Consider the following 101,576-nt stretch of genomic DNA (forward strand, 5'->3'; position numbering starts at 1 on the left):
CCTGCTTTGGCTGTGAAGATGTCTAGGGCCCTCCTGTTTTGGGGAACTATGTCTGCTAGGCTGTTTGGGTATTCTTGCTGTTTTTTTAGAGCTTGGAGGGTGCGATCCTAAGTTTCTTGAAGGGATAAAGAGAGATTTCGTACTGATTTTTTTTTAATTGGGGAATTTCTATGAACTATAAGAAGCTTTTATATATGGAGTGCCCTATTCCTGGTTAAGTATAGGGTTGCTGTACACAAGTCTGCCAAACTCAGACCACTGCTGGTCTCATTTGTGTCAGGGGCGGAACAAGAGGGAGGTCTCGAGGAAGAAGCCAAGATTGGGGATTGTCTCAGAAGTGGCTATTTGCTGGGGGCTTAATATAGAGGTATCTAGTATTAGAGCGACTATTATGCAGGTGCTAGTCCAGTAAGGAGGAATTATTAGGTATGCTTGCATACCACATAGGAAGTGATATCCTGTCCCTTGAAGGGAAAGAACAGTGCTATATTTTGCTTTGATGATAGCAATGTAACTGGGGTGAGTTTTATTTTTTATTGACTGGCACTAAACATTATGGAGGATTTTGTGAAGAAATGTTTGGCTATATTGGTTAAATCGAAAATCTATGATCCATGTAGGGGTAGCAGGAAAATTTGAAGTGTTGATATGATTGTGAATTTGGGCTAATATGTGAGGACAAGTAGGAGCTCTTGGTCAGCCTTCATAGTGTATGAAGGTTAGGTCTAGGTTGTGGTTGCAGAGAAGGGAAAGGTTGAATGCGCCCAAGGAGCGAGGATGAATGTGGGTGCCATTGACTTGTCTGAAGCGAATGCAGAGAGCAGCAGGATCTATAATATGAGTGACTGTGACTACTGGCTGGGCCACTCCAGGAAGATCTACCAAACCCGTGCAGTAGGGGGTTAGAAGAAAGTGGGCAGTAAGGTTATATAAGGTGGTGAGATTGGGTGGGAAGGCAGTTACCTCAATGTCTGGGTGGTGGGAGGAGTGGGGGCAGATCCAGCAGTTGGTTTTGTTGGTTAAGCGCGCTACTCGCTGTATTGTGGAGGCTAGAGGATGTTGATATGAGGTGGCAAAGGTTAGAAGGGCAATAACCGTAATTGTGAGGGGAGGTAGCATGGTTACGGTGATTCAAGTAAGTCAACAAGGGATAGAACTAGGATGAAAGTGTAAAAGTAAATTTCATCAGGGGTGTAGTCACTGAGAGTGCCCTGTAGTCAGGCATCCGAGACACATTCTAAAAGCTAAGAAATAGTCGGGGGGGGGGGGGTTCATATAATAAAAGTTTTTGCAAGATGAGAGGAGTAAAGAGTAGGGTCCGTGGAAGGCTTATTTAGAGAAGGGTTGAGTTTGGGTGATTTTTATTGTCAGGTTTTCAGTGGGGGTGCAGGAATACGTGGGGCGGTGTTGCTTGTGTCCGTTCCCAGATCGGGATGAGCTGGGTGATGGGTTTAAGATAATAAAGCATGTAGTGGTCTTGCATTTATGTGAAATTGGTTATGGAGTTCGGTGAAGATATGTTGAGCGTGATTATTGGGGAGAATTATTTTGTTAAGTAGATGAAACTATCTATTTTGTTGGGTTGCTCCAAGCTTAACTAGGGTGTGTCTTTCTACCCCTGCATAAAAGGGTGCCTCAGTAGGCATGGTAAGGAGGATGGAAGAGGCATGAGCTTGTTTTTTTGCCTCAGTGTCTGCTTTGTGATTTCTCTGAGCTATGAGATCTGTTCTGGCTTGATGTTTTTTGCAGTGGATAATCGCTGCTTTTGTCAGGAGCTGAGCCACTTGAAAACGTTTGAGGATGAGATGTTTGTTGGTGATGGGAGAGTGTTTAGAGGTGAGATATCCCCTTTCTTTGTAAATTGATATTTGTGAATGTATGATGTGAGAGGCAAATTTAGAGTCAGTGTATATATTGATATGACCATTTTTTGCAAGGGTCAAGGCCTGCATTAGGGCAATAAGTTCTGCCTGTTGGAAAGAGGTATGGGAGGGCAAGTGTCCCAACTCAATGACGGAGGCGAAGATAGTGATGGCATATCCTGCTCCCTTTGGGCCAGTCTTGTAGGAGCTTCTACCTATAAACCAGGATTTCACCTGGGGTAGAGAGGTGTCTTGTATGTTGGGGAAGGGGTGTAAAAGGAGGAGAGATGTTGAGTGCAGTCATGGGTATAGGTGGGGGAGGGGAAGTAATGAGGCAAGGTTGAGAGAGAGAGCTGATTTTTGTAGGGAGATTTGAGAATTTTGAAGCAGTTGGGTGTGTAAGAACTGATTTAGGGATGGGGAGGTTGTAGCAATGACCCGGTGGGTTAGTAAGCCAGAAATAGTATGAGAGGAGTGGACTGTTACCTGGGCAAAGGGAAATAACTTAAGGTTTCCTTGACTGAAAATTATTGCCACTGCTAAGGCGTGGAGGCAGGTTGGCTACCCTAGGAAGAGGGAATTTAGTGGTTTGGAAAATAAGGCTATAACCCGTTGGTCTGGTCCATATTGCTGTGCTAAGAGCCCAAGAGCAAAGCCATCTTTTGTGTTGGTGTATAGGAGAAAAGGTTTATTTGTGTTTGGAAGGGATTTAAAATTCGATATTTAAGTTCTGAAAAAATTGGTGAGGCCTAAAAATGATAGGAGTTCTTGTTTAGTATGGGGAAAGGGGAAGGTAGTTATTAGGTCGTGTCTTTCTGGAGTTAGGTGTTTATGAGTGGGGGTAATGCAGAGTCCGCGATATGTGACCTGAGTTTGAGAGAACTGGCCTTTGTTTTGCGACACGCAGTATCTCCAACTGGCAAGAAAGTTTAGGAGCTGGGCAGTATGGAGATAAGAAAGGTTTTCAGATGGACTTCAGAGGAGATCATCTACATACTGTAGAGGGACACTTGGGGAGAGGTCAAGCTGGTGTAAGTCGGCTGCTAGGGCTTGACTGAAGAGGTGGGGACTGTCTTGAAACCCTCGAGGCAGGACCGTCCCCATCAGTTGCTGGCTTATTTTCATGGTTGGGTAGGTCCAGGTGAAGGCAAAGAGATCTTGGGAGGCCAGGGAGAGTGGGATAGTGAAGAAGGCATCTTTGAGGTTCAGGATGGTAAAGTGGGAGGTTTGAGGTGGGATGTGCAACAAGAGAGAATAAGGGTTAGGGGCAATGGGGTTGATAGAGACAGAGGCCTCATTGATTGTATGGAGATTTTGGACAAGACAGTGAGACCTGTTGCGTTTGGGTTTTTGTTTTGTTTTACTGCTAGGATGGCGAAATCGGCAGGAGAGGCAGCAGGTCGAAGCAGACCTGCTCCCAGCAGGCGGTCTATAATAGGCTTCAGACCATTTAAGGCCAAGGGGGTTAATGGATATTGAGATTTGCTGGGGATATGGGAGGCATCTTTTAGGGTTACAGAGACCGGAGCATAGTGGGAGGTGACGGAAGGATTGTTTGTGTCCCAGACATCGGGATTGATGGCTGTTAGCCAGGATGGCAAGGAAGTGACTGGGATTGTGTGAAGGGACTGCCCTAAAATTAGAAGAAGAATGAGAGGGGTGGGATTATCTGGCGAGGGCATGGAATCAAAACAACCAAGAGATATAGATGTGTGCAGTTTGGTTAGAATATTGCATCCAAGAAGTGGGGTTGGGCAGTTGGGCAGTGCTAGAAAGGAGTGGGTGAATGTCTGATGCCCAATGAGACAGGTTAGGGGAAGGGCACTTAGGGGTTGGGTCACCTTGCCATCTATTCCTACAACCGATATGGCAGAGGGAGTTAGGAGCCCCGAAAATTTGGGCAGGACAGAATATGTAGCTCCCGTATCAAGGATAAAGGAGACAAGCTTACCTGCTACCAATATGTTTACCCTGGGTTCTGCACCCGTAATGGTGAGAAGAGGGGTTTCTGAACCCGGGCCCCATCAGGCGGTGGAAAGTCCGAGGAGGTCTGGGACTGAGAGGCCCACGTCTGGATCTGCTGCCGGGTTAGGCAGTCTAGTCACCCAGTTAGAGGTCATCGGACAGTCAACCTTCCAGCGACCTGTCTTTTGACAGAGAGGGCAGGGACCCAGAGGAGGTAAGTGGGGATTTGGACAGAACTTTGCCCAATGTTCCTCCTGACTACACCAGAAACAGGGGCCCAGAGGCTGCCTGACGGTGGAGGCTTTGCCCTTAGACTTATTTTGCCCCTTGGAGGAGTTCCCCAGGGCATTAGCCAGCAAAAGATAGTGTTTGTCTTTCCGTTCCTGTCGCTACTTTTTCCTCTCCCTCTCTCTTATTTTTTCTTCTGTTTCTCTTGCCGGTTGTTGTATATTTGGAAGGCAACCTGAATAAGTTTATTTTGGGGGGATCTCAGGGCTTGCCTCTAACTTTTGAATGTCTGGGGCTGATTGACTAATGAAGTGGCTGTGTAAAAAGAGGTGTCCCTCAGGCGAAGTGGGGTCTAGATTGGTGTATTTTTGGATGGACTTTGTGAGCCTTGTTAAGAAAACAGCTGGATTTTTACTAGAACCCTGGGTAATTTTGAGAGTTTTGTTATAGTTGACAGCTTTAAAGCCTGATTTGCGCATCCCAGCAAGGAGTCACGTAAGGAAGTGGGACATGTATTCGCATGATACCATCTCTACCAGCAACCTCGCAGAGGGGATAGAGACTAGAAGGGCAAGGCTAATTGGAGGGGGTGGGTGGGGGAAGGTGAGGTAGGGATGGGCCTGCAGGATTGGGTATGGGGAAGAGAAGGTCCCGAGTCTTGGAGGGCTGGGGACTATGAGGAGTCAGGTGACTGGGGTTCTGAAGGGGACGAGGAGGCATCTGATGCAGGGTTGTAGGGGGGTGGGTGGTCAGCGAGGTCGCAGGTGTCCGAGTGTAAGAGGCAAGGAAACTGGTGACTCCCAAACCAGTAGAAAATAATTAGCAGTAAAGGGCAAATGTAATTAGAGGGTTTTTTTGAGCCAGAGTTAACAATATTAGCATCAGAACAGGGGCATTCTGCAGCTCAGCACAAATGCTTCTGAGAACAAAGGATATCCAAAATCTGATGGAGGGATGTTCATTACCAAACCCTGGGAAATGGGAAAATGCAGCCAGACAGCCCAGAAAACAAGATAAGGAAATTTTAAAGAAGAGCTGGAGAAAGACCTATAACCAGATCACCCTTAGTTAATTGAGTTAATTGCGTTATAACTCCGGAGTATTCAGCATGGAAAAACGGAGAAGGAGAAGGAGGGAGAGGGAGGGGTGGTGGTTTTACTCGCATTAGGATAAAAACAGCCAGCTTCATCTTTTGGCATGCATCTTTGAATTGGTTTTCGGCTGTGCTCGAAGGTGTAGATCTGTGAATAAACAACTGCTTCGGTTACTGCTAAAATCCTGTGTCCTGGTGTTTTATTGTGAGTATTTTTTATACAAGGAAGAAGGAGAAGGTCAAGAGGAGGGTGGTTTTTTCTGGACAAGGAGAATTTGGTGGGTAGTGAGCTGTTTGCAGAGAGAGTGTTTGATCTGAAGAGTCCAGAAAGCCTGAGTACAGGGAAGTTCTGACCACTTGCCTGACTGCCGGAGAAAGTTATTGAGGTCTGTGAGAACTCCGAAGTCAAGTGTGCCATTTTCTGGACACCGACTCTGGTTATTTAGAGGATATTGGAGCCATGCAACAATGAACAGAAAGACAAGTCGACGGGCCTTGACTTCTCCATTTAATTGGAGAGATTTGAGATTACAGACTAAACACCCAAGAGGGGTATCTTTGGGTGGGAGGGACTGGCCAGTTCCCATGGATATGGTTAGGGTTAATGTGAGTCTGAGAAGGAGGAGGAGGGCGAATCCAAGCCAAAGTTCCCAGCTCCACAATCTGTTGAGACAAGCATCCGTGTTTCGACCAGAGATTTGAGGGCCTAAGGCCAAGAGGAGAGGCGCTGATTTGTCCTAGGCGTCCCTAGGAGTTGTCAGACCCTGAGAGTGGGTCCGGATTGACCCGAGGAGTCAGATGACTCCGAGAGTGGTTCCGACTAAGCGCTCAGATTTAGGGTCAGACAGCCTGAATGGTCTTGGATAGACCAGGAAACAGAACAACCTGGGGAGATGAAGGCAAGGAATATCTTATGAATCCGAGGGCCAATGTTGATTGGGAGTAAATGGCACTTGGGGAAGGGGTTGGAGGAAAAAGGTGGATGGGGTCAGCCAGCCAGAGGGGAAGCTCGAGCCACCAACTCATGGAGATCTGAGCGACTTCGGGTCCAAAGATTGGGGCTGGCTCGGAACCCGAGTCCAACCCTGGAATCCCGGTCGAGCTGATGTCCCAATCCCGGGTTTTGGCACCAAAATGTAAGAAAGGTGTCCCTCAGAAGGCCATTAAGATGCAGCGAGCAGGAAAAAAGAAGTTTATTGGGAGAAGCAGCAAGCAGGGAGGGAGCCGTGCCACAGGTGGCTCCAACTCCAGACTCCTAGGGAAGGAGGGGGTTGCTTTATAGGGGGAAGAAAAAAAGAACTATTGAATTCAGTTTGGTTATCTCGCTGCTGCAAGTTTGATGGGTTGATCAAGGCCAAACATGGTTTGGTTTGATGCACCCTGCTATAGTGGGGAACTCCCGGCCCAAAATATTGCTATCTCCCAGGCAGCTGTGGGCAGGAGGTGGGTGGGGTAGGGTGCAGTACGGGAACCGAGGCTGTCAACCACCAGAATGACTGTCTGGCTAACTCAGCAGCCAAGCCACCTGCATCTGTTTCATTCAGCACTTTGGAAATGAAGCAGGCAGGTCGGCCCTTGTGGTTGCTTTTTTTTTTTTAATTTCTTAATTTCTTTTATTTTTTGGTTTTTCAATTACAGTTGTCCCATTTTCCCCCCATTTCTCCCCCCACACAGCCCATCCCTTCTCCCACAATTGACATACAAGTGTTTCATTTAAAATTGTTAAAATAAAAAACAAATAGACATTTAGAAGATATTTATCTCATTTTAGAAAACATAGACTTTAAGGATTAAAAACAACTTTTCAATCTCATGACCAGGATAAAATTTTCACATCATGGAAATGTTTAATAACAAAAATTGTGAGAAACTCTCACAATCAAAACACCAGGACACAAGACTTCAGCAGTAACCAAGGCAGTTGTTGTTGGGGGTTTTTTTTTTATATGTTTTATTGATTATACTGTTACAGTTGTCCCAATTTCTTTTCCCTCTGCTCCCCTCCACCCAGTGACTCCCCTCCCTCCAGTTTCCCCCCCTTTTAGTACATGTCCATTGGTTGTGCATATAGTTCTTCTCAACCTCTTCCTGTCTACTCCATTCCCTCCTACTATGCTTCTTAATTCCTGTACCATCTCCCTCCCTTTCTGCCCTTCCCCCTCCCTGCTAACCTCCCTCCAATATGTTCCCCATACCTATAATTCTTTTTCCACTCTCATTGCCTACTTAGTTTGCCCTTGTTTCGATTCCCTAGCTTCTGTTGTTGGTTGTTGTAATGCAGTTTTCATTTTAATGTTATAATTTTGATCCTCCTTCTTCTAAACCAGTCCCTTTAACATCTCATATAACAGTGGTTTGGATCTAAAGAACTCCTTCAGTTTTACTTTGTCCTGGAAGCACTTTCTCTGCCTTTCTATTTTGAATGACAGCTTCGCTGGATAGAGTCTTAGTGGCTGTAGGTTTTTGATTTTCATTACTTTGAATATTTCTTTTCAGTCCCTTCTTGCCTGCAGGGTCTCCTTTGAGAAATCACCTGATAGTCTAATTGGGATCCATTTATACATAATTCTTTTCTTCTCTCTTGCTGCTTTTAAGATTCTCTCTCTTTCTTTAATTTTTGACATTTTGATTATAATGTCTTGGAGTGGTTCTCCCTGGGTCCAATTTTTCTGGAACTCTCTGTGCTTCCTGGACCTGTAAGTCTATTTCTTTCCCCAAGTTTGGGAAGTTCTGCTTCATTATTTTTTCACATAATTTTTCTATTTCTAGTTCTTCTTTTTCACCCTCTGGCAATTCTATAATCTGAATGTTCGTTCGCTTATAGCTGTCCCAAAGGTTTCTGAGCCTCTCCTCGTGTTCCTCCCTTTTTGTTTCCTCATTCTGCACTGGTTGACTGTTTGTTCCTTCCCTATGTTCCGATTTGTTGATTTGATCTCTGGTTTTCATTTCCTCACCACTTGTCTTGTATGTGTTTTCGTTCATTTCAGTGTGACTAGCTTTCATTCCTTCCCTGTCTTGTTCCAAATCTTTTATTAATTCTGTAAGCCACCTTATGAGCTATCTGAACTGAGCCTCGGAAAGATTTCTTATTTGCTCATCAGTTAGGTCCCTCATCTGCTGCCTGGTGAGCTGCGTCACCGGGATTTCAATCATGGTCTGTTTCATCCTGTCAGTTTTCTGTTTAACTTTGTTTCCTAGGTGGGCTGTAGGGGGCAGTGCCCTGTGCACTCGTCTTACCCTGCGACCAGCAACCTTTTTCACCGCTCTGTGGCGCTTTGTGTGGCGGCAGGGGTCCAAGATGGATTCCTGCCATTACTCTCCGCTGAGAGACCGGAAGGCTCCTTCCCCACGGCCTCATCATTCAGGGCAATGGTGGGTCTACCTTACCCAGCACTGGAATCTCAAGCTTTCAGGTCTCAACTGCAGCCAGGATTGCTCCCCTGGCATTTCTCGCAGTCCTGCTGCTATCCCCGCTGCTACCGCGGACAGCACAGCCTGACCTTTCCGTCCCGATTCCAATTTCGCCCCTCCTACCTATCCAGATGAGCACCGCTGGTTTATAACTTCATACATTGAGCTTCCATGTAGTTTTATTTTCTGGAATTTCTGGTTATTTTTAGTTTTGAGGTAGTTGTATTCCTAGTTAGTTGTGGAGGGAGACTGAGCGTGTCAGTCTAAGCCTCCATCTTGGCCAGAAGTCTGAAGGCAGTTGTTTTTTCACAGATCTGCAGTTCTCAGTGCAGCCAAATCAAAGGTGAATGCTTACAAACAGAACAGGTTGTTCTTATCCTAACTCAAGTAAAAACCACCCCCTACCCCTCCTCCTCCATTTTTCCATGCTTGATACTCCGGAGTTACAATCTAACATGATTAGCTAAATTAACTGAGGGTGCTAATTAATTAAGGGTGATCTGGTTATAGGTCTGTCTTCAGCTCTCCTCTGAAATTTCCCTAATTTGCTGGGCTGTCTAGCTACATTTTCCCATTTTCCTGTGTTTGGTAATGAATATCTTTCCCCTTTGATCTCAGAGACAGGCATTTGTGCTGAGCTGCAGAATGTCCCTTCCTGACTTGTAAGTGTAGTAATACTGTTAACTCTGGCTCGGAGACCCCTAATTCAAGATTACATTTGTCCTTTGCTGCTAATTATTTTCTACTAGTTTGAGAATCACCAGTTTCCTTGCCCCTTACAATTTTGACCAACAGATTACAACACTAAAGTTTTACAATAATAAAAAGCTTTCTAATTCTTTTTACTAAAAAGTTATGAACTGATAAAATAACAATAGAAAGTTAGCATTAATTTTAGAAAAAAAAGGCAGATCCAGTCAAAATAGTCAAGATGATTTGTAAAATGCAGTGTTATCAGTTAAATGCAAAAAATTACTCTGGAATATTCTAAAATATGGCAGTAATAGTTTGTAAAACTGGGAAAATAAGACATCCCCACCTTAATAGTGCATTTTGTTCCCCTAAGTGCAGTTACAGAACTGTGCAAAACGTATGCTTTTCTGCACACACGTTTTGCATTACAAAGTTGTTTTGAATCACCTCGGTGCTCTTAGAAACTTGACTGTCTACCTGGTCATGGCACACACTTTGTAACTGCAGCTCTCTACAGCACTGGGGTCAGTAAAACACTAAGCATACTCACAGTCAAGATTAGGAGGTACACCTCCTGAGAAATAATCTCGGTTTTGCATGCTTTGTTTCCAGGACAAAAGAACTTATTGATTTGAGTTAGCCCTCTGGCCATGATTCACTTAATGTACTGACTGGTTTTTGTCAAGAGGAGAAACAAACCTAGTGCAGCCTGAACAAATTCATGATCACTACAGACAAAGTGAGGACCATCAGGATGGTGAGCTCATACACCACAAAAGTGGGAAACACATGAAGGCCTGTGGATACAAAGAAAAGGATAGCCAGAAAGTCATGAATAGGGTCAGTGCAAGACATTATCTCCTCAGCGACCATGTGGCCTGGGGAATAGATGAGTGCTGTGTCCAGGAAGCAGCCCAGTTCCATGGAGACATCCAACATCTCTGTGACCATTAGCATTTAAAATGTGAAAGCAAAGATTTCTAAGATAAAGACTTCTCTGTTCCCTCTGCTTTCCATATTCAGCTTTTCAGAATACAGTCCTATGAGGTAAGTCTTTATAACAAGATATAACAGGAAAAACAGCAGCTAGTGAAAAAAGAATCTGACTGATCAAAGCCAATAGTTGTAGTATTTCCATGACAATGCTAGAGTATGTATGGCCCCTGCTTGAATAAGAGTTGGCATGAAAAAAATAAAATTTAAAAAGAGTTAGCATGACAGCTATGAATAACCCCAGCTGTACATCTTGCAGCACTAGCCTTCCAAGTAACACAGTACTATAGTCAACATCACCTTCTTTTTCACCCTAGGCACTGCCCATGAGGAATCTGGACACTAAGGGTGTGCTTGATAAGGACAAGCAAGTAGAAATGAAAATTCTCTGAGTAGATCTGATCTGTTGTCCCCATAATAAACCAAATGCAATCGTATAACACAGCCCTTGTAAGGGTACCTTCCACAGCTTTCTCAGCTTTTCTGGGGAAAATCCTGAGCCAATAAGAAAAAGAGTAAAGAATACATAAAATTTTCCTAATGTCTCCACTTCTACAATAGAATTAATACTGTTTAGTTCTAAAGGTCCCAGAAGTACACCACAGAAATTGTAGGCAATTCTGTTTTGTTGTTGTTCATAGCCAGCCACAAGGTAAGGACAACATTCCTATGGTAACAATGTGCTTTATGTAGTAGTGATCTGCATGTGGGATTGTTGCATCTTTGAGGTTGGTCAAAATATACTGGATGTTCTGGGAGTCAATCAACAAGCTAAGAACTAAGTCATCCCCCCCTTTCCATTTTGAGAAATTTTTCTTGGAACTGGCCTCTTCTTCTTCCCTCAGAACTGCCTCAAAACTGACCACTTTGACTGATTTATTTCTCATCAAGTGTATCCTTTTTCTTCCTTTAAACAATTGGCTATCTTCCTTACATCTTCAAGAATTAGGACATGGTGTCACAAAAAGGCTGGGACTGTGCAGAATTCATTTGGCAAAGTATAAGTAGGAACAGTGACATCCAGTTTCCAAGCACATCAATGATAGCAGTCCTAGCTACAGGTTGCAGAGTTCAGTACCAGGAGTGTCAGTGGTGTCAACAGTGTTATGTGTGCCCAGCTATAGGGACAGTGGTTCATGTGTGGAAACCAATTTAGAATGGGGTCATGAATTCTGTTCCTGGCTGTTCTAGTTTCAATCCTGTTCTGTGGCTTTCTCTGAAATAAAATGAGCCCCCAATAACATATATTTATTTGTATTAGAAAAAGTTGGATTCCATTGTTTGCTCATAAAAAGTGAGTTGAGAAATCAATGTAGGTAATAGAGAACAAGCATTTAGAGGTTTTTCTTTATGCTGAACCACTACCTAAATATTCCACCTGGCTGTATCCCATGAGAAAGAAAACAACATGTATCTCCCAGGATATTTCTTGCCTTTTCCTTCCCAGAAAAAAAAAAAATGTGAGTTTAGGAATCTCTCCCCCATCTTGGTGCTCTGATCATTGACATCAATGATTACTAATTTGGCTAAGCCTCAGAACTGCTTGTGGGCTTCTAACAAAATACTCAAGCCTCTTCCCAGGCACAATCTCAATGGCCCAGAGTCCAGGAATTGTTTATTTAACAAGCTCCACATGTGAGCCTGATGGACAGCCCTGTGGGAATCTTGTTCTATGTTCTTGCTACTAAATGTGACATAAAGACTATCAGTATCAGTACCAACCTTGTTAAAAGTTCAAAATAATGCCTCATTCCAGACTGCCTGGATCTTAATTAGATGTCCAGGTGATTTCTGTGCACACTAAAGTTGGTCTACATGTCTCCTACATGTGGAACCAGAACTGTGCAGTCAACTATTATTTGCGGTATGATCATATCACTCAGTACTGGAGGAGGGTCCAGGGTTCAGTCCTTATTCTTTCTCTTCTGTAATAATCACTCCCTAGGTGACCTCCTCTGAGGTCAATGTTTTAAATATCACTTAAATGTGTCACCTCCCAAGTCTTTTTCTGCAGGCAAGACATTTCTACTAAATACTCATATTTTATTAAACTTCATTGTGTATCATCTCTTCTTATGCTGTAAGCCCTTGAAATAGCTCAAGGATTTATTCTTTTCTTCTTAAAAGAAAAAGAAAATTTTAGATTAATCAGGCTTAATACATTTAAAATACTTGAAAAGCTTTGTCAAATAAGGAAATTCTACAAGAATCTCCAAAAGTCTATAAAGTTCTAATTATTTATAATTCTAATGATTATTTTAGAATGTTATGTTGCAGAGCATCTGAGCATGTAAGTCGTAGATGGTCTGTGTAAGTTGAAGAAAGTGAAGGAATAAAGAAAAGAGACATATGCCACATCTATTTATGGCATAGGAAGGAAGGACACTGGAAGTGGAAGAGAAATAAGAAGGAAAAGTAAGCATATAAGCCTTTGAAACACTAACTTCTGGACCTGGGAGCTACTAGGTCCTGAGAACAGGGTAATTAACCCTCTATTCAAACCCAGACAGGGTTTCAAAACAGCAGGGTGCCCGACTCTCCAACACAGCGGGGGGGCGGGGGGTCACTTTTTAAAAACTGGCAGTTTTCAGCCTGAGCCTGGCATCTCTGCTGCAGCCCTTATTTAACCCTTCAACTCCCAGCTAAGACCTTTAGCTCCCAGAGGGACACAGAAACCCAGTCCAGTGCTGTATACTAGGAGGGGAGCCTCATATCTCCTTGCCCCTTCTGCCCTTCTACCCCTGAGAGAACTAATGGGTGCAGAAGACTCTACTTGGGTACACACGCCTTTCTCAATAGCTGATCTACAGCAGTGCAAGGAGAGGCTAGGAAGCTTCTCTGAGGACCCCACATGCTTCATTAATAATTTCCATTTCTTAACCCTGGACTTTGATATGGCCTGAAGGGATCTTTTTATAGTTCTGACTACATGTTGCTCTCCAGAAGAAAAGCAATTAATTTGGGAAGGGGCCCACAAACATTCAGGTCAATTACATACTGAAGACCCTGGTAATACAAGGCCAGTGGCTGAGGCTGTCCCAGATCATGAACCCAATTGGGACTAAAATACACAAGGAGGGAACAGAAGTAAATCTACCATGATACAGTGCTTATTGGCTAGAATGAGGGCCTGTACCAAAAAAAAAAAAAAAAAAAAAAAAACCAGTGAATTATGATAAAGTGAAGAAAATAACACAAGGAAAGGAAGAGAACCCTGCCAGAACCCTGCCCTCTTCCACAACAGGCTGGTAGAGGCCTTTCAGAAATACACTAATATAGACCCATCCTCTTCACAGGGGCAAATATTAATAGGGCAACACTTTATCACCCAGTCAATCCCAGATATCCATAAAAAGCTTCAGAAATTATAACTGGGACCCCAAACCCCCTTTGGCATAACTGATGAATGTTGCCTTCTCAGTCTTATCAATCAAGAGTCAGAGGAGAGATAGGCCAAGCCACTTGCATTAGCTATTAGTGGCAACATTGTCTATAGCCAGCCACCTCAAGGTAAGCTGGGAAAGTCACAAAGGCATGGAGGGCACAAGGATCAAGTGTACTTTAGTGCAAGCTCCCTGGACCCTGGGTAAAGGAAGGCACTAAGCCACTCCCAGGACCATGTCACAAGTGCAGAGGTACAAACCCTGATCCCTGGCACTGGAAGGCAGACTGCCTTCATTCCCATAGTGTAAGAGGACATCTCCTATGGCCTTGGCAGCACATGAAGGCTGAAGAAGGTGCCCAGGGAGCAGGTTCTCTCTCTCTACCAAATAACCCCAGGTGACTCTTGACGTGGTAGGTAAGAAAATTGATTTTCTTGTTAACACTGGGCCACTTAACTCTGTTCACAACTCTTACTCTGGTCCTCTCTCCTCTAACTTGAGTAATATTATGGGGGATTGAAACCTGACTACACATCTGAGAAGAAATCTGTTAAATGTCATTCCAGAAAAGGGCCTTGCAACTGGATGTCTTCCCAAAAGACAGTCTTATAGACTCAAGTGACTAGTTTGTAGGTGGTTGTGTAAATTAACCATTTTGCACAAGTTTGCTCATTGCAGGTTTGTCTATCCTCCTGATGAGCCACTATACCCATTCTAGCCAGCGGACCAAGTCTTACTAAAGACCTGGAAGACTCAAGGCCCTGACCAGCAGCTGGCCAAACAACAGACTGGTCCCTATGACGTCCTGTGGACAATGCATTCTTCCCTGAAGCTGATGGGAATCAAGCCTGGAATCCACCACACAGCACCACTATTAATTATACTATTTTATTCCTAGGACTCTCAATGCGGCTATGGCACAGGCAACCCAATCAATCATAATGCTGAGGGATTACCACTACCAGCCCATCCACCAGGCTGAGACATATGCCACATGAATGGGAGTAAAAGCCCCACAACCCCTTGCACTATGACCTCCTACCAGCAGGAAGTAGCTAGAAAGACCATGGCACCCCCTTTCCTTCAACTCCCACACAATCCACAATGCTGAGCCTAAGCACCATTCTTTTTATAACAAATAAAAGGCTGGAAATGTCAGAATATAGAGGTAGCCAGGATGCAAACCTGGTCAGACAACAGGGTATGTTAATCAACCTGGTCAAAACAAGACGCAAATGATCTACTGAATATGCTAATACAGCAAACTCACCCTCACTGAAATGTGCAGTTGGCAAGTTTAAAAAGTGTTCCTGCACAAGTCTGGGTGGGGTCCTATGGGCCCATGAGGACCAGGAGTCTCCATTCCATAATCCCTTACTCCCCACGCTCCGGGAGTAGCCCTTCCCCTCCAACCCTTAATAAACCATTGTTTGTTCCCACATTGGTCTCCGAGTGATCTCTTAGAGCAAGGCTGCTCTGCCATGAGGTGCTTAGACATTTCAGATGAAACCTCAAGAGATATTAGAATGAATCACTAGAAAAATAAAGAAGCTGGGAATATAGTTGTATTTTCGGTTTTTAGGGAAAGTTCTCATTAGTTACAGTTAGAACAGATTCTGTTCTCTATACTCGAGGTTCTTTCGTTATAAGAGATTTTCAAAGGGAATTTTAAATCATAAGAAACCACATTTCTTTAATATGGTCTAAACTATGGTACACTGTCACAATCAGCTCCAAGACTTATTGATGCCTGTGGATTTTTTGAGGGGGAGATTACATATACAGGATATGGCAAAAGTAGGTTAACAGTTGTTTGTACAAAAAATAATGCAATAATTAATAAATAATAATACAAGAATAAACTGTGTTTTGTGTATCCCCAACTCCTTCTCTTTATTGTGATATTTCATGTGTCTATTAGCTCCTGCTATTGTCTAGGAAAAAACTACTGGAATTATTTGAATGTAATACTCATGAGGGCAGAGAAGGCTCAAAAGGCAGCAGAGCCCTGAAGCACTAATCAAGAAGCCACAGCTAGGGACAGACCATGCTGACAGTTAATACCTGACTTGCTTTCTCAAATGCTATCAGGCAGATTTTGGATGGTGGGTTCTGCTCTCCTTATCTATTCCTCCCTTCCCATATGACTGGACTTTCCTCCAGGAAGGATGCTCTTCTCAGCACGCATGTGAAAATGTCATCACAGCACCAGAGAAGTGAAACTGTGTCCAATCAAGTGGGCACCCAGCAGAGGTGGTCCTCATCTCAGTAAACCCCCAATCCTACTCAGAAATGGTACCCTCAGACATTTCCTCACAGTCCTTGCCCCAGAGGGAGGTGTGAAATTTCTTAGGATATTATGTTTCAGTTTAGTTTTTTCTTTAAAAAGGTTTTTATTATGGCTATTTCAAATACATACACAAGTCAAGAAAGCATAATGAACCATTATCATCAACTCATCCAACTGTGCATGATTTACATCACTGTCTAGGTTCCCCACTCCCAATACATAACTGGCTATTTCAAGGAAAATTAATTACAAATACATCATTTCATCTGTTAATATTTTTAATGTACCCCTAAAGATTTTATAAATTTCATAATTACAATAAGATTATTTCTAAAAATAATATTTTAATATCAAATTTTCAGTGTGTGTTCACATTTCCCCAACCATTTTGTATATTTTTCATAACAATTGAGGTATTCCTTAAACATCTTTTAAGTTATTGGTTCTCTTGCTTTTCTTTTTTCTTCTTGTAATTTGTTTACATAGAAACCAACCTTCACTTATGCCAGTTTACCCACATCTTCCTGTTTCCTTCCCTTTGTGGTCACAAAAATGCTTCTTAATTAAGGTGATACTGATATTTTCTTTGATTCTCTAAGCTCATTTAGTCCTTTAACAACTCTATTCATAGTGATGTTTCAAGTGTCTAGTAATACCCATAAGGGTGTCTGTAACCTGTCAGAATATGGAGGAAGCTAGAATGCACACATGGACTTTTGGTATATGCTAATCAACCTGGCCCTGGACTTAGCCGTTCCCAAAGATATGCTGATGGACTTAGCAGTTCCCAAAAGATGTGCTGATGGACCGAAACCATTCCCAAGGGAAATAGTAATGAACCTAGCCCGATATGTTAACTAACCTGGTGGGCGGCGGGGGGGGGGCGGGGGGGGGCAATCAGATGTAAATGATCTACTGAATATGTTGATAAGCAAACTCACCTCACCAAAATGTGTGGTTGACAAGTATAAAAAAGGTGCCTGCAGAAGTGCAGGTGGGACTCCTACGGGCCCACGAGGAGGACCGGGAGTCCCCATTCCCCATTCCCCTTCCCCCTTGCTCCTATGGGCCCTTGAGTTGGTCTGGGAGCTGCCTCTCCCCTTCCCCACCTTTTCCCTCAATAAACCCATTGCCTGATCCCACAGTGGTCTCCGGGTGATTTCTCAGAGCAAGGTTGCTCTGACATAACCCATTGTCCTAACTCTACTACCTCATTCAAGTGTTATTCTATTACCTTTGTGATGCAAGAACAGAATGTGAAAATAAACTGGGAGCTCACTCTGAGTAGCCTGAATAATGAGCTATTTAATTAGAACCTGGAGTTCCTTCTTTTCCTTCCCAGTGAGTGAGGCTGCAAAAACTTCACCTTCTAATAAATGGGAACAGTGGTGTTTTTAACACCTGGCAAAGAAGCCTGCAATTTGTCTTGGACCCTGAAGTCTCACTTATAGGGCAGCTGACATTCTCAAACATCTCTGATATATTATCTATTATTACATAACAAATTACCCAAAGCAAGAGACTTAGAACAACACACATTTATCATCTCACACTGCTGTGGGTCAGCAGCGCAAGCACAGCACAACACTGCCTCAGGGTCACAAGTGTGTAATCAGGAGTCAGACCTGAAGACTCCAAGTTTACTTAGGTGTTTGCTGGCAGGATTCAGTTCCTTAAGGGCTATTGAACTGAGGGCCTCCAATCTTCATGGGCTTTTGGAGAGGAGACGCCACTTTCTATTCTTTACCAGTGGGCACTGCTTCACTAAAGACACTGAAGGAGAGTGTCCTTGCAGGATGAAAGTCAGAGACGTTTACCTATGCCAGTCACTAGATCCAGCCCACACTCAAGGGGAGGGGATTTCACAAGACTGTGAATACCAGAGTAGAAGGGTCACTGGGAGCTACTGTGGAAGTCTGCTTACCACATCCTATAAACAGCTGACACCCTAACCCAGAATGCTGGGTGCCTAAGCAGTTTGTGATTCCTCATCAAAAAGACTACTCTCCTGCTTGCCTTCCAAAGGAGAGCAATAAGGAGGCAGGATCTCTCCATTCCACATACCCTACCCTGCATGTCCAGTTTGCTCTGCTACAGAATAATAGGAATAAGATTCATGTCTTCTCTTTAATTTTTGATAATATATTGAAAATTTCTCAAAAGTGTTTTTCTTAACTTATAGTATTTGATAAGGTTTTGCTAAGTCCTGCTGAACAACAGGTGACACCAGAGACCTGCTTTACATGATAACTTTGCACCTGATTTTCCTCTCTCAGCCCAGTCACTCCTCTTTGCCTCCTAGGTCCAGTTTCACCCCTGAACACTGCTTTTTAGCTATTTTATGGCTCCTGTCCACACCCTGAATGACAGATTCTCCCCACCCTTTGCTCACCAGCTACTCCTGGACATTCAGTCTAAGATGTCTAGGAGCATGATTCTAACGTTCTTTTTTTTCCTTTTTATTAAATTTATTGGGGTGATACTGGTTAACAAAATTACACAGGTTTCAGGTGCACAACTCTACAACACATTATCTGTACATTGTGTTGTATGTTTACCAGGCCAAGTCAAGTAAGTCTCTGTTCAACACCGTTTTATCCCCCACATTCTCCTCCACTTCCTCCATTAGCCTCCCCCCTGGCAATCACCACACTGTTGTTGTTCTTCATGAGTTTTTCTATTTTTTTGCTCAATCCCTCCACGCCCCCTACCCAGACACACCCCAACATTCTTAATCAGCTTTCCTCCACACCAGCACATACATATACACGCATATACTTCCCAGTGGGGACTGGTAGCTACAGTCTTATATACATTTCCTTATACTTGTTAATTACACACATATGTACTTAACAATATACATATCAAACAGTCTTCACTGGTTCCCCACACCACTATCGATACTTTATGCACAAATTAAATCATGCATTCTTCCCTAATTAAACTCCAAATTTCTTTTCCTTTTTGAGAAGTGTGGAAAATCTCCAGTTTTGAAATCAGGCTATCTGGGTCCAAATTTCAGTTTAGTTTTACTAGTTCCATACTCTTGAAAAAATTAGTTAACCTTCTCTAGTCATTGGTTTGCTTCACCCACAGAGTGAGGTGATGACTGTTCTAAGCTCAAGTACAAGGTTAGGATTAAATGCACACAAAGTCCTTAGTATAATACATGGCACACAAGGAGTATAGAATTTTATGTTCACATATATTAACTTCAACAATTAAACAATATTAAATTCTCACAACAACCTTATGAATAGTTACTATTATTCTGTTTTAAGGTAAGGAAAGTGGGACACATGTGACCAGAGCAACTGAACTGAATATCAAATATATACCAGGCTTCAGACTTCGCATGAAAAAAATAAGTACAAATATCTCAATAATTTTGCATACTGAGGACATGCTGCAGTGAGAACATATTAGATTTATTGGATTAAATAAAATATATGAAAATTATTTTCCCATTACTTTTTATTTTATTAATATAGCTACTGGAAAATTTAACATTACAGAGGTGGTGTGCATTCTATTTCTACTGAACAATGCTGATTTAGATAATGAACACAAATCTTCTTGACATTGCCTTACATCCCGTTTTCTTTTTTAATATGCTTTGACTATGCTCTTACAGTTGTCCCAATTCCTTTTCTTTTTGTTCGCCTCCACCCAGTGACCCCCCTCCATCCAGCTGTGCCCCCACAGTCAATGCCCATTGGTTGTGCATATAGTTCTTTTCAATGTCTTCCTGTCTACTCCGCTCCCTCCTACTCTGCTTCTTAATTCCTGTACCATCTCCCTCCCTTCGCCCCCTCTTCCCACTGACCTCCCCCACAAAATGTTTGCTGTACCTATACTTCTTTTCCCACTCTTGTTGCCTACTTAGCTGGCCTTTGTTTCAATTCCCTAGCTTCTGCTGTTGGTTGTTGTGATATAGTTTTCATTTTAATGTTCATAGTTTCGATCCTCTTTCTCCTAAATAAGTCCCTTTAACATTTTATATAACAGTGGTTTGGATCTAATGAACTCTTTCAGTTTTACTTTGTCCTGGAAGCACTTTCTCTGCCCATCTATTCTGAATGACAGCTTTGCTGGATAGCGTAATCGTGGTTGTAGGTTTTTGCTTTTCATCACTTCGAATATTTCTTGCCAGTCCCTTCTTGCCTGCAGAGTTTCTTTTGAGAAATCAGCTAATAGTCTTATTGGGACCCTTTGTATGTAATTCTCTTCTCTCTTGCTGCTTTTAAGATTCTCTTTATCCTTAATTTTTGACTTTTTTAAAAGTATATTTTATTATGTTGTTACAGTAGTTCCAATTTTTTCCCCCTTTGCTCCCCTCTGCCCAGTATCCCACTTCCCTCCAACAATCCCACCCCACTTAGTTCATGTCCATGGGTTGTGCATATAAGTTATTTGGCTTCACCCTTTCCTATATTATTCTTAACATCCCCCTGTCTATTTTGTACCAACTGTTTATACTTCTTAATCCCTGCACCACATCCCCATTTCTCCCCCTCCCCTCTCCCAGCTGATAACCCTCCAAATGATCCCCATACCTATGAGTCTGTTCCTATTCTGGTTTGCTTAGTTGGGTTTTGTTTTCACTTTTTAGATTCAGTTGTTGATAGTTGTGAGTTTGTTGTCATTTTATTTATTTATTTATTTTTCACTGTGTGGTTGCCTCTCACTCACACCCCCAACTGGGGACCTGATATGCAACCGAGTAATGTGCCCTGACTGGGAATCGAACCAGCGACACTTGGCTCACAGGCCGATGCTCAATCCACTGAGCCACAGCAGCCAGGGCTTGTTGTCATTTTAGTGTTCATAATTTTGATCTTTTTTTTCTTAATTAAGTCCTTTTGACATTTCATATAATAATGGCTTGGTAATTATGAACTCCTTTAGTTTTATCTTATCTGGGAAGCACTTCATCTGTCCTTCCATTCTAAATGATGGCATTGCTGGATATAGTGATCCTGGTTGCAGGTTGCCTTTTATCACATTGAATACTGCTTGACAATTCCTTCCCATCTGCAAAGTGTCCTCTAAGAAATCAGCTGATAGTCCTATAGGCACCCTCCTGTAGGCAACTCTCTGCCTCTCTCTTGCTGCCCCCAGGACTCTCTCTTTATCTTTCACCTTTGGCATCTCAATCATGATGTGTTCTGGTGCGGCTCCCTCTAGGTCCAGCTTGCCCGGGACCTTCCATGCTTCTCAGACCTGTATGTCCATCTCCTTTGCTAAATTTTGGTAGTTTTCCTCATTTTTTTCAATTCTTGCTTCCTCATTCTGCACTGGTTGACTTTTTTTCTTCCTTATATTCCAAATCGTTGATTTGAACCCCTGTTTCCTTCTCTTCATCATTGGTTTCATGTGGATTTTCCTTCATTTCACTTAGCATAGCCTTCATTTCTCTTATGCGTCTGCCATACTCAAGCATATCTGTCAAGCCTGTGAGCATCTTTATCACCAGTGTTTTGAATTCTGCATCTGTTATGTTGTCTGTCTCCTCATCTGTGAGGTTGGCTATCTCCTCGTCGCTTAGTTCTCCCACTGAAACCTTGATCCATTTCCCCTTTTGGGTTATACTTCTCTGTCTTCTTATCCTGAAAGACTCCTGTGTTTGTTTGCCTCTGCGTCCAAGGTAGAGCTGCTGCTCCTGTTACATTGTAAGGAGCAGAGCCTTAGGGATTCATCAGTGCAGGGCAACCTGTTTCACCATGTTCTGGCACTGTACATGGGGGAGGGGTCTGAGAGGGAACAATGTCGCCTGCCCAGCACTTGCCCCTACTACAGGCACCTCTCACACCTCCGCACCAGACCGGTGCTCCTGCAGCCGCTGCATTGGCCATCACCCCCAGAGTGGGTGGGACCACGGGGGCCCTTTAAACAAGTGGACTCTGCTGAGAGACCCGCCGTTTCTGCCTGCACCCCAACCCCCACTGGTTCGCACAGTGAGAAGCAACAAGGCCCGACCCTCCCAGGTGCTGGGAACCATGAGCCAAGAGGGCCAGAGAGGAGCTGGGATCGCTCCCCAGGTGTGCCTCCCGACCTTTCAAAATGTGTGACTGCGCTCTTTACTGGCCTGTAGTTGCCGCCGCTGCTTCCACCACCACACTGTATCACCCCTGTCCCGGCTCTGCTCCACTCCCCCCCTCGCCTGGATGAGTACCTCCTCGCCACATTTTTATCTGCTGGACTTCAATGCAGCTCAACCATCTGGAACCTCTGGTTGTTTCTAGCTTTGAGGTAGTTGTATTCCTTCTCAACTGTGGAGGGAGACGCAGCCAAATTTTTGACATTTTGATTATAGTGCGTCTTGGTGTGGTTCTCCCTGGGTCCAATGTTTTTGGAACTCTCTGTGCTTCCTGGACCTGTAGTTAGGGAAGTTCTGCTTCATTATTTTTCACATAATTTTTCAATTTCTAGTTCTTCTTCACCTTCTGGCAACCCTATGATTCAGATGTTCGCCCGCTTATAGCTGTCCCATAGGTTTCTGAGCTTCTCTTCATTGTCCTCACTTTTTGTTTCCTCTTTCTGCACTTGTTGACTGTTCCTTCCCCATGTTTAGATTTGATTTGATTCCTGGTTTTCTTTCCCTCACTACTAGTTTCATATGTTTTCATTCATTTCAGCAGGACTAGCCTTCATTCCTTCCCCATCTTGTTTAAGATCTGCTGTTAGGTCTGTAAGCATTCATATAACCAAAGCTCTGAATTGTGCCTCAGAAACATTTCCTACCTGCTGAGCCATTAGATTAGATATTTGCTGGCTGGTCAGCTGTGTCACTGGGATCTCTATCATGATCTGTGCCATCCTGACAGTTTTGTTTACCTTTGCTTCCTGGGCATGGTTGTCACACTTCCTATGCTATAGAGGGCAGAGCCCCCTGCACTCGTCACTACCAGGCGACCCTTCTCACCACGCTGTGGCATTTTCTGTGGGGGCGGGGGTCCAAGATGGATTCGTGCCGCTCACTCTCTGCTGAGAGACCAGGGGTCCCCACCCTCCATCCCCACACCCTCCTGCCCTCACAGTCTGAGGCAATGGGGGTCTGCCTTCCCTGGCATTGGAACGCGAGCTGACAGGTTTGGTCTGCAACCAGGGGTGCTCCCCAGACGCTTCTCGCCTCCCCTTAAATATGGGTGTCTGTGCTTACCGCCATTCTGCCATCATCACTACAGTTGCCACCACCAGCATAGCTTAACCTCTCTTCCCCAGCTTCGTCCCTCCAACCCACCCGGATGAGCACCACTTCTTTATAACTTCATACATTGGACTTCCATGTAGCTTTATTTTCTGGGACTTCTGGTTATTTCTGGTTTTGTGGTAGTTGTATTCCTTCTTAGTTGTGGAGGGAGACGGAGCGTGTCAGTCTAGGCCTCCATTGTGGCTGGAAGTCCCTACATCCCCTTTTCTAAATGTGAAATAATTGGAAGAGAATGATGGCAAATACTATTCTTGCACTAAACAATTAATAACAGATACCTAGAGGATAAAATGCAACTACCAATAGACAACCTCATCTGACTTTAGAAGTAAAATGAAGGGAATTTCTCTTTCTTATTCAATTTCAATCTATCTACTTTTGTTCATTCAGTTCAATAGAATGAAAATATACACCACCCTTACCCTTCACTCCACAAGAGTCATGCATTAGAAGCAAGAATTCTACTTCCTAAGACCCCTCATTACTGTAATTTCTAATGTACCTCACCTCACTCCCAAGCCTAACCAGCTCAACATTTAAATGTTAAAAATCGCAGTATATTAAGTAATATTCAGTGAGTCCTCTGGTTCTGGAGTGGTTTGCACAGTCAGAAGCTATGAGGCTTCATTGTCCCCAGCGCTGGAACCATGAGCTGTGCTGTCTGGTCTGGTGCTCGGAGTGCTACCCAGGTGTCCCTCTTGACTTTTTTAAAGGTCTGACTATGCTTTCTGCTGACCTGCTGCTGCCGCCACCGCAGCCACCACACCACCACTGCCACCGCCACCATACCACATCCTTTCTGCCCTGGCTCCACCCTCCTGTCTGGAAAAGATGGTGGAAGGTAAATGCTGTGCTCACCTCCTCCCACGAAAGCATCAAAATTACTACTAAACTACAATGCTGTCTGAAATCTAGCTGAACAGAAGTTCTATAACTAAGGATATAAAGAAAACACCACATCAAGACTGGTAGGAGGGGCGGAGACACAGAATGTCTAGTCCCACACCCATGTGTAATGGTTAAAAATAGGGAGACTTCCAGCCAAGATGGAGGCATAGACAGACATGCTGTGTTTCCCTCCACAACTAAGAAGGAATACAGCTACCTCAAAACTAGAGATAACCAGAAGTTCCAGAAAATCGAGTTGCATGGAAGTCCAACAAACAAAGATATAAAAAAGAAATACCCATCCAGACAGGTAGGAGGGGCGGAGCCAGGGCAGAAAGGATGTGGTATGGTGGCAGTGGCAGTGCTGGTGTGGTGGCAGCGGCGGCGGCAGCAGCAGGTCAGCAGAAAGCATAGTCAAACCTTTAAAAAAGTCGAGAGAGACACCTGGGTAGCACTCTGAGCACCAGACCAGACAGCACAGCTCATGGTTCCAGCACTGGGGACAATGAAGCCTCATAGCTTCTGACTGTGCAAACCAGTGGGGATTGGGGTGGAGACAGAAACTGCTGGTCTCTCAGCAGAGTCCGCTTGTTTAAAGGGCCCCCCCATGGTCCTAAAACATCCACAGACACACCCACCCTGGGAACGACGGCCATGACAACATCTACAGAGGTGCCAGTCCCATAGGAAAGTGGAAGAAGTACCTGGAAAAGGGGCGAGTGCTGAGCAACTGGCATTGTTCTCTCTCAGACCCCTCTCCCCTACATAGCTCCACAGCATGGTGAAACAGGTCACCCTATACTGACGAATACCTAAGACTCCACCCCTTACAACATAACAGGTGTGACAGCTCAACCTAAGACACAGAGGCAAACAAACACAGGAGCCTGTCAAGATGAGGAGACAGAGATGTATGGCCCAAAAGAGGGAACAGATCGAGTTTCCAGTGGGAGAACTAAGTGATGAGGACATAGCCAACCTAACAAATGAGGAGAGAGCCAATCTAACAGATGCAGAGTTCAAAACTCTGGTGATAAAGATGCTCACAGACTTGACAGATATCCATAAGTATGGTAAACGCATAAGAGAAGAAGTGAAGGTTATGCTAAATGAAACAAAGGAAACTCCACATAAAACCAATGGTAAGGAGAAGTAAACCGTGGTTCAAATCAATGATTTGGAATACAAGGAAGTAAAAAACAGTCAACCAGTACAAAATGGGGAAACAAGAATTGAAAAAAAATGAGAAGAGGCTCAGGAACCTCTGGGACAATTTTAAATGTGCCAACATCCATATCATAGGAGTGCCAGAAGAAGAGAAAGAGCAAGAAATCGAAAGCTTATGTGAGAAAGTAATGAAGGAAAACTTCCCTAATTTGGTGAAGGAAATAGACAAGTCCAGGAAGCACAGAGAGTTCCAAACAAGCTGGACCCAAAGAGGACCATACACATCATAATTAAAATGCCAAAGGTTCAAGATAAAGAGAGAATCTTTAAAGCAGCAAGAGAAAAGCAGAGAGCTACCTTCAAAGAGGTGCCTATAAGACTATCAGCTAGTATCTCAAAAGAAAGTTTGCACGCCAGAAGGGAATGGCAAGAAGTATTCAATGTGATGAAAAACAAGGACTTACAACCAAGACTATTTTATTCAGAAAAGCTATCATTTAGAATGGAAGGGCAGATAAAGTGCTTCCCAGACAAGGTGAAGCTAAAGGAGTTCATCGTCACCAAGCCATTATTATATGAAATGTTAAAAGGACTTATTTAAGAAAAAGAAGATCAAAACTATGAACATTAAAATAACAACAAACTCACGACTATCAACAACTGAATCTAAAAAATAAAAACAAAAACAAACTAAGCAAACAATCTGAACAGGAACAGAATCATAGGTGTGGGGCTCATTTGGAGGGTTATCAGCTGGGAGGGGGAGGGGAGATAAATGGGGAAATGGTGCAGGTATTAAGCATAATTGGTTGGTACAAAATAGACAGGGGGAAATTAAGGACAATATAGAAAAGGGTGAAGCCAAATAACTTATATGCATGACCGATGGACATGAACTAAGTGGGGTAGGATTGCTGGAGGGAAGGGGGTACTGGGAAGAGGGGAGCAAAGGGAAAAGAAATTAGGACAACTGTAACAACATAATCAACAAAACATACTAAAAAAAATTGGGAAGGGCATCTCAGCTGTGGAGGTCCCTCCTGAGGACCAAGGGGTCCCAGCTCCACACCAACCTCCTAAACCCATAGTTCCAGTGCCAGGCAGAGAAGTCCCCATAACTTCTGGCTGTGAAAACCAGCAAAGATTGTGGCTGAGTGAGACAGAAGGCTGCTGGAGTCCCAAGGTGTTCCTCTTAAAGGGCCCACCCACTGACTTACTCAGACTCACGCTCTGAGCTCCAGCACTGGGGCTGCAGCTCACAAGGCACCAGGGTTGTATGAGGAGAAACTGAATTGTTAGGCTTTAGGACAAGGGTTGATGAGGCAGTTTTATCCCAGAGAGGATGGGTGGCAGAGGTCACTGTTCTTTGCTGGCAGACCTATTAGATTCTCCATCAACCTGATGAACACTGTTCACCTACCCTAGTAACTCCCTCCAGCCCCACCCCACATAATTTGTGGGCCTACCCAAGTTGCTTCCAGTGGATTCTCCATACAAATGGCCTGCCTTGACTAGTGTTGTAGACTTTCTTAAAATTTCTCAAAGAGTCATAATTCCAAACAAAAAGCAACTGGCCTTGATTCACACTTAGGCTTCTCCCAATCACCTCCTAGTCCAGCACAAGTGGCAACCATCTGAAGATCACTTTGTAGCTCATACCCAGTTGGCCATGGACAGGATGCAAGCAGCAGCTGACCTTGGCCTGCATCAGAGCCCCTCCTAAGAGGACTCAGAGCCAGAGCACCCAGTGACCAGCTTCAGACCAAACCAGAGCACCACCCAAACAACTCCACAACTGGCACACCTAAAGGGAAGAGTTGGCAGGCACCATAGCCCCACTAAAGCAAACTCTGAACAACAGTTCCTCTACTGTAGACATGGCCAATCCTCACAACCAATCAGCCTGAGGGTTAATCCCTCTCAAGGACCCCACCAACAGCAATGAAGACTCAACTACAACAGGAGGGCATACACAACCCTCACAAGGGACACACCTAGTGCACCTAGTTTTGGTGACTAGGAAGTGCACCATTGGGCCCCACAGGAGCCTGCTACATAGGGCCACTCTACTAAGCCTGGGAGACATGGCAGATTCACCTAATACACAGAAACAAACAGGGAGACAACCAAAATGAGAAGACAAAAAAATATGTCCCAAATGAAAGAACAGAACAAAATTCCATAAAAAGAATGAAACATAATGGAAATAAGCAATCTACCAGAGGCAGAGTAAAAAAACATTGATTATAAAAGAATGCTCAATGGTCTCGTTGAGAACTTTAACAAAGAGACAGGAAAGATAAAAGTGGAGGTAGAAAACAAAAAAGAACCAGTCAGAAATGAAAAATATAATAATTGAAATGAAGAACACATTAGAAGGCATTAACAGCAGATTAAATGAAGAAGAGGATCAAATCAGCTATTTGGAACACAAGGAATAAAAAAAACTCAAAACAAAAAAAATAATAACAAAAATAAAATTAAATAAATAAAAAATAAAAATTAAATAAAAAAATTTTAAAGAAGAATTTAAGGAACCTCTTAGAAAACATTAAGTGTACCAACATTTGCATCATAGGGATAACCAGAAAGAGAGGAGAGACACCAAGAAAATCAATTTGAAAAAATGACTGAAAACTCCCTACCCTGGTGAAGGAAAAAGACTCAAGTCCAAAATGCACAGAGTCCCAAACAAGATGAACCCATAGAGGCCTATACCAAGACACATCATAATTGCCAAAGGTTAAAGATAGAGAATCATAAAAGTAGCCAGAGAAAGCTGCTAGATACCTACAACAAAGATTCCATAAGAGTGTCAGCTAATGTCTCAACAGGAACTTTGCAGGCTAGAAGGGATTAGCATGAAATGGTCAAAATGATGAAAAGCAAGAACCTACAACCAAAACTACTCTACCCAACAGGGCTGTCATTTAGAATCAAAGGACAGATAAAGAGCTTTGCAGACAAACAGAAAGCTAAAGGAGTCTATCACCACCAATCCCATACTACAGAAATGTTAATGGGACTTAAAAAAAAAAAGAAAGAAAATGAAACATAGGCCCTAGCTGGTGTGGCTCAGTGGACTGAGTGTCAGCCTATGAACTCAAAGATTGCTGGTTTGATTCCCAGTCAGGGCACATGCCAGGGCTGCGGGCCAGGCCCCCAGGTGGTAGTGTGTAAGAGGCAACCAGTCAATGTGATGTTTCTCTCACACTTCAATGTTTCTCTCCCTCTCTTTCTCTCTCCATCCCCTCTCACTACAAAATTAAATATTTTTTTAAAGAAACATAAATATGAATAATAAAATGACAAAAACGACATGCCTTTCTCTCAAAAAAGCAATGACAAATGTCTTTGGGTAAGGTAAATAAATAAATAAATAAATAAATAAAACAATATAGTCATTATAGTCAAATCTATAGTTCTCAAACATCTCCCATGTTGAACAATTTGGTTCTTGACCACGTTGTTCACAGAAAAAATTATCTGTTGTTAAACAAAACGTCAGTTGTCAACCCAACAACCCTTTCATGCTGACCTGTATGATCAGTCACACATCTCTCAGGCATGATTTGCTTTTCAAATACATCACTTCTGAAACAGCCTTCTGGAACAAATTATGTTTAAAAACCTAGTTTCCAGGGTATAGGGGACTTCAACACCCCATTGACATCAATGGATAAATCATCTAGACAAAGTTCTACAAGAAAACAGGAGCCTTAATGACACCTTAAACCAGATGGATTATTGATACTTCTACAGCATTTCACCCCAAAACAGCAGAATATAGATTCTTTTGAAATGCACATTGACCATTTTCCAGGAGAGACCACATGTTAGATCACAAAACAAGTTTCAATAAATTTAATACTGAAATACATCATGCATCTTCTCCAATCACAATGGCATGAAACTAGAAATCAATTACAAGAAAAATAAAAAGAACAAACATAGAGGCTAAATAACATGTTACTAAACAATGAATAGGTTAACAATGAGATCAATGAAGACACCTTGAAACAAATGAAAATGAGAACAGATGACCCAAATATACGGGACACAGCAAAAGCAGTCCTATCTCAAGAAATATCTCAAATATTACAAAACCAATACTCAGAAATCAATGCCATTTTTATACACCAATAATGAACTATCAGAATGAGAAACTAAGAAAACACTTCGATTTACTATTGCAAAAAAAAAAAAAAAGTATCTAGGAATAAATTTAACCTGAGTGCAGGAGATAAAAGGCCTGTACTCAGAAAACTAACTATATGACTTAGTTGTGGTCCACAATTTAGCAATTCAATGCTACTGGCATCATAATGCTGTGGAGAGCAAGTGTATCTCCATGTTTTATTCAGATTTGTCTTCCTTCTTTCCTGTTAAGGGTACTTTGTTGACAACAGCATATCCAACAGCTGTAACACCTTTCATGCCCCCTTTCACCAGCCCTATTCCCATGGAAGGGACAGTTTTAACAGCTGTTTTGGTCATTTCCAGACTCTTTCCACTAATCCAAGTGACACCACCAATGGTGGCACCAACAGCTCCCTTTGTAACACTGAAGATACCCCTGGTCACATGGGACAACATGCCTGGTTGCTGCTTCGGGTGATCTTCCATCGAACCTAATGAGAGAAAATAAGACACTTTTACAAGAACAGTAAAAATCATTAAGTAACCTAAGACTTCCTAATAATCATGAGGTTGTTTTGAGAATGTCAATCACATAAATACAAATTTCCATGTTCAGTAATAGCTAAGTTTATAAAAAACAAATTTTTATTGAAACTAATAAGCACAGTTAATATAAATTTTAAAATAGCTGAAATAAAAGGCTTAAGATATAGATAAACACTTGAATATATATTAGTCACCCCTTACCTATGGTTTCACTTATGCGGTTTCACTTACCCAGAGTAATCCATGGTCTGAAATAGTAAATGTTAAATTTCAGAAATAAACAATTCATAAGCTTTAAATTGTGTGCCACTCTAGGTAACATAATTTCCAGGTAGCCTTGCTGTGAGAAATCACCCAGAGAACAGCCTAGGATTTTACACCAGGTTTATTGAAGGGAGGGAAGGAAAGGGGTTAGAGGTAAGAGGAAACTCCTGGTCCAACTCAAGGGCCCATAGGAGCAAGGCAAGGGGGAATGGAGACTCCCGGTCCACCTCGAGAGTTCATCAGAGCAAAGGGAAAGAGGATTAGGAAGCGGGAGTGGAGACTCCCGGTCACCCACGCAGGCCTATAGGAATCACCTGCCTGTGTGTCTGCAGGTGCCATCTCCACACCTTGCAAAACATACATTTCATTTAGGGTGAGTTTACCCATCAACACATTCAGCAGGTTGATTTGCATATGGTTAATTTGCATATGTCAAAAGTCCAGGCGGGCAGTCTAGCTGCCGCCATGGTCTGACAATAATGAAATCATAAACTGTCCCCTCCATCCTGCTTAGGAGGTGAACAATCACAATGTCCAGAGTATTCACACTGTACATACACTACAACAAGATATTTTGAGAGAACACATTCACATGACTTCTTTTACAATATATCGTTTTAACTGTACTATTTTATTAGTTATTCTTGTTGATCTCTTAGCATCTCTAAATTATAAAATAAGCTTTATCATAGGCATATATGTATAGAAAAAACAGTATTTATAGGGTTCGGTACTATGCAACATTTCAGGAATCCACTGGGGGTCTTTGAATGTATCCCCTGTGGATAAGGGAGAACTACTGCATTAAGTATAAAATTATGACGGAAAGGATTACATAATTATTTTGTAATCAAGGTCAAGGTCAGTAACACTAGAAAAGGGGGGAAATTCTGATTTGAGGATAAAATAGATAACTGCTGCATGCTAAATACCTCATGTAGGATTATGCTGCTCTTCTAAATTTGTTGCACATGCATTTAATAAAGGCAATTTTTCTTAAAAAAGTTTTTTTTATCCCTAGCTGGTGTGGGTCAGTGGATTGAGTGCCAGCCTTCGAACCACAGGCTCACCAGTTCAATTCCCGGTCAGGGCACATGCTTTGGTTGTGGCCCAGATCCCCAGTTGGGGGCACATAAGAGGCAACCATACACTGATGGTTTTCTCCCTCTCTTTCTCCCTTCCTTTCCCTCTCTATAAAAATAAATAAAATCTAAAAAAGAAAATGAGAAAGATACAAGTGGAAGCAAAGACCATGTTCACAGACTGGAAGAATTAACATGATTAAAACATCCATACTACCCAAAGCAATCTATAGATTCAATGCAAGTCCTGTTAAAATATCAATGGCATATTTCACAGATCTTGAACAAATATTCCAAAAATTTATATGGAACCAAAGTAAAGACCCCTAAATAGCCTCAGCAATCCTGAGAAAGAAGAACAAAGTTGGAGGTATCATAATATCTGATATCAAACTAGATAATAAGGTCTCTATAATCAAATAGCCTGGTACTATCATAAGAACAGGCATATAGATCAATAAAACAGAAAAGAGAGCTCAGAAATAAACCCATGCCTTTATGGTCAATTAATATTTGACAAAGGAGGCAAGAGCATACAATGGAGTAAAGATAGTCTCTTCAAAAAATGGTGTTGGTGCTGGAACAGAAGACGGCGGATGAGTGAGGAGAGGCTCCTCTTGCTTGCTTCCAAGACTGGTCTAGAGTTTCAGCTAAATGTAGACAAAGCATCTCAGTTAACATCTGGAAACTGGTGGGAGTTGAACAGTGACACTGCTGGCAACAGAGGAGGCCATCTCTGAGCGACCTGTCTGGTGAGATTCATAGAAGAGACACGGGAGAGACATGAGTTCTGGTTGGGTTGGCTCCCTAGGCAGTGGCTGGCGGAGCACAAAGGTTTTTCAATGCCCCGAGGTCTCCCCTGAGAGCAGTCAGAGGTGGAGATTCAGGCTGTGCCCACTGGCAGAGCCAGGAGTTGGCCAGTTGGCATCTGGCTCTGGGAGGCTGGGAGCAGCATTCTTTTCTGTGTTTGTTTGTTTTAACTTATTGTTTTTTGCTTAACGGAGAGGAAAGGCTAGGGGCAGGGTGAGATTCTTGAGGAATGCACGCACAAGAGCCCACTCTCAGGGGCGTACGCGCCCCCCTAAACCACCCTGGCAGGAGTGCCCACCCTGTGCAGGGGAATGCCCCCCAGCTCTTGCGCCCACCTGCCACCAAGGCCCACATTCCAGCTGGCGGGAAAAAGCTCACTTGCCATGCTCAACTTGGGCTGCAGCCAAAAGAGGGTGAAGTGAACTAGAGGAGATTTGGAAAACTTTGGGTGCTGGTTTTGGAGAAAGAGCAGGGGAAACAGCAGACCAGATCCCAGGGCAGACTCAACCCCAGTACAATGAGAGAAATCCCATAAACAGACTACTCCCTTCCAAGAGGCATCAGCTGGAGGCAGCTCAACAACTGTCAGAAGTGGGCAGAGTGACTCTCAGTCAGCTAATTTAAGGGAAGGATCCACCAAAGAGCAACACAACAAACAAAACCAAAAGACTACTAGACAGTCCAAATAAAAGGCATAAAGGGCATCCCAAGAACATCAGGTTAAGGAGATCAAAGAGTCTGCACCATTGAGTTACACAGATTCCTACCACAGAAGATCACACCACGAAGGTAGTAATGAGTGCCAGCCCCGCCCAGGCAGCAAAGGTAAACACAAAACTGTCAGGATGGCATTGATCATGATAGAGATCCCAGTGACACAGCTGACCAGCCAGCAAATATCTAATCTAACGAAGCAGCAGATAGGAAATCTTTGTGAGGCACAGTTCAGAGCTTTGGTTATACGAATGCTTAAAGACCTAACAGCAGATCTTAAACAAGACAAGGAAGGAATGAAGGCTAGTCCTGCTGAAATGAATGAAAACACATACAAAACTAGTAGTGAGGGAAAGAAAACCAGGGATCAATTCAACAAATCGAAATGTAGGGAAGGAACAGTCAACCAGTGTACAGAGAGGAAACAAAAAGTGAGGAAAATGAGGAGAGGCTCAGAAACCTATGGGACAGCTATAAGCAGGCCAATATCCAAATCATAGGGTTGCCAGAAGGTGAAGAAGAAGGACTAGAAATTGAAAAATTATTTGAAAAATAATGAAGCAGAACTGCCCTAACTTGAGGAAGGAAAGCACAGAGAGTTCAAAAAAAAAAAAAAAAAAAAAACTGAACTCAAGAAGGAGAACCACACCAAAACATATTATAATCAAAATGTTAAAAATTAAGGATAAAGAGAGAATCTTAAAAGCAGCAAGAGAGAAGAACAGAATTATATATGAAGGGTCCCAATAAGACTATCAGCTGATTTCTCAAAAGAAACTCTGCAGGCAAGAAGGGACTGGCAAGAAATATTCGAAAAAATGAAAAGCAAAAATCTACAACCATGATTACTCTATCCAGCAAAGCTGTCATTCAGAATAGAAGGGCAGAGAAAGTGCTTACAGGACAAAGGAAAAGTGAAGGAGTTTATCAGATCCAAACCACTGTTATATGAAATGTTAAAGGGACTTCTTTAGGATAAAGAGGATCAAAACTATGAACATTAAAAAGAAAACTGTGTCAAAACAACCAACAAAAGAAGCTAGGGAATCGAAACAAAGGCAAACTAAGTAGGCAATGAGAATGGGAAAATAATTATAGGTATGGGGAACATTTTGGGGGGAGGTCATCGGGGAGGGGGAAGGAGGGAAAGGGAAGGATATGATACAGGAACTAGGAAGCATAGTAGGAGGGAGTGGAGTAGATAGAAAGATGTTGAGAAGAACTATTTGCACAACCAATGGGCATGGACTAAGGAGAGGACAACTGGAGGGAAGGAGGGCACTGGGTGGAGGGGATAAAGGGAAAAGAAATAGGGACAACTGTAACAGCATAATTAATAAAGCATATTAAAAGAAAAGAAAAAGATATACACAACTGAAAGTGAAGGGATGGAAAAAAGTATTCCAAGCAAATGGACATGAATAAAAAGCTGGGGTAGCAATATGTCTATCAGACAAAATAGATTCCACAGCACAGGCCATAAAAAGAGACATAGAAGGGCATTTCATAATACTTAAGGGAACAATCCGTCAAGAAGATATAACCCTGATAAACATATATGCACCAAACATAGGAGCACCCAAATATATAAAGAAAATCTTGGAAGACTACAAGAAGGATATCAACAGCAACACACTCATAGTTGGGGGCTTTAACACCCCATTGTCAACAATGGACAGATCTTTAAAGCAAAGAAACACCAAGGATATTAAGGCATTGAAGAACACTCTAAATCAAATGGACTTAGTTGATATATATATAGAACTTTTCACCCCAAAGAAGCAAAATACACATTCTTTTCAAGTGCACATGAAACATTTTCAAAGCCAGATCACATGGTAGGACACAAAACAAGCCTCAACAAATTCAAGAAAATTGAAATTATATCAAGCATCTTGTCAGATCACAATGCCTTGAAACTAGAAGTCAACCTCAAGGAAAAAACTCAAAGACATTCAAACTCATGGAGAATGAATACATGCTATTAAATAATGAATGGGTTAACAATAACATCAAGGAAAAAAATAAAGAAGTTTCTGGAAAGAAATAATAATGAACACAGAACAGCCCAAAACCTATGGGACACAGAGAAAGCATTCCTGAGAGAAAAGTTCATAGCAATACAGGCCTACCTAAAAAGAATAGAAGAATCTCAAATAAAAAATTTAACCCTACAGCTACAAGATCTAGAGGAACAACAACAAAGTCCAGAGCGAGTAGAAGGAAGGAAATCATCAAGATCAGAGCAGAATTAAATGACATAGAGAGTAAACAAACAATTTTTTAAAAATCAATAAAACTAGGAGCTGGTCCTTCAAAAAAATAAACAAAATCGACAAGCCTTTAGCCAGGCTCATCAAGAAAAAAAGAGAAAGGACCCAAATGAACAAAATCCAAAACAAAAGAGGAAAAATCACAACCGATATCACAGAAATACAAAGGATTGTAAGAAATTACTATGAACAACTGTATCACAAGAAACTTGACAACCTAGGTGAAATGGACAAATTTCTAGAAACATAATCTTCCAAAACTGAACCAAGAAGCAGAAAGCCTGAATAGACCGATAAGAAAGAGTGAAATTAAAGCAGTTTTCAAAAAACTCCTGACACACATAAGCCCTGGACCAGATGGCTTCACAGGCGAATTTTACAAAACATTTAGGGAAGAATTAATGCCTACCCTTCTCAAATTATTCCAAAAAATCCAGGAAGACGGAAGACTCCCAAACTCTTTCTATGAAGCCATTATTACCCTAATTCCAAAACCAGGTCAAGACACAGCAAAGAAAGAAACTTACAGGCCAATATCACTGATAAACATAGATGCTAAAATCCTCAACAAAATACTGGTAAACCGGATCCAGCAACACATTAAAAAGATCATACACCACGATCAAGTGGGATTCATCCCAGGGATGCAAGAATGGTTTAATATTCTCAAATCAATAAACATAAAACACCACATAAAATGAAAGATAAAAATCACATGATCATATCAATAGATACTGAAAAGTCATTTAATAAAGTACACCCATTTATGATGAAAACACTCAAAAAATGGGAATAGAGGGAGCATACCTCAACATAATAAAGGCCATATATGAGAAACCTGAAGCCAACATCATACTCAATGGACAAAAACTGAAAGTGTTCCCCCTGAGATCAGGAACAAGACAAGGATGTCCACTCTCTCCACTCCTATTCAACATAGTCTTGGAAGTCCCAGCCACAGCAATCAGACAAGAAAAAGAAATAAAAAGCATCAAAATTGGAAAAGAGGAAACAAAATTGTTACTATTTGCAGGTGACATGATAGTGTACATAGAAAACCCTATACACTCCACTAAAAAACTACTTGACATAATAAGTGAATTTGGCAAAATAGCAGGGTACAAAGTCAATATTCAGAAATTGAAGGCATTTCTGTACACCAACAATAAAATATCAGAGATAGAAACTAGAAAAGAAAATTCCATTTACTATCGCAACAAGTAAAATAAAGTACCTAGGAATAAACTAACCAAAGAGATAAAAGACCTATACTCAAAAAACTACATAACACTGAAGAAAGAAATTAAGAAAGATAGAAATAAATGGAAGCATATACCATGTTCACAGATGGGAAGACTCAACATCATTAAAGTGTCGATACTACCCAAAGAAATTTATAGATTCAATGCAATACCTATTAACCCTTTGAGTGCCATGTGTAATTGCTAAAATTCGTGAGAGAAATGTCAGGCTATTTTGCTGAGAAATGTAGAGTTTATGAAAAATGTCTATAAGAACATTATTATTCCTAATAACTTACTGAAATTTTCACAACACATAATAAATACACTCTTCTTTTGTAAGCAGTGTTCAATTTAGCAAAAAGTTTATTGCATTAAAATTATTTGATTGTAACAATTATTTTAGAAAAAATAAATTCTTTCAATATGGCTTTTGAAGAATAATATATGGAATAATATAAAACCTATTATTATTATTTGAAAAAACACATAGCTACATGAATAACAAGCAAGAAGTATGCCAAATATTGCATAAATTTTTGAAAACACAAGAAAACTTCAGTACATAAAAATTATAACAAAATTAAAGTCAGTATTTGAACAAACATAAAAATTCAAAATCTGGATCAATGCGAAAAAAAGTTATATCAATACATAACCTGAGGTACAAAAAAAGAGAACAAAACATAAAATATGAACTATTCCATTATTATTTACATTTATAGCCATTGAAAAAAAGTCGCTGGAAGTGACGCTGGCACTTTTAGAAAAATTTGTCAGCATTGCTCACAGCGACAATGGCACTCAAGGGGTTAAAATACCAGTGACATATTTCAACAGACATAGAACAAGTACTTGAAAAATTTATATGGAACCAAAAAAGACCCCTAATAGCCACAGCAATCTTGAGACTAAAGAACACAGTAAGAAGAATCACAATACCTGATATCAAACTATACTACAAAGCCACTGTAATCAAAACAGTCTTGTACTGGCATAAGAATAGAAATACAGATCAATGGAACACAATAGAGTGCCCAGAAATAAACCGAGGTCTATATGGTCAACTAATATTTGACCAAGGAGGAAGGAACATAAAATGGAGTGAGAAGAGCCTCTTCAACAACTGGTGCTGGGAGAACTGGACAGGGACATGCAAAAAAAGTGAAACTAGACCACCAACTTACACCACACACCAGAATAAACTCAAGGTGGATCAAACACTTAAATGTAAGATGTGACACCATAAAAGTCCTAGAGAAAACCATAGGCAGGAAAATTTCAGATATCCCACGTAGCAATATTTTCATCAATAGATCTCCTAAGGCAAGGGAAATAAAAGAAAGAATAAACAAATGGGACTACATCAAACTAAAGAGTTTCTGCTCAGCAAAAGAAAACATCAGCAAGATGAAAAGGGAACCCACGATATGGGAAAACATATCTACCAATGATACCTCAGACAAGAGATTGACGTCCAAAATATATAAAGAACTTACATGACTCAACACCAAGAAGACAGACAATGCAATTAAAAAATGGGCAAAGGACCTGAACAAACACATCTCCAAGGAGGATATACAGAGGGCCCATAGGCATATGAAAGAATGCTCCACATCATTAGCCATCAGAGAGATGTGAATAAAAACCACAATGAGATATCATTTTACACCAGTCAGAATGGCCATCATCAACAAATCAACAAACAACAAGTGTTGGCAAGGATGTGGAGAAACTGGAACCCTAGTGCACTGTTGGTGGGAATGCAGACTGGTGCAACCACTAGGAAAATAGTATGGAATTTCCTCAAAAAAATAAAAATGGAACTGCCTTGAACTAGCAATTCCATTGCTAGGATTATACCCAAAGAATCCTGAAACCCCAATTCAAAAGAACTTATGCACCCGTATGTTCATAGCAATGCTGTTTACAATAGCCAAGTGCTGGAAACAGCCTAAGTGCCCATCTGTAGATGAATGGCTCAAAAATTGTAATATATTTACATAATGGAATACTATGCATCAGAAAGAAAGAAGGAACTCCTACCATTTGTGATAACATGGATGGAACTAGAGAAAATTATGCTTAGCGAAATAAGCCAGGCAACGAAAGACAAATACCATATGATATCATCTAATACAGGAAACTAATGAACAACACAAACAAATGAGAAAAGTTGAACCTGAGGCATGTAAACTAACAGGAGCAGACTAACAGTTACCAAGAGGATGGGGAGAGGGAGAAAGAAGGGGTAAGTAGGGGAAGAGTTTAGTAAAGGAACTAGTATAAATAACCCATGGACATGTAACAATGAAGTGTGGACTGACTGTGGGAAAAAGGGTGGGCTGGGTGTGGGGGGGGCAATGGGGGAATAAGTGGGACAAGTGTAATAGAAAAAGAATAAGTAAATCAAAAATTAAAAAAAAATAAGTTAAAACAGTAAAAAAAAAAAAAACACAAAAAAACGGTGTTGGGAAAACTGGACTAGTACAGGCAAAAAATGAAAATAGACCACCAACTTATACCACACTCCAGAATAAACTTAAAATGGATAAATCACTTTAATATAAGTTGCAATACCATAAAAATCCTAGAGAAAAACTTAGGAAATACAATTTAAGTTATATGAGTATCTTCTAGGGCAAGGGAAATAAAGGGGGGAAAAAATGGACCACATCAAACTAAAAAGCTTCTTCATGGTTAAAGAAACCATCATCAAATGAAAAGGGAACTCACTATATGGGAGAATATATTAGACAAAGATACATCTGATAAGGGTTTAACTTCCAAAATATATAAAGAACTTAACACCAGGAAGACAAACAATCCAATTAAAAAACAGACCAAGGACCTGAATAGACATTTCTCCAAGGAGGACATACAAAGGCCCATGAATATATGAAAAAATGCTCAACATCACTAGCCATCAGAGAGGTGCAAATCAAAAATACAATGACATATTACCTCATATCTGCTAAAATGGCTATCATCAATAAACAAACAAGTGCTGACAAAGATGCAGAGAAAAGGGAACCCCTAGTACACTGTCGCTAGGAATGCAGTCTAGTGCAGCCAAGGTGGAAAACAGTATGGCATTTCCTCCAAAAATTAAAAATGGAACTGCCTTTTGACCCAGTGATTCCACTTCAGCGAATATTTCCTAAGAATCCCAAAACACCAGTTCAAAAGAATATATGCACCCCTAAGTCCATAGCAGCATTATTTACAATAGCCAGGAACTGGAAACAGTCTAAGTGCCCATCAGTAGGTGAGTGGATAAAAAAGCTGTCATACATTTATACAATGAAATACTATGCAACAGTAAGAAAAATAAAGAAAGAAAGAAAAAAATTCTTACCCTTTGTGACAGCATAGATGGACCTGGATAAGTGGAATATGTCAGTCAGTTAAAAGCAAATACCACATGATCTCACTTATATGTGGAATCTAATGAACAAAATAATGAGCATACTAGAGGTATAGAAACATGGAACAGACTGACAGCTGTAAGAGGAGAGGGGGGAGGAAAAAACTGGCCAAAAGAAGCTGAAGGGATTAGCCAAAGAACATATATGCATTACCCATTGACATGGACAATGGTGTGGGGACTGCCTGAGGGAGTTGGGGAGCTGTGGGGGGGGGGGGGGGCACAAGCTGGGGAAAATTCAGACAACTGTAATAGCATAGACAATGAAATATAATTTAAATTTAGAAAAGAAAAATCTCAATAAACAATCTAAATTTATACTGAAAGACTAGAAAAAGAACAAACAAAGCCCAAAGTGAGTAAAAGGAAGGAAATAATGATCAACATAAAATTGAAATAATACAAAAGATCAGTGAAACCAATTGTTTTGAAAAAAATAAACAAAATTGACAAACCTTTAACCAAACTCATCAAAATAAAGAGAGGACCCAAATAAGTAAAATCAGAAATGAAAGGACTTCCAGTCAAGATGAAGGCGTAGACAGACACACTCTGTCTCCCTCCACAACTAAGAAGGAATACAACTACCTCAAAACTAGTAAAAAAAACAGAAGTCCTAGAAAATCAAACTACATGGAAGTTCAACAAACAAAGATATAAAGAAGAAATACTCATCCAGACAGGTAGGAGGAGCAGAGCCAGGGCAGAGAGAACACAGTGTGGTGGCAGCAGTGGCAGGCTGACAGAAAGCACAGTCACAAGTTTTATAGTCAGGAGGGACACTTGGGGAGCATTCCCAGCTCCACACCAGACTAAGCAGCTCATGGTCCCAGCACCAGGGATAATCAAGCCTCATTGCTTCTGACTGTGCAGACCAATGGGGGTTGGGGTGGAGGCAGAAACTGCTGATCTCTCAGCAGAATCTGCTTGTTTAAAGGGCCCCCACAGTCCTAGAACGTCCGCAGACCCATCTACTCTGGGAACAACGGCCAGGGCAGCAGCTAGAGGGGTGCCAGTCCGGTGCGGAATTGGGATAGGTGCCTCGAAAAGAGGTGAGTGCTGAGCTGGCGGCATTGTTCCCTCTCAGACTCCTCCGCCACATACAGCGCCACAACGTGGTGAAACAGGTCCTGTTACTGACCAATCCCTAAGGCTCCACCCCTTACGATGTAACAGCAACAACAGCTCTACCTGGGATGCAGAGGCAAACAAACACAGGAGCCTGTCAGAATGAGGAGACAGAGAAGTATGACCCAAAAGGGGGAATGGATCAAGGTTCCAGTGGGAGAACTAAGCAACAAGGAGATTGCTACCCTAACAGATGAGGAGACAGAAAATCTAACAGATGCAGATTTCAAAACACTGGTGATAAAGATGCTCACAGGCTTGACAGATATGCTTGAGTATGGCAAACGCATAAGAGAAGTGAAGGCTATGCTAAGTAAAATGAAGAAAAATCCACACAACAATGGTGAAGGGAAGGAAATGGGTTCATATCAATGATTTGGAAGATAAGGAAGAAAAGTCAACCAGTGCAGAATGAGGAAGCAAGAATTGAAAAAAGTGAGGAAAACTTCCCAAATTTTGTGAAGGAGATGGACATACAGGTCTGGGAAGTATGGAGGGTCCCAGGTGAGCTGGACCCAGAGGGCACCACACCAGGATGCATCATGATTGAGATGCCAAAGGTGAAAGATAAAGAAAGAGTCCTGGGGGCAGCAAGAGAGAGGCAGAGAGTTGCCTACAGGGGGGTGCCTATAGGACTATCAGCTGATTTTTCAGAGGACACTTTACAGGAAGGAAGGGACTGGCAAGCAGTATTCAATGTGATGAAAGGCAACCTGCAACCAGGATTACTCTATCCAGGAAGGCTATCATTTGGAATGGAAGGGCAGATGAAGTGCTTCCCAGACAAGGTGAAGCTAAAGGAGTTCATCATTACCAAGCCATTATTATATGAAATGTTAAAGGGACTTAAGAAAAAGATCAAAAGTATGAACACTAAAATGAGAACAAACTCACAACTATCAACAACTGAATGTAAAAAACAAACCTAGCAAACAACCAGAACAGGAACAGAATCATAGGTATGGGGATCATTTGGAGGGTTATCAGCTGGGAGTGGGGAGGGGGATAAATTGGGATATGGTGCAGGGATAAGAAGCATAATCGGTTAGTACAAAATAGACAGGGGAAGTTAATAATAATATAGGAAACTGTGAAGCCAAAGAACTTATACGCATGACCCATGGACATGAACTAAGGGGGGGTGGGATTGCTGGAGGGAAGGGGGGTACTGGGCAGAGGGGAGCAAAGGGGAAAAAAATGGAACTACTGTTAACGACATAATAAAATATACTTTAAAAAAATGAGAGAAGTGACAACTGACACCAAAGAAATGTGAAGCATTATATTCAAGCAAAGCATTTCTGTGTTTGGAATTGGGCAGGGTGAGTTTGCTGGTTTTAGAAGCAGCCAATGATTAAACTAGTGAGTAAATGCATAAAAGTATTAACAACTTGTTTTTATGGTAGACTTTCTGTAAAGGTCATAAGTGTTCCTTTTCAGGGTAGCCAGATGTACCAATGTACAGATGAAATTCTATTTTTTCTCACTGACTATAGTGTATTAAAATGGGTTAAAGAAATTTAAACTCCGCCTTTTGCTCTCTGACAAGTTAGTTACTAGTTCTTAAGATTTTAAGCTGTGTGTTCTACTGTGAAAATGCACAGCTGTGCTCTGGATACCCTCTCTGGGAAGTAGAAAGTTCCTAATCATGTATGGCACATTACAAGGCATTCTCATATATTTTTGGCAGATTTGCCCACATCTTCAGATGGACTGGGTTATCCCCACCCCCAAATATGGGACCTGAAATAAATACTACACTGATAGTGGTGATAGATATATTAATTTTTTTAACTGTAAAGTAAATGTGGTCTTTAGTCCTAGGTTTGTGGTGTGTTCACTTATGTTAATGTGTAGGGAAGCGACATTAACTTGATGGTTATGGTGAGTGTATCTTGATATGTTTGCAGAGGTGAGTGTTGCTAAATCATTAATAGCTTTTCATTTAGGGGTGAATCACATGATGAACGGCCTCATCAGAAAAATGAAGGAGCGAAGATGCATGCTTTGCTAAGTAATGAAGTAAACAAGGTTTTGTATGTTTTTTTAATCAAGTGTTGTAAACTTAGTGCATGATTTTTTCATTGTTGTGCTTAATGATTGGTAGAGGAGAAAACAAGAGAGGATAAAAAAAATCTAAGTGTTGCTAACCAATCTTTTCAAAAGTACATAGTTGGGGAGAAAAATCTGACTGCCCTATCGTGTTGAAAGTTCCCATCCTTTTTAATATTCATCCCATCCTACAATCTTCCATGTAGAGGAACTAAATGGTTGTATTCTAGTAATTCACTGTGACTTAAACCAGTGATATTATTCTACTGTACACTTTTGTCAAACCACTTACGTGACTCTAATAAACTTACTAAAACTTGATGACTTCACCAGAGATCTATTAGTGAATTTATATACTACATGACATTATCCGTTTGAGTCTGACATGTAGAATCATTTTTAATTTCATGGAAATTGACAGTCCTAATAGCTCAGCTAATTTGAAACTAACAAAATTGCTGCGTAAAAGAAAAAAAATGGTGTTTGTGTTCAGTAAATGTTTTAAAAAAGAAAAAAAGAAATACAGTATTCCCTCACTTACTGTGGGTATTACGTTCTAGACCCCCCTGCGAAGTAGGAACCTTACATTTATTTTACACTCTTAAACCTACCTAACTTTAACAACATATGTATACAGTACTGCAAAATCCCGCGATATAGCAAAAAATCCGCAATAAATAATTAAGTATATATTTTTTTAAATCCCGCGATACAGTGAGGCCACGATAAGTGAACCGCGATATAGAGAAGGACTATGTACAAAGGAATACAAGATAATACTACGAACAAGTATTTTTGGACAATCTGGAAGAAATGGATAAATTCCTAGAAACATACAAACTTCCATGACTGAGTCAAGATAAAAACAGAATAACATGAAATGGGGTTGAGCCTTGTTAGGGGCACAAGGCTGCCACTGAGAAGAGCAGAGTATAGCACCTGGAAGCCAGTGAGGCAGAGCCACGATGAATAGGCCAAGAAAGATGTAAGAGACTGTTTGACTGAATGGACATAAAATTTCTACTTGTTAAGAATAAGATAATGATAGCTTTTCTGGATAAGAGTAATCTTGGTTGTAGGTCCTTGCTTTTCATCACTTTGAATACTTCATACCAGTTCTTTCTTGCCTGCAAGGTTTCTTTGGAGAAATCAGCTTATAGTCTTATAGGAACCTCTTTGTAAGTAACTCTCCTTTTCTATTGCTGCTTTTAAGATTCTCTCTTTATCTTGAACCTTTGGCATTTTAATTATGATGTGTCTTGGTGTAGTCTTCTTTGGGTCTAGCTTGTTCGGAACTCTCTGTCCTTCCTGGACTTGTCTATTTCCTTCACCAAATTAGGGAAGTTTTCCTTCATCATTTTTTTCATGTAAGTTTTCAATTTCTTGCTCTTCCTCTTCTCCTTATGGTACCCCTATGATTCAGATGTCAGCATATTTAAAGTTGTCCCAGAGGTTCCTAAGCCTCTGATTTTTTTCAATTCTTGTTTCTTCAATCTGTACCAGTTGACCATTTGTTTCTTCCTTGTGTTCCAAATCATTGATTTGAACCCCCATTTCCTTCCCTTCACCATTGGTTACATATGGATTTTCCTTCACATCACTTAGCACAGCCTTCACTTTTTCCTTTCTGTGTTTGCCATTCTCAAGCATTATCTGTCAAGTTTGTGAGCATCTTAATCACTAGTGTTTTGAACTCTGCATCTGTTATGTTGGCTATCTCCTCATCGCTTAGTTCTTCCAATGGAACCTTGATCTGTTCCCTCTTTTGGGCTATACTTCTCTGTCTCCTCAACTCGACAGACTTCTGTGTTTGCCTCCATGTCTTAAGAGCTGTTGCACCTGTTATGTTTTAAGGGTTGGAGCCTTAGCTATTCGTCAGTACCAGGCAACCCTTTTCACCACGTTGTGGTACTGTATGTGTGGGAGAAGTCTGAAAGGGAACAGTGCCGTTTGCTCAGCAGTTGCCCCTTTCCCAACCACTTTTCCCACTTCCCGTGGTTCCACAGTGAGTGGGTCTGCAGACGTTTTAGGACCATGAGGCCCCTCTAAACAAATGAACTCTGTTGAGAGACCGGCAATTTCTTCCTCTGCCCCAACCCCCACTGGTTTTCACAGTCAGAAGTAATGAAGCTTTATTTTCCCAGGCACTGGAATTGTGATTTAACTGAGCAGTCTTGGGTGGTACTGGGAGTGCTCCACAGGTGTCCCTCCCTACTTTTTTTTTTTTTAATGTGTGACTGTGCTTTCTACTGGCCAGCCTCTCACCACTGCCACCTCCATACCCTGTCCTGCCCACTGCTGCTCCACCTCTCTTACTTGTCTGGAAGAGTACTTCTTCTTTGTATCTCTGTTGAACTTCCATGCAGCTGAATTTTCTGGAACTTCTGGTTGTCTCCAGTTTTGAGGTAGCTGAATTCATTCTTAGTTGTGGAGGAAGATGAAGTGTGTCTGTCTACGTTTCCTGGGGGGGAGGAGGAGGGAATCTTCTAAGGAACTTATTCTTATAACCCTACTTATTTAAGTGAAGCATACAGAGAAAATGTAGAAATCCTAATAAATGTTCACAAAGCAAAACTGAACACATCTGTGGGTCCACCACCAAGATTCATAGCAGCAGATCAAGAAACAGTGCCTAAGGAACTTGTGACTGAAAGTGGACCATCACAGTGCACTTTCCTTTTCTTCTGCTCTCTATTGTATGCCACAGAGGACACTTAGGCTAGAGACTTGGAGGAACTCAAGGCAATTTTCTTTGGAGACATTAAAAGCAAGCAGTTAGAAGTCTTATTTACAGAAGGGTCAAGGCTGAAATAAAAGCAGACATCTGACTTCAAAGTGTTGCAAACGTACAAAATGCCACAGCAAACACAAGAGCAGAACATATTTCCCATAACATTTAATCCAAGGTGAGTCTTCTGCTTAACCAGGACTAGCTTAAGCAGGGAACTGATAACAGCTGAAGTTTAGTGAGAATGGACAAATTGTATCTTGGAGTTTACAGAAGTGTTGGGTGGAACTTCTAAAAAATTTCCTTAAAAGCAAGCAGAGAGAGATGCACGCTGGCTGTCCTCTTCTTCCATGGTTCATAGATGTGACAGATAGAGCCCTGGCGCCATCCTGAGGCAGAATAATGAGGGCCACACCCCAATGATGTAAGAATAAAAGAAAACTGGCTCCCAGGACTTTGATGAACCATCAAATAAACCCCGGAGAACCACCTCCAAACTTTTTTTACATAAGAAATAAATTTCTAATTTTTTTAAGCCATTCATCTTTCATCTATTACAGTCAAACCTAAACTGAGAGTAATAATATGCCATGTACCTCCTTATTCAACCCATTTCTGCTAGTACACCTTCCTTTACCCTGTATCCTGCACACGAGCAGGCTCTGTCTCTCCTTGTGATAATCCAATCAAGTCTAATAATGCCTTTTCTCTACAAAGTTAACACTTGTTTCTTCTTAATATGCACTGCTCCTTTATAATATGTTCCAAGAGCACATAGTATTCCCTACAGAGCAAGGAGAAGGTGGAAGGGCTTTTCACTATCAGCTATTAAGAATTACAATAAAGTTACAGTAATTAAGATAGTGTCATACTGGCACAAAAACAGATGTGGGTAAATGTGGATAAGTGATTGTTGATAATTATGACACAGCCGAGCAATTGCAAGAAAGAACACATATTGGTTTCAAGCTATATTATAAAACTGTAGTAATCAAAACAGTGTGGTGCTAGCATAAACACAGACCAATGGAATAGATTGGAAAGCCCAGAAATAAACCCACGCATCTACTGTCAACTAATATTTCACAAGGGAACCAAGAATACTCAATAGAGAAAAGACAGCCTCTTCAATAAATGGTGCTGGGAAAATCTGATATTCACATGTAAAAGAATGAAATTAGACCCCTGTCTTACACCACTAACATAAATTAACTTGTAATTAATTAAAGATTTAGATGTAAAACGAGAAACCATAAAACTCCCAGAAGAAAACAGGAAAAAAGCTCCTTGACATTGGGTTTCGGCAATAATTGTTTGGATATGACACCTAGGGCACAAGAAACAAAATAAAAAATAAGTAGGACTATCAAACTAAAAAAGTTCAGCACAGAAAAAATATTACAATCTATAAAATGGCAAAAAAAATTGCAAACCATGTTTCTGATACAGGGATAATATGCAAAATATATAAAGCTCATACAACTCAGTAGCAAAAAAAAAAAAAAAAAAAAATCCATTTAAAAATGGGCAAAGAACCTGAATAGACATTTTTTTTAAAGAAGGCACCAGGTACATGTAGTCACTCAAAACCACTAATCATCAGAGAAATGCAAATAAAAACCACAATATCACCTCACAGTAGAACGCCTATTACCAAAAAGACAAGAAATAACAAGCATTGGCAAGAATGTGGAGAAAAGGGAACCTTCATGCACTGTTGGTGAGATTCAAAGTTGGTACAGCCACTATGGAAATAGTAAGATGGTTCATCAAAAAACTAAAAATAGAACTGCCTCACGATCCAGCAATTCCTTTCTTGGGAATATATCCGAAAGAAACAAAAAAACTATGTCAAAGAGATATCTGCATCCCAATGTTCACAGCAGCATTACTTACAAAAGTCAAGACATGGAAGCAGCTTAAGTGTCTATCAGTGAATAATTAAATAAAGAAGCTGTGGTACAGCTCTGCTGGGGTGGCTTAGTTGGTTAGAGCATTGTCCCGTACACCAAAAGATTGTGGGTTTGATTACCAGTCATGGCCCATACATAGGTTGTTTCTCTCTCACAGTGATGTTTCTCTTTCTTTCTCTTTCTCTCTCTCTCTCTCGCTCACTCTCTCCTACCTCCTTCCTCTCTCTAAAATCAATGAAAACATACTCCGGTGAGGATTTAAAAAAAAAAAAAAAAAAAAAAAAAAGCTGTGGTATATAATACACAATGGAATATTGTTCAGCAATAAAGGAAATCCTGCCATTTGCAACAACATGGATGAAACTTGAGGGCATTATAAGTGAAGTCAGAAAGAGAAATACTGTATCATCTCACTTACATGTAAAAAGTTAGGGACAAAAACACCAACTCATAGAAAAGAGATCAGATTTGTGGTTACCAGAAGCAGGGGTGGGGGGTGGGGGAATCAGATAAAGGTGGTCACAGGAAAAATCTTTAAATTATTAGATACCGAACTACTGGGCATATAATATACAATATGAGGATTACAGCTAACATTATGGTATAAAGTTGTTGAGAGCAAATCCTAAGCGTTCTTATCACACAAAAGAAATCTTTTTGTTTTGGGGGGACCTATGAGATAATGGATGTTAACTAAACACTGTAATAATAATTTCACAATATATGTAAGTCAACTCATTATGCTATACACCTTAAACTTATACAGTGATGTATGTCAATGTATCTTAATAAAACCAGAGAAAAGAAGGAATTCCATAAGAAAAAGCCCCCCTCCACCCCCCAAAAAGAAAAAGGCCAATAACTCAACAGAGGAAAAAAAATGGGCAGAGCAGACATTTCAAAACCTGAGAATATCAAATGGTCTATAAGCATAGGAAAAGGTATTACACCTCATGTGTAATTATGGAAAATAAAAATTGAAAAATGACACCATGACAACACTCAATAAAAATAAATAACATTCAAGTCTGAAAATGTCAAGTGTTGATGAGAATGTGAAGCAATGATGGTTTTTCTCCTGTGAACTGAAGTCTCTCTGGGAAATGGTGTAGAATTATCTACTAAAGATGAACATATGCTTTACCAGTGATCTAGCAATTCTATTCCTAGAATTACTCAAACCGTAAGAAAGCATTGTAAAATACATAGATGACTATTTGTAGCAACCAAAATTCAGCAACAGTGGGAATAAACTTGGCACATTCACAAGTGGATACTGCACAGCAATGAAAACAAATGAACTATAGCTATAAGCAACAACAGGTGAACGAGAAACATGTTTGCAAAAGAAATGTATATACACAAGAATTCAATGTGACTGTTTACATAACGATAAACCAGGCAAAACTAAACTAGTATAGTGTTTAGGGACACATACTTAGGTGGTGGTAAATCTATAAAGAAAAGCATGGATATAAATAACCAGAGGTCAGGGCAGCCCTATTATCAGAGGGAGAGTAGTGACTAAGAGGAAGCTCAGGGGAGAAGGATTATGAAGGGTTGGCAATGTCATATGTCTTAAGCTGGGTGGTAGTTACATGGTGATATTTTTTAATAGAAATATCTGTGTACCACACTTTTTAGTTTTATGCCTTTTTTGAATGTGTTAATTTCATAATTTAAAAATGTTTATAGCCCTGACCAGTGTGGCTTAGTTGGTTGGGCATCATCCTACAAAGTGCAAGTTCACCAGTTCGATTCCCAGTCAGGGCACATGCCTGGGTTGTGGGTTCAGTCCCAGTTGGGGCACATATGAGAGGCAACTGATCAATGTTTCTCTCTCACATTGATGTTTCTCTCCCTCTCTCTTTCCCTCCCTTCCCCTCTAAAACTAAATCTTTTTATTTTTAAAGTTCACCTATATCTATACCTACCTACCCACCTACTTGTATCTAGTTTGAAAGTGATTAAGGGAAACAATTACTTTTCATTCTCATGGTTTCCTTGAGAAGAGATTTCCCCCAAACTGCCTTCCATCCCTATCCCTGGCCTTGTAAAGCCTAACCTAACCAGTGGAGTTTAGAGAAGCTGAGCGTGCCTGGCCCAGCCTCTTGCCCTTTTCCTCCTCAATCCTGGGTACAGAGGGAGTGATGTCCCATCTGCTCCCGGCCACATAGAAGCTTAGCTGCCAAGTTCTGCTGGAGGCAAGGGTTGGGTTCACTGGTGGGGAAGAGCAGACCTCAAGTGTTGGGTGACATGTTCAATTCAAGGGAGGGTAAGCAATTCAACTAGCTATTTCTGAACTATTCCAACTGGAGTTTCATAAAATAATAAAAGTGTATTTTAGTGTCTGACTTCTGTATCTCTTGTTTGAAACTGGCAGGGAGAAAAGAACATGTTATTTACTTTGGCCCTAAAATAAAAAGAACAAATGACTTTTTATTTTCCTTTTCTTGCCACTGACATTCAACAATTATGAGGCAACAAAATCTGCAACGAGAACCTATACTATCTATATTTAGAATTATAAATGATACTATTAACATTTCTTTTAGTCAGTGATTTACAGTCTTAATGAATTAAACAATTATAGTATGGGGTGGGGGCAAATGAGAGACTCTGGGTCCCTCAGAATGGATGAAGAAACTAGTCAGATACTCACCATCTGAGGAAGGAAGGGAGGGGGAGTTTTCTAAGGAAAATTGCCCCCGTTTCTTTATTAGCCAGGGTTTTTATCTACTTTCTACATGTGGAAATGCATAAGGAAAACATGCAGCCCTTCACCAAATGGTTGGGAGTACAACAAAGGGAAATGCAGATCAATACAGGGTTGAAAAGCCCAGGTATTTTACACAAGTTCAAAAACATTTCCTCTTACTTAATCGTTCTGTTTTTCACATTCTATTGACAAGAATTTGAGGCTATTCAGAGAAAAACAGAGCAGGTTCCCTTTTCCTTAAAGGCCACTTTGCATTTCTATTCTACCTTTAAAAACCCCTGGAAGGTGGGATTCATAGCCAGCATGAAAGACAAAAACCAGCTGGTTAAGACTTAGGTTTCCATTTCTGGCCAGGCTCCACACAGCTGTTGTCAAAGACTTTTGAACCATGTCTGCCTGTCTCCCACATCTCCCCCTTCTTTATTAAGTATCTGAGATATTGAAGTAAGGCCAATGAAACCTGCTACTGTTTTTCACATATTTTGTCACGAGCAAACAGAGTATAATAATATAACTAGAATGCACCCAATAGCTCCCATCACCCGAAGTCTTAAATTTATAAACCAGTTTTTAGGGTTGAATCATTGTAAGTTTTCTTGCAAAGTCTGAAAAAACCTTTTCTTCAGTTAAGTGCTTTAATGTCCTGAAGTTGCTGCTGGAGCTCAAACTGTAATTGGTTCACCTGGCCTTTAAGGTTAGTGGAATAGGCCCCTTTTAGATGACGCTGAACCTCCTCCCATGAATGCTGACTGGAGTTCCATTTCAAAGGAGTAACACAGAGTTTGGAGAATCCTGGATCACAGGTGAGCCGTTGGCAGGTGACTAGGGCATCCTACTGGTCCCCAAGCCATATCATTGCAGACTCCACAGCTGAAAGCCAGGTGAGGGTTTCCTGGTCAATCCATGTTTGTTGAAGCATTTCCTGTGTGGAGTTAGTAAGGACAATGTCTACAGCATGAGCTGTCTCAATAGATTCCATCAGGGCAATGGCAGCGGTGGTAGCTGTCACTGCAATGGCAATAGCAGAGACAATGCATGCAATAAGAACACCTAGAAGCCCTGGCTGCTGTAGCTCAGTGGATTGAGCACCAGCCTGCGAGCCAAGTGTTGCTGGTTCAATTCCCAGTCAGGGCACATGACTAGGTTGCATGTCAGGTCCCCAATTGGGGGCGCGAGTGAGAGGCAACCATACAGTGATGTTTCTCTCCCTCTCTTTCTCCTTTCCCCTCTCTCTAAAAATAAATAAATAAATAAATTATTTAAAAAAAAAAAAAGAACACCTAGAAATCGTCGCACTTGCACCAGGGAAAGTGCGTGGTTAATGGCTGTGAGTCCTCCTGGGTCCTCTCACTCTCTGGTGATATTAACAGGCAGCCACAACTCGGCCTGTTTATGGATTATAAAAACAGTGGTTAAATTGAGCTGGGTAACATTGCTGCGAATAAGGCAGCTGGCATAAATGGAACCTGTTGAGAGTAAGGTTATATAAGTTGGAAACATTGTCATAAGTCAGTTGAGGCGGTCCTGGAGTGGCTAAAAAGAGATATGGGTGAGAAGTACAAACAGTGACCCAGGAATTATCAGTAATATCAAGAGTACAGGACATACGGCCCTTTTACTTCATAATGGGCATGGCCTCTAAGACGTTCAATAAATAGAAGGCCAATACACCACAAATTACTGTGCCAAGGGCTGGTATGTTCTGGAGCAACAATTCTATTGATTGGAGCTCCCAACCCTCCTTTACTCCAGCCAAGGGTGGGGTATTTTTCATTAGGTTTTGCTGGACCATTACTGGTATATACGGCCCATCCTGCACCCCAGTCTTGTGCTATTAATGGGGTATGGGTGATTTGTTTAAATGAAGACTTATTGCCTCAACACAAAGTCCAAGCCACCGTGGTGGGAATTTGAGACTTGGCCTGCCAAAGGGGAATATCAGGAAGGTTACTGCTGTCTCCATTTTGAGTCAGGTTAATTCCAACTGAACCTATTAGAAGTCGGGAGGAGGCTGCATCGACAACTGTGTAAGCACATCATTGAAATTTAAGGAGTAAACGTAAAGTATTAGTTAGGATAGAAAAACAGGTGGGTAATTGTTCTGCTAGAAAAGTGGTGCCTGTCAGGGCACATAGCGACTGTCATTTTTCCTCCAGAGGTCCATCAGGTGGGAGCCATGTCCTCCCTGTCCATTTAGTCATTAGAGGACAGTGGGGGCTCTGAGTGTCAACAGGTTTGAAGTTTAAAGGTAGGTGGATCCAGAACATGGCCCCAATATATATGATGGGGCTCTGAGGCTAGGCCTAAGCCTCCAAAGCAAGTCAGTAATGCAATTATAATACTTAGCCGAATTAGAGGACACGACAGCCATATAGACCAGGAATCTGTTCTCTGGGGTGTCCTCTGACACTGTGTTTTGGAGAACCTTTTCAGACTCTTTGTTAAGGGCTGTTAACTTTTTCCATGTTATTTCAGGGAAAAGACTTTCTGCTTTCTTTTTTGCATCACGCCTCCAATGGCTTCGGCATCAGTGGTGTTGCTCATTCATTGACATCTTGTTTAGTTGTTTTGTCACATTCTCCAGGTGCTGATCTGCTCATCCTGGGATGGTTCCCACCAGAACAGTGGATGTTCATAGCCCATGGAACGGCTTTACTCACTTGCAGGAAGCCACAAAGGACCTATTGGGGTAGAAACACATGCATGGCCTTCCCAAGTTCCTTCTCCTTGAGGGTCCCGGTATAATACTAGGGAGCGAGTTTCCCTATCCTCTGGTCCATGGCGGCAAAAATGCCATTCAACAGCTGAAGTAAGAGAGTCATCACAGTTTAAAAAATTATAAGTATACACTGCTAACATAAATTTGGGGGGGAGGACTGCATACTCCCCCTTTTTTGTTTCTTGAGATTTTTAAAAGTATGAAGGGCTCTTTCAACAATGGCCTAGCCTGTAGGATTATAAGGAATAACTATTTAATGTTTAATATCCCATCTTTGTAGAAATTCCTGGGTGGAGCAAGCTACATAGCCTGATCCATTATCAGTTTTTATTTGTTGCGGACGTCCTAAGTAGCTGAATGCCTTGAGCCAGTATGCTTTGCTGACTCTCCTGCAAGAGCAGTGGTGTGTAATGCTCCAGAATAGGTGTCAACCGAAACATGAATATACTTAAGTTTTCCAAAAGGAGGGTAATGAGTGACATCTGTCTGCCAAATTATTCGTGGGGCTAGTTCCTGAGGGTTTACACCCGTGCTGGGGGGGCGGGGGGTGCCTTGCCCACAGCCTGACAGTCTGCACATTCTCTAATAGGTTTTGCAAAGACAAAAACAGACTGAGTCATTGAGGATCAAGAGATCCCTTAATTAGGGCCTGGTCTAGATAAGTAACAGTATATACAGTATACCCTGAGTCACAAACTAAATTTAAGGGCTCATGGGGCTACTGCTGCAGAGCTATAACGGCTCCTGCTAGCTCTGCCCATTGTGTAGTTGAGTGTCCATGGGTGACACAATGTTTCCATTCTAGGTCCTCTTGCCAGGTAATGGCAGCCTTGCCTGACTTCCCTGACCCATCTACAAATACCGTCTTTGCTCCCAATATTGGGTATCTGGCTTAATTTATCCTTTAGTCGAATGTTTAATTTTGGGATATTTTGCAAAAGTTTGTCAGAAGGAAGACTGAGTTCAATTTTTCCTATATAATCCGCCATAGCACACTAAATTCTAAAGATTGACTAAACATTTGCTGTAAATAAAGCTGGGTGAGAGAAACATGAATGACCACTGGGTCTTGGCCAAGAAGTTGCTGAGTCCTCTCACAGCCCTTTACAACTAAGTAGCAACGAGCTGTTATATAAGTGGTGATAGTGCGTTGAGGTTGATGAGGTAGAAATAGCCATTGGATCATGCTTAGGTATGGCTGCAATTGGCCTATTAACACATTGCATACTGGGGTATTTAAATGCCTTTTAATCCTCTGTTCCAGCAGGTTTTTAAACCTCACTCTTTGAACATGCGTAAGTTTAGTTAAAATGCTATAACTTACTCAAAAATGAAAAATTTTTAATGAAACTTTAAAAGTAATACTCACAAATAACATTAGTATCTCTTCTCCGTGTGATAGTCCATGAAACATTTTCCTTTGTGGAGTGGAACACCGCAAGTAGAGCACACATACCTTGTCTCTTTCCTAATTTTTCTGGAAGTGCACACTTTGCATCTTCTGGTGTGGTATTTTTTCTTTCCCACCCCCATGACAGGAACGAGATGGTGCTTACTAAGGTCTCTTGAGAGACGATGTGAGTGATCTTTTGAAGGAGCATGCTCCATCAGCTTATCTTCGCAGTCCTCGTCCGAGGATAACACATCTGGCTCCTTCCTACTCGCCACCCACTCCTTGGCAATCTGGAGCAGAAAGCCTTTGAATCGAATGCTACTTGATTCATTTAGTGTTTTATAAACTCTAAAAGCATTAAATAGAACACAGTTGATCCACAGCACTACTTTCTTTGACCATTTTATTGTCTTTCTCATGATGGTGTAATACTATAAATACATATCTGCCCTGTCTACACCTTTCATGCACTCACTGTATTTCAAGATGCAGATAGGTTTTTTGATTACCAGTCCTGCGACCCTATCTCTTAGCTTTGCGTTTTCCATTCTAGCACTGTGAATAGTACTAATCATCCTCATCTCTCTTTTGTCTTTCCACACCACTAGTAACACTTCACCTTTACGAGAGAATGTGCACTGTCCCCTTTTCAAAGTTTTCGCTTCACCCTTCAATGTGGCAAGGAGCCCTCTATTTGGCTGTATGGTCCCACAAACTCTTACTTTATTATCCAAGAGTAATTCTGCTATTTTCATGCTGTTGTAATAGTTATCCTGATATACATGATGCCAAACATTGAGATGAGGCTTCAGAAGAGAAAGGATGGTTTGTTCTAATACTTTACCTTCAGCCGAATATATTTCTAAATTACTTATGTAGCCGGAATCACTCTCACTAGTAACCCGTATTTTACAATTTCTGCTGGATTATAGGTCTTGATTTTCAATCTTCCTCTCCATGGGATCATTGCTTAATCAAGTGATGACTCCTGCTTGGGTTTATATACATTTTGAAATTTTTCTACCAAGTATTCTAGAACGGGTCTTATTTTATATAGCCTGTCCGTCGTCTCCAAAATTTCCTCATTATCACTGAAGTGCCATGCTCAAATCGGTTTCTCATCAGCAATTCCCTAAATATGTTGGTTGCAATAAAAGGATCAGTGCTCCAATACTCCTTCAGTGTATCTTTCCTCACTTGACCCAAAATGGCAAAGAATTTTTTCGTTTCAGCAATAGTTATGTCTGACCTCTTCCCTGTTTCTGGGGATTCTTTGTATTTATGTTTGTTTTGATTGTAGTAAAGATTGGATTGAATGCATATCATTTAGAAAAAATCCTCTCCAACAAAGAGTGAGACTACGTCAAGGATACTGGTAGAATTTTCTGGTACTCGTTTCACTCCAGGCTGGCCTAAATATTGCTCTAAATCTCTCTCCAAATCTTTTTTTTCCCATGTAGCAGATGAAGTGTTGTCCTCATTTGCACTATTATTCGAATCACTGTCACTTATCACGAGAGGAGTGGATTTTCTTTTTTTACCGTCACTACAAAATCGGAATCACATTCACTCTCGTCGCTCTCCTCATTATATTCAAATGGCACATCCGACAGATCAGCACACAGATCTAATAAAATTTCTTCTTCACGCAGTGCACTGTCTTTCCTAAGCGATGCCATTATATGGGGTATTCAGTTGAATATTTCCTAAAATAAGGATTTGAGCAATTCCTCTCGCAAGACGCCAAGTTCACAATTCACTAAAACTCAAGGAAACAAACTTCTCAAGGCACATCAAGAGAAAAACTAACCACAGCCCGTAACAGAATTGTGAGTGCATAGTATAGACTCAGGCAGAGAGTGAGTCCCCCTCGTCCTTTTCATTATCTTTGCTTACGTTGACGGAAAGTAGCTGAGAGTTGACTTTGAAGATGAGGCGATACAGATGTGGTTCCTTGCAGATGGCTGATCTAGGACCACGTGGATAAACACTCTGATATAATTAGGCAAGGATGTGGGGTAACCTGAGGAAGTCAGGGATAAAATATCACATCCACAATGAATGGGACTACGCATACATATTGAGCTGCTGAAATTGAAGCTATAGCCATCACAGACAAAAGGTTTAAGATTTAAATATGATTATATGACTAATATTAATGAAATGACTTCACGAAATTAACAATTAAGCTACTACTATCCTTAATTTTAAAAAAAGCAAATGAAAAATTACTACTGAATGTCTAGATAACCTTATTTGTTTAAAATTACGCGATCAAATGACAAGAATTCTCGTCATCCATCCGGAATGGTTGGGATAGAAATGATGAAAATTCTCGCCATCCATATGCAATGTGTTAATCTGGTAGGAGTACTTAAGGTTGGAAAGCAAAAGAGCCTGACAGGATACTAAGGGCTAATTCTTTCTAGCTGCAGATTACTAATATGCTGTTTGACAAGGTTTAACTCTTCTATTGCCTGTGGAGAAGGGGCTCAGGGAGAATTAAGATCAGAGTATCCTTTTAAGGTGTTAAAAAAATGAATTAATTAATGGGTAGTAATGCCAAGTCTAGGCGTTATCCAATTGATAGTGCCTAACAACTGTTGGAGATTATTAAGAGTTAGGGCCTTGGTGGAATAATTTGAATTACTTGAGGCCGAATACTTCTATGAGAGAGTACATAACCTAAATACTTCCAAGGCATTGAGTGCTGTACCTTTTCAGGTGCAATTTGTAAGCCTGCTTGGGCTACAGATTGCTGTAAATGAGCACAAGTATTAGCTAATTGCCCTTGAGATTGGGCAGCAACCAGAATATCGTCCATATAATGGTATATAATGGACATGGGATGCTGCTTTCTAGTGGGCTGTAAAGCCTGATGTGCAAAATGCTGACAAATAATAGGACTATTTAGCATGCCTTGTGGCAAGACTTTCCACTGGAACCATTGCAGTGGCTGAGAATTATTAAGTACCAGGATGGAGAATGCAAATCACTCTGTATCCTTTTCTGCTAGAGGTATTGTAAAAAAAAAAAAAGTCTTTTAAATCTATGACTAAGAGTGGCCAGTCTTTAGGTATGCAGGCTGGGTTAGGGATGCCTGGTTGTAAAGTTCCCACTGGTTGAAGAATTTCATTAATTTTTCTAAGGTCATGTATAAGTCTTCATTTTCCAGATTTTTTAGGAACTACAAAAACTGGAGTATTCCAAGGACTATTAGAAGGTTCACTATGCCCTGCCTCAAGTTGTTGAACTATTTCATGAAGTTTTTCTAATTTCTCCCCCTTTTGTGGCCACTGGTCAACCCACACCGGCGTGTCTTTAAGCCAGGTGAGAGGTAGAGGAGATACTGGGACAGAGGCCATTAGGGAAGATGCGGTAGGGTAATTTTCATTTCCCATGAGTAAGAAGGTCTCTTCCCCATATATTTAATGGGGCCAGGATGACGTAGGGTTGAATACACCCCTCTTGGCCATCTGGGCCATAACACCAGAGCGACTAGGTACTTCTCTTAGGCTGGGCGAGACCTCCTATGCCTGTTAGGGGAGTATCAGCCTCTATTAGGGGCCATTCCGAGGACCAGAATTGGTTAGAAATCACTGAAACATCAGCTCCAGTATCTAATAGTCCGGGGAAGCCTTTACCCTTAATTTTAACCTCAATTATAGGTTTATTTAATTGAACAGAGGTTGTCCAAGAGACAGATTGATTATTTGCTCTTCCAACATTCCCCTCTTCCTGTACAGCATTCTGGGGAGGAGAAGGAGCTGCGCTATAGAGGTGCTGGAGGGATAACATGATATCCTGAAGCCTGCAGCATTATTTCAATATTTCCTTCATAGTCTGAATCAATAATACTTGGTTTAACTAAAATTCCTTTAGTAGTAACACTGGATTTTCCTATTAGTCCTACTGTGCCTTTAGGCAACAGCCCCCATACCATGGTAGGAGCCAGGGAAATTTGATCCTGTTCCTTTAAGATTAATTCCCAGGTGAAGACCAGGTCCATTCCTGCATTTTCCCCACTGCAGCACTGAGTTCTGCAACTCGGCACCTCCCTGAGTTCAAAACAACTGGCTGCCTGTCTCTGCAGAGCTTCTGTAGTGGGCTGGGGGCACTGGAGCTCACGCCCCCATTTGTTTCCCTGTTGTTGTAAGGGGTTGCCGTCTCTATCGAATTTTGATCAGCATAGATTGGCCCAATGCTTGCCTTTTCAGCCCTTTTTGGCAGCAGGGGCACAGCTGATTAGGAGCTTTTGGTTTTTCTGAATTCTTAGGCACAGAACGGCATTCTTACTATATAAGGCCAGGCTTGCCACACCGAAAGCATTTTTGATTTGTAGAAATGGCAGCGGCTCGCAAGGAAGCCTTGTGCTCCTTAGTCCCTATATTTTGGCATGCTTTTAAATATTGCCCTGTCAGTAAAAAGTAGATTTTACTGGGGATAGCACCTTTTTACAATCATTGTTGGCATCTTCATAAGCTAGCTGAAGCAATAAGGTCTGGTCCGCCTCCTGGCTTTCTACCTGCCTTTGGATTGCTTGTTGCAATCTATCTATAAAATCCATATACGCTTCCATGGCCCCCTGGCGAATGGTAACAAATGATCTGGGACCGCAGACGTTGGATTCCGGGACTTGCCTCCATGCCTTCAAGGCGATTGCCGAGCACTGGGAAAGAACCTAGGGATCTAAAGCAGCTTGCACGTTGGCTGTATTATACGTGCCAATGCCGGTGAGCATTTCAAATTCAATAGGAATTTGATGGTCTGCGTTTACTGCTGCTTGGTGACGGCAGCAGTCAGTATACTCAGTGACCCAAATTGTGTATTGAACTGGGGCGAGAACGGGTCTAAGCTTTTCCAGTCACAGGGAGTCATATTGTACCCCTCTGTTATTGCCTCTATTATTCCAGATGTAAAAGGGGACTGAAGCCTGTTCTCCTGAACACTCTTAGTTCTTTGAATCTTCCAAAAGGTAAGGACTCATAAGCTACTTGTCCTCTCTGGCCTTGTTTTACAACTACGGGAGAGGCTAAAATAACCTTCCAATCACCGGCTTCTACCGCCTCCCGCAGGCAGCTGTGCATAGCCATGGGAGTTTCGTTAACAAGCCGCAGCGGCAGCGCAGGGCCAGCTTTCAGGTTCTTTGTCCCAGGGCAGGAGAGGCGTCATGGACAGGGTGGTCTTAGCTTCCACTACCCCTGTGGATGGCGGTTTTAATGCTTTCTTGGCAAAGTTCTCATCATAAGTTTTTAATCTCTCCTTTTCCTTCTCTTGAATATGAGGCAGCGGTATCACCCTCCAAACTGGAACTCTCCTCCCTGCTTACTTTGCTTTTAGTTTTTACTGAAGGAATATGCAGGGGAGTTAAAGCTGTATGAACTATACCCTAATTAACTAAATTCTGATGACCTATGGGGATCCCGTTCTCCTGGAGACATTTAAGTTTCTTCCCTACTGTTTCTCAAACCTCTAAATCATATGACCCTTTATCTGGGAACCAGGGGCAGTGCAAATTTATTGCCCGTAATAGATTAATTAAATTATTTTTTTCCACCTGACATCCTGCAGCTTTTAGGAACCAAAAGAGCTAGCGGAAATAAACATCCTATTCTTTAGAAAGACCCGTCCCCATGATAGAAAGAAAGTAGAAACAGAATTTTTATGAAAGTTATTTAGCGTTCTCTCTCTTTAATATATATACATATTCACAGTATATCTTAAGTTGGGAAACGCCACGGGGATGGGGCTGTGATTGTTTTTACAGTGTGCCTAGCGTTGCATGGACTTTGTCTTCTGGCTGGCGGGAAACCTAGTGTTTCTGTTCTGGTCCACATTCCAGCTTATCCTGTCACGGGAATCTTGTTCATCAGCAAGCACCACTAGCGGGCATGTTAACTACTCGTCCCGTGCCCACAGTGTTGTGGCGATTTTTTGAGAGGAGAGTGAGTGAAAAATAATGTGAGTATATAGACAGGAACAGAACAGCTGAGAAATTTTCAGAAAGAAAAGGAGAAATTTTAGAAAAGAAAAGAAAGCTCCCTTCCTTAAACTAAGCACACCAGTGGGCTTACCAATGAAGACGGTGCCGCTGTCCCTTCGTTCAGGAAAATTTGGTCAATTTTTCCCTCTGTCTAGGCATGCTGTCCACAGTCCTCGGCTCCTAGCCGGTGGGACTTCAGCAAGTCCTCTGCCCCACATTGGTGCGTCACCTGAGAGAGACCCTGGGTCCCTCGAAATGGATGAAGAAACTACTCAGACACTCACCATCTGAGGAAAGAAGGAAGAGGGATTTTTCTGGGGAAAATCGCCCCCATTTCTTTATTAGCCAGGGTTTTTATCTACTTTCTACAAGTGGAAATGCAGAAGAAAAACATGCAGCTCTTCACGAAATGGTTGGGGGTAATAACAAAGGGAAATGCAGATCAATATAGGGTTGAAATGCCCAAGTATTTTACACAAGTTCAAAAACATTTCCTCTTACTTAATCGTTCTGTTTTTCACATTCTACCGACAAGAATTTGAGCCTCTTCAGAGGAAATCAGAGCAGGTTCCCTTTTCCTTAAAAGCCACTTTGCATTTCTATTCTACCTTTAAAACCCCCCAGAGGGTGAGATTCATAGCAAGCATGAAAGACAAAAACCAACCCATTGAGACCCAGGTTCCTCGGGTCTGGCTCCACACAGTGGTCATCAAAGTCTTTCGAAACAGGCCTGCCTGTGTTCCACAGGCAAAAGAACAATCCAGAATATAACAAGGTGCTAAAGTCCCATGCTCAAAGGTATAATATAATGGCAGAAGTTCTGGAATGAGAGGCCAGAAAATCCACACAAAGAAGAAGAGTAATGTAATGCTGGGCAGAAAAGCCACAGGACTTGTTGGCTGAGATAGTCTGCTTTCCTTAATGAAGCTATAACACCCACTCTACTCCTCACAGTTTCCTAGCCAAGAAACTAAGGTAAAAAGAAAATTCCTTCTCCAATCTCTTACTTCTCCTGAAATAAACAGCACTGTGCTCCTTATTTTAAACACTTTATTGCTAATTACTATGGGAAAGAGTGATTTTAAACTTGGGGAATTCATTCTACATTTATTGAACACAGGTATCATAAAATTCTTTTTTTTAAATGTGTTTTATTGATTATAATATTACATTTGTGCCAATTTCCCTTCCCTCTGCTCCCCTCCACCTGGTGGCCCCCCTCCCTCCAGTTGTCCCCCCCTTTTAGATCATGTCCATTAGTTGTGCATACAGTTCTTCTCAACCTCTCTGTCTATTCCATTCCCTCCTACCATGATCCTTAATTCCTATATCATCTACCTCCCTCTCCCCATTCCCCCTCCCTGTTGACCTCCCCCCAATATGTTCCCCGTACCTATAGTTCTTTTTCCACTCTCGTTGCCTGTTTAGTTTGCCTTTTTTTCAATTCCCTAGCTTCTGTTGTTTCTTGTGATGCAGTTTTCATTTTAGATTTCATAGTCTTGATCCTCCTTTTTCTAAACCAGTCTCTTTAACATCTCATATAACAGTGGTTTGGATCTAATGAACTCTTTCAGTTTTATTTTGTCCTGGAAACACTTTCTCTGTCCTTCTTTTCTGAATGACAATTTCGCTGGATAGAGTATTCGTGGTTGTAGGTTTTGGATTTTCATTACTTTGAATATTTCTTGCCAGTCCCTTCTTGCCTGCAGGGTCTCCCTTGAGAAGTCAGCTGATAGTCTAATTGGGACCCCTTTGTACATGATTCTTTTCTTCTCTCTTGCTGCTTTTAAGATTCTCTCTTTATCTTTAATTTTTGACATTTTGATTATAATGTGTCTTGGAGTGGTTCTCCCTGGGTCCAGTTCTTTTGGAATTCTCTGTGCTTCCTGGACCTGTAAGTCTATTTCCTTCCCCAAGTCTGGGAAGTTCTCCTTTATTATATTTTCACTCAATTTTTCAAGTTCTAGTTCATTTTCCTCGCTCTCTGGCAAACCAATGATTCTTATGTTGGGCCTTTTATAGCTGTCCCAGAGGTTTCTGATCCTCTCATCGTTGCTTCCCATTTCCTCTCTCTGCACTGGTTGACTGCTTGTTCCTTCTCCATACTCCAGTTTGTTGAAATGAACTCTGGATTTTTTTTCCTCACCATCTGTCTCGTATGTGGTTTTGTTCCTTTCGTTATGAGTGTTTTTTGCTTCTTTCTCATCTTTTTCCAGATCTTTCGTTAATTCTGTAAGCCACCTGATAACAATGGCCCTGAACTGAGCCTCTGACAGGTTTCTTATTTGTTCATCTGTCAGATTCCTCATCTGTTGCCTGGTGAGCTGTGCCACCGGGACTTCTATAGTTGTTTGCCTCATTTTGACAGATGCATTTTGTTTTCTTGGGCCGGCTGTAGGGGGCATTGCCTGTGTACTCGTAATGACCCAGCGTCCAGCGCCGTTCCGCAACCTTTCTTGCTGCGCCGTGGTGCTTTGTCGTCACAATCCAGCAACCGGCGCTTGTCCGCGACCTATTTCGCAGCCCTGTGGCGCTTTCTTTGGGGGCGGGGGTCCAAGATGGATTCACACAGCTATTCCGCTAGGTGACCGGGATCCGTCCTCTCGCCCCCCTGGGCCTCACTGTTCAAGGCGATGTGGTGGCTGCTTTCCCCAGCGTTGGGGTCGCGAGCTGCCGGGGGTTCGACTGCAGCCGGGATTGTTCTCCCTGCTGCTGGGATTGTTCTCCCCGCCGCTGTCCCAGGTGCGACCGCAAACAGCGCCGCCCCCTTTCGCTCTTACCTGCCCAAAGGGCGCCGCTGGTTTATAACTTCATACGTTGGACTTCCGTGTAGTTTTATTTTCTGGAATTTCTAGTTATCCTTTGTTTTGAAGTAGTTGTATTCCTCTCTAGTTGTAGAGGGAGACCTAGTGCGTCCGTCTAAGCCTCCATCTTGGCCGGAAGTCCTCATAAAATTCTTTAGGTTACTCAGAGACAAACACAGGAGATTGTCAAGTTGAGGAGACAGAGAAGTATGGCCCAAAAGACGGAACAGATCAAGGTTCCAGTGAAAGAACTAAGTGACGAGGAGGTGGCCAACCTAACAGATGAGGGGATAGCCAAACTAACAGACGACGAGACAGCCAACCTAACAGACACAGAGTTCAAAACACTGGTAATAAAGATGCTCATAGAGTTGAAAGATAAGCTTGAGTATGGCAAATGCAGAAAAGAAAAAGTGAAGGCTATGCTAAGTGAAATAAAGGAAAATCCATACAAAACTAATGGTGAAGGGGAGGAAACTGGGGTTCAAGTCAATGATTTGGAATATAAGGAAGAAATAAACCAGTACAGAATGAAGAAACAAGAATTGAAAAAAAATGGAAGAAGCTTAGGAACCTCTGGAACAACTTTAAATCTGCCAACATCCAATCACTGGGGTGCCAGAAGGAGAGGGGGAAGAGCAAGAAATTGAAACTTATGTGAAAAAATAATGAAGGAAAACTTCCCTAATTTGATGAAAGAAATACACATACAAGACCAGGAAGCACAGGGAGTTCCAAACAAGCTAGACCTAAAGAGGACCAAACCAAGACACATCATAAGTAAAATGCCAAAGGTTCAAGATAAAAAGAGAATCTTAAAAGCAGCAAGAGAAAAGGAGAGTTATCTACAAAGGGGTTCCTATAAGAATATCAGCTGATTTCTCAAAAGACACTTTGCAGGCAAGAAGTATTCAAAGTGATGAATAGCAAGGACCTACAACCAAGATTACTCTATCCAGCAAAGCTCTCATTTATAATGGAAGGGCAGATGAAGTGCTTCCCAGACAAGGTGAAGCTAAAGGAATTCATCATCACCAAGCCATTATTATATGAAATGTTAAAGAGGCTTACTTAAGGAAAAAGAGGATCAGAACTATGAACATTAAAGTGACAACAAACTCACAACTATCAACAACAGAACCTAAAAAACAAACAAAACAAAACAAAACAAAAACTAAGCAGACAACCATAATAGGCACAAAATCATAGGTATGGGGATCATTTGTAGGGTTATCAGCCAGAAGGGGGAAGAAATGGGGGAGAAATGGGGAAATGGTGCAGGAATTAAGAAGCATAATTGGTAGGTACAAAATAGACAGGAGGAAGTTAAGAATAATATGGGAAGGGGTAAAGCCAAAGAACTTATACGCATGACCCATTTACATGAACTAAGGGGGGTGGGATTGCTGGAGGGAAAGGCATACTGGGAAGAGGGGAGCAAAGGGAAAAGAAATTGGGACAACTGTAACAGCATAATCAATAAAATATACTTTATAAAAATGTATTAGGTTACCAAAGATAAAGATAAAAATCCAGCCCTGGCCACTGTGGCTCAGTTGCTTGGAGCATGGTCCCATAAACCGAAGGACTGCAGATTTCATTCCGAGTCAGGGTGCATGTCTGAGTTGCAGGTTCAGTCCCCAGTATGGGCACGTACAAGAGGCAACCAATCGATCTTTATCTCACATCAATGTCTCTTTCTCTATCCCCCTGCCCCAAACCCCTCTCACTACCCCTCTCACTATCTCCCTTCCTCTCTCTCTGGAACTGGGGGGGAAAAAAAAGATAAAAGCTCATTTTTCTTCTTATGGACACATAAACAAAAACACAGTTTGGAGTGGAGGTGCATGTATGGGTGCTATGAGAGCCATAGAGGTCCAAATAGCTAGTTAGGCATTAGAGAAATGAAGCCTGTGTAAAGTGTTGAATGATAAGAACTGAACCAGTGCTTGGGAACTATGGAAAACTCAAAATGACAGGTGCATGTGGTACAAAGAGAGTGGAGGAGCCATACTGCATATATTTTTCTCTATGCACTATGCTAAAGAGTGTGGATATGATCCTAAAGGCACTAAAAAGCTACTGAACAGTGGAGGGAGAAAATCAATCTGTGCTTGAACTAGAAAGGGAAGAAAGGAGCAGGAAGATAAAGGGGAGCAGTTGAAAGAATTCTTAGAACTCAGTAACAAATTAGTTGTGAAGGGTGAAAGGGAAAAATCCCAGGTTTTGTTCTATAAAACTGAGTGGACCAGAACTCTTAGCCAGAATATGAAAACAAAAGTAATCTCTTTTGTTCTTGTAAGAGGATACTATGTTCAATATTGCACATGCTGAGTTCTAAGTGTCTGAGTTTCAGGAGAGAGATATAAGCTGGAAATAAATTTTGAGAATCTTTAGCATACAGATTAGCAGAACTCAAATGTGCTTCTCTGACCAAATTCATAAGAATTACCTGGGGAAACTTGAAATCATGGGAGTGTTAATAACACTTCAATACTCTCTACAGTTTGAAAAAGTTTACTATTATCAGACATTATGAGAAAGCATTAAAAACCAATTATTTCTTCTTTACTCAAGCAATGAAGCATCTGTTGCTTATTAGAAATTGGGGATAAATCTCCACTTATAATAGCAATAAGATAAAAGAATCTGTATGAAGAAAATTTAAAGATTTTATTGAAGAAATAAAACAAGACCTGAACAAATGGAAAGCAAGCCACGTTCTTAGCTGGGAAGACAATATTAAAAAATGCCAGCCCTACCCAAATTAAGTTATATATTTAATGCTTTTGGGGGGGAGGTTGGGGAGCACAACAAGTTTTTTGTCTTTTAAGGAAAGAAAACTATTTCAGAACTTATATGGAATACATCCCCAAGAACATGTTAAGAAAAAGTATAAAAATAACAGAGAAGACTTGCCTTTCTAGATTTCAGAAACTACTATATATTACAATGTAATAATAATAGAAATAAAGTGCATAATAAATGTAATGTGCTTGAATCATCCTGAAACCATCCCTCCCAACCCCCCAACCCCATCTGTGGAAAAAATTGTCTTCCACGAAACTGGTGTCTGGTCCCAAAAAGGTTGGGGCCCATGACTCTAAATTACTAAGAAAGAGAAAATGCAACTTAAATAACTAAGACATCTCTACTGGCTGGGAAAAAATAAAAACATAGATAATACCTCTGCTAAGGATGTGGGAAAGGGAAAGTTCATGCATTGCTACCAATGGAAAGAACAGGCTTCTGAAAAGGCAATAACCATTAAAATTAGAACTACCGTATTTTTCGCTCCATAAAACACACTGTTTTTTCCCCAAGAACTGGGAGGAAACGTCTGTGCATCTTATGGAGCAAATATTGTGTCACAGACCATGATGTGTATTACCTGGCCTATCAGTAAAGGATAAAACCATTGTAAGGTTATTCAAAGAATGTGGCATTACCAATGCCTTAGATAGAACTGAAGATAGTATCATATATGAAGATAGCGACGGAAGTGATATCAGTGATTGTGAGCAACTGAGCTTCATAAATTCTGACACTAGTGATGATGAGTTCTTGGGGTTCCCAGAAAACTATAAGAGTACATGAACCTTAAAGTCTCTCCTCATTTGTTAATGACAGTGATGATGGTTCTTAATACCGCTGTTGACTGCTGTTCACTTTACACGGTTGAAATATTATTCTGTTATATTTTATTAAATATTTTAGTACACCATTTGGTTCAGATTTTTTTTTTTTCTTGTTTTCCTCCTCTAAACCTAGCCATATCTTACGGTCAGGTGCATCTTATAGTGCAAAAAATACAGTAAAAAATACCCTTCAATACAGGAACCTTTCTCACAGTAATAAATCTACTACACTTATTAACATATGTTCAGAAAATAATATTGTAACACTGTTCATGCAGCAGCCAAAAAAAAAAAAAGGAAACTAAGGAACATTCAACAGGAAACTTAGCGTAAATGCCCACCTGCTGACAAAAGGTTGGAAAATGTATAGTACCTACACAACAAAACTAATTATGCAATCATTAAAAATGTTAAATGAAAAATATCACCAAAATCTTTTACATTTGAAAATATCAGTACTGGCTCCATGGCAGGGAAACAGATTATCTCATACTCTGCTGGTGTGGATATAAATAACTACAATCTTATAGGAAGGAAACTGGAAGACTCTATTATACGCTTAAATGTCCGTGCCTTTTGACCCAGCAACCCAGCTTCCAGAAATCTGTCCTACTAATATATGGTATAACATTCTAAACATATATATGCAAATATATTAAATCATTATGTTGCATATCTCTTATTAATACAATGTTGAATGTCTATTATATCTCAATAAAACTGGGAGGGAAAGATATATGTACAAGGATGTTCACTATAGCCTTTATTTAGAACCTAAATGTGTACTTTAAATAAAATGACTAAATTATGTCTACACAATGAATAACAGACTTGAAAAAGAATGAGGTAGCTCTGATACTGAACTAAAAGGACAGAAGACACAGTATAAAGGATAAAAAGTCCAAAGTGAAGACTGTCTTTCTTTGAAATTTCTCGTAATTTAAAAAAAAAATGAAAAAGGAGGTGGACAGAATTAGATGCTTTGTCTTTTTCTGAGTAAGAATCTCAGAAATCTGGACAGTTGAACCCTCTCCATCCCAATCCACCATATATAACCTCCACTACCTGCACTAATATACCCATTTTCTATGAGTCATTAACTTTAGGCCACGTTCTATTCTCCTTTCCTGATATAAAAATATTTTGAATGTATGTTTATAAATTTTCATCTCATTAAAAAAAAAATCACCTCATTATTATAATTCATTTTTGCATATTACTGTGTTGGAAATCCCTTAGTTTAAATGAACATTACAATACTAGTCAGTCTCCCTCCAAAGCCAGGACAATGAAGCCCACTGCCCAGTCATCCTATCTTAGCACTGAGGCGTTTTGTGATCTAGAACAAGTACTGCTGCTACAATCCCTAATGGCCCAATAGCAACGAAGGGGGGGGTTGGGGGGGAAAATATAATTTAATTGAGTTTAATCCTCTCCAATCATTGGCTACTGAAAGAAATGGACAAAAAGCAAAAGAACAGTAAAGAAAAAATAGAGCAACTGTATTTAGCATGTGGGACATACAACTCGTACATTTGAATATTTCCTGCAAGTAAATAGTTTCTGGTTCCCAGGATGAGAGGCTAAATACCGCATTGTTTGCAAATAGCATCACAACTTACACAGGAACACGTTGGGCCACTGGCCATTGTCCTCGGAGGATATACCAAAATTTGCTCATCTCTTTCAATCAGCATTCTGTATGGCAAGTGCTGGGGGAAAGGCTGGGCAAACTGCCTTCTGAACCAGTAGGATCCTACACTCCTAGCCCAAGCTCTTCCCGACGCCCATCACACTCTCTTTCTCCAAAATCTCAGGCCTGCGACGCTTCCAACAGCAAGGGCGTTGTAATGCAGTGGTGTCCACAAAAGCAACATCTTCTCCCGTGGAGAAGCTCAAGTCACATCCCTAGCAGTGAAAAGAAAGAGCCTTGGCTCACACGCAGCAAAGGGCGTTCAGGGAGCTTGCTGTCAGGTGGAGCGACGAGCTGAGTATACAAAGGTGAGCAACGGAGTCGCAGTACCAGCTCTCTCGGGGCTGCCATTCCAGCAAACGAAGATCATTTCCTCAACGCCTGCCTTGCAGGGACAGGGCGAGGAACAATTGAAGCTCGCAGCTAGAAGAACTTATTCCCATAATGGTAAAACACTAACGCTAAAGTAGTCGGAAGTGACGTACCCGGCGAGATCCGCAGGTCCGCCACGTAAGTGGCCGCCGCCTCAACTAGACACCTTCTCCCTGGAGGGGCCTGCAGAGTCTAAGTGTAGCTCAAAGTCCGCCACCCGCCCTGCCCCTGGCAGCTCCCAACGCCATCCGAAACCAGCCTGGCCAAGCCCAGCCCAGACCGAGCCCAACCCGCAGCTAGACCGGACAGCCACGCCGCCCGCGCTCCTCGGCGCCTTGCGGGCAATGGGCTTCAGAGCTCAGCCACGCGCATGCGCGGCTTTCTCTCCAAAGGAGTCCTCGGATCACCTGGACAGCCACGCTTCAGCCACCTGCCCCTCCGGGCCCCTTCTCGCCCTTGAACCCCTGCTGCTGGTTCTCACCTCCGGCCTCCAGCCTTCTTCTTCAGGCACCGCTAAGTTCTCCCGCGGCCACCCGCAGACACCCGGCTTCCACTAACACTAGCATCTCCGCGCGGCTTCCGCTTCCGGCGAGTATTGTGTGTCGCGCTGCGGGGCGGGGGCGTGGGGAGGAGGAAGGAGGGAGGCAGCGCTCCGGCGGCTCCGCGCCCCGCACTGCCAGACCCGAGGCCGGGAAGGTAGGTGCCGTCCCGCCGCCGAGCCCGAGCCCCGGACTCCGGGGCCTGTCCCCGCTGGCTGGCTCCACACGCCACGTCCCTGCGCTTCGCGACTGCGTCACCGGCCCGCACGTAACCACAGCTGCCTCCGCCCGCCTCGGGCCCGGGCGGACGTTTTGCCGCCCGGCGACGTCAGCGCGTCCGGCGTTGCTTGGCTACCCCGCCGTTCCCCTGTCCCGCTGCCGCTTGCCTCCCGCGGTGGAACTGTGACGCCGTCACCGCGGGTCTCGGCTGCTTCCTAGTAGCGGGCACCCCACCTTCACGTCACACTCCTCAACTGGACACGCATCCCTCCTTCCCTGCCAACCTCTCCCCTTCTCCAGCCCCCTGCGCCTGATCTGACGGGAGAAGATGGAGATGGGGGTGGGACCGAGTTGTGGACCACGCTCAGGAGAGGGTCGCAAGGTGGGGCCCTGGACGGTGGTTAGAAACAAAACTAGAACATGCCTGAAGTTTGCCCTTATACAGAGACACTAGGAATAGAGGGAAACAAATGACCAACCCAGAGGCGCCCAAGGCCTCGTTGTGGCTGTAGCCCCAACTCCTTTCCAACTTTCTAAGCTTTTCCCCATTGTTTTCACACCACTCTTTGCCAGTCTAGATCCCTAACTCTGCATCGAATCCAACTTGCCCCAGGTGAGGTGGGCATCTGATTTCTAGAAGACTAGGAAAAGGGCAGGGTCACTACTAAAAGTTGGAGTCTCATAGGTAGGGCAACATCATCTGACTGAACGGTCCTGGTTGAGGAAAGAAATTGAGGTCCACATAAGTTACTACTCCAAATTAAATGCTTCACGTGTGCCATTAATATGTATACAGGAATAATAATCATTGGGTTAACACTGAGCACATAGACCTACTAAATTTCTTTTCTTCTGCTGGGTCCCTTGGAGGGGAGAGAGGATAGGCAGGAGAGGTCATGGGGATAGAGAAATCAATTCTTGATTGCCCCTTTTCTTTCCCGGTCATTCCCAAAACCTATTAGCTGGAGGCACAGTATGTCCAAGGAATTAGTTATCAATAGCTATTTAATGAGACTTCAGTTACTGCTGAATATTTAAAATAGACTTTTCAGCCCAGTTTTCAAGAACTTAATGACCTGGGCTCAGTAATACAGTCTTTAGTATAGTTGCCATGAATTGATCACTTCAGCAGTTCCAAATGTCCAAATGCACAAATAGAAATGGAGTGTTGTGTGAGTCATTTCAGTCCAAGAAGAGGGCACACTTTCTCTAGGCTAGTCTGCTAAAAGGAAGAATAATATCAGACTTTTCTGAAAAGATGGGTTGTTACCCTTGCATAATTCTGTTTATTACCATTTGAAAAAATGAGAGAACAGTGGCAGAGAATTAGGCTTAGACTCCAGTGAACTATTGTGATAAAATTCTGTAACATTAAACTTTATATACCTAATTTAAGAAATCTTAATACTTTGACTTTTATGGCACTTTTCCCTGTCCCAAATTCCTTATGTACTAGAAAGATATGCAAAACTAGGGATACATTGATCTAAAACTATTGGTTTTAGGATAAAAGTGGGATTAGCTGGGATCAGGAGAGTTGAAGGAAGCCTCTATTTCTGACAAGGGAAAGCAGAGATAAAAGACAGAAGAGATTGGAAGTTGTGTGTCGGTTTCCTGAAGAGGAAAAATATTAGGTTGATGGCCAAAAGTCACAAGTTTTGGAAACAGAGAAGCAAAAGGGAGGTTGAATCTAGTGTAAGAGAAGATGTAAAATACCAACATGGGGCTAAATCTAGAGTTAGGATTTTATATGTGGGTAAATGTTGGGGCAGAGATGCAAAAAAATTAAACATCGAACTAACATTTTTCTTTTCCCTCTTCCTATCCCTAAGTTAAATAATGGCAGAGACAAGTCTGTTAGAGGCCGGAGCCTCTGCATCCTCCACAGCTGCAGCTCTGGAGAACTTACAGGTGGAGGCGAGTTGTTCTGTATGCCTGGAGTATTTGAAGGAGCCTGTCATCATTGAGTGTGGGCACAACTTCTGCAAAGCTTGCATCACCCGCTGGTGGGAGGACCTAGAAAGGGACTTTCCTTGTCCTGTCTGTCGAAAGACCTCCCGCTACCGCAGTCTTCGCCCTAATCGTCAACTAGGCAGTATGGTGGAAATTGCCAAGCAGCTCCAGGCTGTCAAACGGAAGATCCGGGATGAGAGCCTCTGCCCTCAGCACCATGAGGCCCTCAGCCTCTTCTGCTATGAGGACCAAGAGGCTGTATGTTTGATATGTGCAATTTCCCACACCCACCGGGCCCACAACGTCGCACCACTGGATGACGCCACACAGGAGTACAAGGTTGGGAACCAGACACATGGTGTCAATGTGGGGCATAAGGGAGGAGCACAGAGGAGGGGGGCTCCCTGGGTAGAGGATTATACGAGCGGGGACCCAAAAAATACTGGAATTATCTTCTGCAGGGTGGGACCCTTGTAGTACAGGCTTTTCCCACTAGGTGAGTGTTCTAGGAACCCATCTGTATCACTGTAGTAGCTGGCGTTGTTGTGAGAGACTGTGTTTGGCCTCAGTGATTTTTTTTAAGATTGTAAACATGTTTGTTCATCTCATGATGGTGATCTATGAGCGTACCTGCCTACAGCACACTGAGTGTTCAGCAGTTTTTGACCAAAAAGAGCATGACCCCAATGCCCCACCCTCCTTATTCACCCAGTTTTGGCTCAAGCAACTTTTCTTGTTTCTCTGGATGAAAAAAGTACTCAAATGGAAATGTTTTGCCAGTGTGGAAGAGGTGAAACAAGAAATGGCAGACCTTAAAATCAACGAGTTCAAAAACTTTTGAGCAATGGAAAAAATGTCTTGATAGGTGTATTGTATCAAATGGAGAGTACTTTGAAGGTGACTGAAGTTTAAACATGTAAGAATAAATACACAACATTTTATAAGCAAATCCCGGGTTTTTTTGAGTCACCCCTCGTAAGCTCCTGAAGGCAAGACTCTATCTGGTCCTCACTCTGTAGTCCCCTTGGAGCTGCCTACACAGGGAACACATAGTACATCTGAATAATTATACTCAAGCATGAAGAACAATGGTGAGGAATACCCCAAAATTTCTCTTGACTTTTCTAACACATTTGAGTGTGAGTAGTCTTGGACTGTATCGTATATTTCATAAATGAATGAGACATGGAGAAGATCTAAGTTAGGAAGAACTGAAAAGTGGTCTGGTTTCCTCATTTCATCCCTCTGCTCATAGTACCTCTTCTCTTCCCATTAGTATTGGAAATAATGTCATTTCACTTTAGACTAATCACCACTAGACAAAGCTCAAGCAGTCTGTTTGCATCTTCCCCAGATAATGGATTACATGGCATCTGGTTTAAATTATTGGGACACAGGGTAAATGTTTAAGTAACAGAAATTAGCGATTTTAATATCTTAGCACTTTATTAAGTACTTTGGTTAAGTATGTTAATAAAATCTTGGAAATAAAATTTAAGGTAGTTTGCAGGATAGGTAATTAAGATTTTATTATATTTGTAGGTGGTTGGCTTTGGGTGGGAATACAAATTTAAAGAAGGATATCGGCACAGAAGGTCATTTTGACAGTAATAAGCAGGTACTTGAGTTAGAAGATGGATAGGGTTGGTGACAGCTGGACCACTGAGATTCAGAGAGGAAAGTTTTCATGAGCAAGGAAAGTGATAGGGACAGGCTGGTGGCAAGAGGAGGAACCTGTAAGAAGTCGGTGGTGAGATGGATAGGATGCAAATGGTTTAAAACAAATGGGTTAACCTACAAATGTAGGCTGTGTCAGCCAACCCCAGATACAGTCTCTCCCACTTCCAACCCCTCAGGAAAAACTGCAGAAGTGCCTGGAGCCCCTGGAGCAGAAGCTGCAGGAGATCACCCGCTGTAAGTCGTCTGAAGAGAAGAAGCCCGCAGAACTCAAGGTAAAGGCAGGAGGTCCCATATGGGCTTTACTTAGGCAATTAACCAAACATTAACCACGTATTATTTAATCCACCAGTTCTGATTCATTAGAAAAATGCTGTTCTCTCAAAAATGATGATATTTTCTTAGGTTTGATTGTCATTAAACATTGAACTTAAATTGCTTGTCATGAATTAAGTATTGATAAGAAAGGTGGAAGAGGTGAAAGACAAACATAATATCTTACACCTGGCAAGTTGAGGGACTTCATGCCTCTTGGTCTCCTCTTTGTACAGCAGGGAAGGAGGCTCTACTGAGAGTTCTGGGATAGGAGTTTCTTAGAGGGATTGAGGAGAGGAGAATATGGAAGGTTCGCAGGGGAGGAAGGGAGAAGGAACTGAGCAAGAGTTCCCAGAAGAACTGCCCCATGACATTAGGACCACACTATCTTAAGTAAGCTCAAGAATGCCAGGTGATGTTCCTAGAATGTTCTTCCCCTCCCCATCCTCTACCTGTAGGATCCTATTCGTCCTTCAGGCAGCATGAAAGCCACTTCCTATGCTGCTTTTCCTGATCCATCAGAAATCAGCTCTCAATTTTCATACAGTTTCGCATCTCTTTCATAGCATTACCATATTTGTAGCATGATGTTTTGGTATCCTATCCTATTGGGCAGGGAACAAGTATTAATAGTAACAGTAATAACTAATATTTATCGAATTCTGTGCATTCATTTGGTGCTCATGACATTCAAAACTTACAGCATTGTATTAGGTATTAGGTTGGACTTATGAGTTCAGGCTAGACTTGGCACAGTGGGATCCGGAGAAGTCAGATGACAAAGGGAAGGAGGTCCTAAGGTCATCTTTGAAAAGTGTGAACTTAGATACCTTGTACGGTAGATGTTATCACCCCTAATTTACACAAGTGGAAACTGAACTTGGATAGTCCAAATCTAGTCCAAGATCATACAGCCAGTTTGTGGCAAAACTGAGGATACCAGTTCAGCCCCTGCACTCCTTGAGCTTATAGCCAAGTAGACAAAATAAATAATGACATGGCATAAAAAGCATAGTTGCACGTTCATTAGGAGACAACATAGAAATTTGACTTCATTAAAGGATTCCAGAAGAAATATGAGCTTTTGTTGTTGAGATTTAGGAATCACCAGAAATTAAACACAAATTGGAAATAGCAGAAACACTATTTTTTTAACAATGACATTTCATCAGAAAGCAAGTGTTGTTATCTTAGTCCTTTATGCATTTTAACAAAGCAAACATTTACATTTTTTTAATTGAAATAATTTTGATCGCAAAGGTGAATTATAAAAACAAGTTTTTTGCTCTTTTGGTGGACCCCTGAGAAACTTAAAATATATGAAAACAAAGCTTCTTCCCAGTCATTAACTTTCCTTTTCCTACTGATCACCTTCTTAAAGGTAAGGTATAGAAAGGGGAATAAAAATATTTAAAACCCTCTAAATATTTAAAACAGATGTGGTGTTTTTAAGAATGTAAGTTACCATTTTAGTGGTCTCAGAAACTACTACCAACCTTCCTTTTGTTACCATTTGAATTCTCCCTCCTTTTCACTCATCTCCACCTCCAGAATCAGGCCTAATACCCCTTCTAAAAATAATTTGTAATTATTTTTATGTAGATAAAGTTATTTTTATGTAAATAAAAATAATTACATAATTTCAAAAAGAGACTTTCATGTCCAATGATTTGTAATAAAATCTGTGCAATATTTAGACATGATTACCCTGAAAGACACTACAATATATAGTTTTATCCTTTCACCTACATGTAACATCATCAACAATGCAGCAAATACAAATTCCAACTGAAGTAATTGTATAGTACTATTGACTCAAATACCACAAGCATCTTAGCTCTTGGTAACACAATTTTTCAAAATGATAAATAACTGGTAAAGTTCTACAAAAAACAAAATACAGTCTTATTCACCCATTCCTGAAAAATTCAGGTATATTGAAAGTGTATAAGAAACACTCAAGTTCAGGCCTATGTTTTTGAATATGCAGCAGAACATTAGAAAATGGTGCAGGACAGTTCATCATGCAGGGTTGTCTCACACATTGCAGGAGTGCTAACATTTTTCCCAGGAGCACCCCCCAACCACAGCAAACAAAAATATGCACCCCACCCCATTTCCAACATAGAGGGAGGTAATACCCTCCTTAAGAACCACTGCCCTACAAGTACAAAGTGAAAAAAGCGAAGGGATTATGGGGTTATATGAAGAAGAGCCGTTTTACTTCCTTTTTACAGCATTTATGATTCCTAAATTCCACCCATTCATCAACCCTGAACATGAACAGGCTGTGATTTATGTATGGGTAAATGTTGTGGGAATGTATTTTGTTCCAATGTGGGCCTAAGAAGGCAGCAGTGAAATGGGAGCAGTGGCTGCCCTAACACTGGAGCTAATCAGCCTCTCCTGGAAACTAGCTTGAAATCCAGAAAACAACAAGCTTGTAAGGCCCACCCTGACTTTGGGGTGCCACTCCTTCTTCATCCTCCGCCCTGCCTTTCAGTGCCTCTCCACTTCCTCCTTGCACAGTCCTAGTCTCTGCTTCTCACTTTGCTCCCCTCTTGGATTGATGCCTCCCCCTCAGCCACATTACACTTGGAGAATACTTCTTTGGGGAGATCATTTCTTGTTGCAATAAAAGTACAGAGGGAGGATGTGTTTGCTGATAACCCTCAGAGTTATGACTGGTGCTTTGAGTCCTATATTATCAAATTTCAGGAATGTTAGAGGTTCAAGTATATGTTCTGGCTGAGAAAAAACATGTTTCAAATTTCAAGCAACTCATTTACTAAAATCTTTGGAACCTGTTCTTAGAATGGCAACTATCAATTCTCTGAAGTGATTTGAAACTATTTAATAGGTTCAGTCCTAAAATCTACATTTATCTTTGTAACAGCTCATTACTAAAATCTCACTGATTCTGATAGTTTTGCATTTGGTTCTATGTATTTGCAACATACAAATGATGACAGTCTCATCTCTTTAACTTTCCGATATTTGTACTTTCCTTTTCTTCATAAATTATATTAAGTAGAACTTTTATCACCAGATATATCAGATATTTCTGATATCTGAAATGAATTGTCATTATATTTTATTGAGTTCTTATGTCTTGCATTATTTTTACTAAAATATAAAAGTACAGTTTTTTAGAAGTTAATATTAAAAAAATTAAGAGACTTCCGGCCAAGATGGAGGCATAGACAGACAGGCTGCATCTCCCTCCACAACTAAGAAGGAATACAACTACGTACCTCAAACTAGAAACAACCAGAAGTTCCAGAATATCAAGCTGCATGGAAGTCCAACAAACAAAGAAGAAATACCCATCCAGACAGGAGCGACAGCTCTACCTAAGACACAGAGGTAGACAAACACAGGAGCCTGTCAAGATGAGGAGACAGAGAAGTATGGCCCAAAATGGGGAACGGATCAAGGTTCCATGGGAGAACTAAGCGACGAGGAGATAGCCAACCTAACAGATGCAGAGTTCAAAACACTAGTGATAAAGATGCTCACAGACTTGACAGATATCCTTAAGTATGGTAAACGTATAAGGGAAGAAGTGAAGGCTATGCTAAATGAAACAAAGGAAAATCCACATAGAACCAGTGGTGAAGGGAAGAAAACCAGGGTTCAAATCAATGATTTAGAACATAAGGAAGAAAAAAACAGTCAACCAGTACAGAATGAGGAAATAAGAATTGAAAAAAATGAGGAGAGGCTTGAGAACCTCTGGGACAACTTTAAACATGCCAACATCTGAATCATAGGGGTGTCAGAAGGAAAAGAGGAAGAGCAAGAAATTGAAAACTTATGTGAAAAAATAATGGAGGAAAACTTCCCAAATTTTGCGAAGGAAATAGATATACAAGCCCAGGAAGCACAGAGGGTCCTGGGCGAGCTGGATCCAGAGGGGATCACACCAAAACACATCATAATTTAAAAGCCAAAGGTGAAAGATAAAGAGAGAATCTTAAAAGCAGCAAGAGAGAAGCGGAGGGGTGCCTTTAAGACTGTCAGCTGATTTCTCAAAGGACACTTTGCAGGCAAGAAGGGAATGGCAAGAAGTATTCAATGTGATGAAAAACAAGGGCCTACAACAAGATAACTCTATCTAGCAAAGCTATCATTTAGAATGGAAGTGCAGATGAAGTGCTACACAGACAAGGTAAAGCTAAAAGAGTTCATCATCACCAAGCCATTGTTATATGAAATGTCAAAAGGACTTAAGAAAAAGAAGATCAAAACTATGAACACTAAAATGACAACAAACTCACAACTATCAACAACTGAATCTAAAAAAATAAAAACAAAACCCAGCTAAGCAAACCAGAATAGGAACAGAATCATAGGTATGGGGGTCATTTGGAGGGTTATCAGCTGGGAGGGGGGAGGGGGAGAAGTGGGGAAATGGTGCAGGGATTAAGAAGCATAATCGGTTGGTATAAAATAGACGGGGAAGTTAAGAATAATATAGGAAAGGGTGAAGCCAAAGAACTTACATGATGACCCATGGACATGAACTAAGGGGGGTGGGATTGCTGGAGGGAAGGAGGGTACTGGGCAGAGGGGAGCAAAGGGGGGGAGGATATGGAACTACTGTAACAACATAATAAAATTACTTTAAAAAATTAAAACACTTTTAAACATTGATTTTTATCTCCCCAGTGGTCTTTACTCCCAGGCCATCAGTGGGGGTGACAATGGTGATGAGCTATTCTTTAAATAAAGAAATTGCAATGGAAGGAAACATGTTAAACTGTTTTTAATGACACAGGAACCTGTGTTAATTCATACACATGGCAGGTGGGGATAGGGACCCTGTACCCCAATGGCCCTGCTAAACATAGCACCCTCCCTCTTTTCTCAGAGACTAGTGGAGAGTCGCCGACAGCAGATCTTAAAGGAATTTGAAGAGCTTCATAGGTGGCTGGATGAAGAGCAGCAAGTGTTGCTTTCACGACTAGAGGAGGAGGAACAGGACATTCTACAGCGCCTCCGAGAAAATGCTGCTCACCTTGGAGACAAACGCCGGGACCTGGCCCACTTGGCTGCTGAGGTGGAGGGCAAGTGCTTACAGTCAGGCTTCGAGATGCTTAAGGTTCGACCTTTGCCCCTGCTTAGTCCCTCAGGTCGAGCACAGTATAGCTTTGCACAGGCCGTTCTGTCAGCCCAGGATGCTCACTCCTCTGCTCTGCTTCTTTAAACCCAGTTCTCTCTTCTAGACATCCTCAAAGGATCTGATTCTACAGAAAATCTTCTCTGACTTCTCCCATCCCCTTCTAATCATTTCTGTGTCCTTATGTCTTGTCAACAATGATGTGCTTATGCCAAAGAAGAAACCCACTCTTTCGAAAGGAGGGAAGTCTAGTCTGAATTCATGAAAAAACTATGCATTAAAAATGTGTAAATGCAGTTACCATTACTTTTAAGTTCTGGAACTTGATTTACCTAGTGCTAAAAAAGAATAGAAACCTAGTTTGAAAGACACTTGAAATTATGTATAAAAAAAATACTGTTTTTGATATGTAAATGCCTCTAAAATGTTTGAAATCGTTTGTTGTCTTAAGCAGATGCATGGTGTTAGCAAGGCTATAGGAAACATGTTTCTTACCTTAGAGATCAGACTACCAACATTTGAATCAGTGAGGTGCTGTTGTACATTGATCTGCATGCTAATGTACTCCTTGGTGTTTATTATTATGTCCTTTCATGTATGTGTGTTCTGCCTTCCACATTAAACTGGGAAATCCTGGGGGGCAGAGATTTGTCTTCTTTGTCTTCTGGACCCCAAGTATTCGCAAATCAGGATTGGCACATAGTTATTAATGTTTATTAACCAATACCAGACAGGGGATATCAAACCATAGTGGGAAGTATGATCTGTTCCTGTACCACTAGTCTGGAACTATCTGTACTGATCTTCAAGGAGACAGGTGTGTGGTTGGTACTTGGGGGACAGAGGGAAGAGCAGACACAATCCCTGCACCTGCATTGAGCTCCCAGTGTCCTAGAGGTGCAAAAGAAACACAAGAAACCATTTGGAAGTGATGTAAATTTCCAAGCTTCATGATGACCAGAAGTTGAAAGTAGGAATGAGGTTAGGAGAGATGAACCTGGATCCCTCTGGAGCTCTTCTCCTTGCATGGTGACCCTCAGTTTGCCCTATTGCTGTTTTAGAGATCTAAAACTTTTGGGAGGAGGGGAAACCTTTTGCTTATAGGACCCTTTACTACCAGCACCAATATTGCTTTCTTTTCTCCTTCCCTCTAGGATGTCAAAAGTACCCTGGAAAAGTAAGTGATTCCTGCATCTCTTTAAGTGAGTTAGGTCTTGACTTAGAGACTTAGGGTACAGTGAGGACTTGGGGGAATAAGGATGAAAAAGCCATGCAGCTTCTGGGTAGGATATGAGAAAAGGTTTATTACATCCATGAAGCCAGTTAGAGAGCAAATCATCGGGAATAATAGACCCTTACCTTTTACCCTTTGAGCATCAGGACTTCCTTATTAAGGAAGATACCAAGGTAATGTAGAACGAAATTCTACCTATGCCTGTAAGTGGAATTGTGTCCAAACGAGATGCAAGGAGGAAGGGGTTGGGAGAAGGGAGGTCAATTATCTATTTGCATGAAATATAACAATATGCCCAGAAAGTTGTGAAACTCATTCTTAAGGATTTGTCCAAGGGACCGTATGTCTCTCCATAGATTGCCAAAAGAGCAATACGCAAGTGCTTGTCCTCAAGGAGGAAGGAGAAAGTGGGAGGATGGAGCTTCCCCTGACCCTGCCCTTTCTTCCCCTATCTCCCTTGTCCCTCCTAGATGTGAAAAGGTGAAGACCATGGAGGTGACTTCAGTATCCATACAACTTGAAAAGAACTTCAGCAATTTCCCCCGACAGTACTTTGCCCTAAGGAAAATCCTTAAACAGCTAATTGGTGAGTTGTTCCCAAAAGGAAAATAGCAGAGGGAATAGGCAGAGAGAAGAAAGTGTTTAGGTACTAACTTATCTGCACTTCAGTAATCCTGTCTGTTGCTTCCCATGTCCATATCCACATCCACCCCTTTACCTGGCTTTTGATCCCTCAGACTCACAGAAATCCAAGTGAAAAGCCTCAGGTGTCCTCTGCTCTTAAGGACACTATTCTCAATAGGGACTAAGGAAAGTTAAATAATTTGCCTAAAATGTGTCTGTTCTTGAGAGTTAAAGAGAATGTCATTTACTCAGAGAAAATAGTCATAAACCAGGACTATCCCTAGACTGTGATGGTGTCTTCTCTATATCTTTCTTGACATACATTTTCCATTCTTTCTGGTTGTTGCACTGTGCCTCTGCAGTGAGATGATGTCAGGGGCCATGGAGGGAGCACCAGGCATGAGGAACCTAAACCACAAGTCCTTGCAAAATCAAGAGCACATTACTTGCTTATTTTAGGACCAGAGTGAAATTGAAGCCAGTGTTCCCTCCCCTCCCTTAGGTGACACAATGAGTTAAGAAAGTTAACCAAACCACAGTGTTCTGGGGACCTTTAAGGGAACAGGCTCTGTAAGGTAGGCTGGAAGAGTGAGGCAGGGGCATTTGAGCTATTCCCATCCTCATCTAGCTCCCCACTCTGGCTTCTCCCGCCAGCGGATGTGACCCTGGACCCTGAGACTGCTCATCCTAACCTAGTCCTGTCAGAAGATCGTAAGAGCGTGAAATTTGTGGAGACAAGACTCCGGGATCTACCTGACACACCACGGCGTTTTACCTTCTATCCTTGCGTCCTGGCTACTGAGGGTTTCACCTCAGGTCGACACTACTGGGAAGTGGAGGTGGGAGACAAGACCCACTGGGCAGTGGGTGTGTGCCGGGATTCTGTGAGCCGAAAGGGCGAGCTGACCCCACTACCTGAGACTGGCTACTGGCGGGTGCGACTGTGGAATGGGGACAAATATGCAGCCACCACCACGCCTTTTACTCCTTTGCACATCAAGGTGAAACCCAAGCGGGTGGGCATATTCCTAGACTATGAGGCTGGCACACTGTCTTTTTACAATGTCACAGACCGCTCTCATATCTACACCTTCACTGATACTTTTACTGAGAAACTGTGGCCCCTCTTCTACCCAGGCATCCGGGCTGGAAGGAAGAATGCTGCACCACTTACCATCAGGCCCCCAACAGATTGGGAGTGACAGGTAGGGATGTGGGAATAACTGGAATGAGGCAGGACCAAGAGCAATGGGCCTTCCTTCCTGTGACCTGCTGGAATGTCTTCATGTCTGCTTGGTTCCAGTCCTGAACCGTCTGGCAGAAACACCTTGGTTTCTAGAATGGTTATGTGGAGGAGTAGGTAGGACTGTTCTGGGGTGAGAGCACAGCTATATCTCCCTCCTAACTGTCCAAGTGTGGAGCTGGTTCCCAGGGGCTTATCTCCCCTGAAGTTCATCAGGTTTTCTATTGCACAGGAAGGAGAGGCTTTTCCAGAAACAAAAAATGTCCTGGAGAGTCTGACATGCTCAAACCAGTAGAGGAAACAGAAGCCCCTGTAAATAAGGGGTTCTTTGACCCAGAAGAGTTATGTTACTTGAGGAAGAGCACAGAGGTATGTATACCTCTAGGTTGAAATAAAAATGAATGACAGTTGCGTTCATGGGTCTAGAAGTTGAGGAATTTTTCTGAGGGCAGAGACTGGGCATCAAAAGGTTAGAAAGAATGTCAGGGAAGGGGGCTAAAAGAGCAAGTCCCTACAGACTAATGAAGGGGAGAGGATCTTTGGTCTTATACCCCAGAGTAAGGTTGCCATTGTGAGTAGGATGAGCCAGAGGAGAGGGTGAGAATGAAAAAGAGGAGAACCCAGGTCCCTGTCTCAGCCTTCAGCAGAAGTGGTTTATTGCCTGCCTCCTTATAGTTGATTGTCTCCAAGAAATCAGTCACCTTTCTCTTCAAGGGTGAGGTTCCAGAGATCCTGCAAGACAGTCTACCCTTTAACTGCTTTCCCAAGGGAACTTGAAAATGAGAGAGTCAGGTATTAGAGGAAAGAGAAAGGGATTTCTATCCAAAGCTCTGGCCTTATAGAATGTTACTAAATAGTTACTCCCAAGTTGTCAGCCTTATCACCTGGCTAAGGTGTCCAAGCCAGAAAGGGAGAAAGGAAATGGAGTCTTCCTCACTTTCAGGACAGGGTAGGAGAGGGTGGTGTGTATAGGGAAGGACGAGATGGGCAACTTCCTTGTGCCTGTGTGCATCTGGCCTGGAACTAGTGTTCACAGGAGCCAATCTTTTGCGTGTTTGCTGCCATCCTTAACTGTTTGCCATTTCCTCTATCAGAGAATGTAAATCATTTAATGTTAGGCCAAAATAAACAACCTGTAGGGTACATATGTTGTCAAAAAAAGGTAAAGTAATGCATGCCAAACCAAACTAAAATGACGGACTATCTGCTGCTCGGGTAATGGGGTTCACAGAAGGTTGGGACAAGAAACTGCAGCTTAGTGAGGGCATTTCAGTTTCTCCTACCACCTCAACAGGACTTTGTTCAGACTGTCCTCTTACCTTTGTGCCTTGACTGTGGTTCTTTGTGGCAAGATGCTTTGGTTGGTAAAACAATATCGAACAAAGGATCCACTTAAGTGATCTCTGTGTTGCGTGCTAATTTGATAACCACCTCTGTTGATGTGTAAGAATCACTGGGTATTTAAAATGCATGTTCCTGGGCTTACCCTTAGTGACTAATCATGGTCTCTGGACCACCTACATTTTAAGCATACTTCTTTCATTTGAGTCTGGGAACACTTGTGAAACTCATCCCCGGGGAGGTTCCAGCCACTTCTGAGCTGGAAGCCTGGTCCCCTACCCCACCTGACAAGGTTTGAGAGGGGAGAAAGGCCTCACCCTCCCTTCACTTAGGCTGTCCTCTTCTTGTCTCAGGGTTCATTCATGTTCTGCCCCTCCAGCTCACATTCCTCTACTCTGATCTCAGAAATTGATGGCCATGTGAAGCAGAGGTAAACAGGATGACAAACAGAACAAACGGAACATGGAAAGGTCAGAGAGAGGGACTGTGATCCATGTCTGTCTGTGCTGGAGGTGGAGTGTAGTTTCAGGGACAGGACATACTGTTGTCAGGCTTCTGTGCTCCAGTACCTATGACTAGGAGTTAGTGAGGATCACCTGCTATGTGGTTAGTATAGTTTGGTTAAGTGGAAAAGAGCTGTGCTTTCTGAGGGCCTGGAGTCTTGTTCCTTCCCTCCACCACCCTCATGATCCTTTTGAATTTCACTCTCACTGGCACCAATGATTTTTTTTTTTTTTAATGTATAACCTCTGTTCCTTCTGCCTTTAGATCTTCCAGGTATTCACCTTCGGCTTCAGAAAGCAGGGCAGAAGGTCTGTCCAGGTATAAATTGCACAGAACATCTCCCCACCCTAGATGCCGAAGGACCTATCTTCCGTCCTGTAGATGTATAGCAGTTTGAGATCCTCTCCAATATCTCTGCCTAGTATAACTGATCATGGGCTTGAATAAAACTAGAAGGAAGCTAGAACTCACACAGGGACCCTGGGTTAGAATGCAATTCAAACAGATGGGTCTGTGAGGCCGCAAGGTGGCGCCAGAGTAAGTACCAGAAGGGAGAGTCTCGCACTCCAGTAACTACACTTCCCAGAAGGCCTTGCGCTGCTCCTGGGGCATGCCTATCTGAGGAGCGGGGCTTGTGGATCTTCGGGTCAGGGACTTTCATGCAGCCCTGATGGCGGGACCGGTGAAGGACCGGGAGGCTTTCCAGAGGCTCAGCTTCCTATACCAGGTGAGTCCGCGAAGGGGGCGCTCAGCCAGGGTCCCGGTTCCTCAGGCCCCGAGTGACCACCCTTCCCCTAGGCCGCCCACTGTGTCCTGGCGCAGGAACCCGAGAACCAGGCGCTGGCGAGGTTCTACTGCCACACGGAGAGGACCATTGCCAGGCGGCTTGTCTTGCGGCGGTGAGAGGCGCGGAGCACAGCTGCAGGCGGGTGGCGGGCGAGGTGGGGAGCGCGCGAGACTGGGAACGCGAAAGCGGTGGCGCAAACTACCTTCCCCTCCTCCACCAGCGACCCCTCCGTGAAGAGGACCGTCTGTCGTGGCTGCTTTTCCCTCCTCCTCCCAGGTCTGACTTGCACACAGCGACAGAGACGTGAGTGCTCCTGTTGGGGCGGGATGAGTGGGGAGCATTGGAGGGCAAGTGACCTTTCCTCGCTTTGGATGGGTGTCTTCCCTGGTATTCAAAGGAGCCAACTTTGTCCTGCTCTGAGTTAAGTTGTTAACTCCACCTGGGCAGAAGTGAGATGTTGCCGGAAGAGGCAACCTCGCCCATGTGTAAGAATAGATGTTATTTGGCATCATGGAGGACGACTCATCACTATTCATGCAACAAATATTTATTTTTCTAAGGTGTGCCAAGTATTTTACTATATTTGTTATTCTCATTGAAGGTATAGCGTGATGGGACAGACTAAGATAGCAACAATTTAAAAATAGTGTAGAAAATACTTTAATTGGGGGAGTAAAATGCTAAGTTATTTATGCCAGTGGTTGTGAGATTCATGATAAGAAGAAGTAGGAGATGAAACTCTAGACATGTGTGTTGACTTTAAGGTGAGAACTTGTGGTGCTGTCAAGAAAATGAGTTTAGGAGGCTGGTGTTTGAAATGCACAAGACATGAGGCTGGAGAAGGAAATGGCATATCTTGTGGAATCTTATAAAGGAGTTTGGATTTCATCTTAAAGAGTACCAAGAAATTGATTATTTGAGGAACTAGTATAAATGACCCATGGACATGGACAACAGGGTGGGGACTGGCTGTGGGGGATGGGGTAGGGGAGAGCAATGGGAGGGAAAATGGGACAACTATAATAGAATCAGATAAAAAAAGAAATTGATAGTTTATGCAGGTGCCTCACATTATCAAATTTGTATTCCAAAGTGAGGGAGAGGTGGAATTCCTACTAGAAAACAGTGGAAACAAAACTGGGTGTGGGACACCTTTACTTCCCCTAAACCAAGGCACTCTCTTCCACTTTCCCACTTTTATTCCAGGCTGCAGGGGACAGTGCTGGACAGTACAAACCTGCCTAACATGCCAACGAAGCCAACGGTTCCTCAATGATCCTGGACATGTACTCTGGGGAGACCGGCCTGAGACCCAGCTAGGGAGCCAGGCAGGTGAGAAGTAGACAAAAATATGGGATATTCCATAGGGTTAGGAATGATGGGGGACAGAGGGCTGAAGAGGACACATAGGTGAGTTCTGGGTTGGCATGAGAGGTGTCACAGCCTTAGAAAACTCTTAACTCTGCTATCTACCCAGATTCCAAACCACCACAGTCCCTGCCAAACACAGTCCACCTTGCTGAGGAGAAAGTGCAGCCTCAGAGCTCCAATGATCAGTGATGGATTCACCCTGTCTTCCAAATAAATAAAATTTAATTCTGTTTTACTTTGGTGAGTCTGTAAGTATTTCAGCTCTTAATTTCATTTTCCTCTCTTTCTGTCTATTTCTCTGTCATCAGTTAATCTCTCCTTTGTCCTTTGTCTTTATTATCCTATTCCCACCCTTCAGGGAGATCTGATTTCCATAGACCACTTGGCCCCACTAAGCAGCTTGAATATCCAGGATCCTAACTCCTGTGCCCTTTCATATCTGCTTCTCCGTGCTGGTGCAGGGCCATGAATGGAACTCAGATTCTAGGATTGTCTGCAAGGGCCTGTGCTGCCTTAGGGCATTCAGTATTTACCTAACCCTGACTAAAGGGCTGGACAGACTGCTTATACCACAGATACTGGGTTTTTGGTTTTTGTTTTTTGTTTTTCACCAGGAGATATAGGGGAAAAAAATGCAAGTAATAAATAAGCATCTAAGGAGATGTTCAGATCAAAACAGGTGTTAGTATACAGTGCTGAAAAGGAGTGGGGTAGGGAATAGCCCATATTTTGTTGATGAGGCTGCAAACTGGTACAATCTTTTTGAAGGACAATTTGAAAATACCTATCAATATTTAAATATGTATAGCCTTTTTTCACTAATCACAAAATTAGACTCTAAAAATAAAATTCCAAATGAGCACAAAGATTGCATGTAAGGTTGTTCATTGCATCCTTGTTGCAGCAGTTTATCAAGGACTATTCATTCCTAGATTGGAATACTGTGATGCTATTTAAAGCAGTGAGGTTTCTCCACATGTGAAGCTGTAGAAAAACCTCTCAGATAAAATTTCAAGTGCAAACCAAAGTACAGAACACTACGTGTAATAAATCCTCATGTAAAGAAAGATGAGGCATGTATGTATATTTGCCTATGCATTTAGATTTTCTGGAGAAATATACAAGTAGTTGGCAGCTCAGAATCTGAGGTGAGAGATTTCTTTTATTCCATTTTTTCAATCCTGTGATGTGTTATTTTCATAATAAGACCTTTAAAAATGTCCAAAGCACTTTATTGCATCTTTTTGCCTGCAATCATAAACTTCTAGTTTATACAGTATCAGGTGGAAATTTGTTGATCTTTAATTTTAGAGCTCTTTGCTTTCCTGTGAAATCAGAAACATGGTGAATGGTATTGAAACTGACCTGCTTGTTTTTTTGTTTGTCTTGTCCTCTGAAGCTGGATAACTGGATACACCCGCAATTTTGATCCTCAACTCTTCACTTAAAATAGCTTAATTATAGTCTTCTTGGGGTCTTAATGTTTTCTAGTCTCAAAAATGTTAGAATATATTAAGTCCTGAAAAATACCACAAATTAGAGAAATTTTCTTGGAGTGGAAAGTATCAAATTGGTTCTCAGATGATAGGATAGAGAGAAATCATTGCAAACAAGTTAACTTTTATAGATACCTCCACGTTAGAATAATGATATTGGAAGCATGTTTAGTGGCAGTCAGATACATTGTCTTGTAAGTAGGAATAATCAACTGCATTCAATTAAATCTTCATCAAAGTTACCTTCATATTGAAAAACTACAAAACAATAAACTGAAGAATGAAAGTTCTCTGACTTACAAAATTTTCTCTAGCTCTGAAGTATGAAGCAAACAATTATTTGTACTCACTGAGCAAAACTATCCCACTGATCATAAAATCAACTGATTAAAGATTATTGATTATACAGTGGGGAACACAATTTTCATTGAGTTAGGTCTGACATTTGTTTTTGACTAACTTTTGGCATCTGAATCCAAAAATGACCCCAGTTTTTCTCTATCATGTCAACTTCTTAAGGTATGGGATACCCTTCCTTTGTCCCAAAAATCATACAAAATGTACATACAAAGGAAAATTTAAAATTACCTGAATATACTGTTTATTTAGAGTTATTTTATTCATATAAAGGCTATATATTGTTACTATAAGTCAAATTGTGTACAAGTTGTAAAGTTCTACCAAACATACATATTAAGTTATTTTATCTTTTCAAATGACAGGTTAGGAAATGCCAAAATGAGATACTTGAAACAGTCTCCTTCAGTTGGCAAAGCTTTCACAAATTGCTTCATGAGACCCAGTTTTATGTGCAGAGGTGGGACTATAATATTCTTTCTGTCAACAAGTGGCTCATATACAAGGTTTGGATCACCAGGTTTGAGGTCAGATCTTGGAGGCCAATTTGACTCCACCCAATGCTTCTCACAGCTCTCTTGTCCCACATACACAGAAAACAGGGATACTTGGTGTATCCGCATTGCTGACCAAGAAGGAAGCAGACCATTTTAAGGTCAACACAGATGATATAATTGTATTTATGGTATTGCAACAGATCAATGACACTATGTCTTCATATTTTTCATGAAAACAAACTGGCCAATTGGGACTGCACCAAATAAATTGCCATTGTGGAGGAGGACACACTTCAAGTTCTGCTTTGATCTATCGATGAATAGTCACCATTCAGTTGTGTTCTAGATTGGAATTCCCAATTCCTCCATTAAACCATGTATGTTATGGCAATACACAAAGCCACCATCACTTCTAAAGTACTGAAGAAATGCACTTCCTCTTGATCAAAAGTAGGATACCTTTGCTCCTTTTTTCAAGCAATTTTTTCTCGTGCAGTCTTGATGCTAGGAGTTATGACGCCTTTTTGGATAGTTTCAAATCTCATGCCAAATTATTCAACTCATGCTGATCAAATCCCTTATGAACTGAGTCATCTTCAATTTCAAAATCTTCATCATTGCTGTCACTTAGTTCTTCACCATACTCCTGTTTTTTGGCACTGGGATTTCAGCTGAATGAGGCACTGGACATATAGCTGATGGTAGACTAGGATAATAACAGTCACTCGAATTATCTCTGGGCTCTCGCCAAACCATAGGTATACAAAATGGCAAGTTATCACGCGTTCCCTTCGTCCACATCCGTAAACTCAACACACTTCTTGCACACCTCATGAGGGTCCCAACACTTATCTTGATCACCAAGTTTTACTTTAAAATATGCAAAATACTTGTCTGACAAATGCACTAATGTTTGTCCTTTGGGAATGGTGAGACTGCTACAGATATAACAAAGCAAATCAGGGTTGTTTAGGCACTTAAGATGAAAAATAGCAGAGGGAGACATGATCTGAAGGAAAGGAAATAAGTACATATGTAAATACTGCTAATTCTTTGTATACACACAAGAACTCAGACTACACTTCAGAATATGATTCACTATAGAGAGCGGCACACAACCTCTCACCGCACTGTCTCATGTGTAACTGAATAGCCTAGACAAGTATGAACCTGTCGCTGGTCTCCAAGGTCATCCCCCACCCTTCCCCACTTGAGGAAGGTTTGCTCTCAGCCAATAGGGCAGCCCTAGTGCATTCCTCAATCCAGGCTGGATCCAGCCTGGAGTGGTCACATTAAGATAAGCTATACAGAAAAAAAATTGATGTGATAGAAGAAAACTAACTGCAGTTCTGAAATCAGCATGCCTATTTAAGTCTAAAACAGCTGAAAAATCGAATTCAACAGGAATTACATTAAAAATTGTTCCCCTGTGCTATTTGTTCTGGTGTGTGTGTGTATATATATATATATAGGTCCCTGGCTGGTTTGGCTCAGTGGATTGAGCGTCGGCCTGCGAGCTAAGTGTCGCTGGTTCGATCTTCCAGTCAGGGCACATCAGAGAAGGAAAACTCTGATTCCAAAAAACCTCCGCTGCCTTGCGGCATACCTCTTCAGGGGAAAGGCTAAGGGAGTAAACCCCGACAGAAAATCCGGAGCCGGAGTCCCTAAGGCGGTTTGACGTTGTAGTCAACACCGGCAACTCCTGCGGCGCACCTGAAGCCAAGCTGTATTGACTCCGTCTTTCCCTTGGATCCCTCAGCTGCGAAGAGAGGGGGGGTCTGCTGCATGGGCAACAGCAGACCCTCCATATCACCCTGCCCAGGCTCTGTAGCTTCAGTTTCACTGGAGAGGACACTCCAGCGTCATCGCAAGATGTCGATTCAACACGGGAGGAGACAGATACCGTGTCACTCCCGAGTCAGACTGCACAGCCATTCTCGGCGGTGCAGATAGACTCTTAAGAAGCTACACCATCGTCTCTCGAGACGGACGGATGCCAACCGAGGTAGCATAATCCCTCTAACTTTGTTTTTCTTTCTCAAGATTACTTTGGCAATTCAGGGACTTTTGTGGTTAGGATTATTTATTTTGGTTCTGTGAAAAATGCCATTGGTATTTTCATGAAGATTGCATTGAATCTATAGCTTGCTTTGGGTAGTATGGCCATTTTAACTATCGTAATTCTTTCTATCCATGAACATGGTATATGCTTCCATTTATTCGTTTCTTCTTAAATTTCTTCAGTGTTTTATAATTTTCTGAGTGCAGACATGAACCCTTTTTGTCTTCAGCTCGCCTTCCTTGGCTGCACCCACAAGTCTCATTCCTGAGCTCATTGGCTCAATTTTCTGATGGTTTTAGGTGTTATTTGTTTTGAGATCTAGTTGTAATTCTTTCTGTGGTTGTGTGAGGAGGCAAAACGTGTTTACCTAAGCCTCCATCTTGACCAGAAGCTCCCAGCCATTATTAATATAATGAGAACTATTTGCATGACATCGGTGTAACCTGGCAGCCAAGGAGAGTGGACTGGAATGTGCATACATGAATAATGACGACTTCACTGTACTAGTTAGTGCAGGCAGTAGACACCATTGAGTGAGCATGTAATATGTGTGGCCATCACATTCAAAATGACTGAGCGAGTAGAGCAATGAATCTGCATCAAATTTTGCATTAAGCTTGAGCATTCCGTGTAAACTATTTAGATGACTAGGAAGGTTGTAGCTTTGGGCAGCTGGTGATTGGCAGCTTAATCACAACAACATGCTTATTCATACATCACGTCTCCTGCAGAGTTTTTTGATGAAACATCAAGTCCCCCAGGTAACTCAGTCCTCCTACAGCCCAGTGTTGGCATCTTGTGATTTCTGGCTTTTCCCAAAACTAAAATCATCTTTTGAGAGGGAAGAGATTTCAGACTGTCAATGAGATTAAGGAAAATACAATGGGGCAGCTGATGGTGATTGAGAGAACTGTGTGAGGTCCTAAAGTACTTACTTTGAAGAAGACTGAGGCATCATTGTCCTATGTACAATGTTTCTTGTATGTTGTATCTTCTCCCATAAATGTCTCTAGTTTTCATGTGACATGGCTGGATACTTACTGGATAGACCTTGTATAACGGATTTTGCTTACAAAAATCTATTCCAATGTCTCAGTAGACAACATTGCAGTACAAGTACAGAATGTAAACAACTTGCTGCTAGTGACTCACCTCCATAGATTTCACTCTAATGAATTACAGCTAAGGTTGTATTTAAATAGCAAACAAAAGAGAGAGCTGTAGGAGAAACCCTATTTATATAATAAGTTTGATATTGTGTGCAATTTTTAAAAATAAATACAGGAGAGGATTGCTTGATGGAAACAACCACCTTGAGCTAAAAGGTATTTCTTCCCACTGTAGCAAAATAAAAGACAATCTCCACTTGGTGCACTTCACCTTCAAATATACAAGATATTGGGTTCATTTTTAGCAGAAAATGTTTTAAAACTCAAAATGCAATAGAAATTTTAATGATTTAAGAGCTATTATCATCCTGGCTGGTGTGGCTCAGTGGGTTGAGCCCTGACCTGTGAACCAAAAGATCGGTGGAACCAAAAGGTCAGTGGTTCGATTCCCAGTCATGTCACATGCCTGGGTTGCGGGCCAGGTCCCAGTTGGGGGCATGTGAGAGGCAACCAATCAATGTATCTCTCACACATTGATGTTCCTTTCCCTCTTTTTCTCTCTCCCTTCACCAAGATACATCATAATTAAAATTTCAAAGGTTCAAGATAAAGAGAGAATCTTAAAAGCAGCAAGAGAAAAGAAGACAGTTACCTACAAAGGGGTGCCTATAAGACTATTAGCTGATTTCTCAAAAGAATTTTTTCAGGCAGGAAGGGACTGGCAAGAAGTATTCAATGTGATGAAAAGCAAGGACCTACAACCAACATTACTCTATCCAGCAAAGCTATCATTTAGAATGGAAGAGTAGATAAAGTGCTTTCCAGACAAGGTAAAGCTAAAGGAGTTCATCATCACCAAGCCATTATTATATGAAACGTTAAAGAGACTTATTTAAGAAAAAGAGGATCAAAACTTCAGGGTGTCACACTAAAATGTATTCACAGTTTTAATGATTATGAAGTCTGTATTTATTAGCATACAGTTCCCTTTCAATGTTCACAATAAGCTACATAAATGTACTTTTTTATACTTAGCACCTGTTTTCAAACTGATGATCATTCTGGTCTAGACATTGCTGGCAATGTGAAGCAATGGAATCACAAACATCAAGAGTCATTTCATTTGTTATTTGGACACATTCTCTGTCAATGGCTACTTGTAATTCATCAATGGTTTCAGGTTTTTTTAGCATAAATGTTATTCTTGAGAATAACAAGGAAAAATGTAGTGGTGTGAGGTCTGGTGAAGGCTCAGAGTAATCTACAGGACCTCTGCACCCAATCCATCTGTTTGGCAGGTTCTCATTAAGACAGGCCTTTACATCATGATGGTAATGTGGAGGCACTCCATCTTATTGGAAATAAAAGTACTCATCTTGAAAATCTTCGTGAATACATGGCATGGCTGATTCCTGCCATAAATTCAAGTAAGTGGCACCAGTTACAGTACCTTCAAAAAAGAAAGGGCCAATTAATCCATGCGCGGATAAGCCACATCACACCATCAGTCCTGTCTTTACACTTCTACCACATTTTTATACTTCCAGTAGCACTTCAAAATAAACTTTCTTTGTTCAAAACTTAATCTGGCTTCAGCCATTATTTCTCAATGGTTAAATCTAAAAATAAAATAAAAATATTCAGCAAGTTACCAGCTATTAAAGTGTGGATACATTTTTTTTTTGCAACACCCTGTATGAACATTAAAATAACAACAAACTCACAACTATCAACAACAGAATCTAAAAAATAAAAACAAACTAAGCAAACAACCAGAATAGAAACAGAATCATAGGTATGGGGATCATTTGGAGGGTTATCAGCTGGGAGAGTGCAGGGATTAAGAAGCATAATTGGTAGGTACAAAATAGACAGGGAGAAGTTAAGAATAATATAGGAAAGGATGAAGCCCAAGAACTAATATGCATGACCCATGGACATGAACTAAGGTGGGGGGGGGGGGGTTGCTGGAGGAAAGGGGGTTACTGAGTGGAGGGGAGCAAAGGGAAAAGAAATTGGGACAACTGTAACAGCATACTCAATAAAATATACTTTAAAAAAAAGGGGGGGGGGAGAGCAGCTCCTAGTAGTCCACAGAGAGAAAGGAGGAGTGATTTATCTGCCTAGTTCTCTTCTAGATCCTATCCCAATTTGACCCTTGCCCCTTAGCGGCTACTCAGGAAGCTTGATTCCACTCTCAGGCCCTCAGCAGCCACATAGGAAACCAAGCGTTGTGCCTAGCAATGTCGCTTTTCCTCCAGTCCTCAAGAGGCAGGTTGATCCTGAGCAGGCAGAGAAAGAATGAAGCAGTTGACAGAAACTGAGAAGGCATACAAACTGTAAATCATAGTGTGTGTTAGATTAAAGAAATGCACTTTCCATAATAACCCAGTACTCCTTCACGCAGCCTAAGGATTAAGATATTTTCAGTCATTTTGTAAATATTTTGAGAAAGTTATAATGTATACTTTATAATTTAATGACTCCTGTAAGAGAGAATCTTAATCAAATTTTCTATTGCATTTTCAAGGAAAGTGCTTCACTAACATTTTGGACTTTGAAGAGTTATGTTTGTAACAGGTGCTGTAAGAATCTAGAATATTGTCCTGGCTGGTGTGGCTCAGTGGACTGAGCATCAGTCTTCGAACTAGAAGGTAGCCAGTTCAGTTAGCAGTTGGGGGCATGTGAGAGGCAAACAATTGGTGTATCTCTCATTCACTGGCGTTTCTCTGCCTCCCTTCCCCTCACTCTAAAAGTAAATAAATAAAATCTTTAAAATGTTTTAAAATACTTTTTAAAGAGAACCTAAAAATATAATGGGTTCTTAGCTTTTGTTTCATTTCCTTTTTTAAAATTTCTACCTACATGAGTTCTGCTCACTCAATTACTATGTATGTTTCTAGAATACACAGCCCCATATTTCATACAGTCTTGAATAAAATTAAAGCAAAAGTTATCAATACGTAGTATACCTCTTTAAAGCATTTTAATTGCAGAAAATGAATGCCAAAGTCAAAATAAGTAACATTGCATTGCAAACTATAGGATGTAAATAATTTGCTGCTCTTTAATAATTTTACTTACAAACTACTACCAGTGTTAAATTGGATAATGACCTCTAATAGCCTAATCTATGGAAACTGTGACTGTTGCCTTATAAGGGCAAAAGGGGCTTTGTAGCTGTGATGAAGTTAAGGATCTTGAGATGGAGAGATTATCCTGGATTTTCTGGGTGGGTCTAATGTAAACCTACTGGTCCTCTTCAAAGAAGGCAGGAGGAATAAGAGTCAGAAGAGATGGCAATAAGATGATGGAAGCAGAGACTGAAGGGAAGCACTTGAAAGGTGGCAAGGCGTTACTAGCTGAGGAACATAGACAGCCTTTAGAAGTTGGAAGGGGTAAGAGAAACCAGCCCAGCTGACACGTTGGTTTTAGTCCACAACTAATTTTGGACTTCTGGCCTCAATACCTGTAAGAGAACAAATTTGTTTTGTTTAAAGCTACCAAATTTGTGGTAATTTATTACAGGAGCCATGGGAAATTAATATGAGGGGCGACCTCACCAAAAAAGAAAAATGGAATTATCTTCTGGAGGGTGGGCCCCTTTATAGTATAGGCCTCCCCCACTAGGTTAGTGTTCTAGGAATCCGTCTATATCAGTGTACATGCTGGCATTTATGGCAGAGGTGCCACACACACCCTAGGCTTGGTTGGAAGTTGCTCTGTCCAGCAGAGGCTTCGTGACCACGGCAGAACAAACTTTTACCCAGGACACTTTGTTATGTCTGGGGGAAGGAAGGTGACTGCCTCTCTAGTGGAGACCAGCAGCCAAACCTTCATCCCTTATGTCTTTTATTGAGGAGGATACATGCGAGAGATACAAGGCTAAAATTCATAAATCGTCAGTAGTCATTAGGTGTTTGACAGTAACAGATAACATACACTAATTCAGGAATCACACTGACTGATAGAGTCAAGGTCTGCAAAACATTCGGACCAGGTGCAGAGTTCCATATACTCCCTGCTAAAGATAGCTTACACTACATTGCTGATAAGGAAAGCAGAGTAAGTTCTAAAGCATAATGAGCATAATGAGCATAATGAGCGCTCTTTGATCTAATTCCCATGGCAACCCTCTGAGTGGTTGTCAGTCATGTTCCGCATGCAGCCTTACGTTGAGACTTAGAGGCAAGCGCGGCCAGAAAGCTGGCAGCTCATCATGCTCAGGCCAGGTCTACAATTCCTTAAACCACGAGGAGTGGTTGCCCACCGGCATTGTTGTGAGAGGCTGTGTGCAGCTTCAGTAAAAATTTTTTTTTAAACAATGCATTTGGGAGGGCACCTGCCCACACCATGCTGAGTGTTCAGCAGTTTTTGACCAAAAATAGCATGACCCCTATGCCCCACCCTCTCTATTCACCCCGAGTGCCTTTTATTTGTTTGTTTCCCCAGATAAAAAAAAAAGTCCTCAAAGGGAAACATTTTGCCGACGTGGAAGAAGTGAAACAAAAAACAGCAGAAGCACTTAAAGGCATCAAAATCGACAAGTTCAAAAATGGTTTTGAGCAGTGGGAAAAAAGTCTCTATAGGTGTATTGCATCAAATGGAGAGTACTTTGAAGGTGACTTAAGTTTAAACATGTAAGAATAAATACACAATGTTTTATAAATCTGGGTTTTTGGAGGAGTTCCCCTCATATAGTACCTTAGGAAGTTGAAAGATGACCATAAAAAAGACAACTATGTCAAATCCCGGAATATGTGACTATTGCTGTATATGACAAAAAGAGTGAATATTACCTGTAGAGCAAAATATGTGATGAAGTTAAGGATCTTGAGGAGTTATTCTGGATTATCTGGGTGGGCCTTAAATGCCATCACATGTATCCTTATAAGAGAGAGGCAGTGGGAGTTTTGAAGCACAGACACACAAAGGAGAAGGTAATGTGAAGACAGAGGTAGAGACTGGAATGATGTAGCCATGGGAATGCCTGCCACCATCAGAAGTTGGAAGAGACAAGGAGTAGATTCTCCCCTACAGACTTTGATTTTGGACTTCTAGCCTCCAGAATTGTGATAAAATAGATTTCTGCAGTTTTAAGCCATCAAGTTTTTGGCAATTTGTTACAGCAACCAAAGAAAACTTATGTAACTACTATAATGTACTACTTAAAAGCAATCGATTGGACATTAGCAGAGCAAAATCAGTTTACTCAAATTTGAAAGTTGATATCTATTTGCAACAATATCAATAAATGCAGAAAAATGTATTTGATCCAAACAACTTCCTTGAGTGCAAAAGCATTTTATTTCCACCTAAAAATATAAACTGCACTCCATCTTCTAATCGCTATATAGGATATAACAAAATAGAATGCAAAACTCAATGTAATAATGCATTATTTAAGATAGTTATGTTCCTTGGCTGCTGTGCCTCAATGGATTGAGTGCCAGCCTGCGAACTGAAGGGGTTCACTGGTTCAATCCTCAGTCAGGGCACGTGCCTGGGTTGCGGGCCAGGTCCCCGGTTGAGGGCATGTGAGAGGCAACCGACTTATGTATCTCTTACACATTGACGTTTCTCTCCTTCCTTTCCCTCTCTCTAAAAGTAAATAAAATCTTTTAAAAAAAAAATTTATGAAATATTATAAAAAGTAAATAACTTTGTTTTTTAAGAAACAGAAACATTGCTATGGTACCAGGCATTTAATAACTACCAAAGAATTCACTGACCTACCTACATTGTTATTAGATATTATAGGTTTGTTTTATGATTCAAAAATACCATGATAATAAACATCCATTTGTTGCTGAAAACTAACTTCTAGAGTTGTAGCTGCTGAGAATTTTGTTTTTCAGAGCCTGTGGTATGTGTTGGAAAAATCAGGTCCTCTGATGCCTAATGTGGGAGTTCTGTTTCTACCAGGGGGACAGATGGTCATGGAGTTCTCTGCAGAGCTCCAGTGCTTCCTGATCTGCAATCCCTCCAGGCCAAAGTGAACCCTGAGATAATAAGCCTGGGTCTTTGTAACTGACATCTGTAAACAGTGCTGAATCTATAGCAAAGCCCCCATTTCTCTCTACAAGTGTATGAAAATTGTGGATTAGTGACTCAATTACACACTTCTCAGGGAAGGGCAGACTGCATGCTGGGCCAGTCTATTAGTTCTCAGTCTCCTGCAGCCCCATATAAGCATACTGCTTGTCCCCCGGGCAGTGGCTGGGGGCAGAGGTCAGTATGACCCACAATGCTCAGTGGTTGTGCAGGTCAAGGACTTGGTTGCTCTCCAGTTTCTATACAGGTAGGCTGACCAACTTCAGCAGAGGAAAACAAATGAATCACCACCAAGCCTCCTCTGTACTGCTTTCAAATTGGCCCCTGAATGTCAGCCTACATGTACATCAAAGCAATGATTCCTGCGGTTCTCTCAATATTACTCAAGGTTCTGCCTTGATGTGTCATCATATTATATATCATTGCTGCATTTGTGGCAAGTTTCAGCAGTTATCATATTATATACAGATTATAAAGTCAAATCTAATCTCTAGATTTCTGTGTATCAACTACTGATGTTTGAAAACTGACCATAATTAAAAGCCTCATCAGGCCAGAACTTTGAAGTGTGCTTTGACATAGATTTTCCATAATCCACACCATTATCTCAGGGTTGGCTATGAGCTGCCACATCATCTGGCTTTGTGTACTTAGGGGTACACAGAGGTCCCTCCACAGCCACCTAGTCCATAAGAATTCCTCTGGGAAGAACCACGTGTGAAATTTCTACAAAGGTGATGTTATCTGTGACAACATGTTTTCTTTCCCAAGTGTGCATTTACTGAGTTATCTGATCTTGAGTCTGTTTTCTCTTTTAACACTAAGGAGACTATATTGTGGATCCATACTTCTTCAAGATCCAGCACATAAGCGGCACAGTTTGGTCAGCATGGTCTTTCTCCCTGGCACAGCTAGGTGAAGTGCCCCAAGCACAATGGACTCCCCTTTTCTAGTCTACACAACACTTTTGATTCTGAGCTCTACAGAGTGGCATCTACAGGGCAGAGTTGCCAGTGACTCAGGCCAGCTGGAAGACACACAAGTGAGGGGAGCCCAGAAGTGGCCAGTAGTTGTTCAGTGCAGTTAAAACTGGGGTGAGGGCATGACCCTCATTGCTGAGGGCAGAATGGCTATTCTATGGGAGCTGTATGGATCAGATGTGCTCCCATGTGGGCTGCTGCAGACTCTCTGTGGCCACAAGTCCCATTACGGTTAAAGGGCAGGTGTCCCTAACTAGGTCAAAGTCTCTTTGAGGACTATATTGTGTCTAGAGGAAATTAAATGGATGTTTTTGTGTTTAATTTATGGTTGATGTGTTATCAATGATTGAAAAACAAATGGTAGAAAACTTAAAAATATCTCCAAGCTATTTCTACTTCTCATGACAGTTGATACAGTTTGTCTGTTCTCATTTTCCTGTTCTTGTCAGGATGTTTCTGGACTCTTCTGGGGGAATTCTCAACTCTATGCTTTCAATTTGTTCTCCACATGAAATACAATCCTGGCCCAAACTTTGAGGTATCTCTCTCTCTCTCTCTCTCTCTCTCTCTCTCTCTCTCTCTTTCTCTCTCTCTCTCTCTCTCTCACACACACACACACACACACACACTGTTCTGAGATTACTGTTCCATCAAATTTTTACAATGTGGTATTATTTCTTGGTTTCCTAAAGAGAAGAATGTAAGAAATGACCTTGGCCCCTTCAGGCTTCTTTCAGCGTGGAAATGAAAAGACATTACAAGTTAGTGATTAATTATGAAAGAGTCACAAGACATTCCCCAAGATCTGGTGGAGGTATTTAACAGTAGGACTAAAGAGCCAGATTAAAGGACGGATCATAAGAAAGGAGCAGAGGTGCTGGAGGGCTCCCATGAGAAGACCAATGACAAAGTAAACCAAATGCCTTCAGTTATGCAGAGGTTCTGAGAGAGGGGTTATTCTCTTGTGAGTCAAACAGCTACAGTACTCCCCTTTATCCGTAGTATTGCGTTCCATGATTTCAGTTACCTACAGTCTTAAATTATTAAACAGAAATTTCCAGAAATAAACAATTCATAAGTTTTAAATTGAATGCCATTCTGAGTAATGTGATAAAATCTCATACCACCCACCTCTTTCCTGCCCTAGACAGGAATCATCCCTTTGTCTAGTGTATCCACGATGTATACGCTACCCACCTGTTAACATTTAGTAGCCACTTGAGTCACATAGTAGCTGTCAGTTATCAGATCAACTATCCTGGTATTCAGGACAGTGCTGTGTTCAGGTAACCCTTAGTTTACTTAATAATGGCCCCAAAGGTCAAGAGTAGTGATGCTGGCAATTCAAATCTGCCAAAGAGAAGCCATAAAGCTTCTCTACTAACAGGGTTTGGTACTACTCACCATTACCACAGTCACCTCTAGAACACTTTATTAACCTGAAAGAAGCCTCATACCCATTAGCAGTCACTCTCCATTTTCCCCCCAGACCCTCAGTCCTAGGCAACCACCAACATATCTTCCACCTCTACAGATTTTCCTATTCTGGATATTTTATGTATATTAAATCATATAATGTGTGGCCTTTTGTATCTGACTTTTTTCACTTAGGATAATGTTTTCATGGTTCATTCACATTGTAGCACGTGTTAGTATTTAATTTCTTTCTATATTTTGCCAAATAATATACCAGTGTATAATATGCCACATTGTTGTTTTTTTAATTTGATGACCATTTGGATTGTTTTCATTTTGATTATTATGAATAGCGCTGCTATAAACACTTATGTATAAGTTTTTACATAGACGTATGTTTTACTTAGGAGTGGAATTGCTGGATTATATGGTAATAATACTTAACTGTTTGAGCAACTGCTATCCTCTTTTCCAAAGGGATTGCACCATTTTACAGTCCCACCAACAGTGTTTTAGAGTTCCAGTTACTCCACATTCTTTTTTCCCCACTTTTTAGAGAGAGGGGAAGAGAGGGAGAAAGAGAGATAAATAAACATCAATGTGCAATGTGCGGGAGACACATCGGTCAGCTGCCTCTCGCACGCCTGCAACCAGAGACCTGGGTAACCTTTTGTTTTGCAGGCTGGCACTCCATCCACTGAGCTATTCCACTTTTTAGCAACACTTATCTTTTTTTTATTATAACCATTCTAATGGGTGGGAAGTAGTATCTTATTATAGGGTTTATTCGCATTCCCCAGATGGATAATGATGTTGAGCATCTTTTTATATGAAATTGGGCTTTTGTATATATTTTAGAGAACTGTAAATTCAGATCCTTTGACCATTTTTTAATTGGGTTGTCTTTTTATTTTGAGGTATATCAGTTCTTTATATATCCTGGATACAAGTCCCTCCATTACCAGATGTAAAATTTGCCAAAAAAAAAATTCTTCTGAGGGTTGTCTTTCTGCTTTCTTGATGGTGTTCTTGGAAGCACAAAAGATTTTAATTTTGATGATATTCAATTTATCTATATATTTTTTGCTAGCAGTTTTAATGTCATATTTAAGAAACCATTACCTAATCCAAAGTTATGAAGAATTGCACCTATGTTCTCTTTTAAGTGTTTTATAATGTTAGCTCTCACATTGGGTCTTTGATCCATTTTTTAAAAAATGTTTTATTGATTATGCTGTTACAGTTGTCCCAATTTCTTTTCCCTCTGTTCCCCTCCACCCAGTGACCCCCTCTCCCTCCAGTTGTCCCCACCCCCTTAGTCCATGTCCGTTGGTTGTGCATATAGTTCTTCTCAACATCTTCCTATCTACTCCACTCTCTTCTACTATGCTTCTTATTTCCTGCACCATCTCCCTCCCTTTCCCCTCTTCCCCCTCCTTGCTGACCTCCCCACTATGTGTTCCCCATACCTATAATCCTTTTCCCACTCTCATTGCCTACTTAGTTTGCCTTTGTTTTGATTCCCTACCTTCTGTTGTTAGTTGTTGTGATACATTTTATTTTAATGTTCATAGTTTTGATCCTCTTCTAAACAAGTCCCTTTAACATCTCATATAACAGTGGTTTGGTTTGGATATAATGAACTCCTTCAGTTTTACTTTGTCCTGGAAGCACTTTCTCTGCCCTTCTATTCTGAATGACAGCTTTGCTGGATAGAGTAATTGTGACTGTAGGTTTTTGATTTTCATTACTTTGAATATTTCTTGCCAGTCCCTTCTTGCCTGCAGAGTCTCCTTTGAGAAATCAGCTGATAGTCTAATTGGGACCCCTTTATACATAATTCTCTTCTTC

At 41.6% G+C, this 101,576-nt stretch overlaps 1 protein-coding gene and 2 pseudogenes across 10 annotated transcripts; 1 reads left to right on the forward strand and 2 right to left on the reverse strand.

Annotated features, from left to right (window-relative positions):
- Positions 1 to 9,709: 9,709 nt before the first annotated feature.
- Positions 9,710 to 11,188, reverse strand: LOC150006682 (solute carrier family 9 member D1 pseudogene; annotated as a pseudogene).
- Positions 11,189 to 29,035: 17,847 nt separating this feature from the next.
- Positions 29,036 to 69,665, reverse strand: LOC150006683 (transmembrane protein 263 pseudogene; annotated as a pseudogene). 3 transcript variants are annotated; one of them, XR_016511984.1, is made up of 3 exons: positions 69,307 to 69,665; positions 60,410 to 60,605; positions 29,036 to 29,817 (listed from the first exon to the last, which is right to left on the reverse strand). The product of XR_016511984.1 is annotated as a transmembrane protein 263 pseudogene, transcript variant X3 (transcript). The 3 variants fall into 3 exon arrangements; XR_016511983.1 differs by lacking the exon at positions 60,410 to 60,605 and having other exon boundaries at positions 68,939 to 69,665; XR_016511982.1 differs by lacking the exon at positions 60,410 to 60,605 and having other exon boundaries at positions 69,307 to 69,664.
- On the forward strand, positions 69,458 to 85,989 carry LOC150006684 (E3 ubiquitin-protein ligase TRIM39). 7 transcript variants are annotated; one of them, XM_090281998.1, is made up of 11 exons: positions 69,460 to 69,521; positions 71,416 to 71,875; positions 73,393 to 73,488; positions 78,402 to 78,632; positions 79,805 to 79,827; positions 80,355 to 80,470; positions 81,163 to 81,347; positions 84,395 to 84,495; positions 84,604 to 84,686; positions 85,590 to 85,715; positions 85,861 to 85,989. In XM_090281998.1, the coding sequence occupies exons 2-11, from the start codon at positions 71,423 to 71,425 to the stop codon at positions 85,941 to 85,943; spliced, it is 1,497 nt and encodes a 498-aa protein (XP_090138124.1). In that variant the 5' UTR covers positions 69,460 to 69,521; positions 71,416 to 71,422; the 3' UTR covers positions 85,944 to 85,989. The 7 variants fall into 7 exon arrangements, with proteins under 7 accessions (XP_090138121.1, XP_090138122.1, XP_090138119.1 ...); XM_090281995.1 differs by lacking the exons at positions 84,395 to 84,495; positions 84,604 to 84,686; positions 85,590 to 85,715; positions 85,861 to 85,989 and adding exons at positions 81,646 to 81,713; positions 83,861 to 84,158 and having other exon boundaries at positions 69,458 to 69,521; XM_090281996.1 differs by lacking the exons at positions 84,395 to 84,495; positions 84,604 to 84,686; positions 85,590 to 85,715; positions 85,861 to 85,989 and adding exons at positions 81,646 to 81,713; positions 83,472 to 83,843 and having other exon boundaries at positions 69,458 to 69,521.
- Positions 85,990 to 101,576: the final 15,587 nt, after the last annotated feature.

The sequence above is a fragment of the Furipterus horrens genome, unplaced genomic scaffold, assembly GCF_987537825.1.
Source record: "Furipterus horrens unplaced genomic scaffold, mFurHor1.1.pri manual_scaffold_6, whole genome shotgun sequence".
Taxonomy (NCBI): Eukaryota; Metazoa; Chordata; class Mammalia; order Chiroptera; family Furipteridae; genus Furipterus; species Furipterus horrens.

What these genes read in the sequence shown, in the direction of transcription:
- LOC150006684 (XM_090281998.1), top strand. Translation starts at nt 71,423, where the DNA reads ATGGCAGAGACAAGTCTGTTAGAGGCCGGAGCCTCTGCATCCTCCACA. An exon ending in AGAAGCCCGCAGAACTCAAG is followed by an intron (nt 73,489 to 78,401) that starts GTAAAGGCAGGA and finishes CTCTTTTCTCAG; the next exon opens with AGACTAGTGGAGAGTCGCCG. An exon ending in AGGCGGCTTGTCTTGCGGCG is followed by an intron (nt 84,496 to 84,603) that starts GTGAGAGGCGCG and finishes CTCCTCCACCAG; the next exon opens with CGACCCCTCCGTGAAGAGGA.